A 144,179-nucleotide genomic window follows, 5' to 3' on the forward strand; every position below is an offset into this window, starting at 1 on the left:
AATCCTAAACACTACCACCACCTCCGTCTACCTCCATTACACCACCCTTCCACCATGACCACAACTATCCCTTCACCACTACCATTACAACATCATAGCCCCACTGTCCCCACCCTGACCTCCATCTCGACCTCCACCTCGACGTCCCCCTTACCACTACAACATAAAAATTAAAAAAAAAAGATTTAATTTTAAATTTTAAATATTATTTTATACATATGAAACAATTTATTTTGTTTAACTGTTGTATTGAAATTTTTATTTTTATGTTTTAGAGTGTGGTATGGTAGTTGTTCCCTCAACCCATACCCAACATGAAAATCACAATTCCTAATCAATCATACCCGGTAAATTCTAGTTGTTTGTTAAGATTATCACATCCTTTTAATCAAATCTATAGAATCAAAGCTAGAATTATTATTTTTTTATTAGGAAAACTAAAAGATTAGTTGGATTAACAAAATTCCTTTTAAATCTCAATCCAAAGTCAGGAGTCAAGATAATACAGTTATTTGGGTTGGGTTTGGTCATACACCCGTGAATCAATCTTGATCATGGAGTAAAAAGTTAATTAGTATGACAATGATACCCTTGATCTCTTGTTATTATATAATACATAAAATGCACACTCAAAAACTCCACCGGCTAGCCAAAAGGGTACTAACCAAGCCAAGTTTGACATCTCTCAAAAAAGATAAAAAGTCAAAAAATTACTCAAAAAGTTAAAAAGTTATCACTATTTACAAAAAAAAATATTAAAAAATTAATTTTACACACAAAAATACAACTCATCAATCACAATAAGTCAGATCTGTGCTGCGATTCAAAAGGAAAATTGCACAGTTGGGGTGCAATTTTAACACACTGTTGTTCGGCCCGTGGGGGCCCATCACGGGTCCCGTTTTGATAATTTGAACCGTTAAATGTGTAGAACTCATCGAGTACTATATGTCTAGCAAAAATTACATTGATCGAATATCGATAACTACATGATCAAATTAGTTTTGTATAAAAAAAAAAGATGGTGTTATAGTTAACGGTTGAAAAAAAAACAAATCTGATCAGATAGCTATCGATATCCAATCAACGGAATTTTTTACAAGCATATAGTACTGACAAGTGCTACATATTGAACGGTTTAGATTATCAAAACGGGACCCGTGATGGCCCCACCGGCTGAAAAGCACCATCTAGTGAAATGCCTGAAAAGTAGACAATTACTTCTTACCATCTATTCAACCTGTGTATGAAAGACAGCCGTGCAACCCAAAAAACAAATCTTCCCCTATACACTAATTTATACAATTTTTTAATATACATTTTTGATAAAAAGTCAAAAAGTTAACTTGAACAACCATATTTTTTTCATCAACTTTTTAGTCCAAAAAGTCAAAAAGTACACTTATTTAGGACATCCCAAACAACCCCTAACCAACCTTGAATCCAGAAAACATGGCAAAGAGGGCGAGAAAAGAGTGCAATGATTTTGAAAAAATAGATTTTTTCTCACCTTTGGTCTATTTTTTAAATGGGACTCGTGCGTCAAAGTTGGCGGATCTAAGTGGTAAAACATTCTATGTCGCGTTGTGATTCACGTAGTATATTTGGTTATTCAAAACCATTATCGAGTGAATGGGAAATTAAAGCCAAAGAGAGCTCCATGGAAATGGTATATTGGTGAAGCTTCTTTAAAGGTTTGAACTAAAGGTTTGTCCCACATTGGTTTGGTGAGCAAACTTTTGTGGGTTTATAAGGCTTGAGTTTGTAACTTCGGGAGGGTCCCAAGGAGCACCCCAAGTTTGTAAAAGGGAGAGGTTATGGGCAAAGTGAGTTAGACACATTAGACCCAAAAATAAACACACACCGTCCAGGTAGAGAGTTGGGCTTAGGCGTCGGTGCAAGTGCAGGGTGTGAGGTTGGGTTGGACTTGTTCGGCCCAATACTTATCTTTTTTGGCAAAAAACATTTGAATTTTATTTTTCTAAAATTAAATTCTAATTTTTTTTGGAATTTGAATTTTGGAAATTAAATTCAAAAATTGGCTGTCATACCTGTCCAGTTTGTTCCCCACCGGAATAGATGTATATCTGTTTGAATTTAAACCAAACAGATTCATATCTATTTGAAATTTAAACCCAACAGGTTCCTTACCTGTTCATTTAAACCGAATAGGTATTATACCTGTTCAAATAGGTTTGCATATATTTAATTCAAACCGAATAGCCACAAATTCTCCTATAAATAGATAGACCCTCATTTGAATTTTGTACTATAAAATTTTCATTCTTGTTGCTGTCATTGCTCTCTGTATTTTGCTACATTTATTTTGCTGTGAGAAAGTGTATAAACACAAAGTATGTTCGTTGTGTAAACAATTTGTAGTGCTGCTACTGTTTGTTGTTGATCATTTTACCCTAGGAGATAAACGTCCACAATCTGAAAGCACCATAGATAGGACGAATCTCTCTAAAGGACACAATGTTAAACACTGTTTATTCTTACTATAGTGAAGATTGTCCTACAAAGAGCACGAGCAAGAGGAGCGACAACAACAACAACAACAACAACAACAACAACAATCCCTTGGCACTCTGAGAGAAATAGTGTTCGAAATACTGCAAAGAGTGTCGGGCAAAGAGCTAGTAGAGAAATTCATGTTTGTCAACAAGCAATGGTGCTCCATCATCCATGATCGCGGCTTCATCAATTCACACTTGCATCATACAAAGCAATCATCATCATCATCATCTTCCAAGCTGGAGGTTGTTTTCACAAATGATGGTTACACATTCTCTCTATCTTCCCTGTAATACCGACATCCATTCAATCTGGCTCGGGCTTTGGCTCTGGCTCTGTCTGCGATTAGATCCTGTTAGATATAGTAACTATATTATTCTTATCATACATACCATATTATATTTATTATTATACTTAGAATTACCATACTTAGAATTACCATACTTAGGTTTCTCTCCTCCTATATAAAGGAGTTTTGTGTACATTGTTATATTAATTATTCAACATAATATTGTCGAAAAATTTAGAAATGAATGAAACTGGACTCCATTTGAATGAAATGGTACATCCTTCATAGTATCTCTTCATATAAAAGGGTGTAAACCCAAGAGTCATGACCTTTCTTGTGATGCCCTATAAATCTAGAACATTAGATAATATATTAATAATTAAATATAGGGTTTATCTAAGGTTACAATAGTAGGAAACGCCACTAATGACTCCTTGGCTAATAACCAAGCAAGATTCCAGAAAGGTCGGAGGAGTCAAAATAGCCTCCCATCTAAGTCCAACTACTTTAGATAGCAAAGCTACCTTTTTGACAGATCTTGACAAGGTATTAACACAAGGCCTACATGAGTTGACGGAGTATAAAGATAGGTTACAAATGTTATAAATAAAAATTACAAAATCATGTCTTCAAATACAGCAAGCAATTAATCACTTACAATCTCATAATCATGCTTACAAAACTAATTCCTAACTCTCACAGGATAGCCATAAGTCTTCATATACTTCAGCTTTGCTTCGACGGGCCTAATAGCCCTCAATACTTGGCATGAAATGCCGTGAGCTTTGAATGCCCAGTAAACGCACACACATCCTATCTCTTTTTCCCAATTCAATACATCAACGTATTTATAACAAGCAAGTAGTGAAGCATGATATTCGAGTCAATAACAGCAATTTCAATAATAGAGGAAAGGAACATGACATTCAAATAGATAACAAAGGCTACAATGTTAGTGGTTAGTATTCTAGAAATCTCCCAAAGAGATTTCATCCTCCCAACCACAAGAATTGGACTCGGATTATTCGGTATGCCCCATCTTTTGCTACTTTGCTGACCTTACCCCTACCAACGGTTATATACCACGTAGCGCCAACCAAGGACCTCAAAAGAGACAATAAAATAAGGGCCTTGCCCATAACCTCCCCCAACCTTATTCAACATAAGCACCTAGGGTCCGAATACAACCAATCCATTCAAGGGTTCCGATATAACCGATTGCGCAAGACTTTCCTTCAATTAGGGAACACATCCCATCAATCCATAACACATTATCATCTCTTCATTATTCAAGTGATCGAAAACCCAATACCATCCCAATTAAGTTTCCAATTAAGTTACATGTCTTAAGTTAGTTAGCACAAGTAATTGAAATAAATTTTCATAGATATAAGCATTATCAAGGAAAAAATACATAACCATGACATATATAATATCATACCAATACATGATTATATATAAGTAAGCATATTCATAATCAATAGCACAAAATATCAATGTAAACAGAATTTCCAGATTTAGATTCACTTAAAGATCAAGATTAAAAGGACTATTTCAAATTTTTTCCAAATCTAGCCTTTCTATGGTTCGTAGAAAATTTTATCTAGTTTTTAGAACATTTTTCAGAAATGGAATAGCTTTACCCATTTTTAGATATTTCAGAAATACTCCAGCTCTGTCCAGACTCATCGACCATTACGAAAATCGAATTTTCTCACAAATTGCTCACTCTTTTTCAATGAAACTAATTTTCCTTGAAAAAAAATAGGAAGATTTTGGCATAACATTTAGGTTCAGAATATTTTTCTACATTTTTCTAAAATTTTCAAAAGTTGGCTGTAAAACAGATTTCTCTTGCACAATTCTTGAAATAAGAAAGTTGGTGAGAAAAGATGTCAACTAGGGAAAATTTTCCACTTCTCTTGTGATGAAAACATGCTAAATAATATGTATTAAACTCAGAAATTTGAGGTGAATGTGTGCCTTTGGAAATTTTGAGAGATTGATATGGAAAAAGATAGCCTTATACCGATTAAGAGAAATACAAGAATGGTAGAATCAGGGCTCAACTCCTTTCATTTTTAACACAAGAATGCCATAAAACACATCTTAACTAAATGTTTAAAACTTCTAAAAGCATGTATTTGAAAGGAAAAATAAGAGAGAGTTATGTTGTGGCTTACTTGAGGGTTGTTGGAATTGCTACCAAACTTTTCTTCCTCTCCTATCTTCCACCAAGATCACCCTCATTCCTCTTTTCTCTCAGTTGAATATAGTGTGTGTGTGTGTGTGTGTGTGTGTGTGTGTGTGTGTGTATTCTTGTATGTAAAATGTTAAGGGAGGGGTTGCTTTTATAGAAAAATTGGTGTGAAAGGTCCAAAATGCCCTTTGGTTGGAATTGAATGGGATGTTTTGGATTTAGTTTGAATCCATTGGAATAGTGAAAGTTTAGAGGCCTTAATTAGGTTCCTAAACATGATCTAGTTAGGGTTTTCCTCCTAATCAAACCAACCTAGTTATATATGTACATATATATATAAAAGTTTGTACCAAGTCAAAGATATTTTCCATAATTTATGCAAACTTGTCTAAAAAAGTACATTCATCATATTTTCAAGGTGATGGCTGGCCATGTGAGGTAGATTTGAGGGACTTTTTTATATTTTTTTGTGTACAATTGTTAGAATTTGTAAAATATAATGCTTAAAAAAAGATTTTAGGGTACAAGTATATATATAAATATATAATGGTACTTATTTGGGGTCAATTTGTGATTTAATAAAAATGTGATGGCTTTAGGTTTAATTTATGAGTTTGAACATTTATTTTAGTGTAGAATTAAATTAAATTAAATTAGGATTAGAGAGTCTAATTCGGTTTGGATTTCTTGTTTCGAATAAAAAGGCGATCAACCGACGAATGTGATAAGCCTGGGGTTTTTAAGTGGTAATTCCATATTTAGGGAGTCAATTAATCAGTATTAGGGTATTAGAAATGATTCCTAATTTCCAAGCTCAATCAAGGTTTTTATGCGTTCATCCGTGATACGTTTTCAGTTCTAGGGTTAATTCTGCGAATTAACGGGGAACTAAGGGTTTTTATTATAATAATTCAAAAGTAAGGGTCTCACTAAGATTTAGAAAAATTTAGGGGTCTCACATTTCTAAATGTTACAAATACTTCTATAAATACCATTCACATGGCATTCATTTGTTAAGATTTTGGTTTAGGATTCATACATTATATCTAGTCAAGTATATAAGAGAGAGTGCATAACACAAATTAGTTCATTGTACACACAAAAAATTGTGCAATTTCTGTGTGGGATGATCGTTGTATCCTGGAGGCAAGACACCTATCAATTGCAAGCACTAGAGGTAACGACGAATTTCTGTCTTAAAGAAACATTGACCTCGGTCACAATTTGTACTAAGTTTAAAAAAAAATTGTAAGAAATTTCTTATGTTTTATTTTATTATTTATTTGCATTAAATTCATTTTTTGAAAATATTTTCCTACAAATATTGAATATACACATCATATAATATTCTCTCTCTCTCTCTCTCTCTCTCTCTCTCTCTCTCTCTCTCTCTTAGATATTGTAACATGGTTTCAGAGCATAAACTGTCTCCCGGTATTAGCTCCAGCCTTTGATTCAGACTTTCCAATCTATTTGCCTCAGATCTATCCATATTTTATTTTATTTTATTTTTAGCTTTATTTCATGTTTTAGTTTTTCTCTCCAAACTCAAGTTGGTATCCCAACTTGAGTTTGAGGGAGGTGTTAAATATAGTAACTATATATTCTATTTATCATACATAGTATATTATATTAATTACCATATTTAGGTTTATTTCCTTCTATATAAAGGAATCTTGCATACATTGTTACATTAATTATTCAACATAATATTGAATATACACATTATATAATATTCACTTTCTCTCTCTTTCTTAGATATTGTAACAAATCCAAGTCCAAAATGCGAGGTTAAGGAACTTCAACTGCAGCACCGAAGACCTATTCACAGCAAAGAATGCGCTGGCCAACGTCCCTCTTGCAACTAATAATTCTACGAGGGGCCAAGACAGAGGTAGAGTCAACGCAGAAAGAATAAACTCGGTGAATGGGTTGGTTTGTTTTAAGAGCATTACTGGCTTCATTAATGTCTATAATCCCATGACAAGAGAGCTAGTGACTGCTCCGAGAAATCTGACCAAAGAACAAGATCATGAGCTAGTTCATGCAATGGGATTGGAATTTTGTCCATTGTCGTCATTCTCATTTAAGTACAAGCTGGTGTTAGTTTATTACAAGAATGGAATACACAATCCAAAGATAAAGTTTTTGAATGCTGAGGTGCTAAATCTAGGACGGGATCACTCTTGGAGTATAGTGAGTACTATTCTGTTACAATTTTGGACTTCATATTTAACTCATACAATTTTTGTTCATTACTAAAAACTTGAAATAATAATGTTGATCTCAATAAAATTAATCAAAATGATCTGATGGGCATAGCCTGTGAGGGCCCAACCCATGGCGTAGGAAGGCCCAACCCACTTTTGTCCTAAGCTCCCCAAACAGTCGTATGGTTAAAGCCTAACAGCAATGAGAAGCCAGTGTTGGCCCAAGTCTAGTAGCATTTAGACATCTGTTAGATAGAGAGTCAGTCATGTAGCAGACAAAAATTTTGCAGAGTTATTGAACCCATACATCAGGCATTAAATGAGGTTGTTATGACAGTAAATACAATAAGACCTCTCACGTCAGAGCATACAAAACCACCATGACCGATGGAAACTAGATTGTAGACTTTCGGCCAATGAGACAGCTCGAATGAACTAGAAAATGATGAGTAAGGGATATAAGAAAGCTTCTAAAGTACATTTGGTAACAACTAATTCTCTAATGCTCTCTATTTTTCTCTCTAAGTGACTATTTAGACTACGTTCCTGTAGACACCCCATTTTAAGCGCCCACAAGACTCAGGCGCTTTGTTCTGTACACTCGATGATGAAAGTTACATTGTGTAGGATTCGAATTCTCAACGGAGGAATTTAAGCTCAAGCTCTGAAACAATTCCAAAACCTTCATATTTACACTATTCTTACCTCAGAGGTCCGTTTTTGAACATTGTGCCACCCTACACTGAGTCTTAAACAGACGAACAAGGGAGCACATTGGGGCCCGGTCGTGCTTCATTAAGGGCTGGCCGTGGCCATTTGGGGCCGGTCGTGCTTTTTTGGCGAGATATATTGTTCTGGGCGAGAATCAGCCAGCTGTCTATTTTTTAAGATATTTTGGACCTATTTTGCTCAAATTCTATAAATACGAGCTGATCCCACTGTATTGAGGGTTAGAAAAATTTCAAAGAAGCAAAAACTCCCTTGAGACTTCCTTCTTCTTATGCAAGCCAACTTTGAGATATTTTATCATCCTTGAATTATATCTATATATTATATACACCCTTAGAGCTGAACCTTAGGGCCTTGGTTGAGACTTGTGAATCATAATTTAACCTTGAGAGTGTGCTAGGATCAAGTTTTGTTTACAAGCAGAGCTTGCTCTGTTCAAGAGGTATAAGCCTGTCACATTTTCTCTTGCTTTCATTTCTATCTCTTTCTATCTATTTCTTCTGTCTTTGTGTTGTTTTGAATCTTTTTCAAGTGTAAGAACTTGGGGTTGAATAGCTACCAAAGGTAGAGAGGGTTAACACCCTTTCTTGCACCTTACTTCATAGCTCATCTCCTTAGTTTTACTGCTATTTTTCTTTGACTTTCAAACTAATTTTCAAAGTTAAAAAAAAAAGCCAAAAAAACATGGTTAAAAGTTTCAAAAGTTGAGGGGTTAGTCACCCCTCCTTGTTCTTGCTTACTAGTTTTGGTATCTTCTTGTTATTACCTATCTTTTTGTGCTCTTTAACATAGGTTTTAGCTACTATTTTTTTACATATTAGGGGTTGTTTAGGGTTGTTTTAATTCATTTAATTAGCTTATGCTTTGATTACTTTGCTTGTGGTGTTGCACGTCCTCATGGCTTCGGGTGTTTAGGCCTTAGATACCGAGTCATTCGAGTTGATAGCTTTTCTTACTTAAGTCTATGTAAAGAGTCTCATTCTAATAAGCCATCTCGCATAATCATTTTTGCACCTTCCCTCATTTCTTGATTTTTCTTTGGTTGAGAGTCATTTCAAGCGATTGATTGTTATTCAAGGCATGAGAAAGAAACCTATGCTCAATGGCTTAATCTCTATGGAGATTCATCATCAAGGCGTAGTCTCTCTTTCATACTATGGATCACTTCTCATTTGACATGTCTTCTTATTTAGTGGACTTAACTCTTATTATTGGACAAATTGATTAAGTAATGGAAAGGTAAATCGAAAAGGGTTAATAAAATTGGCTTAAATTCAATGAAACTGACATAAAGAAAATGCTTAAAATTGGTTGGATTCGGCTGGATGTTATGCCGAGTCCATCGCTTCGAGAATTGTCACTTATCAATCAATGATATTTTGATGAAACTTGAGGCATGTATGTCTCCCTTTTTGAGCCTCCATGATGAGAGAGAGGGGTGGTCATTTTCAATGCATTTGTTAATTATTTTTTCCAAATTGTGTTCGAAATCATCAAGCCATCAACTTGTGCCTATTGATAGTTTCAAACTTGAATTCACTATTCTCTTGAGTTTCGTGATAGAAAATAGCAGAAGGGACAAACATGGCTTAAAGTTGCTCTGTCTATACTATTTTCACCCCAGAACACAAAAACATAATTTTGCAAGAAATTAGGGAACGACCGGACTTGTTTGGACCCGGTCGGGCCTCATTAGGAGCTAGTCGGGCTCCAATGTTTGGTAATGTAGCGATCCCAGTTTTGCCACTTCACTGAGTATGTCGGGGATCGAGCTGCTAGATCAGCTCGTGAGGGTCCAGGGGGTAGTGTCCCTTGGCGGGTCCAAGGGCAACACCCTGGTGGGGTTGAGGGACAGCGCTTCCGAAGCGAAAATGCAAAATGCATTAGAAGTTGCTTGTCCACTCGAGCGGTCGTTTATGCGCTTGAGCAGAGAATGTTTGGTTTCAGTAGTTTGACTTGTCTGCAAAAGTACTGAAAAAATGTATTTGACGCTCGAGCAGGGCTTTCTACGCTCGAGTGGACCATGTTATATCCGTTCGTGAATCTGATATTTCATATCACTTTTGTATATCTCTCTCTCTCTAAAAACCCTTTCCTCTCCCTTCTCTCTACATTTCTTTACGCCAAATTGGATCAAAACCTTGATTTCTGAAGATCCATTAGAGTTCTGCCATAGGTTCTTCATCAAAGTTGGTTAGCTTCTCGAGGGCTTCATTATGTGCGGTGAAGATCGAGTTTCGACACTGTTGATTTTGGGGGTTTCATCTCATTTCTTCTTCAAAACTTGAGGTAGGGATTTTCTTAGAGTTATATATATATTTTTGCAAGATCTATATGACTTTCGAAATCATCTTTCGATGGCTTTGAAACTTGATTGTTGATTCAAGAAGTTGAGCGATTTTGAAAGCGGGTTTGTCTCTTGTTCTTTTAAATGATCTTATGGGTTTTGATCTTCGTTGATTGAAGAAAAATGATTTTGGAAAGTTTTCTTTCAAAGGATTTGAGTTGTATAGTTTTGGTGAGAAAACTTAGAATTTGGGGATTTTTTAAAAGAGACTGAAAATCCATGAGTGATATTGTTGCATTTATTTTGTGTGTCAAAACAAATGGATATTTGGAAGATTTCTTATTTATATTTATATAAATGATGAATTTCAGTAAATATGAGAATTGTTGTTCGTTTTGGAAATTATTGTTCAAAACGTTGAAATAGTCTTGAAATGACTAATTGTTGAGGATACTTGAGAAGAGGGAATTGTGTTATTCCTTGGATGATGAATTGGAATAAAAGTATTTATATTTATATTTATCTTGTGTTATTGGCATAACAATTCATTTGATTACATTAAACATTGAAAGTTGATTTGCAAACTTGCAATGAGAAAAAAATGTTGAGAAACAAGTTTTCATAAAATGGTTTTGGGGTAAATACGTTGGTAAGTCTTGATAGGTGGTGTAGATGATATTGAATAAGTTGGCCTGAGAGTTCGGGGTGAAAGACCGAAAACCCGCGTGGATAGGTGTCGAGCCTTCCGGTTAATACCGGTAAAAATGACAATTTGGTAGTACTTGTATAGTCTACTTGCATACACCGACTTAGGAATTACCAGTGTCATATTTACCACCATTAAAATAAATTGTTAAGTTTTGAACAATTGAAATTGCATGACATCATTGAGCATGATGGTTTTCAAAAGATGAAAATGTGATTTATCTTCAAAAAGGGGCATAGCATGGCATGTGCATTTCATCTCTTGAGACTTGTATAAAATGTATATACTTTGTTAAGGATTTCCTATTGGGGTTTATGCTCACCCTACGGGATTTTTGTGCATGAAAAGATGTGGTGATGCCACCTAACTAAAGGCAAGGAAATGTGTGTTGAGAGAACGAGACTCTCATTTTGTTGTGACTCTGTGTGTAAGCCAAAGGCTGTATGTCTGTGGGTTTGAATAACCATTTTGTGTAACCAGGCTCAAGCCTTGGAAACTTGTAAACCCTTGGGGGTATTTATTTGTTTATTTACTTATTGTTGGATTAATGTATTGTTGCATGAAGAACTACTGTATTATGTAATGTAAGTTTGGAGATTTATATTCTGTTTTCTTTGAAAGAGCCATGATTGTTGTATTATCATTTGGGCTAGAAATTTGGGGTGTTACAGGTAAACAAAGTGTTTCGGCATAAACGAGGGGCAGTGGCTGAGGGTGAAACATGGCAGATTCCCAGGGAGGCAGACAGGGTAGCTTCTGTAAACTGTCTGCATGAGCGCACATTCGATCCCCGTGCATTTTTTATATACATCATTATTGTAATTATATTGTTGTAATTAGCATTATTGTATTAGTGTTATAATTATTATTGTTATAGTATCCTTATTGTAATAAATTAGATAGCTTGTTATTTATATATTATTCATTCGAATTTGTAATAGTTAGTTTAATCTGGACACTTGGACACTCATTCAGACCCTCTTGCATGAGGGCAAATATGTAATAATTTGTGTATGTCTTCAAACCCCCATTTCTTTCTCCCTTTTATTTACCTGCTTATAATGGTAGCATCCTATTTACTTAGCATTTTCCATGATTCACATACACTCGTCTCGCATGCATGAGGTTCGGCTTATCATACTAACCAATGTCAATTTCAAATTCTTTAATCAAATACGTGATTTATCTCATGTCTTGGATTGAATCATATGTTATGCTAGTAGTTGAACCCATTGTTTGCATAGCTTGTGTGTTGCATTAGTTATATCGCATTGCTTAGGAGCATGCATGTTTTCTAATTATTTTACTTTGTTTGGCTTACTTTAGAGTACTAGGTAAGCATTTATTGTTTTCGCATATTGCATGTGTATGATTGTTGTCATGTCGAGCATGTTTTTCATGAGGCTAAGTGTGACAACCCTCACCTCTGATTAGTGTTAAACTGTGATTAAGCATGATAAGTAGTTAATTAGAATGAAATCCTAATCTTTTTGCATGAGTGTGTTGCTTTAAATGCATTTCTATCTGTTTGATTACTGAATGATCTGTTCATGTTTTTATTTCAAATTGCGAATTGAAAGCCTTATCGGCGACTGATTCAGAAATTGATTAGTATTTTATGCTAATTAGGATTTATGTGATTTTATGGTAGGTTTAATTAAAATTCAATTTGGAATGATTAAATTAGAATAAATAAAGTTAAATTACATTAGTTAGAGTTTATTACATTTTTGCCATTGAAGTGGGCCACTTTGTTAAAACTTTGTTTGGAGTTTAATTCACATTTTGATATACCATTCTTCATCCACCTTCAAGACCAAAACGAGAGAGAGAGAGGGAGAGAGAGAGAGAGAGAGAGTTGGAAGAAAATTTGAGTTCAACAAGAATTTTGTTTGAATTTAGAGGAATTGAAGAAGATTTGCAAAATTGAGCTAGCATACTTGGAATTCAAGACCTAAGGTAGGAAACTCACCCTCTTGAACTTGAATTTGAGTTGTTTCTTGCATGGTTCATGGAAATATTGGAGATTAGAATCAAGTTATAGCCTAAAGAGTTGAATTGAGTAGCAATGTGTGCATGCATGTCCATATCATTGAGTTTTGAGATCATTTACATGAGAATGTCCACATGCATGTCCATATTTTGGTTGTAGTCCATGAATTCACCATGTCTTAGAGTTCAATCTTGCATTTAACCACGTTTTGGAGCATTGGAATCCATAGGAACTCATGCATGTGATGTCCTTGCATTATTCTTCAAGTTTCATTCAAAATTGTGTTCAATTGTCTCACCTTCGGGCTTGATTTTACAAAATTGATCTTCAAAATGTGTTGTAGTATGAGTTTTCAAGTGTTTTCCAGAAAATTGGCCCAAAAGGTTGAGTTTTGATAAGTTTAATTCTTGGTTTAAGCTTTGGGAGCAAATCTAGAAATTCCAGATTTTGGCTTCCACGCTCGAGCGACCATTTTTTTGTTCAGAGCCCCGCTCGAGCGACGAAATGCTGGCTCGAGTGTAGATTGCAAATTTTCAGGTTTTTGTGCACGCAGACGCATGCTCGAGCGACGAGACCTACGCTCGAGCGAAGAGTTGTGTCGCACGCTCGAGTGAGCATCAAGCGAAGAATTTCAACAACCAGTACTTTTTGCATTTTTACAGACCGCTCGAGCGAGGGAGTCCACGCTCGAGCAACCCCTCTGTTTTGGTAAGCTCGCTCGAGCGTAGAAAGCCACGCTCGAGTGAGACCCCTGTTTCAGCAAAATTTGAAAAGTGTTTTAAAGTACATTTTTGCATTCTCATTCCATCCTAGGCATTCCTAGGCCAAGTTTAAAGCATCTTAATGAGGATAACGTTATAGAACCACACTGAGTCAAGTTAAGAGTCTAAGTTATTAATCCCAAGTGTGTAACTTAGTGTGTGTTCATTCTGTAACTGTGTAGGGTTGGCACCCGAGGACGCTGACTAGCCTGTCTATAGTCCAGTACTCTGTGAGTAACAATGTTGTAAAGATACATTCAACTATAATTATTTGTCACGACCCAAACTCGCCCCTGTAGGTTTAGCATCGTAACCGGCCAGTAATCCGTGGATTACCAAAGGCTTCTGAATAAATAAGCACAAGATAAGGGGCTGCGGAAGCAATTATACAAAACATATAGGGTCCAATGAGCTGTGATGACATACATGGGACAGAAGATTTCGAAACTTATATATATACACAAGCGTGTCGGTCGGAGGACCTCAATATTTACAAAACATTTATATAAGTGGAGTTCCCAAGACCTGACTTTACAAACATTCAGAAACTAGCATAAGTACAAAAACAGCCATGTAACTAAACTTCGATCGGAACCTCCTCGGAAGGCACAACGGTTGGCTGACAAAAACAGAAATGAAGGCCGTCAACTCTGCCCCTGGTCACACGCCGGCTCACCTACATACATAATATAAACTGTGAGCTAAAGCCCAATGAATAATAACAGAGTAAAGGATTCAATGAATGATGTCCGTCACAGAGTTAGAAATCAAGTTCTTATCAGAAACAGATTCATATACATATTCATAATCATTTCCATATTCAGATTTTGCATATAATCATATGTGGCACATCCATTAGCGTTAACAAATCCGATGACCCATAAAAGGACAGCCTTGAAGGCATTCTGATGACTCATGTGCACAGAGACGTTTCTGATGACCCATAAAGGGACCTGATGACCCATAAAGGGACGCATATCATATAATGCTAAGGATGCCACGAATAACTTTCAGAATTTTGGACAACCATTCATTCATTTCAAACATAGCATAGCATTTCAGAGAACTAATTACTTCGTATCATAATATTTAGAAAATACTTAACATTGAACATAACTTTACAAAGTTATTACTTACAGATGATTGGTAGCCCTAACTAGACGGTAAGGCGGCCCTTCACTTGTTCTGAGGCGCGTGACCTACATGAACACACATACGAACACATACTTGAAACGCACGCTCGAATTGTACATAACTTATGTCGTTTGCTCTTAGTGTGTTTCTAACCCTTAATCCTCATTATAGAGTCATAAACATGGCTTAGAAATGCCTAGGATGGAATGAGGATGCAAAAAATGCGTTGGAAATTTCTCAAGATTTGCTGAAAATAAGGTCCACGCTCAAGCGTGGCTTTCCTCACTCGAGCGGACATGCAGACAATGAAGCATCGCTTGAGCGTGAACTTCCTCGCTCGAGCATACTGTAAACTCATAAAAAAGTGCTAGATACATGATTTTCACGCTCGACGGGCGCTCGACCAACGCTCGAGCGTGAGACTCAGACCCTCGCTCGAGCATGAATTCCCTCGCTCGAGCGGACTGCATAACACAAGAACTTTTGGGTGTATGCATTTCACGCTCGAGCGAAAAACATTGTCGCTCAAGCGGAGTGCACGTACTCAGATTTCACGCTCGAGCGTAGAGTCCCACGCTCGAGCATAGAGCGTGGATCAAATTTTCTGGAAATTCCAAATTTGATCACCAAGCTCAAATTCGACCTTTGAAGAATCAAACTCAATTTTTCTGGGCCCAAAACCTTGGAAAACACTTAATAACTCATAGAACAACATGTTTACAAGATCATTTCAAGAAATCATGGCCCAAAAGGATATCAATTTTGCACAAACTCAACTTAAATTCAAAATCAATTTATGAAAATCACATGCAAGTACATTTTTGAGCTAAGGCTCTTCAAAACATGATCAAATGCTACCAAATCACATGAAACTCATTGTGTTTCCAAAATCAGAATAGACTCAACACATGCATGAAGGAATTCTTGAAATAAATCTCTAAAATGCCATGAAACATGCATGCATGCACGAATTCATTCTAGATTCCCAACATTTAATTCAATTCACATGTTAATTCGCCTACATAATTGATTTCAAGCATTATTCAACTAAATTACAAGGCTAGAGACTAACATTCTTACCTGAAGTTCTCAATTCCTTATGGTTAGAGGTGTTCTTGAGCAAACCGCCAAGGTCTCCTAACAATTTCTCCTAATCCTCAAGCTTGATCCCAATTCCTTCCCTCTCTCACTCTCTCCCACGTTTTCTTCCTCTCAAAGCTCAAATGTGATTAAGAATGACTAAAGGAGGTGAGTGGGCTCAATTGGCCTAATAAGTGATAATTGACAAAATAAAACAAATAGCATTATTTTCATCAAATTTAATCGTTCCGAATCAAATTTTAATTGAACCTACCATAACATTCTATAAATTCTAACTAGTACACAAATCAAGTCAATTTCTGATTCGAATGCCGATAAGGCTTTCAATTCGCAAACCGAAACTAAATCGTGAACAGATCTTTCTACGCCTAACAGATATAAACACAACAATGCAACACACACATATGCATTTTAATTCAAGATTCAACTAAATTCCTAATTAGGCATAATTAATAATGGATTAGCGTTAATTAGAGGTTGGGGTTATTACATTATTTCTGAACGATTGACTGTACTACTTTCTGAAATGACATTTCTTACTGAATGAATGTTTGTCCTATTTGTAAACTGTATTCATGGCATCCATAACAACTTACTGTTACTGTACTGTTACTGCTACTGTTACAGAGATCTCTGTCAGTTCCAATGTTTGGAACTACTACTGCTTACTATTCTGATGGCCATCAACTGACTGTTCGGTCTATTAAGACCTACTGTACTGTTTTGCTATTGGACGTACCATGTTTGACTGTTTTGAATTCTAAATGATTGATATGGCATGAAATATGAGCCACTGATTGAATAACTGATTTACTGATGCAAATGACTGTTTTAATTAATGAAAGGACATTCATTCTTAACCCCTTTACGCATATGTTATTCACTGAGCTTTAGCTCACTGCTTATATTTATATGTAGGTGTCCAGGCACCGGACCGAAGCTAGGAGCGTCAAGTTAAGCTCTCATTTTGTCAAGCCAACCATCGTGCCTCATTTCGAGGTTCCGAGTTCGTTCAAGCTAAGGCTGTTTTGGGGTGTTCAGAATCACCATTCTGTCTTTGTTTTGTACCAACTGAATAAGACTTGACTGTACAGTTATGGTGAAGGGACTTGGTCTCTAACCTGGTTGTTTGTGTATATGATGTATGTACATATGTTTTGGTTATGAATGTGGCTTGTTCATAAAAGTCTTTTTGCATTCAGATTTTCACAGCTCATTGGACATCTTTTTATTTACTGTTTGGCTTTCGCCAGCCCCTTACTCTGTATTACTGTCATTACTGTTAAGCAGGCCTTTGGTAATTACGGATTACTGGCTGGTTGCGATGCTAAACCCATAGGGGCGGGTTTGGGTGGTGACACTAAGTACTTAAGTGATATATCTATTTGAATGGTTGTGGATGAAGGCCTTTTACTTAGTTTGGAATAATTTGATTAAATGTAAAATATGAGCTCACTTTTCCAAGTGACATGTATTCGAAATACTTTTTCAAAACAAACATGAAATCAATGCATTCCAAATTTCGTGAATTGGTCTATACTTATGTACAACACATAGTAAAATTAGCCCAAATAATTGGAATAAAAGCATATAATGTAAATAAGAATCATATCATGATTAGCAGAGGCCGAGCTTTGATTGGGTGAGTAGGGTGCTCAATTCATAACCTTCCTCTCTCATATCTAAGTTCTCAAGCCAAGACACTTTGGTGATGACGGACTAATGGCCTTTGGCACGAGTCACGGGTTTCCTAAATTTTTCAAAAATATTTAGATGGCGACTCTGAAATCTGGCAAAGTAGTCCATTTTTTGTATTTAATTCAAACATTGATTTTTCAAAAGATATGCCAGATTTGGACTCATTTGTGTTTATATATTTCACATTGCACTTGTGAAATCAAATTCAAAACCATGGGAGTCTGAACTGTAAGGCTAGTCGTATTCGAAAGGAGCACGAAAAACAAGCTACAGTTCCCATTTAACTTGATCATCGGAGAGTCTATGAGAAGGAAACCCTCATTTTGAAACCTTCCCAGTGGGCTTGTTACAAGTTCAACTTGGAGAACGAAGGTCAACCGATCTGCGGAGCACTTGGATCAGTTTGACCCATCCCTTGCCGACCAAACTGTATTATCATGATCTAATAATTTAGTTAAAACACCCACTTTTTATAATTTTACTGTTGCATTGGTGGGTACATAATTATTTGTCAGTCTTTTTTTTCTTCTTCTTGGAGTTGACTTTTTTTAATTAATTTTTTTTAAATCAATTAAATCTTCTTTACAAAATCTTGAAATTTTAAAAATTTTATTTATTTATTGGGAAAAATAAAATTCAAGGAAGACTTTAAATCAATGTTTGATGAAATTGGATTTTTCTTAGAGGTTCAACAACAAGAAGGGAATAATAATGATAACAATGATGATATTCGATGTGATTTGTTATGTCCTTGTTACCACGTTGCATCAATTGAAGGAGTATTGTATTAGAATGTATTTACCCCATTCTATCCTACAGTTGGGGAAAAAATTTACAAAAACACAATTGTTACGATTCAAAGTTGCTGATGAAACATTTGGCGTGGTTGTTGTTCTAGTAATAACAGATAAATTTAGTGTATAGGTGGCAGAATTGAGAGCTAGGAGGCTAACCTTTTTGAGCGAGATGGTATCATTAACATCTATTGAAGTACATGAAATGGAAGTTTGGATGGCTAAGGATATGGAAAACTTGACAAGTCCGGATTCATGGGTTAAGGAACTCATCATTGGCTTAGGTTTGATAAAGTGAGTATCTTCGTGGTATGGTGTTTAGTGTAGTGTTATGTATTTTTGAGCAACTGCTAGCGTAGTATGATGACAAAGTCAATGTCGTGGCCTTTTTCGACATTACCAATGGAACACTTTTGGCTGTTTATAAAGACTTTAACACTAACAATTTCACTGTAATTCTTTATCTTCCCAGCTTAGAGACTCTTCGTCGCTGACCACATCACCTCAACTCAACAACTCCATAAGAATATGTGTGGTTGAGACTCTAATCCATAGAGAAGCTCATGAATTTGATCATATATTATTTTATTTTTTTGAATTTGGTCTCAAATACCCATGATATGTTAGTTTAAATTTATTACAAGTTTATGTTTGTGTAAAAAATTCCTTTTCAATTTACTTATTAAATGAAATCATCTTTACTCCCCTTTTGCATTCAAAGATTTTTTTTTTTTTTTTTTGTATTTTATTGAAGCTAAATAGTTCCATTAAGCCAATTATCAACAAAACCAGCTTACCATAGTATTTTAGCTTACATGACAAGTCCAAGACGCATTTTGAGCCATTCCCACAACTTAAACGCCACATTTGTGTTAGGCCTAGATGAATAAAGAAACTTATGGCTATATTTGTTTGGTGGATTTGGTCGGATGTCATTATTAGTAATATGAGATTGAATAAAATAATTACTAGAGTGGTGGTACTATATTGGATATGTAAGTTAAGTTATGTTTGTTTATATATTAGTGTTGGCTGTATAATTTGTAAAAGCTAATCACAGAGTGACACGTGGCACCTAAAGGGCAATTTGGGGAATTAATGCAAGTCTCTAATCAAAGACAGACACGTGGCAGTTCATATTGGTAGTATCGGATCAGTGTGGCATCGGAATAGTCAAGAGGCACGAGATGACGTAGCCTAACGGTTACCTACAATTCAAATTCAAATTCAGAAAGGAAGCCTAGCTGCAAAAGAGGCGTAGTGAGAGCTAGTTGAGCGAAGCCATGAGCAGAGATCGTAGAAGTGTATTTCGATGGTTAGAAGACCACTTCGACGGTTATCACTAAAGAGTATAAATAGCAGAGAAGGCTGAACAGAAGGAGAACTCCAAACTCAAATCCAAAAGCCAGCCATTTACTTCATATTTTCTTTCCAGTTTTATATTTTCAATTCTTTACATTTTCAAAATTTCAATTCATGTACTGCACTTCATTTCCTAAGAGTAGTTCTCAAGTAGTCATTGCTATAAATCTTTTCAAGACTGGGTCATTTCATTGTAAGTTCTTATTCACTCAATGAAATTCAGTTTGTAAATTGGTTTGTATCATAAAAGGAAGAGAAAGGGAAAATAGAAATGCATACATTTTTTTGAAGTAGCTCTAGTAACTCTTGGAGGAGGTGAGGCAATAGGAGCAGACGCAGAGACAACATGAGTAAGAGTTAGAATGACAAGGGCAATAGAGGCAATAGTAATGATCTCGGTCTCATTGGACTTAGCTTGAGAGGGCACATCTAGCACAACCAACAGATCCCGATGAGAGATAGCCAGAAGCATCTCCATATTAGCTGTCCACCAATTCTGGTACCTCTTCAATGCAGTGATGTGTGGGATGAAGGGAGCGAACCTGAATTCGACTAAGTCTTGTATCAACTTGGAAGTTGCCTCATCCAGCCTAGTTCTTGGCACCTTCAGCTTTTTGGTTACAAGATTAGTGTTAGTTTGGCTACAGAGAGGGACAAGAATTCCTTGAGTAAGCCCAAATTGCTTAGCAAATTGGGCAGGGCAGTAAGGTTCAACAATGTATTTGTAAGCTTGAAAGTTCAAGGTACCAATGTAGAGCTCCTTTGGAATCAAAATCAAGGCCCACATATCCCAATGAATGGGTTTAGAGCAGGTGTTGTCAGCTAGAAAAGTCCTCAGCCATGTTGGCCTTGTGTTAGTCGCAAAGGCGCAGAAGAAGGTAGGAGAAGAGGAAACTGGAAGTTGATGGAAGAAGGTAAGGTAATAAGCAAAGCTAAAAGGGTAGAGTGAAACTCTGGCATACTTCATTCCATAAGTGGTAAGGTCTTGCAATAAGAATCTTAGGCACCTGGAATGTAAGTCAGTGAAGTACGCGAAAAGCCAAAGTTGCAACACCCAGAGTGGTCCTCCTTGGTAGGCATCGAGGGGCTTCTCACAAAACTGAGAGCAAGTTTTGTATACATGACCCACCACATAAGTAGCTAAGGATATTTTCTTAACCGAAGTGAGAGCCTTAGCAAGAGGGGTGAATTCAGGCATAATCCTCTGTGAAGAGGTATAGTATAAAAACTTACAGAGCCAATATAAGTGAAAAGAAAAGAACTCCTGATCAGTCACAAGACCTTCCTTTTTATTCTCAAACTTCACAAAATCACTAAAGGAAGAAGTCAAAGGGGGAATAGAGAAATGAACATTAATATCAGGATAATCAGGACCGAAGAGAGTACCAACATGTAATAACCTAGAAGATGGCATATGTCAAGGATAGTAGAGGCCATCATACCACACCAAAATTGAAAGAAATTGAAAGCTGGGTTCCAAAAACAAAGAGCAGCGGCTATGAGAAAAGGGTCTTCAGGAATGGAAAACCTGGCTAATCGAAGTGCATCAAGGAGACAGAGTTCCTAGAGGTCCACCGTCCGGGTAGGAACAACTCGATCGTACCATTCCTCCTATTCCGGCCTCAATGTGGGCCAGTAGCGATGGGGACGATTCATCTTCCAACTTTCCCAATCGAGGCCACCCTCGTAAAGAAGGTATTGACCTTCTAAGCGCGGATACAGAACAAGGAGTTAGGTGGGGGCTTCTCTAAAAATGAGACCAAGGACAATCTCTCCTTGAGCATGGTGTTGGGGAATAAAGATGCAACCATCGATAGCACACCGTTCCCCGGTCTTGTATTTGTCACATTCTTCGTTGATGATTCTCCTCAAAGCCACAGACGGGCTTACACACTCGATAACTGGTATTTTAGAAGAAGAAGCCATTAGCAAGGAATTGAAAGAAGAAAGTGAACGGAAGGGCAAAGAGCTGCAGATAAAAGCAACATAGGTGAAAGAGGGACTCTGGATAAGCGTATAGATAAAGCACGAGAAGAAGGGGTTTTAAAGCCTTTCTGTCCAAAGTTACCTATTTAACATAACAGGTTAAATAGACCCAAGTTCTAACCCATGTGTGATCAAGGCTTTTATTTTAAATCCCTGAGAATACAAGAAAGAAGACTACCTCCGAGCCAGGATGTAAATACTTTATGAATGAGGGAAACACATTTCAAATACCCAGCTTAGCTTCGAAAGGTGTTAGGTGGCTTTGAAGCCAGTTTTCAAATACTTAGCTTAACTTTGGAAACATATAGTTCGCTTCAAAATGTGTTAGTTGGCTTCGAAGCTAGTTTTCAAATACATGCTTAACTTTAAAAATGGGTAGTTGGCTTTAAAAGGCGTTAATTGGCTTTGAAGCCAGTTTTCAAATACTTAGGTTAACTTTGAAAATAGGTAGTTGGTTTTGAAGCTAGTCTTATGCCTTGAATTCAAGCATCATTAAGATGTGCCCACTTCAAGAATCCTGGAGGTGTGATTTTAAACTTTTTAACAAAGGAAGTTTCCTTCAAAGGAATCTTTGTAATAACCTATAGTTAGAATATGGTTCTTGCCTATTCTTTCAGCATAAATAAGTACTATGAAACGAGTTCTTGGTTAAGCATTAAAGAAAGTCCAAAGGCCAAAAGACTAATCTTACGCTTTTGCTTATACAAAATTATTCGAAGGCAAATAAGGTTGTTCTTAAGAGAAATTTCATGCTTTAAAATACCTGAGTCAGGCCTCGACGCAAGATTGATACTGTTATTCACACAAATTATATGAACCGTATGATTTTAGTGTAAAATCCTAAGATAAATACCATTAGTCCTATAAAGAATTTTATGATTCGCAACATTTGAAACCAGGCATCAAAGCAAGTTGGTTTCTTCAAATTTGTAATTCACAGATTACATAAACAGAGTAAGGTATAAAGCCATATTCGCCATGCAATCGATCATGTAATTGGAATATAAAACCAGATCATGCAAAAGAGGGAAGAAAACCTCTAGTTCTATTGATATATAGATAATTACATTAGAAAGGCCTACTTGGCTACAAATTCAATTTCATAATAATAGAGAATAGAAAAAGTAACCAGTTCATTAAATGTAAACCAGCAGTGCTCTATGAACTTATGTTCTTTCTTTATTCTATCCTCCACTTTGGCTAACTCAGTTTGCTATAGTTTATAGGCTTTTATTTTGTGAAAAAGTTATTTGGCCTTCACTTCGAACTCTGTCTCCTTCAAGCCTTACTTCATTTCGTCCATATCTAAATCATCCCAGTATACTGAGTCCTTGCTCTTGAAGTCATCATATTCTTCAATAAGGTTCTCTACTTCATATTGAGTCTAAATGCGATTGGCTGTGATTTCGTCCAAGGAGTCGTTGGTGGGCAAAGAAATTTTGTACCAATAAAGAAGGAGTGGGAGTTAGTCCGAAAAAGATTGAAGCTCTGTGTGGGCAATGGGGTTAAGAACATGACCCCGAGTCATAACATCACAGGCCCATTGGAAGTTCTTGAGAGGAATTTCATCTCCAAGAACATTAAAGGGCAAGTGAGAAAAGGCCACAAGCAGAAGCTAAGCTTTGTATCGCTCAAATGCAGTTGGAGGAACTAGAGGTTAGTAGGGAATAAGTTTCAATTCCTCCATCCAATGAGGATTCTGAGGGAGAGAATGTGCAGAAGGGTCCATCCCGAAGGAAGAGGGAAACTGGGTGTCATTCACACATTCGAGCCAGTCAGAAGAGCAAAGTTTTGCCTTCTTAGCAAAAAATGACGAATTAAATCCCTGTGCTTCGCCTGGATGAAGAGTTTTCTGCACTATTCTCTCTGGCATGGAAGACGTGTACCACACCACAAGCAAGTTGTCTTCCAAACTGCGTTGGTGATCAATGTGTATATAGGGATAAACTACTGAGCTCCGAGCATAAGGAGGAATGGAAAGGGGATCATTGAATTCAACAAATGGATGATGAATTCGCTCCCTTGTTTGGGGTTCAACATGTATTGACCAACTTCCCCAGCCAGTGGGCTTAGAGGAAGAAGAAGCGGTTTCGTTCCATACGGAAAGTTGTGGGGCAGATGAGGAGCTTCCAAGATCTATTTTTGCAAATGCTTGGTCCAAAGGTTTGTAGTTGGCAGATTCTTGGTCCAAAGGTTGGTAACTTGCAAAAGCTTCCATGACTTGTATAAATGGAGACAGATAAGTGTAGCCAATAAATGCATTAAGGTTCTTTCGAGGCCTGCAATCATCTTCCAAAGACTCCTCGTATACTCGATCAATGTAAGAGAATGTGTGATTGGCCATTGGGAATGTACCAGTCTTTCGTCTACTAAGAGAATGGAAGTGCAAAGCACAAGGATGTCATTATTAGTAAGATGAGATTGAATAAAAAAATTACTGGAGTGGTGGTATTATATTAGATATGTAAGATAAGTTATGTTTGTTTATATATTGTTATTGGTTGTATAATTTGTAAAATCCAATCGCAGAGTGACACGTGGCACCTAAAGGACAATTTGGGAAATTAATGCAAGTCTCCAATCCAAGACAGACACGTGACAGTTCATATTGGTAGTATTGAATCTGTGTGGCATTGAAATAGTCAAGAGGCGTGAGATGACGTAGCCTAACGGTTACCTACAATTCAAATTCAAATTCAGAAGAGAAGCCTAACTGCAAAAGAGGCGTAGTGAGAGCTAGTTGAACGAAGCCATGACCAGAGATCGTGGAAGTGTATTTCGACGGTTAGAAGGCCACTTCGGCGGTTATCACTAAAGACTATAAATAGCAGAGAAGGCTGAATAGAAAGAGGACCCTAGACTCAAATCCAGAAACCAGTCATTTACTTCATATTTTCTTTCCAGTTTTATATTTCCAGGTCTTTACATTTTCAGCATTTCAATTCATGTACTGCACTTCATTTCCTAGGAGTAGTTCTCAAGTAGTCATTATTGTAAATTTTTTCAAGACTGAGTCATTTCATTGTAAGTTCTTATTCACTCAATGAAATTTAGTTTCTAAATTGTTCTGTATTTGTTATTTTGTTATAAATTTCTCCTAAAACAAGCCACCAGTAAAAGTCTTCTTCATTGAGGCTAAAAAAATTTCAACACAATCGTCTGATAATTGATTGGCAATTATAAATTCTGTAAGGACTTATTGATCATTGCTGGTACGTTTAAAATTACACAATTAACCTTCGAAAGCCAAAAAAGCCAACAATTAGTTATGGTGGTATTAATTTATTAGGATTAAAGTTATGAATTGACATAAAATTTTCAATATATAAAAGATGGTTTTATTATTTCTGTGAAGTGAAGTGAAGTGATAGTTTTACCACTTCCCATAGGATTGGTAATACCACTCATTTGAAGATTTGTAATCTCATAGTATTATTACAAATTAGATTTTGTTACTGTGTGTCGTTAAAACACATATGTTAAGATGTTTGAAAAAATTGTACCTCACCATGAAAATGAGTGCATTAAAAAACGTACAATATCTTTCAAACTTTCTTAATATGTGTCTTAAGAACACACATTAACAAGACATTTCAACAGGCTAAAAACAATCGGGCCTATAAGAAAACATATTACAAATTACCTTTTAAACTTTCTTAACATGTGTTCTTAACAAGACATTTCAACGAGGTAAAATAAATCGAGGCTATAAGATAACATTTTAAAAGCTCATGATAAAACAAAGAGAAGAAAATCATGTCTCATCTTATTGTTTAATAGACATAAACCATATGATAAAACAAACTTACCAGGTAACTTGTTCTTAACGTTGTGCTTGGTTAAGAGATTTAGGGAAGAATTGGGAAATGAAAAGGAAAAATGTTTGTGGAATTAGATGAAATATAAGTATATTTTATTTTTATTTCACCAACTTTTTCTATTTTTTTTTTCAAATCTCTTCTCAAATCCTTCAACCAAACACAACGTAAAAGAAAATTAATTTCAAATTCCAAAAGTTTTACAGTTTCAATGACAAGAAGAAAAAGTTTGGGGGCCACAACAACAAACAATAAATTGGGGTTGTTTGGAATGACCTAAATAAGTGTATTTTTTTATCTTTTTACGAAAAGATGTGTAGAAAAGTGAAAAGATGATGTGATGAAAAAAAGATAAAAAAATAAAAAGTGTGTACTTATTTAGGATAGCCAAACTTGGCCAAAGTGAGAAAGAAAAACACACAAATTCGGCAACGGATTGAGAATTGATGTCATCTATGTGGGGATAGCCGTGGATTGAAATGGACTCCAAATGAAAGTTATTTGTGGGTGTGAACTGTATAAAGTGAGAAAGAAAAAAATGCAAATTCAGCAACGGATTGAGAATTGATGTCATTTATTTGGGGATGGCTGTGGATTGAAATGGACTACAAATGGACGTTCAAGGAAGGTTCTTTGCGTTAATTTTGCATACAAAATGTCCAGTGTATGCTCAAAGTTTTTTTTGTTTTTGTTTTTGTTTTTTTTTTAAATAAAAAATAAAATAAATAAATTAAAAAAAAAAAAACTATTTATAGCACTTGACTTTGAGTTCAGATGAACCCATGACTTGTTCCTAGAAGTAATTATATATATGTATATATATGATAAATTACACCAACTTCTTGTTAAGTTTGAAAATATAAAATTTTTATAAATTTGATATAATTATATTATATTTTATTAAAATTTTAATTCACCTAATACACTCTTATTTTTAGCAATCATTATTTAATCGTGTCAAAAATATATATATTTCTTTTATATTATTGTACATTTTATTCCTATTATTCATGTGTTTGCAGGTCATGTTATTACAAATAAGATTGTATAAAATATCATCTAATCCGTTAAAATCAACTTTCAATAAAATATCAATGTAAAAATGAGTATAAAAGAGATTTAAGATATAAAATTTATTATAAATTAATGGTTATATATATGAAACATATTATGTAAAATTACTTTGTGTTATATATTTAAAAAATATTATACAAATTAGTGTTATATATTATGCAAATGTATGATAATTAGTTAGAATATTCTTCAATCCGCTAAAAACTGTCCAAACCGCAATTTGTCAATCTGCTAACCCACCATTCGATTTGTAATTTAACTATCAAACCGCCCGAACCGTACTGAGCACACTCCTAATTACAAATGTCATAAATGAATCTTTTAAAATTATAACTATAAAAAAAGATAGTCATAATTAAATAATAAATAAGATAAAACTAAAGACATTTTCAATCATAACTAAAATAATGTTGTGACCAACATCACAATGAGCCATAAGTAAAATCATAATGTGTCTAACCAAGTTATAATTAATATCACAATAAATCACAACCAAATACTAAATATCATAACTGAAATATATAATACGCACTTAAAAATAATATTTATCATAAAATTTCTTGTATTTACGCATTACTTATATTAGTTTTATGTTTGCCTCACTAAAAAAATTATATTTGGCTAAGTTGGTGACACTTAATACAATTTTATGACACTTATTATATAATTTTGTGACTCAATCCAAAAAATTCAAAGCAAACGCACTGAATATAATTTTGTGATAGTTACAGGTGATCAATGTGATTTATCTCGAAAACATATGGAGTTGTTTGGGGTGTCCTAAATAAGTGTACTTTTTATCTTTTTGGACTAAAAAATTGAGATTGAAAATATGGATGTTTTGGTTAACTTTTTAACTTTTTATGGAAAAATGTGTAATAAAAAATTATAAAAATTGATTTGTAGGGAAAAATTCGAATTGGGAATTGTGCAGCCGTAATTGTTAACTTTTGGTGAATAGTATTAACTTTTTAACTTTTTGAGTAATTTTTTGACTTTTTAACTTTTTTACAAGTTCTCAAACTTGGCCATAATCTTTGTTTCTGATAATTGTATAAGTTTGCATAGATAAATATGCAGTATTGTTTCTATTTTATTATTATTATTATTATTTGTATAAGTTTGTATTGATAAATGTCCAGTCCAGTAGTGTCCAAGTCGATGAGGAGGTATACGAAGTTCCCCGCGTTAAATGGGAGTCAAAGAAACAAGAGTGCACTCCACGCATATAAAACAAAAGCTCTTATTTATGTATAGTGAATCGTGAAAAAAATATTATAAAATATATTATAATTTTTTTTATTTTTTTATTAGTATGTGATATTTTATTATATGTGTAATCTAAAAGTAGAGAATATTTCATGATCATCTTTTTGATATTTTTTTTATAATCTCTAACATTACTCCTGATTTATTTATTTTTAACTCTTTTCAATTAATATGTGACAATTAACAATTTTTGAATTTATTAACATCACTCTAATACTTTACTAGAAGATTCTATATTCAAAAGTCTCTATTTTATTATGGTATTCTTATAATAATAATAAATTTTGAATTAATATATAATGCCATATTGTATATAAAATTTTGAATAAATTATAAATACATCATTTAAAATTTATTTAAAATATAAATTACTTAAATATCCTATTATCAAAAGTTTTTATATAACAGAATTAATTAAAAAATAAAATTTATAATTATTGTAATAAAATTACTTAAATTATTAATTAAAATATATTTTTAACATCTTAAAAAATTATTAATTGACTTAATAATTTATTGATAAAATGATGACATATAATTTTTAAATTTATAAAATATCGTATTTTAAACAAATCTATTTATAATTCATCTTAAAAAAAAATTATGATTAAATTATACAATAAAAAATGAGTTCTCATTGCATCGTCGAGCCTAACGACCGACAACATATTTTAATACCAAACCCCACTTTTGCTACTTTTAACCCTACCTATGAGGACACTTATATGGGTGATGATTGAGACCCCCTCGAATCACTACTCCCATCATCCCTCCACACACGTGGCTAGTGGTGTTTAGAGGAGAAGGAAAAAAAAAAGAAAAGAAAAAGAAAAAAGGGACCAATCATGAGAAGAGGGGGTCATGGGGATGAGTAAAAAGGGAGTCCAAGTCATTATTCCACTTATATATGTACTTGATGACTTTTAGGGCTGTTTTGAAAATTAATTTTTTAAATAATTTTTAAATTTTTTATAAAAGAAAATGTAAAAATTGAAAAAAAAAAATTATTTTTTTTAAAGTATGACTTCTCAAAATCGACCTTAATTCACAAATGAATGTCTATTTAATATTAAAAAATATTAAAGGCTAATTACTATATTGAATAAAAGTCAATATTATACCGATCAAATTTATACATAGAGATGTGTCTCATTCATATTAATATATAATTTATTGTAAGGGAGATCTTAAATTTTGTATGATATTATATTTTAAATTAAAAAAAAATCACAAATCAAAAAGAAAAAAAAGAAAAAAAAAAAGACACAGTGTATTAAAAAATATTGTTTTGTCTTATGTTATGTATCAATGTAAGAGAATTTGTGGGTCCCACCATGGATCTTATTTCAATAATTCAAATCATTCATTTTATAAAACATTCAATATGGATGATTCATTAAAAAAAAAAAAAAACCTTCAATATAGATCATTCATTAAAAAAAAAATTGATTAATTCAATTAGATAATGGTAACATTTTTATTTTAGGGAAAATTAGTCTACCATCCCTCTCTAATTTTTAATAATGGAATAGGTTCACAATATTTTCTTTTATAGTCTAAGGTCCCTCACTCTCATACCCTTATATTACACCTACACTCTCATTCTCTCTCTATTTTCCTCCATCTCTACTCTCTTCTCTCTCTCTAGGGTTTCAAATAGCGTAAGAGAGAGGAGGAAGATGATGAGAAGGATGATTGCTCTGATGAAGATTCCAATCACTAAGCCAAAACAATACCTAAAACTTGCAACACCGCGTAGAATAATAAGTGAAGCAAGAGAGGAGCGGAGAAAGCATGCGATGGTTGTTGCCATCGTGACAGCAGCTGCAATAGAGGCTATAGTTGCAACAGCCTGTACTGCAGCTAAGGTTGTCCGGTTCACAGGTATTCTTCAATCTTCTAAATAATACGAGAAGTGGACTCGAAATTTGGCTAAGTTGCTTACAAGGCCCATCTTGTGAGTTTCTTAAAACTCTTCGATCATTTCTGGCTTATATAGCTTTTGTTTTGCATTGATTTTTTTTCAAACAAATTTAGAACTGAAAACATGATACTAGCAATTGAGTTTTAGGTTCCCCTATCTTAACATGTTAATCATGCAAGGATGAACATTTTTTGGGGGTATGTTGTTTCAATTAGTGGGGAAATGGAAACATATTGGAAACATTTCAGAAACATAAAAGAAATGAGAAAATAAATTTTATCTTCACCTTTCAATCTCTCATTTTCTTCTTTTCTTGTTTGTCATTATACTTAATTTTCTCTGATTTATAATTGTGAACAAATACAGAGAATTTTGGTTTGATTAAAATTTCTCTTATTTAAAATTGTGAACAAACACAAAGAAATTTGTGAACAAAGTCGGAGAAATTCTCTATGAACAGAGCCAGAGAAATTTCAATTCTCTGTGAACAAAGCTCAATAAATTTCAATTTTCTCTAGATTTGTCTAGTTTAAAATCAGAAAAAATTCAATTTTCTCTGATTTGAACTTAGAGAAATTCTTTGAGAAGTCCAGAATTTATCTGGGAAGTCTAGAGAAATTCTAGAGAGAAATTTTCTAGAATCAAAATTTCTTTGGATAGATGTTGAGGGATTTTAAATATTATGAAAATATTAAATATTTTTTATATTATAAAATTAATATCAAAGACTCTAAAAAGATTTCCTTTATTTTATTATACATGTATCTCGGAAAAAGTACGAATAAATATATTTTTAAAGAAAATAAATAATTTAAATTATAAGATTTGTCAAATTCTTTCATATTGTCATAAGATTACTAAGGAAATTCAATCATTAAAAAATTACAAGTAATTATTTTAATGTTAAAAAAGTCGTTGAGTCTAACTCGAACGCGCAATTGCAAATTGAAAACGGGGGAGAGAAAAGTCGCTCTTTCTTTCTTTCTTTCTTTCTTGGAGGATTTCATTTGGGCTTGTTGAATCTCCTCCATTGTTATTATCCAAATCTATCATTCTCTTCCAATTTCTCCTTTCAATCTCTCTCCCTCTCTCTCATTCCTTTCCATTGCATCAATCGTCCTCTCCTTTTCCATTTTCCTTCCAATTTTTCGCATTTTCCCAGTTTCACATCCTCCATCAGTTTCCTTTTCCATTCGAATCACATGTTTTCTCGGCCACCAAAACACATACTTCATTCAGACTTATACACCCTTGTCTTTCTCTCTGTTCCGCTTCATTCCATTATTTATTTTTATTTTTATTGTTTTAATTTTCTTTTGTGGATTTGTCAATGTCATTAAAATTGTTTATGTACATCGTCTGTAACCACATGCAAAACCCCTTGTCTTTCATATATATACATTCAATTAACACCATTCGTTACAACAATATTTTTTGAATTGAATTGAAGTGGGTTTGGGGATCAAGTTGGGTTTTTGTGTGTGGATTGGCAATGAAGCTCTTGGTACGCGTAATCGAAGCGAGAAATATACCGGCGATGGATCCAAATGGGTTCAGTGATCCGTATGTGAAACTGCAGCTGGGAAAGCAGAAGTTCAGGAGTAAAGTGGTTAAGAAGTGCTTAAACCCGACTTGGTGCGAAGATTTTACTTTTAAAGTCGAGGACTTGAAGGAAGAGCTCGTCGTCTCTGTTTTGGATGAAGACAAGTACTCAATTGATGATTTTATTGGTCAAATCAAAGTTTCTGTTTCTCACGTTTTGGATGCCTTTGAAAAGTCACTTGGGACTGCCTGGTATTCCTTGCAGCCCAAGAACAAGAAGTCCAAGAACAAGGACTGTGGTATATGTTTATTCTGACCTTTCATTTATCTTGTTTTTTGACACTTATGATTACTTGTGTTCGGCTTTTCCCTTTGATGTATGTCCTAAAATTTGAAGCTGTAAATTAGGATTTTTTTGCTTTCCTGATGTGATGTTAGAATTCAAGTTCCATTCAATTAATTTTCAATATCCATTTTGGGTACTAGTCCCGAAATGCGAAAACTAATCAAAATTTAACTAATTCAGCCTTCAATTCTGGCATAGCATGTGAGACTTTATGAAAGTAATGCAATATGCTTTTAATGGTATATAATATGGGTTGTCTTCATTTTCATGGTTTTGATAGTCTGCTTTCATTAACTCATTGTTAATGCGCAAATGTGATTCCTCCCCCAAAAACTAATTGAATTTTTTCTCTCGTTCTTATTTTTGCCCGAACTACTCATTGTCATTGTCATTTATTTCATTTTGTTCTTCTTCTCTGTAGGTGACATCCTTCTCTCCATATGTTTGTCTCAAAGCAGTTCTTTCATTGATTCGCACACTCTTAGTGACCACATAACCCCCTTGAGGAAGTTTGCTGATTCAACAAATGACTCGCCTTTAAGGTCTTCTAGCATCCCGGTGAGGTCACCTTCCCCAATGAGATTAGAAGAAGTTGCTTCTTCCAAGGAAGAAAAGTTGCATGTACAATCCTTTGCAGGCCGAATTGCTCAAATATTCAATAAAGATAATGCATCCAACACCTATAGTAGAGCCCCTGACTTGCCAGAGGTACCTGAAACTGTCAGACCTGAGATTCCTGAGCCAAATTGTGATGAGGAGTCCTCCTCTGGCAGTTTTGAAGAAGCAATGAAAACAATGGAATCAAGAGATCAAGGAAGTGAAATTCCAAGCAATTTACCTGGAGGGATAATTCTAGACCAACTCTATTTGATTGCACCACAAGACCTGAACTCTTTACTCTTTTCGCCAGATTCAAACTTTCATAGAACTGTAACAGAACTGCAAGGAACCACAGAACTGCAAATAGGACCTTGGAAATTTGAGAACAGTGGTGAGAGCTTGAAAAGATTACTTACCTATCTTAAGGGTGCTACCAAATTAGTTAAGGCTACAAGAGGAACCGAGGAGCAAACATATCTAAAAGCCGATGGGAATGTTTTCGCAGTTTTAGCAAGTGTGAGCACTCCAGATGTTCCATATGGAAGCTGCTTTAAGACAGAATTGCTTTATTGCATCACACCTGGACCTGAGCTGCCATCCGGAGAACAGTCTTCCCGATTAGTGTTATCCTGGAGAACGAATTTTCTGCAGAGCACTATGATGAAGGCTATGATAGAAGGTGGAGCCCGGCTAGGTCTAAAGGAAAGTTTTGAGCACTACATAAATTTTTTATCGCAACAAGTTAAGACAGTTGATGCAAAGGACATTGCTTCCAATAAGGAACAGGTTTTGGCAGCTCTGCAGGTGGAGCCACAGTCAGATTGGAAGCTAGCAGTTCGATATTTTGCTAATTTTACCATGTTATCCACTATTATTATGGGAATATACGTGCTTGTGCATATCTGGCTTGCCCCACCTAGCGTGATCCAAGGACTTGAGTTTGTTGGGTTAGACTTGCCAGATTCAATTGGTGAAGTGATTGTGTGTGGGTTCTTGGTTCTTCAAGGCGAACGGGTGCTAGGGTTGATTTCACGCTTCATGCAGGCTAGAGCACAAAAAGGTAATGATCACATTCTATTATTGACTTTGCTAGCGCTAAGCCATAGCCTATGATGTCTGCTCTCTATCTGGAAGTTGGAGATGTCTATTCAATGTATTTATTATTGTCTGATAGAGCTGCATGTATGTTATTTTACTACCTATTTTGTTTCTCAGATCCAGATAGTAGTAATTATCTTTCCCTTATTAGAAGCCTTCTTGGTTTTGGATTCTATTGACACGACTCAACTTCCCCAGAAAACTATTCCATCTGTCCTCTCAATATGGATATGTTTTTTTTAATTATGTTTTCTACATATAAAATGCAATTTAACTGTTTTACATTGTCAACTTTAGGAAGTGACCATGGAGTTAAAGCACAAGGCGATGGATGGTTGCTTACTGTTGCCTTGATTGAAGGAAACAATTTGGCAGCTGTTGATTCAAGTGGATTCTCTGATCCATATGTGGTCTTTAGTTGTAATGGAAAAACTAGAATCAGCTCAATCAAGTTCCAGAAATCTAATCCTCAGTGGAATGGTAAATTCATGTTCTCTTAAGTCTATTATAATTTATATGTATATCAGTGTTTTGTTTAGAGGTCCAAGTTCACTCTGTAATAAGGACTGCAATTTGCAAACTGTGGGCCATTTTTTGTTAAAATCTATTTATAGTTTGTTCTCTATAATACGATTGTTCATTTGATTGAATTTTTTATTTTTTATTGCAACCTCGTTGTACTGCAGAAATATTTGAATTTGATGCAATGGATGAACCTCCATCCATGCTGGATGTGGAAGTTTTTGATTTTGATGGACCTTTTGATGAAGCTACATCTCTGGGGCATTGTGAAATCAATTTTCTGAGAACTAATATATCAGATTTAGCAGATGTTTGGGTTCCTCTTCAAGGAAAGTTAGCTCAGGCATGTCAGTCGAAACTCCATTTAAGAATTTTCTTAGACAATACAAGAGGTAGCAATGTTGTTAAAGAATATTTAACTAAGATGGAGAAGGAGGTGGGAAAGAAGGTAAATTGGAAACCATTCTGTCCTGGAAATTCATGTTGCCAGTGGATTTTATTATCAGTGTCTTACTTCTTTTAAATGAAAACTTCTGTAGATAAAACTTCGGTCTCCTCAAACAAATTCAGCATTTCAGAAACTCTTTGTGCTTCCACCAGAGGAATTTCTCATCAATGATTTTACTTGTCACTTGAAACGCAAAATGCCTCTGCAGGTACTGTTGCAGCTAGTGTTGTGAAATCTCCAAATGGGGATATGTGTTCCCATAACAGTTCTAATTTTTAATATCATTATTTTTCTTTCTTCTTTAAAATTCCATCTTTCCTTTTGTGGGTTACGAAGTTCTAACTAATTAAATTTTAATTGTTCTTCTGCAGGGCCGCCTATTTCTTTCAGCAAGAATAATAGGTTTCCATGCAGATCTATTTGGACACAAGACGAAATTCTTTTTTCTCTGGGAAGACATTGAAGACATTCAAGTGTTTCCTCCTACTTTGTCATCAATGGGCAGTCCAATTGTTGTCATTACTTTAAGGCCGGGCAGAGGTGAGGATGCAAGGCATGGTGCAAAAACACAAGATTCAGAAGGCAGGCTAAAGTTCCATTTCCAGTCTTTTGTATCTTTCAATGTTGCCCACAGGTACTGGAAATTTTAAAATACATAATTCAGCTTTTCTTTGCCCCACTAATTTGAAAACTTTTGATTTTTTTTTTGATCAGCAAAAAAACTTTCTTGATGATAGAAAACTTTTGATTTTAATCAGCTTTTGCTGCATTTTTCTGTTTATTTATTTTTTTGAACTTATTTTATCCTATTTTGCTGTCTTTTACTTGTCTTTAAGCACCTTCAACCTGGACCTTGCAGTCTGTTTTAGTTCTGAAAGTCTTCTCCCCAGCTCAGTAGACCACCTTGACTTACTTTCTTCTCTTTTACTCTTCTTTTTTTTTTTTTTGGGTTGGGTGTGTGGTGGGTGGTTGGGGTTTGTATGAAACATTTATAAAATGAGATTTATTGCATGTACCCACAGGTACACATGTACACGGATCCTCTCACACTAAGCAGAGAACACCTTGGATACTGGACACAACCTTGGACACTAGCCTAGCCAAAATTAAATATGCTAATTGCGCAACCTGAAGGACTCTAGCAACCTTCGTTGGTATTCCTAACTATGAATCATGCAGACTTACATGATAAGAAAAACCCCCAAATGGTGCTAAGTTGCTGCTACTTCTAGTGCTTCCCTCAAATTGTCATTTTTAACTTTATTCCAGTATCAGCAATTATGCTCCATTGACATGAAGACTCCACCGTGTCTTAAGTTTTATAATTACAATTCAGCCCATTTTGATCTATTCAGTCATTTCACATGATTTAGACCATTTGGTTCTCTTTATTTCATTCTATTAATTCCTTCTGTTATATTTTCTCCTTCTTAGGCCAATTTCTTTTACCTTTTTGGGGTTGAATTTCGCTGCTAAGTGAATCAAGTTAGGTTGACTCAAGTGGAGGAGTGTTTTGACATATGTGATCGCCAAATACCAGCAAAATTGGAAGGAAAATATTATAGAATATCTATAAGGCTAGCAATACTTTACATGATAGAATGTCGGGCAACTAATAAACATGTATGACTGTAGCTGAGAGGAGGATGCTTAGGTGGATGTATGGCAGAACCAGGAAATAAAGAATTTGAAAAAATATATATATACATGAAATGGTAGTAGTACCAATTGAAGATCAATTGAGAGAGAGAACAAATTAAGATGGTTTAGTTATGTATAACGAAGGCACATAGATGACACGATAAGAAAGAGTGATACGATTATTGGAAATAAAAATATTTATTTATGAAAAAATAAATAAATAAATAAAAATAAAAATGTTTGGTGGAGAAGAAGACTTAAATTGGCATGGGATATGGTAATAAAAATATATATAAACTTTATTTATTTTAACTGAGCATATAGCTCTTGATAGAGCGATATGGATGATGGTAGATGAGCTGTCCAGATGGGCCTATGGGAAGGTAGTGGTCACTCTTGTGCGAGAGGGAGACAGTGGAGATCTTCCGAGCTGAAAGGAAGAGAGTTATGTGGAGATATGATAATTGCTTGGGAGAAATCTCCTTATATAGAGGAGGTTGGAGTATTGGAGCACAAATGACTGCATTCTCTAGTTTGATGATACGGATGAATCTCTTAGACAATATCAATGTTAGGAGAAGTGAACGATCTTCTATAAGCAATCGTCTGTCTCCAACCATATCAAAGTGGTCAACAGATCAGATGCATGTATCATCCATACAGTTCACATGCGATTACACAGTGTCGGGCATGCTATACCACGGGTACAGGTCACTGCTGCAGGTACAGGTACTGTGGAGGCATCATGTGTCTTGGTTGGAACCTCTCTCATCCAAAGACTGACCAATTTTCTCCAAGCGGGACCCTTAAAGATCTCCCAACTCTAATCTCCAAGCCACAGGTCCTTCGATGATCCCGAGTGGAGATCCTAGTCCCTGCTCCTAGTCTAGGCTTTCTGGAGCTAAGTGTAAGTTGGAGATCACAGATCATGTGAGGAGCTAACTGTAAGTTTGAGATCACGGATCGCATGTGACAGATCTCATTTGGGAGATCGGTGGTGCAATGAGATTCTGGAGATGGAGTGAGATCCTTGAGATGTAGTGTGTTTGGTTTGAGTTTTCTGGATTAAGTTTTTTGAAAACTGAGTTTTTTGGTTTTCGTATTCTTTTGTTTTTAGTGAATATTTTTTAAATTTTAAACATTTTTTTTACTTTTTTAGATGCACCTTAGTTAGATGTATCTAAAAAGTAAAAAATTTGTGAAAAAATATTTTTAAAAATTAATAAATACATAAAAATACAAAAAATGTACTGAATTCTTGTATTTTTTTTTATATTTTTGGTATTTAGTGAATTTTTAAAAGATATTTTTTACAATTTTTTTACTTTTTAGGTGTATTTATGTTAGGTGTCTCTAAAAAGTAAAAAAATTGCTTAAAATATTAAAAAAATTCAGTAAAAACAAAAAAATACGGAAAATAAGAACGTAGAATTTTCTGAAAAGTGTTTTCTGAAAAATGAAAACAAACAAGCTGGATTCGGGATTCAAAAGTTGAAGTGAAATCCTGAAGATGTAGTGAGATCCTTGAGGTGTCCTTGGAGATGCCTTAGCTGAGTACTTAGGCTTAGCAAGATACGTGAAGATTCATCATTGGCCCATGTGTTGCCTTGCGTGGTTGCCACATGGTGCCAACTGACTCATAGTATGGTTATGATGTCTTAATGCCACGTAACGGAGATAGACGTATGTACCAACAAGCAGAATGATGGAAAATGATTCATATAGTCAACGCCACCTAATTGGGAAGCTTAGTTTTAGTTCATGCTTTATCTTTTTCATGCTTATTTATATTGAACTTGTGTAATTGTTCCTTCTTCTTTTGCTATGTACTTTCATAACTGTAATGGGAATTAAATACTATTTTGATGTGTTAACATGAAATTCTTTTCAGATAGAAAAGCATAAATGCCTGCTGAAATGGATTTGTAAACTTTGCTTGTCACTTTACAATGTTAATATTCTCATTTTAGACATGCTCATTTGTTGCCACATTGGTTCTCAAGTATCATAATAATGTTTCCATAAATAAAGGCCTGCATTATAGAAAGGAATCATCCTGGATAAGTAACAGAGAAACAACACTAAAAATAAGATGAAGTGTTTGGTTCACTGGAATGGAATGATCATTTCATCATAATGTCCATTCTCACCTTTGGTTCACTAAAAATATGATGGAAAATGTATTGCAAATGGAATCATCGTTCACCATTGTAAAGAAATATTCATTTCCACAGGTAGACTGAGGAATGATTATTTTATTTTATTTCACCTCATTTCAGTGAACCAAATATGACCTTGTTTTTTGTGCACCTATACATCAGCATCATGATTACATCAGTAAATTATGAGGTACATGCTTGAAACATTACATTTGCCACCTTTTCTGTGGCTGTATCCCAATCCCTCACTCTTCATTTATATAAATGCTCATGCAGTGATAAGATATAGATCGGAATCATCTTGAAGCAGTAAAAACAGACATGAGTGGGTTTCTATGCTTGCTTGATGTGAAATAAAAAGAGATAATGGTTAGATATCCTTAGCAATCTAGGCTGTACAAAGTAAAAGGACAATGAAATACAGCATTGTTTATTGTTCTGACTCAAACGTAATGATGCTTTAACAGGACAATCAAGGCGCTTTGGAAGGCAAGAGCATTGAGTCTTGAGCAGAAGGTACAAATAGTCGAGGAAGAATCTGAAGCTAAAAGCCTCCAAGTGGTTGAGGAGGAAAGCGAAGCTAAAACCCTCCAAACAGAAGAGAGTGGATCCTACTTGGGCACTGAGGATGTCAGCATGTCTCTGGTTTACTCTTCCGTTCTCTCTGTTCCTGTAAGCTCTCTCTCTCTCTCTCTCTGCTTTTTCTTTCCATTCTCTTTGTTCTCCCTTGCTCTCCCTGTATGGAGAGGTACAATAGATGCTACGATGGTGAGGCATGTAAATAACACTTATGCATGTGTTCTCTTTTTTCATGCATGTGTGTCCACCCATGTAGACACGGAAGTGCAATTTGTCTTTCTAAACTTGTTAATTTACTTAAATAAGTAAACTATATTTGTCAAAGTTTGAATGATTGATTGTCAAGTTGTATCTTGTCGGCCACTTCAGACCAGTTTCTTCATGCAATTATTCAACGGGAGTGAAATGGAACGCAAGGTTATTGAGAGGGCTGGCTGTCTTAATTATTCTTACAGTCCTTGGGAATTTGACAAGGCTGATGTATATCAGAGGCAGGTTTATTACAAATTTGATAATCGTGTCTCCCGTTATAGAGGAGAGGTGACAAGCACACAACAAAGATCTCCACTTCCTGATAGAAATGGTTGGCTTATCGAAGAGGTCATGACTCTTCATGGGGTTCCACTTGGTGACTATTTCAATGTATGGACAGCTCAAACTTTTATTTAGCTGCTTGTAATATATTCTCATCATTTTGTTATAATTTACTTGTCTAAAAGATGGCTCAAATATATATTATCTGAATTTGCAGCTTAACCTAAGATACCAAGCTGAAGATATACCTTCAAGATCCACTGGATGTAATGTCCAAGTGTTTATTGGAATTGCATGGCAGAAAAATAGTAAAAATCAGAAAAAAATCACAAAGAACATTCTTTCAGGTCTGCAAGATCGATTAAGGGTAATGTTTGCCATACTCGAGAAGGAATTTATGTTGGGAAAGTAGATGGATCCAGTGTGTTGGCGTTGTTGGCGACAGTTTCGTGAACAAACTTGGAGGAGAGCTATTCTTTTGGAGAACCTGTCTTTTCATGATAAACATGCTTGATGTGTGTTGCAGTTTGAGCTCCATCCAGATAAAGTTTTCTGAACTTGGCTCTGAGCTGCATTGCGTGGGTCAAGAAGACAAGAGGACATAGCTTATGCTGAAATCATTGAACCGGGTATGTTACAGTCGATCCATGAGGTTTTTCTTTCACAGGTCTGACATAAACCAATAAATTGCTATTTTCTCTCAGTTTGCAAGGAAATGGTGGAAGGTATAAATGTTTGAGATGTTTTGGGATTTGTGACAAATGCCATGTAACTGTTTTAGTTGTAGATTTTATGATGAAATTAACTGAAACATCAAGCTAGTTAGTAGGGCATTTATTTATAATGTAATGATTAATGTATTCATGTAATGATTATGTATTTGATTGGAGGGAGAATTATTTATTTATTGCAAATAAATTGAATTTTCTGGATGTATTTAAATTGGTATTCTCTCCCTCCCCTTTGGTAGTGGTAGTCTAGTAGACTACTATCATAATCAAGGAAACTTATTTGCAAATGTTAGTACCTCTGTGAAGGTTTAATGGTAGTTAAAACTTAAAACAATTAATGATTTTAGTTTGAGTAATTAGCTTGAAAAGAAAATTCTGAAACCAATTATTATTAAAATTATACCATTAGATTTACAAATACTAATTTTTAATTCATTGGAATGAATATGGAATGGATATTCATCTTATGTTTGATTAAGGATTAATTAAAAAAATACTTTAAAATTAAAATCGTTGATCACTATTTACCATTGTAAATAATGAAAAATACATAACAAATATAATTCTGATTTGTGGTTATAAATAAATGGTTATTTTTATAAGGAAGTTAAAAGAATGAACATTCTACTTCATTTGTCATATACTTAAAAATGTGACACTATCCAAGAAATATGGAGCAGTGCTATGGATCAAAAATTCAAAGACAGAAAAATATGAAAAAACATATTTCTAGTGTTTGTTTTTCGGTGTTTGAATTCTTGTTTCCAACATTGCTATGGTGTCGTATAAAAATATTAAATTCAAGAATTTACCACGTATGACAATTGTTATTTGATAAAGAATTGGAAATAAAGATATAATTGGTAATTGACAAAAAAAAAAAAAAATAGGACACTCAGCCCAAAAATTCAATTTTGAATTTTTTTTACCCAAAGTCCATGGGTGCCTCAATTTACACACCACCTTTCATTTCAAGACATACCAATAATTAGTTTTTTTTTTATTACAATTTTAACCTTAGATAAAATGACCACAAAGGATAAAGGGTTATGATACACACTATTTGTATAATTACCATAAGGACAATAATGAATATAATACACATCAAGAATTTCAAATGTTACTTACGTATCTTGTCTGTTAAGAATTCAAAAATCTTAAAACAAAAATCCAAAACCATTAAAAGAAACAACCAAAAATATACATATTATTGAAGATTTTGATTAGATTGAATGATGGATGCATCTGGCAATAGTGGTTTGGAACAATGGAGCAAGGAAAAGATTATTTTTTCATTCTTTTTTTTTTTTGTTTTCGTGTATTTGCTGAGTGGTAAATCGTTTGTATTAGTTCAGTTATCCAAAGTCAAATAGTATGTTCATGTTCGACTATACATAACCGTACAAATTGTCTTTGTTCGATTGACTAGTGTTGAACAGACTCCAAAGTTTCAGTTTCTAAGTGTCGAACAGACAATATCTATTCAGCTATCAATAGTCGAACATATCTGCTTTGTTTGACTCTGTACTGCCGAACGCGTACAAAATTTTTTTTTTTTTCCAAAACTGTGCATCCACAGAATGCAGTAATGTTGGATCTGAGTGTCTTGTTGACTACACAAGTCAATTTATTACTAATGAGGTGATCTCGTGTCAAAAATTAGTATATATATTTTTTTCGCATGTGTTAATGACTTTGGTTAATTTGACATGCAGGTTTTCAAGAGCAAAGAAGAATTGCTCAGTTGGGTACAGGATGTTGGAAGAAAAAATGGTTTTGTGATTGTCATCAAGACATCGGACTATGGTGGTGGTCATAGAACACCAAGGATATATCTTGCCTGTGAGAGAAGTGGTCAATGCAGAGCTCATGAGAAATTAAAAGGAGATGATTCAAACAAAAAAATTGTGAAGATAACAGGTGCAAAGAAATGCAGGTGTCTTTTTGAGTTCAGGGCTCGTAAGTTGATAGCTGATGATAATTGGATGGTAGATGTAGCATGTGGAATGCATAACTATGCTCCTGCTAAACATTTTGAAGGACATTCATTTGCAGAGAGATTATCTGAGGAGGAAACATCACTATTAGTGGATATGTCCAAAAGTATGGCCAGACCAAAAGAGATTTTGGTTACCTTGAAACAAAAGAATACTTTGAATGTAACTTCTATGAAAACCATTCACAATGTACATCATAGGAATAATGTTATTGAGAAAGCTGGGAGATCACAGATGCAACAGTTGCTGGATGAATTAGAAAAGCATAATTACATTGAGCGGCATTAGTGTGACAACAACACGATGACTATCATAGATTTGTTTTGTGCGCATCCTATTATATTAGATTTGCTCCGTTCATTTCCAAAAGTGTTGATCATGGATTACACATATAAGAAAAATCGATATCGTCTTCCTCTTCTTGAGATAGTTGGTGTGACATCCATTGATATGTCATTCTCCATAGCCTTTGCATATCTCCGAATTGAGCTGATTGATAACTACGTTTGGATATTAACTACATTGCGTAGTCTCTTGGATGACTGTAATAACCCTCACTTCAACTTAGTCATACTTGCATACACTTATGTATAATCTTGTTTTGTTGTGTTGCATCTGCAAATTTGTCTTGTTTTACTTGAGTGTTTCTTGCATACTTTGTTCTTGCCTGGTGTGTTGCCGAGATCATCTTAAGCCTAGTCACCTTCGAACCCTTTGTCACTTAGAACTATCTTGGAACCCCTTTGGTTGACCTCCATCTCCACCTGGGCATATTTGTCGAGATGTTGCTATCTAGGCCGAGGTGTGCAGCACCAAGGCCGAGACGTGTATCATCTAGGCTGAGATGTTTGTCCTTGCACCCTAGTGATTTTGTTCCTGGAATGGTATGACCTAGACCGAGGTGTGGCACATCTAGGCCAAGGTGTGGCACAGCTTAGTCAAGTGTTGTCCTTCCAAGCCGATGTCGTTGTCACCCTACTTGCCAAAGCTTTGCCCTTAGCCAAGATCATCACTTGCTAGAGTGCTCTTGCCGTCTAGCTTGTTGAACACACCTTGTCATGGTCTTGTCTTGTCAGTCAGTCACCTTTTTTAGTAGAGCCAGTCAGCCGATGCCACGTGTCCCAACAGAGCGTTAAGTCAGTGACTGTCGAGAAAAACATATCATTTTGTATCAAATCTTGTCTTTTAGAGAGAGAGGCTCTAGGAAAGAGAAAGAAAAGTTTTGAGTGAGAGAGTAGGCTTCCAAGCTTGATCATTGGAGTTCGAACCGTTAGATCCTAGTTTTGAGGTTAGAATCTTAATCTACTCTTGTTGTTCTTATTGATCATTTAGCTGCATTGCACGATCGAATCTGTTTTGCATTCCATGCATTGATTTAAAGTCGGTTTTAGTAAGAGAAAATAGTGTTCTTGTGTTCTTGAAGAAAAGTCTCGTTTTGACCCGAAAGTTTGCATCTAGAACCATGTTTTTGTGTTTGTTCTCACAAGATCTTTGACTATGGGTGCCCAGGTCCGTGTTTCCAAACTCACAGCACAAAATCTCAGACCTTGTAGTAACAAGTTATGATTTTAGCATGCATGTTCTTCATCTTCTCCATCTTCATGTTCTTCATGTTCCTCCAAGGGGAACCCAGATTTTTCCCGACTTCACTTTTGTATATGGCCGTCGAGACCGCACCTCGGCGAGATGGTGTGGGACCTCGGCCAAGACCTGGTTGGTGCCCAGCACGTCCTCCCGAGATGAGAAACAGTGTTTTGTTTTAATTTAACTTAGTTTTGATGAATGTCGAGATCATCCGTTTGCATGTGAATCTTGTTTGAAAGTACGTTCAATGGACTTTGTCATGTGTTTGTAGGACTCGGAATTTTGCCTTAACCCCGACGTTGAAGAACTATATGAGTGGTATTTTTAATAAAGCTATGTTATAATGTTTTGATAAAGTTTACTTCGCTTCGTTTTGATAAAAGTATTTGCCAAGCATGAATGATTATCCCTATTTTGTGTATCAATTATTAGCTTTGTTTTGGATGACATTCTGGGAAAGTCCCTTGTGCTGGAGGACTCTAAACTTTCGCAGTACAAGTCCTTTTCGTGTTAGAGGACTTTAAGCCTTTGTAACATAGGTCCTTTTGTGCTAGAGGACTCTAAACTTTTGTAGCACTCTTGTTCGAGATATCTCCCTTGCCACCAACGGCCTTGTGCGGGTGGGTTCGTTTAATCGATTCCGGGTCGATTATTCCCTTGTTTTGCCACTGACGGTTTATCACGTGGGTTTGTTGTTCGGTATGTCATCATTTGTAATATGTTGATGCTAGTAAGCATCCCTTGAAGCTTTGAAGATTTGTTAGATGGACGAAGTCCATCCCTTGTTATATAAAGTTTTGATATGTATCGTTTTGAAAGGACTTTGGCTAATATTCATGCAAACCCTTTATTATTTATGTCATTCACTAAGTATCCAAGGTCACCCTCTCTATATATATGTAGGTGATGAGCAAGAAGGCGGTGACGCCTAGATGTGATTCGCGAGCTTGTTTTGGATTTTTGTTTATGTCGGCTTGACTTGTATTCACGTCGGCAGTTTTGAAAATTATGCTTCTTGACTTGTAATACTTGTATTTTGCACACGTTGGCTTGAGAAACCTTTTGATCAAGATGTAATAAGTACTTTACTTCATTGTACTAAGTTGTAACCCATGTGAAGATGTTTGACATTTCATTTGACTTACGCACAGCTCTCATGGACTAATCTGATTTGTATGTATTGCTTCCATACTCATGAGTGTAGACGTCCCCGAACGCCCCGGGAGGAACGAGCTCCCGTTCTGTTCATATTTGGGGTCACTACAGCTCAGGACTCTCAAATTTGTCACGGTTTTAAGTCTGAACCAAAGAGTCCAAATCCGGCAAATCGTTTTGAGAAAACTGATTTTTGAAAGAAGTGCCAAACATGGACTGCTTTGCCAGATACAGAGTCGCCACCTAAAAGTTTTTAAAATGGGAAATTTAGGAAACCCTGACTCGGTGCCGAAGGCCACGTGTCCGTCATCACCAAAGTTGCCTCGGCTCGGGAACTTGGGTACGATTGGGGAAGGTCACTTCGTGAGCACCCCCGCTCGCCCGATCAAAGATCGGCCTCTACTAACCATAATATTAATTTTTGAAAACTTTGTGTGTCCTTATTCCGGTTATTAGCCTAGGTTACTATGTGATGCACACAGCATATAAGTATAGACTGGGTCGCCTGAATTGGAACAAAACATTTCATGTTTGGTTTTTTTGAAAGATGGTTTGTTACTCGCAAGTAGGCTTAAAATGCAGATTTTGCCACCCTCAGGTGGGCTTAAGAAAAGATGGTTTTGCCACTATCTAGTGGGCTTAAAACTCACAGTTAATGATTTGTTCCAATCCAAATAACCCAACCTTCACCCACAGGCATTCAGGCAGTTATATCACATAAGCAATTAGCCTCATGGTAAGCATGCTATTCATGGCAGTCACTCACACGCATGCAAGGATGCTGAAGCATAAAACTCACCGAGTACTCCAAGCCAAAACAAAAACTCATTAGAAATCATGCATGAATCCTAAGTATACAGAGATGCCTAATGCAACACATGCAAAAATGAAAACTATAGCACGCTCGGCTATTCTAAACATGGCATATGAAATGCTACAACTAACATGTATTCAATTTAGAATTGAAATACAAATGCAGTTAGTATGATGCGCCGAGCCCGGTGCATGCAAAACAGATGAATGATGCAAACATGCTGTCATACTGTATGCTAATTGAGATATGCCCTAATCTAACCATCATAAGCAGGTAAATAAAAGGGAGAAAGACGTGAGGTTGGAAGACATACATCACACTCACGCACACTTATTACAATTATGCCCTCGCGCAGAGGGTCCGAATAAATATACAGTCCCGAATAAAAGAATAGTACAGTCCAAATATTACAGTCCGAATACTATACAAATTCCTAATTAATTAATCAAATTAACTAAGAAAGCTGTAAAACTGGCGTGCAAGCCAGGGACTGCCTTGCTTCTGACGAATGATGTATGCCTGGGCTGCCTTGCGCGGAAATCCACTGGGATGCCCCAATTAGCCTCTGTTTTGTGATTTTTCTTGGGAAGCGCGCCAAACTCCAGAAGTTTGCTGATTCTTCATTTGCTGCAACAGAGAGCAGGAAAGGGGCATAGCAATGTATTTTCACAGATATATGCATGCCTCGATCCTCGTGCCACCAATCACGCGTATCGATGCATGATGGCAGAGGGGTCGAAATGTGCAACTCAATATAGAATGAATGCACGTATAAACACAACAAAACCTAACTCCATCATGGATAATCCAGAGTGTCGGTGACTGGGAATTGAGACACGTTCCGTCACTCGAAGTACGAAACGTACCTCGTTTCCCGTGCCTGGGCTAACTCCTATCCCGAACACGATGCAATATGCGTGACATGCATGAATGCAACTAAGATACAGCCTAGTATGCACAATGCTATGAAAATGAGATGCCTCGAAATGCGTGCAATGAAAATGACATGGAAATATGATATGGGCCTACACTAACATGAGAGAGCCTCAGCCACACTCACATAAGAGGCCGATAGATGAAAAATGAAGTGCCTCGAAATGCGTGCACACGGGCACGCAAACCGAGGCAATGGCATACGCAATGCAATAGGGCTAAAATGGCATATAGAATGCAACATGGACTTATACTAACATGAGAGAGCCTCAGTCACACTCACATAAGAGGCCGATAGATGAAAATGAAGTGCCTCGAAATGCGTGCGCACGGGCACGCAAACCGAGGCAATGGTATATGCAATGCAATGGCATGGAAATGGCATATAGAATGCAACATGGACTTATACTAACACGAGAGAGCCTCAGCTACACTCACATAAGAAGCCGATAGATGAAAAATGAAGTGCCTCGAAATGCGTGCACACGGGCACGCAAACCGAGGCAATGGCATGGAAATGGCATATGCAAACATGCTAATGGATTTTCAGCAATGAAATGTGGGGGAAAACAGCCCCGAAATGAGGCGAAAACACACCCGATGCATGGAATCTCTCCCGAAATGCAAATTAGGCGCATAGAATGAACTACAGCTATACAAAGCATGCATAGTTGGTACACGAGATGAAAAGACAGAAGCAAGGAAGCCTCAAAATAAGCATTTTTACAGTACAAATCATGGCCAAACAGCAAGCAAAGATAGGGCAACAATGGCATGCAAAAATGGCCCTAAACATGAGATTATGAAGCAACTCACAGCTGCTAACTCCAAATAGGTTAGGGCCCTCAACAACATTGAAGAGGGGCAAAAAATAAGCCACTTTACAGAACTGTAAAAACCCTAAAAACAAACATAGATATGGCTAAGCTCTTATGCAAGAAAAAGGGCCAAAAGGTGGCCAAAGAGGCAAGTGGTATATGCAAAGCCCAAACTGAAAAATTCCCTTCTACAACATTGAAGAGGGACCAAAAATATGCATATTTACAGAACTGTAAAAAACCCAAAACAGTATACAAACATGCTAGAAATGCAATGCAAAATGAGGCTCACAAGTGGCTATAACACAAAGTCTACAAAATATTCCACAAACGGCCAAAGACCCTTAATGAAACATGAATAATGGGACAAAATAAGACTATTTTTAGTACTGTAAAAAGGCCAAAAACCGAAGCATAATAGGCTATCAAAACATGCAAAAAAAGGGGACCAAAGAGGGATATAAAGGCAAGTATAGCATGGAGGTCCCAAACAGTGTTGAGCCCTTCTTAAATGTTGAAGAGGGGCTCAAAATAAGCCTATTTTTAGTTCTGTAAAACGCCCAAAAATGGAAGCATAATGGGCTGCCAAAGCATGCAAGAAAATAGCATTTAAGGAAGATATTGAAGCAAGTGCAAGATGGGGGGCTCAAACAGAGTTGAGCCCTTAAGAAAAAGTGAAAAAGAGCTCAAAATAAGGCCACTTTCAGTTATGGCCGGAGCTCAAAGCAAAAAGCATATATGGCTAAGAAATGGTGCAAAAATGAGCAGAAAAGGGGGAAAGTGGACTTACCCTTGAAGACCAATACTTTTGTTGCTTCTTGGACCAACTTTGATGACTCTAAGCTGCTGGAATTCCTCCCCTTGCTGCTGGAATGGAGTGATGGTGGTGGTGCTTGGTGGTGATGAAGAAATGAGGTAGAACTTAGGAGTTTTTTTAAGGAAAATGAGAGAGATGGATGGAGATATGTATGTATATCCTTGAAGCAATTTTTCTAACCCCTATAACAAAGGTTGGCAGTTGGTTATAAGGACCAAAAGGAGGGGGAGCATGGAGAGAAAGGGTGGGGGAAAAGGACTAAGGCTTTCCCCCACAAAATGTCCCCCGGATCAAGATATTTTCTGGGGGAAAAAGTTATACAGCTGTAAAGTGTGCAATGCAAGGAACATGGCCGGCCACCTTTTGGACTTGCAGGTGGCCGGCCGGCCACCTCCCCTAGCCGGCCGGCTAGGGGTCAAAAAGGTCAACCTGCTTTAGTGGCCGGCCACCACAAAAAGGTGGCCTCCCAGGTCTCCTCTTCACAACTCTGTGGTTCGAATTTGGAAACTCTAAAACAGGAGAGAGAACAAGCCATTTTGAGGAGGGGTTCAAAAGGTTCAAATGGAATTAATGGCCGGCCATAAACTTTTAGGGTCCTCCCATGTGTGTACAACACAAATATGTGGTTTGGGGTTGAAGAAAGTGGCCCCAAGGTGTTCAACATTGGCTCGGAAGTGCGAAAAACGGGTGTCGGAGGGCGAAAATGGAATATAACTGGTTGCCAAGATAATTGCTGGCCTCCCACCCTCCAGTGACCTTCCTGGTGATGAAACAGAGGCACCTGCCAAAAATGAACGAAAACCGATGCAAAACGAATGCTCGGGGGCCAAAACACGCAGTTTGGGGTCCCGAAAACAGGCTGTTAAGCACCGAAAGTGGCATTCGGCCACGAAGTGGGTTTCTCAGACCCCAGTGTCCCTTGAAAGGGAGTAAATTAGATGTATGCCAAAAATCAGAGCAAACGGAGATGGTTAGGCGGTCCCGAACCGAGGCACATGGCCAACGATCCCGAAAAACCGGAAACCGGGCTCTGAAATGGGCAAAATGGCCTACGACCACCAAATGTAGCCCACGGCCACTGAGAGACGGTCTACAGGACCTCTCCCTCCCCTCAGGAAAAGAAACAGAGAAAACCGAGCCTGGTTCGCAAACCGAGGCAAGGCACAGAAGAGGGTTCGGAAGTCCGGAGGCAGGGCTCACGGCCGCGACTCTGAAACTTCTGAACGAGCACATTATGTAGTATCACCGAGCGCTCAACTGGTGACGTCTAAGTCTTAAGGTCGGTCAAAAATGGGGTGTCTACAGTGAGCCCCATATATTTATACTCTGTTGTGTGTGGATTTTGAAAATTGGCCTTCGGTAATCTCGGATTACTGGCCATCACGACATCATCCTACTAGGGGCGGTTTGGGGTCGTGACAATGACATTGTTATTCCTGAGCTGATTGTCACAGATACGAAGCTTGCTTTGATGAACGCTATTAACAAGATATTTTCTACATCCAAACATTTATTATGCCGATGGCATATTAGTATAAATGTATTGACGAAATGCAAGAAAATGTTTGAGAGTAAAAAGAAATGGAACAAGTTTATCTTTTCATGGAATTTCTTAGTACTCTCCTCAACTAAGCTTGAATACAATGAACGCCTTGCTATGTTACTTGTGGATTTTGATACATACCCTGAGGCAGTGCAATACGTGTCACAAAGTTGGTTAATTTCATATAAGGATAAGTTTGTTGCCGTATGGACAGATAGTTATATGAACTTCAGGAATGTTATAACCAACAGGTAAAATATATTTGTCTACCTTATAGTATTAGTCATTATGATTTTGATTATTTAAACTTAATTATGTTAATTGTTTCCATTGTACACAAGGTTGAAAGTGCACATGCAAAACTTAAATGGCAACTAGATTCTAACCAAGTCAATTTTGAGTGTTCTTGGACCAAGATCCATAGTTTGCTTGAGTTGCAGCATATTGATATTAAGGCATCATTTGAGAAGAGTTTAACCGTTGTACAACACCAGTTCAAAACATTCCATTTTAGAGAGCTCCGAGGCAATATCTCTATTACTGCATTAGGTCATGTCTCAGCGGAGAGTAAACAAGCGGATGATGTTGGCATTGATGCTTCAGTATGTGGATGTGTTGTTCAACGAACACACGGGTTACCTTGTGCCCATGAGATTGTAAATTACATCCGATAGGGTCGTCCAATACCATTTGATAGCGTTAACCCGCACTGGAGGACTCTTGAGATAGTACAAAAGTTAAAGAATGATAAAGTGGAATTGAGTTGTGAACCAAAGTTTGATCACATACTTAAGCGATTCAATGCATTTGCTTATACTATGAAGTTGGAAATTCTGCATAAGTTAAGGCAGATTGCAAATCCGCAAAGTACTTTTCTCATTGAGCCGGATGTGAAGCCTAACCCTCGAGGTATAAGAAGATAGATATATCTACGTGTCGAGACCCATATGCATTTGAGTTGATTCAGTCTAGACATGATAGCCACTTACCTATGGGCACCCAGATCCCCACACAGGATTCTGTCAAAGTACATAAAAAACGGCCCGCCAAAGTTGTCACAAGTGCATATGCCTGTTGATCTATCAAAGTTGCAGCACTAACTGATTTACCTGTGATAGGGATCTCCAAGATGGTACCCACATCATCCAATGTCATTGTCATCTCACTAACTGTCAAATAGAAAGTATTTGTCTCTAGTTGCCATCGCTCAACAAATACAAATATGACAATCCTATTCACAAACCGATATGTGCAATGGACCAAAGAAGATAGGCCTGATTGCTACACAATGTCTCTAAACATTTTATTGTCGGTTCTTGAGCACCACCGTTACTCAAGAATCTTAGACATATGATTATAACACCTTAAGGGATTCCTCTCCTGCAAGGTAAGTAATATAATTAACATAAATAATTTGGTTCAATAAATAATAAAATGAATGAAACATGAAATATATATATATATATATATACTACTTTTTGCTCTCATATAGCTACTGCAATATGTGTCTTGAAGCTCTTTAGTATTGATGGATCTGATGGCCCCCCAGGAAACGGGCCAGTGAGTACCTCCTCAGCCTGATCAACATCAGCATCATCATCATCATCCCCTGAACCATTATCAATCACATCCTCTTCCAAGATTTGAGGTGCTTCCTCCAACACAATATCATCACCCCGATCTCTACCCCAACCCTGACTTCGACCATGACCAGGATTTGTTAATGCATAATGTCATCTCTCTGAGGCAGTGAGTGGAAACGCGAAGGGTCATCCATTTTCTGAAAATGAAACAGAAAACAATAAAGTTAACAGAAGTAACACAAATCATTTATGTTAAAATATTCACAATCAATCAAATTCTTGTTTCTTTAAGTTCGAAATAATCCATAGTGACTTGTTTTGTAAAATTCATTGGGACTGTATACCAACATTGGGTAACATCCTTACTTTAAAAAATAATTACAAAAAAAAAAAAAAATAGAAATTAAACAGACCGTAGTATGGCAAACATAGCATAGAAGTAACACTCTATTTGATTATGTGAAAGCATAATAAATTGATTTTATGAAAGCATAGTAGCTATACAATCTATTTGAGTTGGAGGATTATAGAGATAACACTCTATTTGATTATGTGAGAACTAGTGAGAAAGATAACACCCACAGTACTACTTATTTTGTTTTCTCACAAAAAGTGGTGAGTTTTGGTGACAAACATGATGATTGGTTATAAATATCAGCTTATAGAAAGGGATGCTCTTTCTCATATAATTTAATTTATGAATATGAATAGGTTATTTGTTATTGAAACCATGCTAGCCTTGCTCAAACTGTTGAGTCAAGAGTCTTTTGATTTTCAGTAAATGATTTATAGGAACTGAAATGTTTTTTATTTCATTTTATTTTTTTTATGTAATGTATTCTTCCAAATTCAGTTTGTTACTTTGGTTCCCACAGTATTCCATTTCATCAAAGGAATTTGTCTGGCCCTCTAGCTACTGTTCACAACAAAGAAATCAATAAGACAAAAAAAATAAAATAAAAAATAGATATTGTTCGACAGTACAACATCGAACATGTTGTTAGTGTTCGACATTCTACATCTGAATTACAACTTAAGGTTCGACAACAATACACCGGACAAACTGCTATTGTTCGAAAGTCAAGTGTTGAACGACATGTTGTTTGACAGAAATCGATCGTACATATGTTTGGGGTTCGAAATTCTAGGGTTGAACTTTTCGAAAACTGATTCATTCAAATACAAATTTCATGGCAATGGAAATAAGTACATAAAACCCTAAAATCTAAGCCAAATGAGAACTCACCTACTGTATCTCCAATGTGAAGTTGTTTCCAACTGTGTTGAGCGCCATCGAAAACGTCTTTGATGGGAAAAAAAAAGTGTATTGAGCAATGGGTCTTTACTGGTTTAAACAGATAATGGAGGGGAGAGGGGAGATGGAAGATCGTAGGTGGGTGGAGTGTGTGAGTGAGTGAGGGTAAAGATGGAAGATTGTGGGTGGGGTGTGTGAGTAAGGGTAAAGATGGAAGATTGTGGTGTGTATTGAGCAAAACATTTATTTATCAAATTATTAAAAGTGTGCCTTGAGTAGTGGTTTGCCTTGAGATAAAATGTGGTGTGTAAATAGAGGCACCCTGCTTACACTCTAAAAGCATACAAAATGACCAAACTATCCATGTATGATATATATGACATAAACCCTAACCCTCTCTCTCTCTGCTCCTCCGTTGATGATCTTCCTCCGTTCTCCGCTGGTGCCTCTCTCTCTTTCTCTCTTAAATACCTATTGCACCACCTTGGCTCCTCCTCCTCCTCCTTATTTTCCACTAGTGGCCGGATTCAAGAAGATTGCCGAGATTTAAGTCAAATTTGAGTCCTAGGCCAAGATCTGACCGTTGTAAGCAATCCATATAGACCTGTCACTATCGTTAATGGTGAAGATAGAGAGACCATTCCTAACGGCTGAAATCTAAGTCAGATTCGATTTCACGATCTGAAAATCTCTTGAACACTTAGATCTTTGTATTTTTACTCCAATCAATACCTCTCTCTGAAATCTGAGTCAGATTCGATAGCAACAAAGAAGGTAAAGAAGGTTGGGATTCGATGAGAAACGAAACCATTGTAAAAAATAGAGCATTTTGTTTTTCTTTGAAATTTCCACACCACTGTTGGTGATTGGTGACATCATCATCATCCTTTTATTAACATGGTTTTGGAATACCGAGATTATATGTTTTATTCGTTAATGCATCTTTATTAGTTTGTTGTTTGATAAAAAATGGTGTATTACAAAAGAGAAGATGTTCTTATCTCATTCTCATTCCTTATTCTCTTTCAATTTTCCTCAAATTTGGTTTTTCACATTGCTTTTATGTGTTCATACTACTATGTATACTACAATTTATTACACAGTCTTGATTTTAATTTTTTTTTTAGTTCATTTTGTTATTGTTTGACAAAGATTATTATGTGCATTTGTGTAATTGTTTGACCATGTCTCAATGATCTCAATACAATTCAATTTCTTGTTCATTGATTTTTGGACAGATAGTAGAAAAAAAAATTGAACAGAGAAAAATATTTGACTAGATAAGGTAAAAACATTGAACAGATAGTGAAAAAATTTGAACGGATAGAAAATAATTTAGACATCTAAAGTAAAAAAATTGAACAGATAGGGAAAAAATTGAACAGATAGTCAATGAAAGTCAACAGATAAATTAAGGGATAAAATTAAAAATAAAATGTTCTTCAAAACAAACAAAATGATTTCTTATCAAATAATTTCACAAAAGGTGGATATTTTACCCTTTGTCACGTAGCGGGTGGTGATTGGAGGAGCAGGAAAAAAAAGAAAAAGAAAAAGAAAATGTAACCAATGAGAGAGAGAGGGGGTCAAAGGGGGTGGGGGAAAAGGGGGGATGAATCATTGTTGTAAAAAATATCCACTGAACCTAATCTCTTATACCTTTCTTAATTTAAACTTTTTAACAATTTACTCAATAAGCCTTTACTTTTTCCAGTCATGTACCACCACTTCGTTTGGAAAGTTATTTTGTTTTTTGTGGTTAAAATAACTTATTTTATCTTTTGTGGCTAAAATAGCCAAAAAAAAACCCCGTTTAGCTCTTCCCAAACGGAGTACACTTCTATCAAACATAGTATTGAATAGAATTTGATGGTATTTTAATATTTAATTAAAAGAAAGGATTAAATTTTTTTTTTTCCAGTAATGTTAGAGATCCATATTTTTAGACTTATAAATTCACCTATAATGATATGGCAATCAAATTGGGTTCTACATTATTTGATGTATAATAAATCAAAAATTGACACATATAATATTATATCATTGTGATATAATTATATGTCTTAAACATCAATAAGTCTATGGAGCCTCTCTAATTTACCCAAAAAATTATCAACTGCCCACATGCCCATGTCAATATAGAGGCTGTTTTTATTTAAAAAGAATATATATATATATATATATATATAACATAATTCAATTAATTAAGTTATCAATCTATATTGCTCAAATATAAAAAGAGAACAAATTCATATAAATCTAAATAAGTGATTATTAATAAAACTCATGTACATAGGGGGAAAAAAAAAAGGAAAAAAAGGCCCACATAAATAAGTGATTACCAATTAATTAAGTTAATCCTCACATAAACATTTTACAAAAAGAATAAATTCATATTTAAATATCAACAATTTTTTTCTTCTTTTGATTAAAAAATCAATGAACCTGTATTAAGGTTTTTGATTCAATTTGTTGGTTTGAGTTTTCAAAACAAACCCAAAAATTTTCAGAAATTAGTTTGGTAAAAAAAATAAAAAGTTTTCTTTTTATATGGTTTTTGCTTTTTTTGGCAAATAATAATTTTAAAAATGTGTTTTTAAGTACTTTTGTCAAACTAAAAAATTAAAACACAAATTCTAAAAACTCAACCAAACAAAATATATATTTGGAGCATGTATTTATTTTATTTTATTCTTTAGTTCTGTGTATCATGGTGTTACAATTCTAAGCCTCCGTTTGGAAAGTGGGTTGGTTTTTGGCTTTTTAACTTTTTTGACTATTTTAGCCTGGGCTAAAAAGTTTGGTTTGGGAAGGGCTTTTTGGTTTTTTGACTTTTTTAAGTTTTTTTGTGGGAGAAGAATGTAATAATTATGGATTGGATGTGATATTTTGTTTTTTGTGACTAAAATAGCCTATTTGTCTTTTGTGGCTAAAATAGCAAAAAAAGTCTCATTTAGCTCTTGCCAAACAGAGCCTTAACACATATTCTGGAAAAAAAAAAAAAAAAAATGTTGTCCTCTCGTCTCTATGTGATAGTAATAACTTGATAACCTAATTAATTAGAATGCTATTTTTTTCCTTAAAAGTCTTCACTTTGAGGTGGGTTATCATTAGAGTTATAAACGAGTTGAGTCGAGCCGAGCTAAGTTTGAGCTCGAGCCGAATCAAGCTCAAACTTGTTTATAAGCCTTAACGAGCTAAAAAAATTATAAATTTATACTTGCATATGAAATTAAAATACAAACATAATAAAAGAAAAGTCTCTTACCAAAATAATAATATCTATCACTAATATTATATAAATGTATTATCTATAATTAGTTATTATTTACGTATAAACAAACTTAGCTATTATTTACATTATCTAAATACATAAATAATATATTTATTTTATTTTTTATACATATTTTTATATTATTTAAATAAATATTAAACAAATAGCTAACAAGTTGAGTTAACGAATCAAACTTGAGTGTTTATTAAAATTTTAACAAGTTTAAATTAAAATTTTAACAAGTTTAAATTTAAAAGTAATAAAAATTTAATAAATTAAATTCTAACAAGTTTTTATCGAATCAAACTCAAGTTTATACGGGAATAATTCTATTAATTTGCAGTGCTAATTGGCATGTGAGGAGTTGATAAATTTTCGAGGAAATTGTGAGAGGCTGTCTAGTCTTATTGCTCAAACAATTTTTTTTTTTTTAATATGCTAATTTTCATATTTATTAGCTTTTAAAAATCAAAACTAATTTTTAGTTTATATAGAATTTCGGAAGGAATCGTCTCTCTACCCTTTACCCCTCTCTCTCTCTCTCTCTCTGCTTTCTCCCTCCCTCCCTCCCTCCCTCCCTCAGCGTCTCTCTCTCTCTCTGCCCTAAGGTCTGCGGAAAGATTCTCATTCTCTCTCGATTTCTCACTCTCCCTCGCATTGATTCGTTAAAAAATTTCCCAACTTTGGAATCATCTGGACCTATATATACATAAACCCTAAAACAATCTCGTCTACTCTTCGTTCAGAGGTAAGCCTTCTGCCACTTCATTAACCGTTTCTGTTAATTTTTGTTTGTTTTATTTTATTTTATTGATTCGTTTGTACCATTACTTGCCATTATTGTGTGCAAAACAATTTCTTTTTTAAGCCATCGTTTTTACACTTGACGATCTAGTTATCACTTTAGAACAACGAATTCTCATTCGCTGTATGTCCGCATGAGTCGATTTATTATCAAATTTTAAATTTGTGTTTTAGCTTTCTAAACTTAAAATGCTTTGAATTTTTTTTTTTCCAAAGCAAAAAAAAAAAAAGAAAAAAAAATTTGTTAAAATGAACATTAACATGAATTTATTTAATTTAACTATTATAAACTAAAATGTAATTGTTTTTCTTTATATTTTCTTGCATGAACCTAGGATTTTGATGACGTGTATTGGGTGCACCGATGGAGAAATGGGTTTTTGACTTGGTTGATTGCCAGAGCAGATGGTAGCATTTTAGTGTTTTTTCCTTGTGTATTTGGACCTCTATTGAATTGTTGAAGGAAGCTTATTTTAGAGGATAAGAGGGAAGCAATGTATGGGAGGTCTGGTCTTGATAGATTTAAGAAAGCTCAGTCTTTGGAGCCGTTTTCGGTGACTGCAAATTCAGCTCCTAAAACAGCTACTCAGCCTGCTACTAAAACAGTTTCATATCCCTCTGCTTCATATTCTCAGTCTCAAATTTCTCACCACCAAACCGAACACCAGAGCCAATACCATGTTTCCCAAAAACCCCTGGGGGCAGATGTGGCACCAGCCATGGTGCCAACACAGCAAGCGACTCAGATTGGAGGGGGACAGTCTACTTGGCACCCTCCTGATTGGGCCATTGAGCCCCGGACTGGTGTCTATTATCTTGATGTGTTGAAGGATGGTGAGGTTCTTGATCGAATTAATCTGGATAAGCGAAGGCATATTTTTGGGAGGCAGTTTCATACTTGCGATTTTGTGCTTGATCATCAGTCTGTTTCACGTCAGCATGCTGCTGTTGTTCCTCACAAGAATGGGAGGTGTGTTCTATGTTTAATATTCCTTTACATTCTTGTCCATTAATTTGATTTGTGTGTTAGTTCTTCTTCCATAGTGGTAAAAAGCACAGCCAATTTCTTGTTTTTTAACTTTTTCCCTTTTCAATTGAGGATTTGGTGTCTTTGTAGTTTAAAGTTTTCGTGATTGACTTTTGTTCTTAGAAGGATACATTGTAGTGTTTTACTCTAGTTACTGAAGCCTAATATTTTTAGGAAAAATAAGAATGCATGTTAAAGTGTATTTAAGTTACAGACTACAGCCATTTAGACATGATGACACTTTAGTTTCCAATGAAAGCGTCCACTTGTTCAGGAGGTTTAGTACAAGTATCATTTTTGGTAATGAGATTCTTAAATCAAACTGTTGGTTGATTTGAAGTATGCATTTGGTGATATGTCCTTGATGCCTTGAGTAGCCACCAAATGCCTTTGTAGTTCAAAGGAACTTTAACAACAGAAATTGAATGCTCCAGACAAAAGCTTTTGACTACCATAAGTAAGGCTTATTAGTTGTTTTCATTCTCTAAAAGCCATCTTTCATGGGTAATTAGTAGTATTCATATTGCTAGCTATCTTAGGGTGGGGCGTGGGGGTGCTAGGCCTTCCAACTGCATGTTTGGCATTTATGAACTAGTGGGCCATGTAAAAGCTGAAGTTTGTGAGCTAATTGACTGCCTTCCGTCATGCATCGCCATGTCTTTTTACTACCAGAAAGACATAAGTCACAAAAAGATATTGCTTCTCTCTTTGCATCATATTTAACTTTTGGAGATTGAAAATTTTCTTTTGTAAAGAATGTGCATTGAAAAAATTATTGTCTCTCTTACAGCATATATGTCATTGATTTGGGATCTGCACATGGTACATTTGTTGCAAATGAGCGATTGACAAAAGATTCCCCTATTGAACTCGAGGTGGGGCAGTCCTTGCGGTTTGCTGCCTCAACAAGAACTTATGTTTTGAGAAAGAACAATGAAGCCCTTTTTCCTTCCAATCCATTACAAGCAGAAATCAATCTACCCCCATCTCCTGATCCTTCTGATGAAGAAGCTGTTTTGGCTTATAACACATTTTTGAATCGTTATGGTTTGACCAAATCCAACAAGGGGGCTGCATCCAACAAGCCAGGTAGCTCATCTTCTGTTGGAAGAGATGACAGCCAGCATATGCAGAGACCTGTTAAGAGAATTAAGAAAACTAGAGTGGCATTCAGGGATCAAGTTGGGGCTGAGCTGGTTGAGGTTGTTGGGGTTTCAGATGGTGCAGATGTAGAAACAGAACCTGGTCCAGTGGGTGTTACAGAAGGAAGTCTTGTCGGGAAATATGAATCCCTCGTACAAATCACTGTAATACCAAAAGGGAAGGAGCAATCCTCTGTAAAGGAAACTAATGTTTCGCAAAAAGGTGTGACGGATAAGTTGCTAGAAGTCTTGAACAAGGTCAAAAATCCTCCAAGGAGTGGGATTTATGATGACCTTTATGGAGAATCGTTTTCTGGCAAAGTGGGTTCATCCTGGGCTTATTCTTCTGTCAGTTCGGGTGGTAGACAAGCTGCTTCAACTAAAGATGCTGAAGTTAAGGATGCTGGTGGTGCATTTATTAGTGGAAAAGCTGAAAATAGCTTTGGCAGTGTTGTCGATGACAATGACGATGATTTATTTGGTGATTGACGGAAATGAATGGAGATGGTATGGCGAAGGTTAGTGCTTTGCTTGTTTTTGGATGAGACAATATAAGTAATACTTTGAGGAGCATTATTCTTTAGACAATAGTGGGTATTACTTGCTTTGTAAATGGAATATTTATGTTGTATTTCATCATCCATTTTCTCTATCTGACATTCACACTAAGGTTTTGAAATGTCAATTCTTTGCAGTTTTGAGTGTCTATCACCTAATGAGGAAATGGGTAACAACTTGCATGATGATTAAGTATGGTCTATTTTTTGCTGATTGCACAACAATTTTTTTTTTTAATATGGATAAGCACAACATATTTGTTATTCTTTGATATGCATCTGATAGGCTTATACAAGTCTTGTAATTAACAGGCTGTGGATATTAAGCACCTGAGGAAGATACATTTTAATTTATCTTTAACATTTCGTCAAACATACCTTTCTGTTTTATTATTTTCATTGTTTCTTGGGAGGCTTGTGCTACCTGAGATTTTGAGTAGCAGCATATTTTAGTAGTTATGTTGACAATGATATCAATCATTCAAACAACCTATTCTCTGCCTGTTGCATTAATAGTTGATTGGTTTCTTCATTGCATTGTAATAGTTCATTACATTGGTTCAATGGTTAAGACTTGGCCTAATAACCTTAAGGTTATAAGTTCAAGTCTTGAGGCCACCACTTTGTGCATTATGTTAAAGGTTAGGTGTATACTCAATCTTTTTCCTCCCAAACACATTAATATGTACTAATTGGGCGTTGTTTTTTTTACTAGTGACTTATCGAAACAAAAAAAAATTATGTATTCACTGATCATATGGGCATCTTGGTGTTTTCTCTACGAAATTCTTATACCAACATCTATAGTTCATTCGCTTGTCAATCATATATGCTGCAGCAAGCCTGTTGTGAGGGCCAGCATTTGTCACAAGTGAGGTTGTTTTATTAATTCACTTGACACGTACTGATTTTCAATGCCATGTTGAGGCAATTTGGGCTGTTGCAGTTCCTTTTCAGTTGCCAATATTGACGTGAGTGTTAAGGTTGGCCTATTCTGCTACATACATGCAAGCTTAACAGTTTGGGTTGGGCTTGATAGGGTGCCGCAGGCACAAATGAAAGTCCACCATGTCTGCTTATGTGGTTTCCATGTTTTAGTTGGCCATGAAATTTCATTGGCCTCTAAGCTAGTGTCCTCGGTTTTTAGTGATGTATTTGGATTTTTTTTTAATGGATAGAAATCTGGACCTTGTAATTGTGCGTGTGATGCATCTTTTCTTATGTGTGAGTGGTTAAGAACCCGAGGGTGTCCCCTTGGCTTTCCTCTCCTATTTTTTAGTTTTCTATTTCTTTACATTTTCAGACTTCTCAAAGCAATCTTGTTCACCACCTTTCCATGCAAGACACCCCATCTTCTCTGGGTTTGCAAGGCTTTCCGGCATCAATGAGTTGGTACTAGAGATGAGTTCTTCAACTGGTATATTGACTTCATAGATTGAGTAACCTGGTGGTTAAAGTAGTTAAAATCTAAAATTTACAGTTGTCATTGGGAAAAAATGAAAAAGGTATGCCCTAGTAAATTTATTTTGAACAGTTGTGTAGATGTTAATGTTGAATGCGAAAATCAAGGGAAAGGCAGAACCCTTGAGCTGGTCAGTGGAGTCATAAGAAATGTAATGAACATATTTTCGCAAGGGTAATATTCAATCATAGGTCACAGGTTTTAGTATGCAGCGACTATAAGGTGATTCTTGGAGAGAGCTTGACATCTCAATATAAGATTTTGGTACTAGATTTATACTTTAAAGGGCAATACCAAGTTAGGAAGGATAATGGGCGTCGTCAGACGAGATGGTGGGACCTAAAAGGGGATAAACTAAAAATATTTAAGAGTAGAATGGATAAGAAGGTACTTGGGACTTGGAAGATGATGTTGACACTATGTGGAACTCGATGGCAAATTGTATGAGGAGAATCTCAAGGGAAGTTCTTGGAGAATCAAAAGGAGAGGGATCCAATTCTAGGGAAACTTGGTGGTGGAGAGAGGAGGTTTAAGTGGTAGTAAAAACGAAAAAAGAGTGCTTTAAAAAGTGACAGAATGATAGAACTGAGGAAAACCTTAAGAGCTACAGATTGGTTAATAAGGAGGTCAAAAAAGTAGTGAGGGAAACTAAGTTGAAAGCTTATGATGACCTATACACTAGACTAGATAGTAAGAGTAGAGGATATACAAACTTGCTAAGATAAGAGTGAGGAAAATAAGAGATTTTAATTAGGTTAAGTGCATCAAGAGTGAGGACTTAAGGTATTGGTGAAGGATGAAGAGATTAAGGAGAGGTAGAAGAACTATTTTGAAAAGTCGTTAAGTGAAGAACGTGGAGGTAGGTCAAAAGGGGAGGAACTAGTCAGTAATAAGAAAATCGGGACTACGGGTTCTATCGTAGGATTAGGAAATTTGAAGTAGAGATTGCACTTAAGAAGATGAAATCGAATAAGGCTTTAGGACCCGATGATATCCCTATTGAAGTTTAGAAGTGTTTGGGTAAGAAGGGGGTTGCTTGGTTGACTAGGTTGTTTAGTAAGATTTTATTGAGTAGGAACATGCCAAATGAGTGAAGGAAGAGTATTTTAGTGCCAATTTATAAGAATAAAGATGTCTAAAATTGCAACAACTATAAAGGAATCAAGCTAATGCGTCATATAATGAAACTGTGGGAGAGGGCGATGGAATGTCGATAGTGAGATATAACAGAGGTGTCAGAGAATCAATTTGAGTTTATGCCTGGTAGGTCAACAATGGAAACAATCTATATTTTGAGAAGAGTAATAGAAAAGTATAGAGAAAGGAAAAGACATATTCATATGGTATTTATCGAGCTCAGTATTCCGAGGGATTTCCCTTTTTTTGTTTGCTACCGATTGGGTGTCAGTTTGTTCTGTGTAGCAATTTTGAGTTTGGTATTTTTGTATTTTCTTTTTTCTCTTTTTTGTTTTTTCCATCTCTCTTGTAAGAGGATGCCTTATCCTCTTTTTTCTTGGCCTTGTGCCTTAATATATCTTTGTTTGTTGCTGAAAAAAAAAAATATGGTGTTTATCGATTTTGAGAAAGCATATGATAGAGTGTCTTGGAATATAATCTGGTGGGTGTTAGAGAAGAAAGGGATAATAAAAGGTTATATCGATGTAATTAGGGATATGTACGAAGGTGTGGTGACCAATATTAGATCGCTTGCTGGAGAGATAAGTAAATCTTTAATTACTGTAAGATTACACTAAGAATTAACCTTAAGTCTTTATCTTTTTACTTTAGTTATGGATGAGTTAACGAGAAATATTCAGGATGATGTGCCACGGTGTGTGCTTTTTGTAGATGATATCGTGTTAGTGGATGAAACTAGAGAATGAGTTAATACTAAGTTGGAGACTTGGAGAGAAGCACTTGAATCTAAAGGATTTAGGATGAGCAAAACTAAGACAGAGTACATAAAGTGTAATTTTAGTAACAATAACAATGGAAGTAGAGGAGAAGTGAAGATTGAGAGTCAAGAACTATCTAAGAGTGAACATGTTCGTTATTTAGGATCGATTATCACAACGGCTGGAGAGATTGGAGCGACTGTGGTCCATAGAATTAAGGTGGGGTGGTTTAGGTGACGGAGTACGTCTAGGGTATTGTGCAATAAACGAATACCTATTAGACTAAAAGGGAAGTTCTATGGAATGGCTATTAGACCAGCGATGTTGTATGGTTCGGAATATTAGGCAACTAAGAAATAATATGTAGATAAGATAAGTGTTGCTGAGATGAGGATGCTAAGGTGGATGTGTGGCAAGACTAGAAAAGATAGAGTTAGGAATGAGTATATTTGAGAATGGATAGGAGTAGTACCGATAGAAGATAAGTTGAGAGAGAATAGATTGAGATGATTTGGTCATATACAACGGAGACCAATAGAGGTAGTAGTGAAGAAATGCAAGTGATGATAGATGGAAGTATTAGGAGAAGGGACACACTTAGATTGACGTGGGCTAATGTAGTAAATAGAGATATGAACCTCCTTAATTTGACTAACGAAATAGCTTTGGATAGAGTTGAGTGGAAAATAAGGATTCATGTAGCCGATCCCATTTGATGGGACTTAAGGCTTGGCTTGGTTTGGTTAGGTCACAGGTTTCAATGAAATATTGAGTAGTTGTGACATGGCTATGAAAATTTGTCAAGGGTATTTATGGAAAAATTTTGGTATTATGCGTCTTCATGAACTGATGTCAAGAGGCTAAATGTATGAGCACAAAGGGGAAGCAATACATATGCTTTGTGTTACTAGTACTTTGGGACCTGGATATATTACTGGAGTTATATTGTAAATATTTTCTGCATTGGATGGTTTTATTATAAACTGGTGACATTGTTGAACATTCACAGAATGCAGTGTATGTGGGTGGGTGAAATGCTAAACTTGGGAATGTGAGAATGTCTAGTAGAATTTGCATTTAAAACCAGTACGTTGCAATCCTGAGAAGTGATTTTAGAGAGGGCTTAGTTTATATGCTACAGACTACAGTGAAACTTATGGAATTGTGAATGAACCATAATGTCTCACCTTGCCATACGGCTTGAGTTAGACTTGTAAGACAGCTTTATGCTTCTATGGGCTTTTTAAAATAGTTTTCTTTTATCTATTCATGAATATAAACACATAGTTAAACTCTCATGTCTAATATGAAAGGATCATAGTTTACACTTCTTTTGAAACATAAATAATTAATTTTCTTTTTCAGAATGTTTTCTTTGTCATGATTGCCACTGGAAATTACTTGTGGTTGTGTAGATTGATTGAGGTTTACATGGGTGCTGATATGGTCCTCTTCAGTGGTTTTTGTGGTTTATCCACCCTCATAGCACTTTCAAGAACCTGTAAAACCATGAAGTGAGGAAATAGATGAATATTCTATCTAGCAATTTTTTTTCCAGAGAACGATGAGGAAACAACCCCGGAAAATGATTTCCAGGAAAGTGAATTGAAAAACAGGGGTGGCCAAGCATACCGTAAGCAATTTTTTGTGAAATTCATTCTCCTTGCGAAGTTTCTGAATGTGTGCTTGTAGCTGGACTTCCTAAGCCTAATGCAAAACAAAACAAAAGTTTATTTTTCACTCTCTTCAAGCAATTTGTGTGTATTAGTGTTTCTGTTATAATTTATTAGTATTTAAGCTACTGAGAAATCACCTGTTTCTGTTGAAATGACTGAGCAGTTGCTGCTCTGTTTTTAATCTTTTGATGCTCATGTCTGGCAGCGGCTGCTGTTTCAGTCTCAAATTGCCCTCTGTACTTCTTCTTCTTCTTCTTCTTCTTCTTCTTCTTCTTCTTCTTCTTCTTCTTCCTTAGAGCCTTGGGCTCAGCTCTGGCCCTTGTAGTTGTAGCACTCCCTCCCATCCATCGCCGAACATTCATTCCATTGCCATATTGAACTAAGAATCCATATTTCGTAAAAGATCTCACCGCTCCACCACTACCTCCATAACTGATCTCATTTGCACATTTTACAAATGGACCCGCTACCTCACTTCCTCCACTGATGCAACCACCACCACTGCTGCCATGACTCATGTAACTTATCACATTCATATTTTCAGTGAAATTGTGAGTACCTTCCATGAGAAATTGCCCTTCTTTCTGTGTCCCATTCTGGATTATCATATATTTGTCTTGATTAGCCCTTGCAAAGTTCCATTCACTCAAGTTCTGCGAATTCATAGGATCCATTTCATACGGATGCAGCATTGTCTTTTCGAATTCATCAAAATTCTTTTGAAGTGTAGCCAACTGGTGTTGGATGACCTGTGGAAGCGTAGAACTATCTTCATTGTGTGCGAAAACTGGATCACTGGAATCTGCCACATCGGCAGTGTTCCATTTTTGAGTTCTTTGAAATCCTGTGGAATTGTATCAATCTGATCATCAATAAACTGTTGGAATTCTGAGTCAGTTTCATCATCTGGACAAAGTGGGCCCATGGTTTGAGCTTTAGAGGAATCCTGTTTTCAAGTGAGTTGAAGTCGGATGGAGACTAGACTAGTGTAGGAGATAATGCATGTACAAGCATATGGAACTTATCAAGAAACATATGGTAGAGACAGTCAATAAACTGTTTTTGGAAAACACTTGGAAAAACATTGAAAGTATTTCTAATCCAGTCATCTGTTTATAATGAACAAAGAAGTGAACATGTATAGGATAAATCAATAGAGTTTCAGAACCAAGTCAAAAGAAGAAGAAGAAGAAGAAGAAGAAGAAGGAAAAGAAGAAGAAAAACCAGATGAAAATTTTGGCAAAAAAAATAAAAAATAAATAGAAGCTGCTGCCTGATTACAAATCAAACCTGGTACCCTTCCTATGAGCCAGACCCTAGTATATAATAAGTTAAACTCAAACCCCAATTACTTGAAACTTGCCCATGGAGAAGCTATACTGTAGTGTTATGGATTGTGGTTAACCTCTCTCCATTGTCACAAGAAGGCATTAAACCAGAGTGTCCTACCAGTTACCACATTGACAGATATTTGGCCTTATATGTTCTTTTTTATATGAGCATACATGATAGTACTACAGCCTTCCAAAAAATAATAATATTCTTAAGTACTCATGTAGTTAGTGTGTGTTGTGTAGTGCGGATCCCATCAAGTATTGGAGACTATCCCGAATTTGGAGTAATGCTATTTTTGGTATTTTTGCGCTTGAGACATGTGATAGTTGTAACCCTTGTTCTGAGTGAATTATGTAAATCTTATATTCTTGTGATGAAAAGTAATTTACAATTCTTCTGCTTTTGTTTCCTGTGTTCTTGTGTTTGTTCTTTGTTTTCATATTCAGCGATGTTTAAGTGTTACATATTCTTGACAGTATGCTATGTCTCCAGGGCTTTTGATTGTTTGCAGAAGCATTAAAACATTACAAATAGACAACTTATTTTGGAAGCCCCCACAGCCCCTAGAGGTTTCTTTTAGAGCTGGTCAGTGAACATTAATCTATTATTCAAGGGAAGTATCTGGTAATTAATTAGTGACTAAAGTGGGGCTTTTCAGACAAAACTGAGGTTACTAAATGAGTTAAAAGACTTTTTTAGCCAAGCGAAGCCTTTGTATATGGAAGAGAATGGTAAGTTCTTTGTTATTCATATGTATTGATTACATTTTCAATTATTTATTTTTTCATTTTTTTATGTATACTATGAGAATTGGAATTCCTCATCATGGAATTTTATGATCTGTGATGGAGGGTATACATTCCTGAGAATAAATAGCCTTTTTTTCACTTTTTCACAATTTCATCCTTGTATTTTTTGTATCCTTCATTTGCAAGTCTGAAAATGGAGTCTAGAACTACCCTCTGGTTGGGAGGGTAGGCGATGAAAGTGAGTTGAGTTGCCAATTGGGTTTACTCAAGAGTTAATTGAACTCAACTCTAGACTAGATTAGAGGAAGAATGGAGGTGATTAATATATCACCATGATATGATCATGCAGTTTTATTTTATATAATAAGCCCCGTATTGATAAGTTTTGATCATTAATTTTTTTTTTTTTTTTTTTTTTTTGCTTTTTGCTTTTCAGTTACAGATTCTAGAGAAAAGGTTACGCTAGACGATTGTACATGTGGGCTGAAAAAAATATTATTGAAAAAATATATATATATATATATATTGACAGAATCATTCATGAAAATGATATGACAATGATCTTTTTGTAAATAAAAAGATAACTCAATGAAATTTAAATTTTAAAGTAAAAGATCCATAACTTGATATAATTTTGTGTGAATTACACTGACTTTTTTAAAGAGATCGAAATTGATATAAATAGTGTGAAAATACAATGATGAACAAAAAATATATATATTTCAATATAAAATAGATTATGTTATTATTTTTTCATCCATATGATTAACTAATTTTTTATGAAAAGAAGATTATGTGATATGTGAATTAAAACTTTATCGGAGACTAATGTAATTATACTAAAATTGTGAGATTTATTATTTTTTTTTTTCAAACGTCAGGGGAGGTTAGTGTAATTTATCATATAATTCTCTTATCTTTTTTGATTTGTATATCATTACACATAAATCTATAGTCTCACATTAGAAAGTATGTTATGCAACGAGTATTTCATATAGTTGAGATGATGTGCTTTAATTTTTCACTCATTATTTGTTATGTGATAAATATGAAACTTGAGAAGTGACTTTGTAATCAGTCTGAATGAGTGTTCAAAAACATCAAACTCTGATCTCATTTTTTATAACAAATGATAAATAGAAGAGTATGCATCAACTTAACCAGGTAACTCATTACATAAAATATTAACAAAACTATATACACAGATCTAATTGTATAAAGTAATTTTAGTCATACATATTACATGGTGAGATTAATCATAAAGGTCATGTTTGATTCACAAGATTAATAGTGAAGTATTAATAATCTTATTAAATTAGTGTGGTATTCACTATCCAATTGGATTAATATCCATTGAATTAACAATCCCACCCATACCCTTAGCCTGTGTTTGGCAAGGGCTTTTTCAGGTTTTTTTGGCTATTTTAGCCACAAAAAACAAAATAGGCTATTTTAGCCATAACAAACAAAACATCACATCCAACCTATAATCATTACATTCTTCTCTCACAAAAAAAGTCAAAAAAGCCAAAAAGCCAAAAAGCCCTTCCCAAACCAAGCTTTTTAGCCCAGGCTAAAATAGCCAAAAAAGCTAAAAAGCCAAAAAGCCAACCCACTTCCCAAACGGAGGCTAATAATCCTACAAATTTGTTGGATTAATTATCCATTGGATTAATAATCCTCAACTAAAATGTTAAAACAAACATACGATAATTTGGCCCACAGATTAATAATCCCAATCGCATGTTTTAATCCACCCAATCAAACATACCCAAAAGATATAATTTTATTGAAAATACTCTATTTATATTTTGTATAGCTAGTTTTATGATCGATTATTTATCCAGAAACTTCCTGATAAAATATTTTGTTACAAAAAAAAATTTTAAACACAAAATATACAAATGTAACACATATTCGCACCTACAACACAACCTTTTGTCACATGGCATGTAGCCCCCACGACAGTGCGGAAACTGAGAGACGTGGAGACACATTATATGGGCAATGCGGTGGCTACCACCAACTTGGCTGCCCAAATGTGGCAACTCACTACTTTTCCATCTCTTTGTAAAGAACAATTATTTAGTGCTCTGAGATTTAATTCTTATTTTAATCAATCGACAAAAGTGAAATCTCAATTAATCCTTGTGCTTCTATTAGTTTGACTAACCTTCATTGATCCTTACTTTACTTCTATTAATTTCACTAACCATAATTGGCCAGGATTAATATTGATGTAATGATACAAAAGTTAAAGGTGACAAACTTAATTTGAAATCATAAACTCATCTAATTCTCTCTTTTAAAACCTGTTTAAACATATGTCAAACTCTATAAATGGGTTTGAATGAATTATATTTTGTCAATCCAATTAAAATTAAATTTAAATGAATTGGATATGATTATCCATTTATCTCCACTCCATCTCACCACCACCGCCACAACATGAATACCACTACACCATTAGCTCTATCATCCCATCATCATTAAAATAAGAGTTCAATGAAGTAAACGAGTTAGCTGGTTAATTTATCCAACTCGTACTCAATTTAACTTAATCTACTTAAAGACGTTTTCAAATCAATTTACTTTAATGCATAACTTGTTTTATTCGTTCATACCCACTAGTTTGTCATATCTATATGGAACCACTAGAAAAGAGATTCCCATTGTAAGGTTAATCTGATAAAGTGGGAGCTTACAGTCACCTACAGTCGGCACTGAAATCTTGAAGAACCCTATGGCTACATCTACATTAGGATGCCATGCAATTTAATCATTGCCTTTTTTGTGTGAAGCATTTTTTAATTCCTGTTGATATATGTACACGTTTTTGTAATGATAACCAATGGCTTTGTTTGTGCCACACTTGGAATCTCTGGCTCCCTCTTGTTGGGAGTTCCAGCTTTCCTATGTTTTCAAGACCTAACAGGCAGTGGAGAGTGAAAAAAAGCCTATTGCTATCATGTTGCTATTTTGAAAACATAGAAAGCCTATATATTACCATCTCCAAAGGGATAATTAGGGTTAGGACTGTATCAAAAATATATATATATATATATATAAATAAAGAAGAAAGTAAATTTTGTGTTGAGGATCCAAGGTAACTTAACCGACAACAGTGCTTTAGTGTTTGTGAAAAGGAAAATGTTGTTGAGGATCCAAGGAAACTTATAACCAACAAAAATGTTTTAGTGTTTGTGAAAAGGAAAATGTTTTAGAGCTCTAATTATAAAGCTCTAATCATAGCTCTAATGAACTGACAGCGAGCCCGACCCACTGATGATGTGACGCATGTGTCTTTTTTTTTTGTTTTGCTTCTGCCACGTCGGTGGAGCTCTAATTAGAGTTTTGAATCATGACTGTTGTGGAAAAAATAAGGTAAAGTTAAGCCCATAAAATGTAATGAGTTAGACTAAGGTAAAAATTCAATTCAAAAAGATAATATAGGGTTGTTTGTTAGACTATGAGTCGAAGAAGATATGTCATCTAACTTGTTGGGATAAGAAGAATGAAACTATCAAACAGAAGACGAGATGGGCACTGAGCAATAAGTGATGCTGCACAGAGGGTTCGCAAGCGTCAGAACAACGGCTGAACCATTTTCAAAAAAAAAAAATTTATGGAAAATGACAATCAAATGATGACCCGTGATTATATATAAAGAGAAACAGGAGTAGGAAATGAGATACAAGTAATCATCTATGTCGAGACTAAACTCTTGTTCGGCATTTTCAAATTAGCAGACATAACTAATTTCACCGTTTGGAGCGCTCGGTAGAAAATTTTGGATTGGACAACTCTAATGAGTTATGCTTCAAAAGAAATCGAGATTTGTGCAAAATCATCTTATTCTCTCTAATACAAGAATCACACAGTATTGACTTAACATATTTGAAATGTACCTTCCCTGTACCTTGTTAAAAAAACGAAAAAAAATTGACAGAATAATAAAATAAATGAGTACTTACTGTGAATATTTGGTAGGTACTCAGAGGCATATGGTTATCCCTGAGTATAGATTACACATATAAGGGATAATTAACAATGATAACAAAATCTAATTAGGGCAATGATAATTATGATGATCACCATATTATCATTATCATGGATGGTCATCATCAATGCCTTTGTCATGAAACCATAATTGCGTTAGGATGGGCCGCCTACGACTGGGACGGAAGAATATTGCTTTATTGGATGTTTAATCTCCTTAGCATTAATTGAGAAAAGAGAGAGAATAGACTTTCTTTCTTTTTTGACAGTATGCAATGAATATGGCAATAAAACATAGAATCAAACCCATGAAATATATATATGAATAAATAAAATTTGTAAGTTAAACTTGCTTTTAAAGGGGGATTTGGTAATAGTCCCTTCATTATTTAATTTATCTTTTAAAATGATAAGAATTATATAAGTACTTTCAAAATTTCTTAATATTTTAAAACTTGTTTCTTTTACTATATTACCCTCATATCTATCAGCTCTCCTATTAAGCCATCTTTACTGTGTATTTCAAAGTAAAATTTTACTCTGTATAAAAGTAAAATTTTACTCTGAATAAGAGTAAAATGTTACACTCTGAAACTAAAAGTAAAATTTTACTCTGTATAAAAATAAAATTTTACTCTAAAAAACTAGTAAAATGTTAGGCTCTACACAAAAATAAAACAAAGTAAAATTTTACTCTGAAAAACGAGTAAACTGTGAGACTCTGAAGCTAAAAGTAAAATTTTACTCTGTATAAAAGTAAAATTTCAAAAACGAGTAAACTGTGAGACTCTGAAGCTAAAAGTAAAATTTTACTCTGTATAAAAGTAAAATTTTACTTTGAAAAACTAGTAAAATGTTAGACTCTACACAAAAGTAAAATTTTACTCTGTATAAAAGTAAAATTTTACTCTGAAAAACAAGTAAACTGTAAGACTCTGAAGCTAAAAGTAAAATGCTACTCGGTACAAAAGTAAAAAAGCGAAGGCAGTGTTTGTGGCGGCTGAAGTGTTTGGCAATGACCACCTCTTAACAGTAAAATTTTACTGTCATTCTAACACCAGAGTAAAATTTTATTCTAATTCTCTCAACAAAAAACAGAGCAATTTCTATCAAATGAAATTAGATCAAAAACAACAAAAATAAATCAAAAAAAAAAAAACAAACAAACAAAAACAAAACAAATTAATCAACAAATCAACATATCTAATTGAGAAGAAAAACTTCTAAAACTCGATCAACAATCACAAATCTCAATAAAAAGAATACATGCGTTCAACAACACTCATGCACACAAATATATATATATATATATATATAAAACATTACAACACTCATACACACAAATATTATAGATCGATTCCGTTTGTGTGCTGAGAAAATGGAGGAAAATATTATATAACATTACAACGAAAACTTATGGATCACGTCTCTTACGTTTTTTACGAATTTCATTTGTATCAAGTAGCGAAGACAAAAGAGATTCAGGAAGTTATCTCGTCAAATGAAGAAGAAAACGCGATACTTCTTGTGATCTGTTGCCTCACAATTGCTTGGAAGATGAGGATCAGGTCCTTCAATGTCGAACTATTTCTGGTAATCGAAACTGTTATATTGTTTGTCTGATTGATTCTAATGATCTGTTAGTGTTATTGTTTCAATGAATTTGATCTGCTGAAGCTTGGAAGACGCGACTATGGTGCCGTTGACCTTCTGCTGAAGCTTCGAAGACACGACTATGGTGATTATGATACAGTTGATAACGAAACTGATTATATATGCAGAAGCCGAGGGTATAATAGTCATATAAAATATTTAAATAATAAATTTTGTCCTTTATGCAAGACTTTATAATTATAAGGGGGTTTAGAAAGTATAATTTTTTTCTTAGTCCTTTTAATAATGAAAGGAAGGTAAAGAGGATTTATAGCTAAATTTCTCTTTTTAAAATTTTATTCATTTATATGCATTGTGTGTATGATTTTATAATTTATAAATCGAATCTACTTTTAAAACTTTTATTCATTTAAATTTATAAAATTTGTAAATTAGACCCACTTAAAAAAAAAAAATATTCATCGATACTCATCTATGTGTTTTTAGGCTTATTTCAACCTTTGAAATGACTTCAATTTTTTTTTTTTTTTAAAATAACGTGGGACCAAAAGGGCTTCTTGTCAAAGCAATAAGCATTAATATGTGAGAATATGGAGACAAACTCAGATAGAAACCTACACACACATAATACACACACAAAAAGTTGCAGAAAATAATATTAAAAAAAAAAAAACACTACAGGCTTTTTGTAGTGTAGGTGACCCAGAAAGAGAGGGAGAAAGAGAGAGAGAGAGAGAGAGAGAAATGCTTGTCTGTGTCTGGCCTCCACAACAACTGACATGGAGCAACCACCCCCGACCAGTCCCATCAAACTGATACTGCCTATTAGCGAATCAACGGTTACAGGACAAGACACGTGGGCCATGGAATGAATATACCATTTTTACCATATGGTCCATGCGGCTATACAAAAATTATTTTAATGCGGTTTGTGATAATACTACAAATTTATTTTTTTTTTAATTTTTGTAAAAAATTTATGTCAATTCCATGTGAGTATTACAAAAATAAAAATTATTGTAATACATATTTGTGATATTATTTTGTTTGTATTATTAGTAACACTGTATATCTGTTTATGGGAATATATATACCATCAAATTGAGAGAGAGAGAGAGAGAGAGAGAGAGAGAGAGAGAGATATTTTAGTGGCGGGAAGCATGATGATGAGGATTGCACAGATGAGGTGAGAGATCCTTCTTGGCAAAGCTTTTTGGTCCCACACTCCCACTCTCTAACTCGTAAGGGCACTCCCACTTGGCCATCCCTAGTAGTATTACCCACCCCACCCCACCCCACCCCACTTGCATGCTTTTATCGGGATTTTATATTTATTAATAACTGACTGTATCTCTTATACCATTGTTTGTTAATAAATAGTTACATAATATTTTATATTTCTTTAAATATTCAAATATTAAGTATGTGTAATGCATTAATGACCTTCCATCAAAACTTTAAAAAAAAAAAAAAAATTTATAAAAACCCGACTAGTTAGTTTCATCTCAAGATTAAATCTACCCTGCTCCTTGCGAATACCGGTATGTATGTAGTATATGATCTAAAAGTAGAGTGTAGAGAGAGGGTAGATAGAAAGGACTTGACTTGCTCCTCCTTTAATTCCTTTTCAATTTTATTTTCAAGCAGTTTAATCATGTTATACTTTTGATACATTACTATGTTGACTAAACCCACGCCACACCACACCACACCACCCCACCCTCCTCTCTCTCTCTCTCTCTCTCTCTCTCACAGTAGTCTTGGCGAGGAGACTTTGAGACACTCATTTTTCTTTGGCTGGTACGTCTCACCACTGTCTCTCCCTCTCTCTCTTTGGCTGGTACGTCTCTCACCACTGCCCCTCTCTCTCTCTCTCTCACTCAGGAGAAGGGGGAGTCCATCATCATTACATGCATGAAACAAGAAATTTTTTTGTGTTTGTTGTCGCGTATATGGATCTCATGCTCATAAGTACTATGAAAATAGATTCTTCTTGATTTAAGTGCAGAATATATATTAAGTGACTTGGGATTCAGCAAATGCAGGTACTACTACGGTGGCTCTCTCAGATTCTCGAAGTTACTTGGAGTTAAAGAAGTTTTCATTTTGCAGTTTTCATGTGGATGCCATTCCTTGTTATGAATCAAACTACCCCAATCAGCTTTTGTTGGTATATGTGCTTTTTTCCCCATATATTTGCCTTTTTATTTTTTATTTTTTGGCTATAATTTTATTTTATTTTTTTTAAATTCTATTTATTTATGCATTAGTTCAGTACAGTTAAGAATATTATTGTTGATTCTGTTAGCATAGAAGGGATTTAAAATTGAGTGAATTGATTGAAAGAAATCCACTTCATGATTTGTTATTGTTGTTTGCCACTCATAATTACCAACCAAAACCCAACTCAATTTCATGTGGTGCTTAACTTGATGGTTATAGGGACTATGCATCTTCTATCTCAAATTTTTTTTATTCTTCTTTTATGATTCACTTATAGTTATTTGATTATGTGAAAATATTGAGATATGATCAAACGATTAAAAATGAATTGGGATGGATAGATGACATAAACTTTATGAAAGAGCCAAGGTTTTCTCTAGTCCGAGCTTCGGATGTGCTCCATTTTGATTTTGTTGCAAATTAATGATTTAGATTTTGTCCACCTATTTACATACCTAGTTGTAGATCCAAACAAAAAATTGGACCCAATATTTAATGGGTTTATGGATGGAAAAAAAATTAAGCATAACTTACAAAAAATATTGATGCAGTACAAATCCGAGTATCGACTCTCCAATACAAACATGTATTGGAGAGAAGTCATTCTCTCTTAAAACAGAGGATCCTTTGTCGTATTTACCCTTGTACTAGTCAATAGTAACGGGTACCTTAATTGATAGGTATTAATACTGATAATTAGAGTGACACTTCATATAGTAAGATAAAATGGTAGAAACAAAGATGGTCATTATAGCATTAGGCCATCACTTTTATATTGATGTTTTAATGAGTAATTATCTTGTATTTTGAAAATTTATTATTGGCTGTGTCCACCCAATAGTAGGAGCCAAATAATTACATTATTCAAAAAATAAGTAACACATATTATTATTAGATGGTAACATAAACATGCGAGTAGATAATTTTTCGTATTTTAAGAGACAATTGGATGTGTCAACTAATTTATGGCGTAGAGTTTTACTCCAAAAGCACTTAATAATTTTTCCAAATCAAGGTGGTTTCTATCTCTGTGTTCTAGAAATTATGTTTATATATAACACAACATATATAACCAACTAGGCCTAGCCTAGTTGGCCACCACGCCTTCCTTAGGGCTTAGTTCCAAAGAGGTCATGCGTTCAATTTCTCTTAGAGGGATTGAATTAAGAGAGTGCAAATACTTAAGTGCTTTGTCAAGAGTGGGGATATGTTCTCCCATAGATGCTAATCTAATCTAACAACTAATATTTGCCGATCAAAAAAAATATATATATACATATATATAACACAACATATATCTTACTAAAATGTGTGTTTTTTTTTTTTTATATAAAAATAATTAAGAGACTTACAGCTTAGGCTTTTAACTTTTTCAAAAAAAAATAATCCAATTTAATCGTGAGAGGGGATTCACTGAGTAGCCCTTTGGTTATAGCTAAAATATCACACTGCTAATTAAATGCCATCAAATATATATCCAAAGAATAAGGTGATAACATTTTTTGAGTAAAGTTGACATAAAAGCATAGTTGTACGTAACATTTTGTGATTGTTCATATTCATGGAGTTGGGATCTAGTAAGCCCACTTTAAAAAGTAGCATGTGTAAGGCTAAGGCTTCTGTTATTTCTCCATTTATAGAAGAATATATATAACCTTTGGCATGGGGACGTTTTCCTTTTTATTCAGATGAAAAGTGGTTGATACTGTGCCATATTAGCACTGTTCTGCTTCTTTTTCCCACCATTTTTATGAAGCCTGGACCACTTGCTATTGTCTCAATTTGATTTCAACCAGTCAGTGGCCATAAATAAAGGTACCTGCACAAGCGCTCCCTCTCTCTCTCTCAATTAATTCAATCAGTTTCCTTTTTTGTTTGTTGTTTTCTGTAGCAAGGTGAGTGGTGATATTTCAGAATTTGAGTGCATATGTTTTAAGAAATTTTTTACTTTGTCTAAAGATGCTTATTAGTTGACTTATCATGGCACATTACATATAGGTTTTAGGGTTTTCCATATCCATGTTGCAGTATGTTCTGATGACATCAATATTGTCATCTAATTAATCGGGTACGTACGTAGCTACATTATTAAGAAAATTGATATTTATGTAAAATTTTCATAGAAAATTTAAGATTAGATTAATGTGACAATGACATTATTGTAATTACGAACTATGAACATTTAACTTTCATTTTGTATGGAGTTTTTATATATGAATTTTGTTTATATGGCATTACTCATTAAGTAAGTTAGAATTTTTTTTTTTTTTTTTTGATCAGCAAAGAAAATTAACTATATTGATGAAAAGAAAATTAGTACAACAATATAAGAAGAAAGAAAGATGAGTGCAAAAAGCATCATAGCGAACCAAATCAATCCCAACTAAGTTAGCACCAATAACATTCTAACTATAAACTTAGAATGTTTTATGAATACTCTAAATTGCTTCTATTTTGTAACTGCCAAGAAGTGTTGACTTCCCCTCCCCCTTCATTTCATATATATGATAAAGAAATGAATGTTAGTGCCTGTATATATAGCGATGATATGTATATATATATATATTAATTATTATGGGTTTTCCAGAACTGTATTTCAATCTATTGTTCTTGTAGAAACAACCACCCTTTGGTTGAATTCCAGGTCTCTCTTTCACTGAAGATAGATCATGGCTTTGTTTGAAAATGACTTTTTACTTATATTAGATGTGCATCTTTTACCTATTTTCGTTTATGCATAAAAAACTGACATGTATATATGCAATTGTTTGTTTATTTGACTTCGAAATATATACAAATATGTCAAAGCAATTTTTTTTTTATTTTTTATTTTTTTTCAGAAAGTAATTATTTAGAGGGATATGTCAGTGTTCAACGAATTCCACACACAGATTTTGTAACATAAAAGAATAACCAAGAAAAATGAAGTATATGAAACTTGGGACAAGACCAGACACTTTCTACACAGAAGAGGCTACCAGGTATTGTAATTAATTGTAATTGTAAATTTGTCAAATGTTGACATTGTCGAAATGTCAAGCTATTTATAGACTTTTTACATCAATGATGCAGGACGGTAATCTCAGACGCAGCCAGTGATCTCATCATACAGATTAACAAAATCAATTATCTTCTCCATAAGGTATGAGTTAGTGAGGAATCATTTGCTTTTGTCAAGGAATTCATAATGAGGATAGTTTTGGATTTAATTAAACCAAGTGCCAAAATGTTGATAAAAAGAAGAATCACCACCTCAAAACATTCTCAACATGCACGGATTAGACAATCTTACACTATTAACCATGAAATGTTTGTGAAAGATCAACAGATTAAAAAAGATGTATATTTTTCTTGAAGCTTTATTTCCTAACAAAAGTTTGGCTTGCATATATGATATGTTATCACTAAAGACGACTTAAATCATTGTTAATTGTGGCACTCCTAGTTGCAGTATCAACTTCTTCCCAAGTGTGGTCTCTTGCAACGACTTTGCTCAGATTCTGAAGATTCTGCTAGTATTACTTTGGAGCTTCATGATATTCCTGGAGGTGAAGATGCTTTCGAGTTGTGTGCTAAGTTTTGCTATGGGATTGAAATCAATCTTAGTGCACGTAATATCGTACCTGCAATTTGTGCTGCTAAATTCCTTCGAATGACTGAAGCAGTTGAAAGAGGAAATTTTATTCTAAAACTTGAGAGTTTCTTCAATTCATGCATTCTTGACGGTTGGAAGGACTCCATTCTAACATTGCAGACCACAGGAAAATTACCAGAGTGGTCAGAAAATCTTGGCATCATTAGGAGGTGCATTGACTCTGTTGTTGAGAAAATACTTACACCCTTGCCAAAGGTTAGATAAACTGCATCTTTTTGACTTCTACAACGCACATTCTTATCTGATATCTAGCAAAGACTCTGAATATTTTTGTTTCTAGATACATAAAGATTTGATTTGAATGAAGACTCTATGCAGGTTACATGGTCCTACACTTACACTAGACCAGGATATTCACAGAAACGACACCAAATTGTGCCAAAGGATTGGTGGACAGAAGACGTATCTGACCTTGACATAGATCTGTTTCGATGCATAATTACTACTATTAGGTCAACAAACATGCTGCCACAACAACTAATCGGCGAAGCTTTGCATGTCTATGCTTGTCGTTGGCTACCAGACACTACAAAGAATTGGCCTCCAGAGAGTTCAACTTCTCAAATTGAAGATGTGAACAAGAAACAAAGAATTCTTGACACAGTCGCAAGCATGATTCCAGCTGATAGAGGGTGTGTTTCTATTGGATTCTTGCTGAGACTACTCAGTATAGCAAATTTTATAGGGGCATCTCCAGTAACAAAGGCAGAACTTATAAGGAGATCTTGCATGCAACTGGAGGAGGCAACAGTGAATGACCTTTTATTTCCTCCACATTTGTCTTCTAATAGCCATTTTTATGATGTTGACTTGGTTGGGGCAGTGTTAGAAAGTTTCCTACAACAGTGGAGAAGGCAAAACCTTGGAGAACAAGGTCAATCCGTGAGTTTGATTCAGAAAGTTGGAAAGCTCATTGATTCTTATCTTCAAGTGGTTTCAAGGGATGTCAATTTGCCAGTTCAGAAAGTAGTGTCTATTGTAGAAGCTTTGCCAGAAATTGCTCGGCCTAACCATGACAACCTTTACAAGGCGATTAACATTTACCTAAAGGTATGCTACAAACAAACATATAGAAAAACGGAACTAAAGAAAGCTTAAGACTATATGATCATTATATACTTCAAAAATCTTCAAGCCTCAAGGTTTACTGCCATGTATCCATTACTGGTGCTTGTGAACCCAACATGTTAGGATACCTTTTGAGCGAGCAATTAATACCTAATATAATTAACCCCATCTTGACAATTTCCATGCCCAAGTGCGTTCTTTTTGCTTTGTTCTCTTCTCTGTCTTAAAATTTTTCATTGATGTAATATGAACATCATCCACTTCATGTGTAGTAACTCCAATGGATAACAAATATCAATTCTTGTTCACTAATTTTTGCACTTCATATTGTTCGATTTGAATAGGAACATCCTGGTCTGGAAAAAGTAGAGAAAAAGCACCTCTGTCGCATTCTTGATTGTCAAAAGTTATCTCCCGAAGTATGTGCCCATGCTGTGAAGAATGAGCGACTACCATTGAGAACAGTGGTGCAAGTCCTCTTCTTTGAACAAGAGAGAGGCGCCAGGTCAACAACTCACAAACTTCCACCTCAACAGCTACTTATTGGTAGACAAAGACGGCCAATTACTGCAAATGACTCGAGCAAGTCGAAAGTGAGCTCAGATGGACAATCCTATGAAGTAGAGGGCATTACAAGAACTACAAATCCTGGAATTACCGAAAGTATTCATCACAAAACAACAAAGTCAGATGGAAAATTGGTATTGGAACCTGAACAAAATGTGACCAGAAAAAAGGATGAGCAAACGGAGATAGAGAAGGCAAGGGTAATTAAAGAAGAAGGAACTTCTGGATGTAAATTTGACCCAAGTATGATAATACAGAGGAGAACTAAATCAGACCGCAGCCATAGCAAAGGTAGATCTAGATAGCACATGAAAAGATTCTCGCAATTTCTCTGCTCTTAATTGTAATTTTGATTTTCAAGCCAAAAGTAATGATCCATGATGCCATTAAACCAGTGTACAAAACCTTAGCACCATATAATAATCAGTACAAAGTTGTTGTCTTTTGTTCCTGTAGAAGTTGTCTAGAAGTATTCAGTGAGCAGAATATCAGGAAAGGGTTTGAACTAACAATAGGTGGAGATTGAGTTTCCAATGGATTATAGTGTGGGAGAATTGAAGTTACACATTTGATTGATTACTTGATATTTTCATATGTAAGCACCGCAACATCAAGTTTGAAACCATCTTACTTTCATTATGTTAACTTTTTTCAACTATTTAAGTAAGTCAAATTTTAGTATATTTAATGGTCATTGATACAAGAAATATGGTAGACATACAACAATTCAAATAGCAAAGAAGTTGGATGTTTCATAACAAGAATGCTTACATCAATGATTTACTTTCTTGTGTTCACTTTTGAGTGTTCTTCGATACACCTATTGTAGAAGATACACTACTGTGGAAGAAAGGATAGACAAAAGTAAAACATGACCTATTGATGAGCATATTGTGACAATAAATATAAGTTTAATATGTAATGCTTATTTTGAATCATGTCTAAGCTTCAACCACTGATTGGTTGGTTTCTCTCAGCAATTTAGAACAAGAAACACAAAGAGAAAAACTAGGGATCATGGAAAAAACTTTCATGAAAAATTTATGACCCTTTGATTATCTTGATTAGTGTGTGGTGCTTTATTTTAAGTGTAATCCAAAGGTCATAAATCTTTTATGATCATTTTCATGAAAATTTTTTCATGATACGTAGCATTGCTCAAACACAAATACAGATATGACTTTTTTCATATATATAAAAAAAATAGGATATGAAAACTATAGGTACAGGGAAAAAAAAAACTAAACATTTTTTTATATAATTGAAGATCGCTTTCAAAGATTAAAGAATGCGATATGGCACTAATTAAAAAAATTATTGACATAAACACTAAATAAAGAATGTGATATGATAGACTTATATGTTGTGTGTGTCTACCACGTTTCATGTATGAGTCGAATAAATTATTGACTCTTTTGTCTTCTTCTTTTTCCATAGGTTAGGATTTGTAATGACACTAGACATGAAAAAATTAATACTTTTTGTTATGTTTTATCGAAATTGTTAAATTTTACACATGGACCTCTCCATGTTTAATAGATATGGAGGTGTGAGTCATGCATGTACATAACTTAAAAATAAATAAATAAATAAATAATTAACTTAACATGGGTGAATTTATATAATTTGAAGATAATAAATAACTAATATTAGTATAATAATATATGTTATTTGAATCCATAGGGTGTCCCCTCTAGGTTCATTCTTGACCAAGTCTATTATTAGGTGATGTGGGATCATAATATATTCCTTCCTAAATATATCATATTATTTTATAATTAATAACACAAAAAATAATAATTTTTTAATGATAAAATGGTATTGATAGTAGCAATTTCATTCAGCAACCCATTGCACTTATGCAGCTATGCTCATAAATCTGAATGGCAAAAATAAAATTCACCTACCAATATTGGCGGCTAGAGTAACTGGCGTCATTATAAAAATTTTGTGTGGTGCCATCAACTAATTAAAAGTGACAAATGGATTTAAGTGGACAAATCTTATATATTTTTTAATTAATCCAACAATATTGTGATTCTTACAACGAAATGAGATTATTTATTGAATGATGGTATATATATACTACTAGAAAAGGGAGCTTTAGCCACGGAACTTTTTGTGACGGTTTAAAAACCGTCACGAAAAGCAAGTATTTGCAACGGCAAATAAAGCCGTTGCGAAACTTTTTGTGACGGATTGATTTCTATCGCAAAAGCTTCACACTTGAGACGAATAAAATAATTCGTCGCTAATAGTATTTGTTGAGACAGAAAATGACTGTCGTTGATAAATAAGCAAAAAGACGTTATCATTAGCAATGGAAACAAATTATCCGTCACAAAAGGATCCATCAGTTGCAACAGATACTAAACCATGGCAAAAAAAAAAAAAATTAAAAAGACATAGTTTTATGTTTTTGTGCATCTGTCTGTCCATCACAAATAATACGAGCCCTAACTCCCCATATTTCATTCTTACGCTATGTCTCTTCCTCTCATTGGCATCGCCTCACTCTGCCATCGTCCCACCGGTGTCACCCACTCCGCCATCCTCTGACGCCGTCATCTTCCCATCGACAATCATTCAAGAAGAAAGTGCAGCAAAGCCCGATCAGAGCTATCTAACGTTCTCTCTCTCTCTCTCTCTCTCTCTCTCTCTCTCTCTCTATTTATGAAAAGCTCATATAGATTTCTGTATTTTTTCTGTTTGGTTTAGTTTGATCTTTCACATTTGGAGATCATGTCTTTTCTTATTCGATTCGATTTGTTGAATATTGGATTTTATTTTATTTTATTTTGAATAGTTCAATAATTACTAGTTTTCTTTATTGGAACCCTAGATCCTTGTTGTTGAAGCCCTAGGTCAGCGAATCTCTGTTCTGAATCAAGTTCCTTGAAGTTGTTCTCAATCAAAAGTCGACGATCTTCTGAAGGTGCGAATTGCAAATCTCTCTCTCTCTCTCTCTCTCTCTCTCTAATAACAAACAAAGCTATGTTCCCAATCTCTGTTGTTGTATATTTTCGATGTCATCAAAGATGCTTTCAAGATCACACTGATTATCTGCGCATGAGGTGAGTTCTCGTTAATTTATTCAAATTTGTTCGATTTTTCTGGTCAATTTTCTTAACAGATTTGATGATATTTTCTAGCATGAAAACAAGCATTAAGTACATGCATTTCATTTTTGTCATTTGCTTTATATGGAATTTTATAGTTTCTGTCTTGATGAAACGATGAAAATTTAGATTTCTAAATGTTTGCTGCAATGCTATACCTGCAAGACTGTCTACAAACAGTTATTGCTGTCATTGGCTTGCTTCTTTCAGACTATATAAAATTGGTAGTAAATAATTTGTGTTGATCCTAAAAGAAAACTTTCCACCATTAATTCAAGTAAATAATCTGTATAAAACTTGTTTTTGCATTGTATCAATCACAGTTATTGAGTATAAAACTTATTAACTCAATTATGTATGATGTAAGAAGCATTGAAATGTAATTTTGTATTGAAACCCCCCCCCCAAAAAAAAAAGGTAAAATGGGAAATTTCTCTTATGGTCGTTATTTTGAATCTATCTAAAAGTGGAGAGATTAAGAGAGAAAAGAAACTAACTATCTTTTAGATATAGAAATTACAATCTTTTTTATCTTCTTTTCTTTTGTCTTTTCTCTACTAGGTTAACAAACAGTTTAATCTGTTTTATTTGGACTTTAAACATTTACCGGTATAACCGTGAATTACAAAGGTTGTGTATATCCATAACAATATGATTGCGCTTGCTTTGATTTTTAACATTGCACATATAGTGTCCTCATTGCAAATATTACTATTTTTTTTTCTTCTTTTCGATGAGAGTTGAATTTATTTATTCTCAGTTCTTGGTGTTTGGGGTTCCATTTTTAGCTACCTGGTAGCTGCTAGTAATCTTTTTGGTATGAGAGGTGAGAAAAGAAAAGAAATGATCATGTATATTATTTGGATGGGTAAGAAAGCAAAGCTTGTGAGAGAGTGACATGAGTGAGAATTTTTTATTTTATTTTGTATTTTAATGGGTAATCTCGGTATCATGAAAATTTTATAATCAATTAGATTGTTTTTCTCCAAATCTCATCACTTTTGGTAAGAAATGAAATAGGCAAAATCAGTCTCATCATTTTTTTTGGTTTGTCATTTCTCACCAAATCACTCTATGCAAACAAGCCTTCTATACTTTTGGGATTTGATTTCCATGTCCTTTTTAGTGCTTGATTAGGCATGTTGTTTTGATTGATTACAATTGTTTATTATCTATCTTCATTGACTTTCTTGATTTTTCCGATTACTCTGTTTTTCACACTTGATATACTTTTCCTGAGCAACCTAGACAAAGTGATACCCAGATGGTACTCAATGTTAACCACTGGGAGATGCAACACCAAAGGATCAATGGAGTCATTGAACCTGAGAAATGGGTTGTTTCAAGGCAACAAATATGAGTCAACTACAGCAGCATCTAATACGTCAGATACTCCAGCTGAGAAATATGAATACCAAGCTGATGTGCATTATTAGAATAGTAGAGCTAATTGAGTTGTTATGGCCTGTGATTGAAATAACTGATAACATTTTCTGCATTTTGATAGGTTAGTCGACTCATGGACCTCATTGTTAACAGCTTGTATAGTAATAAGGAGGTGTTTCTTCAAGAGCTCATCAGGCATGTTTTGATTTGTTAGTCAACCTTGTTTCTTGCTACTTTTACCATGTGTTATTGGTGCATGCCCTCCATCAGTATGCAATATTTGTTTTGCATTGAGCATCAAAGGACACTTATTTTTTTGCCATTTTTGCATCAATCAACGATAATTGACATCCGTGAAGAAAAATAACTATCCGAACTGTATCAAGGCTGTATAGAGTTTGGAGATGTAACGCCCCCAAAATATGATACAATAATCCATTCCATAAGATCTATAAACATAATAGAAATGATATATTTTCATTCATCAGAGTTCGTATTACAAAAGAGATTACATGCATTATACATTCATAAACGTCCATCCTGAATCTACAGCATGTAAGACAAGTAATAACTACAAAATAAATACCCTACGGACTTACATCTTTCCAAGATATCACTTGGTTACAACAAAAAATAGAATCCTAAGCTCTATACATGTAAAACCCTTGGCTTGAATAAACATTTAAACATAAATATAACAAAAATAGAGCCTTCAGCCCTCAGTCCTCCCAAGCTATGTCCTTGGAGGAAGCATATCACCAGTACCTGAAAATGGTTTCCCAAGTAGGGTGAGCCAAAGCCCAGTAGAGATAAACTAACACAATATATTAGGTTTAACTAAGATATAAGTGTCAGATAAATGCTCCATATTCATGACCAACTTAAATTCTTCCCATGACTACTCAATGCAGATAACCACATCTCAATCCATTTCCATTCATTCATTTCAAGTTAATCCATTAATCAAATTCATTGTTATCTAATCAACCAAAATGAGACTATAACTCAGTGGTTCACCATCCACTACAACCATTACTCAAACACTTCTATTTTCTTGCCATTTTATGGATTCACATCTGAGGGAATCGACACCCATATATATATATATATATATATGATTTTAGGACTTTTACCTAGGACACTCCGGCCAACTTAATTTTAAATGGAGTTCATCCCCTATCTCCTCCCAAACAATGGAGTACATCCCATATCTCCTCCAAAACAATGATACATATACAATATATTAAAAGTATCGTCATATACAATGACTATCTGCAACACATATTCAATATTTCAATCATACCGTCATATTTAATGACACAATTTAAAAGATAAGTTTCAATTTACCTAATCTTCATGCTAGTTCTACAACAATCATAATTATCCTCTACTGATAGCCCAAAACAGATATTTCTAGACAGATATAAAATCTTTATAACAGATAATTTATCAAATTTTTATAGGTGAGTGATTTAACAAATCCAACTACACCGTTCATTCAAACATCCTTCTAATTTCACATTTTCCATATCAATTTCATTATTCATACAAAATAATTATTTAACTCATATTAAGGCAAATTTTCCTCTTTTTCAAATATCAATTCAAAGGCTAAATTTCACCATTTTAACACCAGAGAATCTCATATACAAGCCCCATAATCATTTTGTAAAACCAACATGAAAAACCCTTCTTTCAATTTTGAATCCATACCCTAACTTTACCCAAAACATCCCAAATCCCACCATCTATACATAACAACAAATACCTAGGTTAAAACTCATATTAAGGTGTAGAATATCTCTACCTCAAGTGTAGAAGCCCAAAGAAGAAGAGGAGAAACTTTGAAAGTAGCGAAATCAACTTCCAATTGGAAGAAAATGGAGTCCTCAAGTGCTCTACATTTCTTTCACAGACACTAGGGTGAAGAGATCAAAAGATCTTGGTCAAAATGTAGAGAGAGAGTGGATTTTAGAGAAAGGGAGAGTCGGATTAGGGTTTTGGAGTGAAAAGGCATCAAAAGTGATATAAAAATATGCTGCTGGGAACTGATATACACGAGGTTCGCTCGAGCGAAGCAGTTGTCGCTCGAGCAACCAGACATAACAAGTGACCTCGCTCGAGCGCAAGATGCGTCGCTCAAGCACAGAATACATACCTTTAGAAGTTTTACAAACGCACACCCTCGCTCGATCGCAAAAAGCCTCGCTTGAGCGAAGACTTGAACCTTCTCAGAAATTCTGCATCTGGGCAAAATACTGAGAGCACTCAAAGCTCGCTCAAGCCCAAGAAGTCTCGCTCGAGTGATGAAGCAAATTTCACAAGGCTCGCTCGAGCGCAAGAAGCCTCGCTCGAGCGAAGAAGCAATTTTCTGGACAACAACAACTTGAACAATTAGTAACTAATCTGCTCCGAACACACCCAACATATTTCAAAACTCAAATTCAAAGAGTTAAAGGAGGAAAAACAAGACATGGATACAATATTAAACCACGGAACCCGAGTCCGGAATATAGGAAAGGTCGGGTCAAAACTAGGATCGCTATAGAGGAGATGATGGGATAGTAATTATGCTCTAAGCCAATGCAAATGTGCTGATCTCCAGAATTATACATAGTTGTTCATAATGATTAAAGCAAGCCTTGGATAAACAGAGAAAATAATTGGATGAAAAAATGTACGTGTACGTTAGAAAAACTAGACATGATTGAAAATTATATTTTAATATGGAGGAGGATTTTATTGCTTTGATGGAGGTCTTGTCATTCAATGTTTTGATTTAATTGTATGACTATTGGCTTTGCAATTGCAATGAGTGTCCTCTACAAGTGTTGCCAATAGATAGTTTATTACTTGTATTTGTTTTAAGCTGAGTTACGTCAAAAAGCAAACTAGAATTACAAGTTTCTCTCAAGTTCCAAGTGAATTAAATGATGCTATTGCTAATGTGCTCCAAATTATGATTTTTAAACCTCAGCAATGCAAGCGATGCTTTGGACAAGCTGCGATTTCTCAGTGTTACAGACCCCAATCTTTTGAAGGATAGAGTTGATCTTGATATCCGTATCCAGACTAACAAAGATAATGGGATTATTACAATTACGTAAGCTTTTTGAACACTAAAAATTATTGTGGTTTATGTTTCCATTGCAGTATCAAGACTTTATGTGCTCTATGCAGGGATTCTGGCATTGGGATGACTCGTCAAGAACTTGTTAACTGTCTTGGAACTATTGCACAAAGTGGAACTGCAAAGTTCTTAAAGGCATTGAAGGTGCCCCAATATTTGGCTTAATTGTATTGTATACTTTGATTAAAGACCTTATGCTAAGTTTTATTTATTTGGCTAGACTGAGTATAATTTTAGCATAATCTTAAAAGTTCTATCATTAAGTAGCATTAATTGTGCATTCTTCTGAGATTGATTCTTTAATTCATGATACACATTCAATTGAAAGCAACACATTGAACAATTTTTAAAGTACATAAAAGTGTGCATATACAAAACAGAGCTTATATACTGTTTGATAAAGATTATAGCTTTAAGTCAATTTGTGCAATTGTTTTAGACATTGGGACTTTTGGCTCAAAACAGAGAAGTAGACACAGAAAAAGTGTGGATCAGTTTAAAAAATTGTACTGAATGTCTAGTTTACCTAAAGAAGCCTATCTTATTTTAAAAATGTAATAAAATCACAATATTCATTTGAAATTTGCACTTTTGCCACTTTGCTCTATGACCTTATGGTTCAAATTGGGTCATCAACTTCATTTTTTATATGTTATTGCTAGCTACTAGAATTAAATTTCACTTGCTCGCTACTAATATAAATTTCCTATTTTGTAAATTAATGACATCACATCTATCATTAGCTATATACTTGATCAAATTAATTCTTATACTTGTCTGGGCTGCAATTTGATTGCTTGGTCTGCATTGTTTCTTTCTTTCCTTTTTGGTTTTAGTATTTGAGCATTCTAACGGAGTGTGTACTTGCAGTGGAAACAACAATTTGAATTTCATTTAGGTGACTCAGTCTTTCTTTCTAATCATCGTTTTTGTTAGGTTTTATTCTTGGCAATCCCGTTTGACAAAACTCCTTTGAGTTGTAATTTTATTCGCACTTTTTATTTCAGTGAGGCTATGAGTGTTTAGATGCGAATCCAACCCGAATCAAGCATTTCAGAGAAGTTTGTGATGATAAAGCTTTCAAGATTGCCACTTCGCTGATTATGACGGGGATCGAGCTGCCCGGTCAGCTCGCGGGGGTCCAGGGGGCAGCGCCCCTTGGCGGGTCCGGGGCAGCGCCACGGCGGGGTCGAGGGGCAGCGCTCCCGAAGCAAAATGCAAAAATGCATTCAAAGTTGCCTGTCCGAGCATGTTATTTTTTTCCAGTTTTTCCAGTTTTGGCCTGTCCGCTCGAGCGGGAAAAGGGACGCTCGAGCGGGGATTGGAAGCTCTCAGCATCTCTGCAGTCGCCTGTAAAAATACTGGAAGGTGTGATTTTACGCTCGAGCGGATTCTCCTACGCTCGAGCGTAACTCAGTTTGTTCGCACGCAGTTTTTGGTCAGTCCGCTCGAGCGGATTCTCCTACGCTCGAGCGGAGATCGCGGGACAGATTCTATAAATTCGCGTGTTGGGTCAGATTTTAAGTACAACTTCTCCAGATCTTCTTTTTGGTTTCTAGGGTTTATATCTGGGGATACTTTGGGAGTTTTCTTTGATGTTTTATTGAGTATTCAACTCATGTTCTAAAGAGAGTACATCAAAGGTTGTGTTTTGTTCTACAAAAGAGAGTGTTGTTCTTCAGTTGTGTATTCTGAAGAATTCGAGCCTGAAGCTGTGGTGGAATCCAGAGTGGCTCATCAGAAAGACAATTCCGTGGTGAAGATGGGGTTGGAAGAGGCACATAAAGGTTGGTTCAATTAGGCGTTGTGGATTCGCTAGGTAATTGAGAGTATACCTGTGTAATTCCTTTAATTCTTCTTAGTGGATTGTCTTGTGGCTGTTGCCCGTGGTTTTTTTATCACAGTTGGAGGTGTCCAATTGTGGTTTTTTCCACGTTAAATCGTTGTGTCTCTTTGTCTTGATTGTTTGATTGTTTGATTGGGATTGTTATATTCTGCTTTAAATTGATACATAATCACAAATCAACATCTAGGGGATTTCTAGATTTTTCAGTTTTTATATTGTAAATGATTTTTTTTTTTTTTTTGGTTTCTTTATGCAAATGCAACCCCTCTTGAGTACGTGATGATATTTTCGCATATCAATGTTAGAGCTTACTGTTGATATTAAAACAAGTTATAATATATATGTTTTTTTATTTGTATTGTCGATACTTTTGTTTTGCTTTAGATACAAAAATTTAAGTTCTTGAATATAATTTTTTTTTTTTTTGATCGGCGAATATAAAAAATTATTAGTATTGTTGGAGGATATTTTATATATTTTTGTAAAGAATATTTGGTTGACAATTGTTACAGGGTACATATATACATATGATTTTGTAGATGTGAATGTGAATGTGAATATGGATGTAGATGTGGATGTCAAAAATATTTTATTTTAGAAAATATATAAAATATATATTGATTTTATGAAAGTAATTTTATTGCGACAATAATAAATCGTCACTAATGTAATCATCATTTCCTTGCATTTTATTAGCGACGGGTTCACTTGTCAAATATATACATGTTTAAACTGTTGCAAATATGGTAAAATTTAATTCTACTTTTTTGTGACGTTTTAGACCGTCACTAATAATACTTTTCACGACAGTTTAAACTGTCGCAAATACGATATTAATTTAATTCTACTTTTTTTGCGACGTTTTAGACCGTCACTAATAATACTTTTCGCGACGTCAAATAATGTCGCTAAAAAAAGTTTTGGCAATGGCGGCCAATATCGTCACTAAAAGTGAAATTTTTTCTCCCTTTTTGTGTCAGGTTAAACTATCGCAAAAACCATTGATTAGCCATCGCTACAAGGAAGGGACGGTTTGTAATCGTCGCAAATACTTTTGTCACGCCCCCTTCTGCCACCCCCCATTTCTGTCGCTGCTTGCGACGATATATGAACCTTTTGTGACGTTTAAGACTGTCGCAAAAGCTCCGATTTTTAGTAATTATACATTAAATTAAAAGCTGAAAAACACGTGTGCAAATATTTGGTAGGAGAATCAATTGAACCTTGGATGGCTTCACAATACTCAACTTTCACTTCAGACACATGTTAGCAAAAAGTTTTTAAGACACATTTTTATATTTTGCATAAAAATGAGTATTATAAAAGATGCAGAATTTATTCAAGTCAATTTAGTACATGCTTAAAAGCACACATTAATAATATATTTTAAGAAAATATTTTATCCTACTAATCTGTCATGAGTCTCACTTTTGTGTCTCTCTTCATCACTTCTTCTTTTTAGACTTCAAAAAAATATTTTATGTAACGGTACATTTTGTGACTGAATATTCTTCTATTTGATGACATATTTGATCATTTGTATACATATTAGTAGTGAATGTAAATATGATATGTTTATAATTATATATTTAAATTCTCAGACAATTTAATAATTTTAAAAAACCACTTGATAGTTTTTGAATGACAAAATGGCTTAACAATTTTTGATTGATTCAATAAATAAATAAATAAATAGCTATTAATGCTCACAGGATCTGTTTGAGATTTGTTTGATTCACTCGAAAGAAACGCTTTGCGTAGATCCTGAAATTAGTCAAAATGCGGGTAAATTGGCTTGAACACCCGATCATAAAAAAAATAATAAATAAATATTTACTCAGATGAATGTATATAGTTTTATTTTGGGATAATTATATCTTTTACCTTTATAGTTTGACTCAAATTTACTTTAATCTCTATTATTTTAATTTAAATAAATGGGTAAATTACAAATACACCCCTGAGGTTTACTTAAATTACAAATTACCCTTGTGGTTCTAGAAATTACATTATGCCTCCTAAGGTTTCTAATTTCATAACAAATAGGTCATTTTATTAATAAATCAACAAGTTAATCAGCAATTTTTAATAATGTTAAAATTTTGTTTCAATTAATAATTCAGGTAATTTTATTATTGTATAGGTGAACAGTGAGAAATTTCACTTTTTCAATTAATTCTGTTAAATAAAAAATTCTAATAGGGAGGTATTTGTAATTTTCCAAACCATAGGGGGCAATTCATATTTTAAGCAAACCTCAGGGGTGTATTTATAATTTACCCTAAATAAATTGATTCTTATACATTAAGTTTAATTTCAATTTGATCATTCTGTCTAAATTTATGTTAATTTTGATTTGTGTACACCTTAGAAAATTAACAAGTATTTTAAAATTATTAATTTTAACCGAATGACCAAATTCAAGTTTAATTAAAATCTAGAGACTATAGAAATTAAAGTATAATTAACCTTAAGGGGTGGGCCTAGTGGGCAAAACTTGTGGTCTGGTGGTGTGCTTCCTTTATGTCTCAGGTTCAATACCTATTAGTAGCAATAAGTTTATTGGGGCCATGTCCATACATGGCATTTGTCCTAGCTTCAAATGGGCCCCACAAGTGGACGGCGGGATTGGTCTTCTAGAATTAATCGAGGTGCACGTAAACTGACCCAGATAATCGGTTATCAAAAAAAAAAATTAAAGTAAAATTTAAATCAAAGGTGAAAATTATAATTAATCAATTTATTTTATATAATAATAAAATATATAGATTGAACTTGCATTATAAGTTGGTTTTTTTTATTTATTAGCAACAGACGTGCAGAAATATAGAGAGATGATGTGATCCAAATAACAAAAAATAAATAAATAAATTAAAACTTCAATCAAAGTTGAAAATTGTAATTAATCAATTTATTTTATATAATAATAAAATCGATAGATTGAACTTGCATTATAAGTTAATTTTTTTAATTATTATAAAAAGACGTACAAAAAAATAAAGAGGTAATATGATCTAAATAAATCAATAAGTTAGTTTTTTTAGATGTTGTCAAACGAGGCATTAATCAATCACAATTAGTTGCCCTCTAAAAAAAGTCATAACTAAATATAAAAAAATCAAAACTACAATTTCAAAATAATGTTATAACTAAATAAGAAAATTAGTCATAATTAAAGAAAAAAATGACATACGAGTACATATGGTATATATGGTATGTGTATAATAGAATTCTCATATATATATATATATATGAGGGCTGTTATTAGTACCTACCTCTTTTGGACCCCCATACTCATTCATTTGTTTTTTAATTCTAATTTTGTCCGAACATAAAGTTCCATTTTTACCCTAATTCCTAACTTTTAACCCTAATTTCTCAAACCCTAACTTTAATCCTCCATCACCTCCACTCGCCACCTCCACCCACCCTCACCGACAGTGAACATGCATCTCTTGCCTCAAGCTAGGTCTCTTCCTCTCTGTTTGTTCTAATGTCTCTGAGAGCTTTGCAGGTTTGTTTCTCACTCAACTCAAAATCGAAAATCATCAAAATCACACTCTTGATTCCATTATAACAATCGATCAAACAGATGGCATGCACAAATACCCTAACCCTAGATCCAGAGCACAAATACGGAGAGAGAAGTAGATTCAAGATCTAGGGTTTTCAAAACCCAGATTGCGACGTCGTTAGTTGTTCGTCGGTGGTACGCAATTGCAAAAGGGGTGGGGGCATCGTGGCGAGGGTTCGCACAAGGTGGAGAGATAGAGGGAAGATGGAAAGAGGTAGAGGAGAGGATTGAGAGACCTATCGCCGTTGGAGAAGAACTGGGTTAGGGTTCATGACGGGGTGAAGTAGAAGAAGAAGAGACGGAGATGGAGAAGGGATTTTGGGAGGGAGTGGCAACGAAGATGAGGTAACTGACGCAAAAACAGGCTTGGGAAAAGATGACCATGAAGTCAACGGCGAGGTGATCGAAGGGGCCGCAAAGCCAAGTTCATCAAATGAGAGATTTTTCTCATCATCTTCTCTGTTGTAATTAATAAAGAGAGAAGATGAGAAAAATGATGATGATGGGTTTTGGGGTATGCAATGGAGGTAGGGTTTGCAATGGAGAGGTCGCTGGAAAGGAGGTCATCGGTTGATGGTGAAAGGCTGTCAACGGTAGAAAAAGGTTATCAAAAGATGAATTAGAGGTTTAAACACGAGGAGTATAGTTAGGATTAAGGTGGGGGTTAAAAAAAAATTAGGTGAGACTTAATTAAGTGGATAGAGATTTAAAGAAGTGGGGGATCAAAACAAAATTAAGTAGGCACTAATAGCAGCTTATATCTATATATATATATATATATAATTGCTTCAAAGTTAAAGGCTTGTCTTTTGGTCAAGCATTCCATAATTGCCCTTCATTCAATGCCTCCTCCATTAGCTATTTAGCTCTCATTTTGTAATTTACGAAATGCGGCGCACCTTTCACTTGCGATGTTAGATAATAAGCTGCTAGCTTTCCTTTCTTTCTTAGCTAGAGAGCTGTGCATATCATTGAAAATATCTCTGTGTTAAGTTACTTCTGTCTGTTTATTTATTTATTTATTTTCTTGCATACTAAAAGACAAAGTAGAATTACAGTTGTCCAAGAGTAAGATGTGCATATTATCATTTTGGAAATTATTAGATAGTTTTGGGTGGTGTTTAGTTTATTAGACTAAGGTAGATTAGAATTATTATTCTAAATATTTATTTTTATTTTTTATTTATTAAAATAATGAAGCTGGTACTCCTGACAAGTGAAAAATTGCAATCCACACTAATTGAGTAATTTTTTGTCTCTATGTTTCACTTATAAAAATTTTCATTACGCTATTGATTTGGATCATCATATATGCAATATCACATAATGCTCTAGAAGTACTCAGCTACAATGGGAAAAATGGATTCTTATATAGAATTTGTGACTATTATTTTTGTAAATAATACCAAAAAAATTATATTTAAAAAAATAAAAATAAATTTTTATGTATTTATTTAGAAAATTAATGAATTACCCCTTATCTCTACCTGTAAATCAAAACACAAAACATGCAGCGGAATAAAGTGTTTAGATCATACCTCGTTTGATCTAAAACCTCGTGGATAAATCACGTGCTTCCATACTCAATCAATCAATCCCAGCAGTGGGGTGATATTACAATGGTGAATATCACCCACACAAACCACAGTGCAAAATGACTTTGATCGTTATTTTTGGGAGAGAGTCAGTATCATGGGTAGAAACAAAACATACGTTGTTTTTTTTTTTCTTGGTTACCCATAACCGTATATCATATATATATTATATTTATCTCATTTATCCATTGGTTAAATGAGATAATATCTGATATCTATATCATCTATCCATATCATGATATGATAGATATATATCCTGAGTGGCTCATCCAAATAGGTTTGAATTCAAATTCAAAACCCATTTGGATGAGGTTCAAAAGGTTCTAAGGGTCATGCCACATGGGCGCCCAATTTCTAACATCTCCCACTCGGACATGAGTTGGCATGACACTGCCACGTCTCAATCTCAATCTCCCCAAAAATAAACAATCTCATACTAGCCACTGCACCGTGCGACTGCTGAGAACACCTGCATGTGGGAGCTCTATACTAGAAACTCAAAATGAGCCAGCATAGAGACATCAACCCAAAAAGAATAGAAATAGTGTCTCATATACCCCAGACCCATCTAATTACACCGGTCCAAAAAACATCTCTAATCCCTCAAAAAGAGCATGTTTGACCCTCTCAATTCTTGCAATATATTCACACTCAATTCGCCTCTCATACAGAGCGATGTGAGTTGCCGGCAGTGAATATACAACAGTGGTGTAATACTAGATGATCTTCCCTTTGCACTCATGCCATTTAGTTTAGGATTGACCGTTTTCCCAGTGATGTCCCTTAAGGCCGAATCATGCATGACCGCAGGCAACATACCAAAGTAGCAGAACATCAACCCCTTACCTTATGACATAGTCAAAAGTCACAAAAGGGTACATAAATGAAAGTCATATCAATAATGACTCGTAAGACTCACACGGTGAGGAAGCAGGGATCCATTCTCTCACCTCATTACTCGGTCGCTAAGCACATATAGTATGAATATATGTTATGGTGGAGTAACTCTTCCATAAAGAGTGACGTCATACTCGATACACCGTACAGATATTAGTCTAGTCGCTTTCTAGCGCCTAACCTGAATTCTCTATTTGCTCGCCTTCTAGGCGCCAAATGAGATCTCGAATCTGGCTAATCATAACAGGCACAACATGGAAAGTGGGTACTAACATCCATGTTTGGTCCTTAACACGACCTTATCTTGGTTATAACCAAGGCGACATACATAGTGGATGATTTAAGCCTCTCTTGGCTCTGAATAAAAATAAACCACCAGTCTCATCCTTGCTCGCTCCCAAGCGCCAAGGGCGATTGCTCGTGTGAGTGAGCCAATCTTGCCTGCTGACATCATCATTTGCTAATCATTATGACACAAACTATAATAGTGTCAACATCTCATCATCTCAAAATAAGTGATCGATTTAAAAAAAAATTGACCACAGCTTGCGCAATTATAGATTCCAAACATAAGCCTTATCAGCACCTCTTGCGATAAGTATATACAACGGAATCCACCATGTGCGCCTCACATGAAATGATTTAAGATCATTACCTCTTGCGCAATAACCTCTCTAAAGATATTTTTGGTGACCAATTTGCGTTCATTCTTAATGCGCTCAACTAGCGCAGATGCGCCCAACTAGCGCATTGAATCTTACAATGAGCAAATTAATATACTACTAGTAAAGCATTTTATCCACAGTCTAATGAGCAAGGTCAATGTCTAAACAACTCAGTAGACCATTTACCAAAGATAACACTTATCATGCCGAATACGCCCACATAGCGTACTTTAGGCTCCCACAACAAAGAAAAGATCAAGGAATATAGGTCATCTGTTTCTCCCAAAGACAATCTGAGGATTCACTCAATAGCTAAGGCTCTGGCTTTTACCGATAGGTAAGTCAATGGATTTGCAATTTTGCATCTAGAATCATTCTAAGATATTCTCTATGTAAGTCATCGAAGACAGACCGAGAATTTTCCTAAAACAATCCCTAAGGATCGTACATCCGAGCATATAAATTACATCACCCATGTCCATCATATCTAAAATAGAGGACTGCCCACCCTAGGTGGCGACAACCTTATAAATTCCTGGCTCATAATGACTAAGTAAGGAAAAACTTCTTTTGGACCATTGATCATGCCTCAGTGGTCTTCATCGATCATCGTTGCCCTATCATGGCTTGACGAAATCTAAGAACCACTGTTTGGATAACTGCTTTAGGCTGTAAAAGATTTATTGGAACTAGCAACCTTTTTGCGCTCCTAACTTTTCACCATAAAAGCAGAAGGTAAATCCCTACGGATCTACTTATCCAATTCTCTAATGAGAAATCGGGTCACAATGTCCACAAATCAATGTTCCGAACTTATGTCAATTATAGCCTAAGTCAAAATAACCTCACTCCCCAGGAGGAAGTCTTCTCATGGTCTACACTTTCCTCAATGGTGCGACCATTCGGTATCTAGCGAGCCTTATGCCTCAAAAATGACTATCCAAATTACGCATAACTTTATAACAGTTTTGCGTCATAATGGAAAGTCAACCAAATTATAAAAAATGGTTAATCCTCAAAGACTTTGTCTTAAACTGCGCAACATTGATCCACTTTCTAAAAACAGGAGACTAGAGCCTTTGGCATTATCCTAGGCTCTTTATCATCTTGCGGAGCAATCATGAATGTTTCCCTCTCAATCACCCAGTGATGACGTGGAAAATTTTCACATTTGCTACCACGCAACTAAGAATGTAGAGTATTCTGCTCTAATGGAGTAATCCATTAGTAGACACATCGCTCCCACTGTCCCTAGGATATTGGAAATTTCTTTCCATTCTCAACTAGGCTACATAGAGCGCTATGCTTGGAATTCTCCATCTTATAGAGTTCCGAAAACTCTATTCACGTCACCTTTACTAATAAAACTTTATGTGACTTAGTTACACTACCACAAAGCTGCTTACCTATATGCACATGACCCGGAGGGTTTGCATGACCGCATACAATAATGCGCCACACGACCCTTTGTGTTTACAAGACAGCATACAATAATGAGCTATAGAACCCTAGGTCTTAACTTTGCAATCTTATGAGAAGTAGAATAAAGATAAGCTGCTTAATGGTTACAGATCGCCCATAGATGGCTCTCTGCTAACCCATTACTCAAAATGGAGTGTAAAAACTGATATGGAGGGCACTTAGTTAGGGATATAGGCAACAAACTAGTGCAATTCCCAATTGGGAAACATTTTGCGCCATTATCTACCTAACATTAACAATATTTAATTCCTTATCTCTACTACACCAGTGTGTTGTTGAGTACTAGGAATAATCAATGTTCTAAGCATCCATCTCTCTTCACAGAGTTTTTTCTGAAAAAATAACTCAAATAGATACTCGCCACCTTGGTCAAAACTAAAAGCACAAAAAACTCTTATCTAATTGATCTCGACCTCATATGTGCAATGTCAAAAATCATCTCAAAACTTTTGACTTATGGGAGATCAAATAGTCTTGACTCAGATGCGTATCGTAATCTATAAATGTGTCGAGATTGAGGCTTAGCTATTGTACCCTCACACATATCTAGTCACAAAATATCATAGTGGACTAAATGCGCCAAAACAAATGACCTTCTGCGGCTTTCCTACTTACTTGTGCGCACCCATTGCGAACAAAGTTATACATTCACATGAGAGCAGGATGTCATAAGCGAGTGGGCCCGAGAAGGCCTACTCAAACCATCGTGTCATCATCTCATTAATGTGATTAAGTATAATAAGCCACTGGTTCATGACCAATGTCATAAACTAATTCCAATCATCTTAATGTGTGAGTTCTCGAAGACAAGTTTTAAAAGTTTAGGCCCAACTAGGTAATGACTCACGACTAAGTCATATTCACTAGATCATAAAAAGGATGTCATGGAGATATCAACTGCGCCTAAGTCGCAAATTTAACTAGTAAGTGCTAATCCCCTGCACCTTCAAGTCAATTTTATTCTCCATACACTTTAATACATCTAGTTGAAAGATGACGATACTCCTGTTGCCATCTCTATTTCTCGCTTCATAGTTACTTGCAATTAATTCTACTATCCACAAGAAGGAGAGAATAAGCTATCAACTATGATAGCTCCTGAAGTAACTTAAGCGCGAATTAGGCTAAAGAGTCTAATTCAACACAATGCTCTTACAAGCGATGCGTTAAATTCTTAGAGTCATAACAACCTTGTCAGCCTTAACCTTTTCATTACTATGCTGCAACGTTTGCGCTTAGTGGTAAATGTTATTCAAAACGTTAGCCTAGTAAAGGAATCACACAAAGAAGCACCTCATCCATGTTTCACACTCAAGTGTGGAAACAGTAAGTGTCCACACTTAGACAAGTTGGCAATGCTAATAGATTTTGCAGCCACTAAGCGCTAATCTTTTCACTCAGTGTTAATAGATTTTGCAGCTTCTAAGCGCTAATCTTTTAACTTCACGTGATATTTCAACGCACACTATTATAGTGCATGAAATTTCGCTCAATCCACTCCCAATAATTGGGTAGAGAGCAAAACACTGTTCGTACTGGCTACTCGTCTTACACTTAATGACTAATTTATTTAAGCTCGCATTTCTTGGATGACGTGACTCTTGAATGTTACTTCATCCAATGATGTAACATTATTTACAAGTCAAATTACAAAGTCAATCCGCGCAGCTCATTAGTCAAGATCATATACAGATCTATTGAGGGCTTACTAATTTCATAACTCCAAAACTCGCCAACCAAAACTATGTAGCGTGCCGCTAACTATAGCGCACACATTAGTTTTTATTGTGCCAAACAAGGCAACAAAAACACGGCGACTTTGAGTCATGTTTCCTTACTTTGGCTCAATTAAGGTTTGACCTAAAGTCTCCAAGACTTTTTCTCATCTAAAGAATGGGATTAGTTTGTTCACATTTGAACATCTCTATTAAGTTTAGGTCAACCAAATTAACTTCCATAAGCTAAATCAATTTAGAGAGAAATTCGCATTGGGATTAATTTGATTAGCATAATATAATTTTGCCGCAAAAATCTAAATTAAATAGTGACAATATTACACAAGTCGCAAGATCGAAAATCCGCTATGCTCGTAATCATCTCTTGCGCCACAAGTGACAATTATCCAAAATTTAGTTTAATTTATGCGCAAAATATTGGTTTTCGGGAGTTAATCTACAAAGATTTCTCTCAACCGAATAACCTCCCACTGACTATGGCATATACAAAGCATGATAAATTCCATAAAATAGCATTTTAATGTAAATCTACAAATAACTCATGCTATATTTATTTAATAATGGAATTCTAATAAATAAATAAATAATCATGCTCTTCTAATTACAACATATTACAAACCCAAAAAAATATGCTGTATTCAATATTTAAATTATGCCATAACAGAAAGTACATCATCCTGAAATTTTCTGGTATTTTCTGAAATATTCTGGAATTTTAAATGACTAATAAATACACATAAAATTAGAAATAAAAAATCCAGAAACTGATAAAATGAGACAATATTACCAGTAGATATTAAAACATTTCAGAAGTCCACAATAAAAATTTCAACCCCAGAAAATTATTTATGCAATACCAGCATCATTTTAAAGCACAAAAAATGAATTATTAACACAGAAAAAATATTTTTTATTTTCGTAAAATTTTCAAAATTTTATAGAATGTAGAAAAATTAATTCTGAGTCTAAGGGTACCAACCATGCTTAAAACAAAGCTATAACGAATAAATTATGGCCAATTAACGTAATTCAGAATTAAAAAACAAACAAACAGAGCCTTAGAGCCAAGCCAGGCGGGAAAAACGGCTCAGCTCGGCTCGGCGCTGCTCAGCGCAACTCGGCGCGAGTCGGCTCAGGGAGCGGCTCGGCGCGCGGCTCAGCCGCGGCTCGGCGCTCGGCTCCAGCACGCGGCGCGCGTGCGGGCGCGGATGGCGCGCGTGCGTGGACAGCACCGCCGACGCGCGCGTGATAGCGCGTGCGGGCGCGTGACAGCGCGTGCGGGCGCGTGACAGCGCGTGGAGCGCGTGGCTGCAGCTTGGTGGCGCGTGAATGCAACGCGCCGCCTTCCAGGGTACTGACTGGTCCGATTTTTGTACTTTTGGACTCCTTTTCCAAAATAAAATCATTTATGCTCTTAAAAATGACATTAATGATCATAAAAATGAAATATTTTGGATCTCACTATCTTTTATAAATATACATATGATAAAAGAAAGCACGAAAATATCCATTAATGGTTCTGATACCAATGTAAATCAAAACACAAAACATGTAGCGGAATAAAGTGTTTAGATCATACCTCGTTTGATCTAAAACCTCGTGGATAAATCACGTGCTTCCATACTCAATCAATCAATCCCAACAGTGGGGTGATATTACAATGGTGAATATCACCCACACAAACCACAGTGCAAAATGACTTTGATCGTTATTTTTGGGAGAGAGTCAGTATCATGGGTAGAAACAAAACATACGTTGTTTTTTTTTTTCTTGGTTACCCATAACCATATATGAGATATATATTATATTTATCTCATTTATCCATTGGTTAAATGAGATAATATCTGATATCTATATCATCTATCCATATCATGATATGATAGATATATATCCTGAGTTGCTCATCCAAATAGGTTTGAATTCAAATTCAAAACCCATTTGGATGAGGTTCAAAAGGTTCTAAGGGTCATGCCACATGGGCGCCCAATTTCTAACATACCTGTGTCCCTCTACCGCCTCCACCTTCGCAACCGTACTACCCCAATCACTATTACCATTAATATAACTATTAAAATATTAGTTTTAAGGTCGTAATTAAATATGAGAACAAATCTAAAAATAAATTAAATATAAGAAACTAATTTTTATTATTTTTTTTAATAAAGTTATTAGGTACATCCGTCAAAACAAATGGAACGTGAATATTTTATTCTATTAATTTCCGTGAAGAATATTCTTATCTTTGGATAATAACCTCAAACAATGTTTGATTGATTAAAATGGAGGTGGAATGTCATGGATCTAGGTAGAATGAAAAGAAATAATAATTATTTTTTTACACTCTCAATAAAATAATTATTCTATTATATTTTTATTTCATTAAAATAAATATTAAGTCAAAAATCAAAATCAAATTACAAAAAATAAAAATAAAAATAAAAATCAGATAGCTTGTGCATGTAGCCCGTGCCTTGCGCGGACAATTTTTAACTAGTATATATATGTATATATCTATAAGAATTGCTTGAGTATAGATAGCTTGCGTATGGATGGCTTGTCAGTTTGTTTTGATCATTCATTAGATTTGTTGGTAAATTCAACTCTTCTTTTAGCCACCTTTAACATTGTGTGAGTGATTTTCTGATCACACTGCCCGTTTAGTAATCAGCTAGAGAGCACCGGCAAAATAGATAGCTTCAACTAACCTGTAACAGAAAGAGAAGGCTCCAGCGATGGTTTTTCCACCCGGGGGCACTCCGACGATCAAGTCAGTATATCTCTCAAAGATAATCAAGTGCTAAACTCACTGCTCAAAGCATAAATTGCGTACCTTAGACCCACGAGGGTGCCTCTCTTTTTATAGTTAACTTAATCCTAGTCCCACTAGAAGTCTGACTTCTAGGGACTCCAATTCTGGACTTACCTTGGACTCTTCAAGAGATAAAGATAAACTCCCTAAGAGCTTTATTCTCATCTTGACTAAGTCTCCTCTTCATTCTTGGACTCTTGTCCCCTATCCGCTTATCTCGAATTTTGATATCTTCGGAGGAAACCTTGGCCTAACCGAGATTACCTCGGCACAACGACCAGGACACGTGGTACCTCGGCTGACACGTCGGCGTCACCTTGCCACGTGTTGGTACTCAGAAAATATATCCCCACAACAGCCCCCTAGGTTCTATTACCTCGATATCCTGAGGTGATGGAACCTATATCGGTATTTCTTCCTGTACATCGGCTCAAGAACTCCTCAGTCGAGATCATTCATTTCAAGCCGACATGTTCTCTCCAGAGAACAAGAATTCCAGTGAACTCTTTCTCGTGTGTGAGTTGTCACGCATCATTTACTCAACCGTTTCATTCACGCGTCTTCACCTCATTGGACCGTGCTTATGGCGCGCTTGCAAGCCGTCTTGCGTCTATGTGCGCCGTCTGACGTATGCGTTGTTCCAAGCGTATTCAATGCTCCGTTTTGCCGCCGTTTCAAATTTTTGACAAAACCTTTCCCCCTTTCTTCATTTTTCACTTTTGTATTCGATTTCTCTTCGCTTTTTCTCTCTCTAGCTCCTGAATACGCCATTGTTCCAGTCCTCAAGCTCTGCAACTGCCTTTCTTTCTCCATTCATGTGAAGCTTTCGTCATTTTTGTTACATCTGTAACTGTCGTCTGACTTCGGCAATCTTCATACCGGCTTCACTTTTTTCTGGTAAGCCATTGTTCCTTTCGTTTTCAATTCTGTTGATATTCTTCATTACTTTTTGTCATTATTGTTTCAAATCTTGCGAATCACATATTTGAATATGTTTATTCAAATGGTTTTGATCTTACCCATATCTTGAATACATACTGTTCACCACTTTCTTGCACTCTTGTTACTGTTCTTGACCCTTTATTTCTCGTATTCTTTATGCTCTTGATAGCCCATTCCTGTTCTTGATTCTAAAGCACGTCTTTGCCTTTCTGTCTTCCAGATCCGTGCCTTCAACCCTTGCTTTCATAGATCTAGGTTTGGGATTTGTTGTGCAGAACCCATAATTTAGGAAAAAACTGAAACTAGTACTTTACCTAGATTTTTGCCGAGGTCTTATTAACCCTCTCAAAACATTTTTTCTCTGAAAATCCAACCCCTCTAATTCAGGCTGATATCATGGGTATGTGGAGACATAGGGTAGATACCCCGACCAAACTTGAGTACTTTAGGCAAGAGTTCTCTATCCTTGTCGATGTCCATCTGAGGCTGGCTGGAGATAACGACTTCATCATGCCCACAGATGATTCGATGCCCTTTCCTATTGTAGCTTTCACTGAGTGCGGACTTCGGCTCCCACTCAACATCCTTTTTCGTGAGATTCTTCACTATTATAAGTTGAACCCCATGCAACTGGCAATCAATTCCTACCGAGTGATCAATGGCATCATAGCCTTAGCTAAACAGGAAAATGCTAGGATCACCCTAGCCGATATCCAGTACTGCTATACCATATGTGCCCTTAATTTGAAAAAAAAAAAAGAGGCTACATTTATTACCTTAAGCCGAGGTCTACAGAATTCAAAATCGTAGCCGACCTCCCAGACTCCAACAAGGGGGCTGGAGATGACTATTTTATTACCTCAAAAAATTGGGAGTTTGCTCCAGACGAGGACATCCATCTCTACCCTCTTCCTCGATCAGTTTTAGAGGGCAAGGGTAAGAGCCCATTATTCAGCTTTGCCTGTTTTCTTTCAAAATCTTAAATACTTTGTCTGTTTCTGACGTCTGTTCTTCTTACAGCTGTTCGTAAGCCACTAAAAAATTTTTGCCAATCCTTTGTTCCCAGCAAGGATTTGAAGAAACTTCTGGACTTGCCAGTCCATAAAAGGAAAACGCCTATGCTTCTCAATTTTATGCCAACATATAAGTCAACTTTGTCCGACGTTCCCAAAAGGAAGAAGAAAAGCCTTTCTCCACCCTCTGCTACAACTCCATTGACTGCATCCACATCACGAACAGATCAAGGATCAATATCCGATCCAGCTGATCAGCCATAAACTTCGGCTCCATACCTGGTCCCAATATCAGAACAAAAACGTCGGCGACGACTTGTCCTTACTACCGAGATGGGCCGCCCAAAACCATTTGCAAAAAACCTCTTAGCCAGCCTCCCTTCTGATGTTGAAACTCAGCCAACACAAACCATGCCCCCACCGAAGCCAAAAAGAGTTAAAAAGGCTCAGCCAAAGGCTAAAGTAACTCAGGTTGAATCTGAGGATACTTTACCTATTTCCAAGCTGGCTGAGAGTGACAAATCTCAACCCTCTACTGGGAAGAGGTGCTCTGAAACCCAGCCATCAGAATCTCAAAATTCAAAGAAGCCGAGGTCATCCTCTGCAACGACCTTGGGGTCCAAAATACCAAACGTCCCCTGGGCGCCTGAAATTACTCTAGAAGGTAAGCCTGTTATGGCTAGTGATAGCGCCGATGACATCAATGTCAGCGTCGCCCTCAGTACTGCTCTACTTGTTCCAGGCGATCTTGACAGGAACGCCAAGATGAACGAGTATGAGAACTATGCTTTCATGCTTCAACGTTCTATTCAAGTAAGTGTCTTCACTTGGCAACTTGTCTTTCTTTCTCCTTTTTATACTTGTAAAATTTTTCAAATAACTTTTGCCTTATGTTTTTCAGGCCATTCAGCATACCCATTCTCTCTCCATGCAAGCCTTTGAAAATCGGGAGAAATTGGTCGACATGAAGAGGGAGTTTTTTGCCCTTCAAAAGTCCAATAAAAACCTTCAATCAAAAATGAAGAAGTTGGAGGATCAGGCTAAGGCTGCTATCAAAGCCCAGACTGAGGCCGAAGAGAAGGCCGATTCTGCCGAGGCCATAAGGAAGGTTGCTGAGTTCCAGAGAAAATAGGCCGAGGAGAAAATGGCTCAGGCCGAAAAGGAGCTTTAGGAGGCCCTAGCCACCAAAGACGCCGAAATCAAAGAAGTTGATGAAAAGGCGTACACTCAAGGCATGGACGACGTTATTGAGATTTATGAACTTCAAGTGAAGCAGGCATGCAACAAGGGTTTCATCCTTGGTTGGATGTCTCTTCTGAAAAAACTCAATGTCCCTGATGATTCGCCTCTGAGGAATGCCGATGATATTCCTCTTCCATTCCCTCCACCTCCTCCACCAGCTCAGTCCGATGAAGATTCAGAATCTGAAGATGAGGAAGAGGATGATGCCTTGGTGAGAAAAGCAAAGGAGGCTACTACGTCCAAGTCCCCTCCTCAAAATGAGCAAGTCCTAGACTTAACTCAAGACGAGGAGGTTGAGGAGGTTCCCAAGGATGTGATTCCTCTAAAGGTATCATTGGATTCACTTTTTGCTGATAAGAGTATTGATGAGACCCTTGCCCAAATTGATGCCGAGATCGCGGCGGAGAAGGCGGCCAAGGTATCTTCTCAGCAGTCCTCTAACGTCCAAACCCAGCCTACTGCCGATGTTGGGGAATCTTAGTTTTGATATCTTGTCTTTTCTTTTCTTGTCTTTTATACTCTTGTACTTCTTTGTTTCTTTAGACGATGTAAGTTTTGCATATGGTTGATGTTCCTTTTTGTGAATGCTAACTCAACTTTCTTTTTCTGAATGCTTATATCTTTATCTTCTTCCAACTGTTCTTGCATGATTCTATACTTAGAATATTTTGCATGTCTTATGTACTCTTCCTTCTTTGTGCAATCTTCTCGGGGTGACACACTTCGGTTATGCCACCTGACGATTTACCTCGACAAGTACTTATCCTGTAAATTGCTTACAAATTTCAATAAGGATTAACATATACTGTTTTAATTTCTATTTTGTAAACTTTTCTTAAGTTATAACAAGTTCCAAACACTGATTTTGGTTTAGCTTCAACTTGTAAATTGCTACAAATTTCAACAAGCGTTAAGCATTACTTCGGTTTAACTTCAACTTGTAAATTGCTACAAATTTCAACAAGTGAAGATAAACAATAATCTCGGCTTAACTTCAACTTATAAATTGCTACAATTTTCAACAAGCGTTAAGCATTACTTCGGTTTAACTTCAACTTGTAAATTGCTACAAATTTCAACAAGTGAAGATAAACAATAATCTCGGCTTAACTTCAACTTGTAAATTGCTACAAATTTCAACAAGTGTTAAGCATTACTTCGGTTTAACTTCAACTTGTAAATTGCTACAAATTTCAACAAGTAAAGATAAACAATAATCTCGGCTTAACTTCAACTTGTAAATTGCTACAAATTTCAACAAGCGTTAAGCATTACTTCGGTTTAACTTCAACTTGTAAATTGCTACAAATTTCAACAAGTAAAGATAAACAATAATCTCGGCTTAACTTCAACTTGTAAATTGCTACAAATTTCAACAAGCGTTAAGCATTACTTCGGTTTAACTTCAACTTGTAAATTGCTACAAATTTAAACAAGTGATGATAAACAATAATCTCGGCTTAACTTCAACTTGTAAATTGCTACAAATTTCAACAAGCGTTAAGTATTACTTCGGTTTAGCTTCAACTTGTAAATTGCTACAAATTTTAACAAGTAAAGATAAACAATTTTCTCGGCTTAATTTCAACTTGTAAATTGCTACAAATTTCAACAAGCGTTAAGCATTACTTCGGTTTAGCTTCAACTTGTAAATTGCTACAAATTTCAACAAGTGAAGATAAACAATTTTGTCTTCTCTCTGCCCTCAATGTGAACCTGAGTTCCACTTGAGTTCTCATTATTCAGAAACAACATTATGCATCTTTTATCAATTCACAAGTCTTGGAGAATTCTGCTAAGATTTTATTGATGACGTCCTCAAAAAATAACAAGGAACATCTAATGATAAAAAAATTTCAAATTACAAGTGTTCCAGGGTCTTGGCAATGCTTTGCCCTCATTATCTTCAAGCTGGTATGCTCCATTGCCCAATACCGAAGTAATTCTGTAGGGTCCTTTCCAGTTTGGGCCAAGCTTTCCCTCTCTGGGATCCTTTTTGCTGCCAACAACTTTTCTTAGGACTAGGTCGCCGACTTGAAAATCCCTTGGATTGACCTTCTTATTATAAGCTCTAGCAAGCTGCTGATGGTATGCTGCGAGCTGAATTGCAACTTTCTCCCTTCTTTCTTCTAAGAGATCCAGATCTCGGGCTAGAAGTATATCATTAGTCCCATTCTCTACTCCCTGGGTTCTGATCTCTAGGATATCGATCTCCAGTGGGATGACTGCTTTTGTGCTGTAAGCCATGGCAAAGGGGGTTTCCCCTGTTGATCTTCTCGGCGTAGTCCGATATGCCCAGAGTACATTGGACAACTCGTCTACCCACTTTCCTTTTGCTGCCTGCAGCCTCTTCTTTATCCCATCCAAAATTACTTTGTTGGATGCTTCTGCTTGCCCATTGCTTTGGGAAAAACTTGGTGTTGAAAAGTAATTCTTTATCTTGAATTTCGCACAGAAGTTCTTGATGAGTTTGCTGTCAAACTGCGTTCCGTTGTCGGCAACTATTGCTCTTGAAATGCCAAATCTGGTGATGAGGTTTCTCCATATGAAGTTCTTGATGTCCACATCTCGGATTTTGGCAAGAGGTTCTGCTTCTATCCACTTCGTGAAGTAATCTGTTACTACCAGCAAGTACTTCCTTTGCCCAGTTGCTTGGGACAACTGCCCAATGAGATCCATGCCCCATTGGGCAAATGGCCATGGACTGGATACAGGGTTCAGGTCAGCAGTTGGCTGGTGTATCAAAGGTGCGAACCTTTGGCATTGTTCACACTTCTTCACGTAGGTTTCTGCATCTTTTTGCATGTAGGGCCACCAATACCCCTGGGTAATGGCCCTGCAAGCTAGTGATCTGCCCCCAGCGTGGCTTCCACAAATCCCTTCATGAATTTTATATAGAAAATCTTCAACCTGCAAAGGGTGTACGCACCTTAAAAGGGGTACAGTGAAGAACCTTCTATAGAGATGTCCGTCCGCTGTTAGATTGAATCTTGCCGACTTTAATCTGACCTTGTGTGCTTCCTTATGGTCTTCTGGTAGCTTTCCCTCTTTTAGGAATGTAACAATTGCATCCATCCAGCTTAGTCCCAGGTCCACACACATTGCTTCTTGTTCTGTGATCAGTGGTTCTATGCTCGGGCCTGACAAATAGTCAATCATTATTGTCCTTGTTTTTCCAGTTTGTATTGAACTTGCCAAGTTGGCCAATGCGTCGGCGTGGCTATTATCATCTCGGCTAACTTGAAGAAGTCAGCAGTTACGAAACAAGGCTGCCAGCCTGATAACTTCCTTTGCGTATGCCGACATTCTCTCATCTCGGGTTGCAAACTCTCCTGTTGTCTGATTCACTATAAGTTGTGAATCACAAAAAATTATTACCTCATCTGCTTCTGCTGCCACTGCCAGCTTTAGTCCTGCAATCAATGCTTCGTATTCTGCCTCATTGTTCAAGGCCTTGAACCCTAATCGAATGGACTGTTCCAATATCTCCCCATCAAGAGATATTAACACTACTCCTGCCCTCGCTCCTTGCCGGTTTGAGCTCCCATCGACAAACAGGCGAAAAGAGTCACCGATGTAAATACTGCAGGGTCTAAGTTTTTTCTTTCTTTGTTCTTTTGCCTTTGGCTGGGCTTCTCCTTGTTTGCTTGGACATCGTTCATCTTGGCTCAACGGAGCCCGATGTTCGATGGATTCTGGCGTGAATTCGGCCACGAAGTCGGCCAAAACTTGGCCCTTAATTGCTGTTCTCGACCTGAACTCCAGGTCGTATTGGCCCAAGGCCACTGCCCATCTTGCTATTCTTCTAGTTAAGTCTCCTTGTTGTAACAAGGACTTCAGTGGGTGCTCTGTTAGCACTATAATCTTGTGCGCTTGAAAGTAATGGTTCAGCTTCTTTGAAGTCATTACTAAGGCCAGCATTAATTTCTCTAGTGGTAGGTACCTTGTTTCTGCATCAACCAAGGTTTTGCTTACATAATAAACAGCCTTTTGCTCCCTTTTTTCCTCTCGGATTAGCACTGCACTTACTGTGTGTTTTGAAATTGCTAAATACAAAAACAGTTCTTCCCCAAGTTTAGGTGTTGAGAGGACTGGAGCCGTGGTCAGATATTTCTGTAGGTCGGCCAAAGTGGCCTCACATTCCTCAGTCCATAGGAAGTCCGTGGCCTTCTTCACCAGGTTGAAGAAAGGTTTACATTTTTCTGAGCTTCAGCTTATGAACCTGTTTAGGGCCACGACCCTTCCAGTAAGCATCTGAACCTGTTTTGCCGACGTCGGGCTTTTCAGCTCTAGGATGGCCTTGATTTGATCTGGGCTGGCCTCAATGCCCTTTCTTGTTACCAGGTATCCCAAAAACTTACCTGATCCAACTCCAAATGCGCACTTCGATGTGTTGAGTCAGAGCCGGTATGTTTTGAGTATATCAAAGACCTCTTTTAGGTCGGCAAGATGACCCTTAGGTTCCTTGGTCTTCACGACCATGTCATCGATGTAGACCTCTACTGTTTGGCCAATCAGGTGTTTGAATATCTTGGTTACCAACCTTTGGTAAGTTGCTTCTTCGTTTTTCAACCCAAAAGGCATTACCATGTAACAGTACAGCCCTTTTGGGGTGATAAACGTTGTCTTCTCCTCATCTGGGGGGTACATGGCTATCTGGTGGTATCCCCTGTAAGCATCCAGGAAGCTCATCATTCCATGTCCAGATGTGGCGTCTACTGTAACAACCCTCATACTGTTTACCGACTGATGACTGATTGATTACCGATAACCATCGATTACCGTTAAACTGAATTGATTATGACTGATAATTGAACTGATTAAAGTACTGAACTGACTGACTGAAATTGGAAACCGAATTGATCGAATATATGTTAGTTAAATTGCATTCTATCTGTTTGACTGTATGATTATCTGTTCATGCTTATATGTTTAAACTGCTAATTGAAGGCCATATCGGCGGCCGAATTAGAAACCGATTGATGTTCCATGATCCCCAGAATTAATGTGATTTTATGGTATATTTATTCGAAAATTGATTGGGTACGATTAAATTAGATTAAAATAAGCTAATTAAAGAGTTTGACGTAATTACACTTTTGCCATTGTCAGTGGGCCCTTATTATAACATGTTAGAGCCTTGGTATGCTTGAATCAAACATTTTGCTCAGCTCATTTCTTGCTTTTGCCGACTAGAGGGAGAGAGTTAAGGGAGAGAGTTAGATTTCACCTCTTTTGGTTTGGTTTTGCTTGGAAATTGAAGGAATTGAAGTATAGATTGCATAATTGAGCTTCCTTGCCTATAATTCTAGACTTGGGTAAGAGATTTAACCTTCTAGTAATGTATTTGAACTTGTTCATGCTTAGTTCTTGAGCCTCTAGTGATTTGAGCCTTGAATTGGAGCCTAGTTCATGCATGCATGCCTTTATTTTGAAGTTTTGAAGTTGTTTTTCATAAATTGTACATGCATGCTCATATTTTTACAAGAGACCATGAACTCATCATGTATTGAAAGATTTGGCTCCTTAGAGCATCAAATTGAAGCTTTGAATTGATTTGAATCCATGCATGTTTGCATGTTCTTCATATTCTTGAAAATGGGTTTGAATATGGTTTTAATTGACTCACCTTTGGGGCTTGAATTCATAAATTGAGCTTTGAAACTTGTTATACATTGAATTTAGTTTTGTTTTCCAGAATTTGGGCCCAAGAGGTCGAGTTTGGAGTGGTAGAATGCTTGGTTTGAGCTTGGGAGGCAGATCTGGAAATTCCAGATTTGGCTTCCTCGCTCGAGCGAAGGATTCCCCGCTCGAGCGAGCACCTTTGTCCAGGGCTCCGCTCGAGCGACCATCGAGCGACCATCGCGCGCAAAATCTCAGCATCAAGTATTTTTACTGTTTTGCAGACCGCTCGAGCGAAGGATTTCTCGCTCGAGCGAAGCCTTTGATTTTGGACTTACGCTCGAGCGGAGAAAGTCTCGCTCGAGCGAGGTTCCTATTTTCAGCAACTTTGCAAAATGTTTTCTAAGTGTATTTTTGCATCCTCATCCCATCCTAGGCATTCTTAGGCCTAGTTTAAGGCATCTTAATGAGGATATAGATGTAGAACACACCAAGGCAAATTAGGGATTAAGTTATGATATTTCCCAACTATGTAGCTTAGTGTGTGTTCAACCTGTGAACTGTGTAGGGTTGGCAACTGGGGAGACACGCTCTAGCATACTGTAGCCCAGAACTCTGTGAGTAACAACTGTGTAAAGATATGTTCAAAATGATTATTTCCTGAACAATTGAACTGTACTGCTTTCTGAATTGTTACTGTTAATTGAATGAATGTATGTCCTCTATTCTGAACTGTATTGTGGCATCCTTAGCAACTACTGTTACTGACTGTTACTGTTACAGAGATCTCTGTCGGTTCCCTCGTGGAACCACTACTGTTCACTGACTGATGGCCATCATTACTGTTCGGTCTTTTAAGACCTACTGTTACTGTTATGCTAATGGATGTACCACATATGACTGTTTACTGTACTGAACAACTGAAATCCTGATTGAATTGAACTGTTTTCATTACCGTAAGGACATTCATTCTAAACCTCTTTACGCATTATGTTATTCACTGGGCTTTAGCTCACTGTTTATATATATATGTAGGTGCTCAGCCACCAGATCGGAGCTAGGAGCGTGGATTAGACTCCAGTTTTGTCAAGCCAGCCTTTGTGCCTCACTGCGAGGTTCCGAGTTGCCATGCCATGGCTTTGGGGTGTTTGTTCGTTTCCCCCGTCTGTCTCCATACTGTTTGGATTACTGTATAGACTGTCAGTTGCTAACTGTACTGTTATCAAGGGATTAGGTCCCTATACTGTGTGACTGTAAATTTTGTATAGACTGTACTGTTTGTATATGTATGAATGCATGAAAAATCTTTTTGGCATACAGACTGTCACAGCTCATTGGACATTGTTTAATTACTGTATTGGCTTCCGCCAGGCCCTGTACTCTGTTTTACTGTATTACTGTTAAGCAGGCCTTTGGTAATCTCGGATTACTGGCCGGTTACGGTGCTAAACCCATAGGGCCGGGTTTGGGTCGTGACAGAGTGGTATCAGAGCGATACTTACCACGAGTTATACCGCACACACGTGTCCAAATGAGCTATAGGGTGTCCTAGAAAAGTTATTAGGGCATCTCATGAGCATGATAAGTGTGTGGTTATGCTATGACTGAATACATACTGATGTGGTAAACTGTTAAACAAATGACTGCTTATGTTTAAAACTGTTATAACTGCTTATAGTGAAATGGACAATGCAAATGAACCTGAGTCCTCATCTACTGAGGCAAGAATGGAAAGAATGGAAAGAATGGAAAGAACTGATAACTGCTAGACTTGAACAACAGAACCAACAGCCTCCTCCTCCTCCGGTACAGCCGGAACCTAATGTGAATGTGAATGATGGGGATATAATTGCTCTGACCCAGAAGTTCAGCAAAATGAAACCGCCATCCTTTCAGGGAGGCCTTGAACCGTTAAAAGCTGAAGCTTGGGTTCTGGAAACAGAAAAACTATTTGAAGTGTTCCCGTGCTCAGAAGCGAATAAAGTACTGTTAGCTACCTTCACCTTACAAGAAGAAGCTAGAAGGTGGTGGATGTTGATCCATGATACAAATACTGTTATGACTTGGGCTCAGTTCAAGGAGTCCTTCTTTGAAAAGTATTTCCCTCAGTGTGTCAGGGATAGAAAAGTGACTGAATTTGAACAGCTGAAGCAGGGCACAATGTCCGTTGCGGAATATGAAACAAAATTTACTGAACTTGCCCGTTATGCACCGCATATGGTGGATACTGAATATAAGAAGGCCAGGAAATTTGAAGGTGGCCTTAATGTGGCAATACTGGACCGGATAAATGTTTTGAAATTACCGACTTTTGTGGGTGTTCTCGACCGGGCATTGATGGCCGAGTCGAACATTGCAGCGGTGAAACAATCTGAAACACCAACAACTGAATGGCATGGTAAAAGGCAGGGTTTCAAATTCAAGAAAGGCAAGCACAACCCAGCCAACAAGAAACAGAATACGGGGTCGACAACTAGCCCCAGCCAAGGGAGTGGGTTCATACCACCCTGTCCTGAGTGTGGCAAGAAGCACAAGTGGGTCTGCTACAGAATATCTGGAGCCTGTTACAGGTGTGGCAAGGTGGGCCACATGGTTAAAGATTGCCCCTCTGCTCCACAAGCCAGTAGTAAAGCTGCACCAAGCGCAGCAGCATCAACTGTAGCACCAAAGCCTAACCCCAGAGCTACCGGGAAAGAGCCCATGAGGCAGGGCCGACTGTTCGCCCTAGTACCGGGAGACGTGCAAAATACTGAGATCGTTGTGTCAGGTATTCTCTCTATCTGTACGCAAAATGCATATGTATTGATTGATTCGGGGTCTACACATTCTTATGTATCGCATGCTTTTTCACGGAAATTGAATAGACCCTTAGAACCCATGAACTATCTGCTAGCCGTAGCATCACCCGTAGGGGGATCCATGACATGTGCTTATATGTACCCCGCATGTGAAATTATTGTTGGGGATATGCATCTGTTTATTGATTTACTGCCATTGAACATTGATCATTTTGATGTAATATTGGGGATGGATTGGTTACAAAAATATCATGCCACTATTGACTGTGTGACCAAGCAAGTTGTTTTCCGTCCATCTGGTTTGCCTGAATTTGTGTTTAATGGGAGTGGAGTAGTACCTCCTCCGTATTTGATTTCGTCAGTGAAAGCTGTTAAATTAATTAGGAAGGGGTGTAAAGGGTATCTGTGTTCTGTGCTGACTGCGTCTACTGATGATAGTGTTAAAATTGATGTGAATTGTGTTCCTATAGTCAGGGAATTTCCAGATGTTTTTCCAGATAATCTTCCAGGAGACTTGACGGACAGGGAGATTGAATTTACCGTTGATGTGATTCCCGGAACACAACCAGTTTCTAAAGCTCCTTACCGAATGGCTCCAACTGAACTGAAAGAACTGAAAGTGCAATTGCAAGAACTGTTAGACAAAAAGTTCATCAAACCTAGCACTTCGCCATGGGGTGCTCCTGTTTTGTTTGTCAAGAAGAAAGATGGCTCACTGAGACTGTGCATTGATTACCGTGAACTGAATAAGGTAACTGTAAAGAATAAATACCCATTGCCGCGTATTGATGACCTGTTTGATCAATTACAGGGTGCTAAAGTATTTTCGAAGATTGATCTCAGATCCGGATACCATCAGTTGAAAGTTAAATCAGATGACATTGATAAAACTGCTTTTAGAACGAGGTATGGCCATTATGAATTTTTAGTTATGCCATTCGGAGTCACGAATGCCCCTGCTGCTTTTATGGACCTCATGAACAGAATTTTTAAACCATACCTTGATGACTTTATTGTTGTATTTATCGATGACATATTGATTTACTCCAAAAGTATAGAACAGCATGAACATCATCTGAGACTTGCCCTACAAACCTTAAGAAAACAGAAACTGTATGCTAAACTGTCTAAATGTGAATTTTGGCTTGACCATGTTATGTTTCTGGGGCATGTTGTTAGCAAAAATGGAATTTCTGTTGATCCGCAGAAAATTGAAGCTGTAGTGAACTGGCCTAGACCGACCAATGTGACTGAAGTCCGAAGCTTTTTGGGACTGGCTGGATATTACAGAAGATTTGTCAAAGATTTCTCCAAAATTGCCCTACCATTGACTCAGTTAACTCAAAAGGGGACATCATTTGACTGGACTGACCAAAGAGAATCTGCTTTCCAGGAGCTGAAAACTCGATTAGTGACTGCACCAGTTCTTACCTTACCTTCAGGTACGGATGGTTATACTGTATTTAGTGATGCTTCTCATAAGGGTTTGGGATGTGTTTTAATGCAGAATGGGAGAGTTATTGCTTATGCTTCCCGACAGTTGAGACCACATGAAAAGAACTACCCGACCCATGACCTGGAACTTGCTGCAGTGGTGTTTGCATTGAAAATTTGGCGTCACTATCTGTATGGGGTGACATGTGAAGTATACACCGACCACAAGAGCTTAAAGTATTTCTTCACACAGAAAGAACTGAACATGAGACAGCGGAGATGGCTGGAACTGATTAAAGACTATGACCTACAGATATTGTACCATCCGGGAAAAGCCAATACCGTTGCCGATGCATTGAGCCGGAAATCGATTGGAAACTTAGCCTGTTTGCTTACAGGACAGAAAGAGTTGCTTTGTGACCTTGAAAAATCTGAAATCGAAATTGTTTTACGAGAACAAGGTGGAATCTTAGCTGCTATTTCTGCTCAACCGGCGCTGATTGAGGAGATTAAAGAGAAACAGCAACTGGATGACTTCTTGAAAAAGATCATCGAAGAAAGAGAATCTAAACCGAGACCGGGATTCAAATTTGAGAATAATGTACTGAAATTTCAAGAAAGACTGTGTGTACCAAATGATACCGAACTAAAAAGAAGAGTTCTGCAAGAAGGCCACAATTCAAAATTGTCTATCCATCCGGGGAATACGAAAATGTACCAAGATCTGAAACAGAATTTCTGGTGGCCGGGAATGAAGAAAGAAATTGCTGATTTTGTATCCAAATGTCTTCATTGCCAACAGGTCAAAGCTGAACATCAACGACCTGCCGGACTATTGCAACCCCTACCCATACCAGAGTGGAAATGGGAGCATATCACCATGGATTTTATTGTGGGATTACCTCGCTCCAGAAAAGGTATGGATTTAATTTGGGTTATTGTTGATAGACTAACCAAATCTGCTCACTTCTTACCTGTCAAGACGATTTATAATGCGGACAAATTGGCTGTTATCTATGTTGATGAAATTGTTAGACTGCATGGAGTGCCTGTGTCTATTGTTTCTGACAGGGATTCGAAGTTTACATCGAGGTTTTGGCAAAGCCTATAAACTGCACTGGGTACTGAACTGAGACTGAGTAGTGCCTATCATCCTCAGACAGATGGCCAATCAGAAAGGACCATCCAAACTCTGGAGGATTTACTGAGAATGTGTGTCCTTGATTTTCAGGGAAATTGGGAAAGTCATTTACCTTTGGCTGAATTCACCTACAACAACAGCTACCATTCGAGTATAGGTATGGCGCCTTTCGAGGCATTGTATGGCAGAAGATGTAGATCTCCAATTTGCTGGGCAGAAGTTGGAGATGGGCCTTTGCTCGGGCCCGAGATTGTGTATGAAACAACTGAGAAAGTGAAACTGATACAGCAAAGACTGAAAACTGCACAGAGTAGACAGAAAAGTTATGCAGATGTCAGAAGACGGGACAAAGAATATGAAGTGGGTGATCACGTTTTTGTGAAAGTGACACCGATGAAGGGCCAGACTCGTTTTGGAGTCAAAGGCAAGTTAGCGCCAAGATACGTCGGACCATATGAGATTATTGAGAAAATTAATCCGGTGGCGTATCAAGTTGCGCTCCCTCCTGAAATGGAACACATGCATAATGTTTTCCACATTTCTATGTTAAGAGATTATCTCCGGGATCCGTTCCATGTAATTGAGCCTACTCGTGTAGTGTTGAGTGACGACTACACTTACGAGGAACGGCCTATACAGATTGTAAACAGACGGATCAAGAAACTGAGGAACAAAGAGATCCCGCTGGTGAAAGTTGACTGGCAAAACCACGGTGGCGTGTATGCCACTTGGGAAAGGGAAGATGACATGGCCAAACGATATCCTGAACTGTTTCCACTGAATCCTGTTTTCTTCCAGAATGAAGGTAACTCGAGTTTAGAGGACTAAACTCTTTATAAGGAGGGGAGACTGTAACAACCCTCATACTGTTTACCGACTGATGACTGATTGATTACCGATAACCATCGATTACCGTTAAACTGAATTGATTATGACTGATAATTGAACTGATTAAAGTACTGAACTGACTGACTGAAATTGGAAACCGAATTGATTGAGTATATGTTAGTTAAATTGCATTCTATCTGTTTGACTGTATGATTATCTGTTCATGCTTATATGTTTAAATTGCTAATTGAAGGCCATATCGGCGGCCGAATTAGAAACCGATTGATGTTCCACGATCCCCAGAATTAATGTGATTTTATGGTATATTTATCCGAAAATTGATTGGGTACGATTAAATTAGATTAAAATAAGCTAATTAAAGAGTTTGACGTAATTACACTTTTGCCATTGTTAGTGGGCCCTTATTATAACATGTTAGAGCCTTGGTATGCTTGAATCAAACATTTTGATCAGCTCATTTCTTGCTTTTGCCGACTAGAGGGAGAGAGTTAAGGGAGAGAGTTAGATTTCACCTCTTTTGGTTTGGTTTTGCTTGGAAATTGAAGGAATTGAAGTATAGATTGCATAATTGAGCTTCCTTGCCTATAATTCTAGACTTGGGTAAGAGATTTAACCTTCTAGTAATGTATTTGAACTTGTTCATGCTTAGTTCTTGAGCCTCTAGTGATTTGAGCCTTGAATTGGAGCCTAGTTCATGCATGCATGCCTTTATTTTGAAGTTTTGAAGTTGTTTTTCATAAATTGTACATGCATGCTCATATTTTTACAAGAGACCATGAACTCATCGTGTATTGAAAGATTTGGCTCCTTAGAGCATCAAATTGAAGCTTTGAATTGATTTGAATCCATGCATGTTTGCATGTTCTTCATATTCTTGAAAATGGGTTTGAATATGGTTTTAATTGACTCACCTTTGGGGCTTGAATTCATAAATTGAGCTTTGAAACTTGTTATACATTGAATTTAGTTTTGTTTTCCAGAATTTGGGCCCAAGAGGTTGTCACGACCCAAACCCGGCCCTATGGGTTTAGTACCGTAACCGGCCAGTAATCCGAGATTACCGAAGGCCTGCAGAACAGTAATACAGTAAAACAGAGTACAGGGCCTGGCGGAAGCCAATACAGTAAATAAATAGTGTCCATTGAGCTGTGACAGTCTGTATGCAAAAAGGCTTTTCACACATTTATACATAAACAGTACAGAACAGTATACACAATATTCACATCCATTCAACTAGGGACTCAACCCTACAGAACAGTACAGAAAACATTCCGTCTGTACAAAACAGTACGGTCTATACAAAACAGTAAAACAGTACAGAAGGGGGAAAAACAGACAAAACACCCCCAAGCCATAGCATGGCAACTCGGAACCTCACAGTGAGGCACAAAGGCTGGCTTGACAAAACTGGAGTAACCCTGACGCCTCTAGCTGCGGTCTGGTGCCTGTATACCTACATATATATATGAGCAGTGAGCTAAAGCCCAGTGAATAACATAAAGCGTAAAGGGGTTTAGAATGAATGTCCTTACAGTAATGAAAACAGTTCATTTCAATCAGTAATTCAGTTGCTCAGTACAGTAAACAGTCATATGTGGTACATCCATTAGCATAACAGTAACAGTAGGTCTTAAAAGACCGAACAGTAATGATGGCCATCAGTCAGTAAACAGTAGTGGTTCCACGAGGGAACCGACAGAGATCTCTGTGACAGTAACAGTAACAGTAAACCGTAGATACTAAGGATGCCACAGTACAGTTCAGAAATAAAGGACATACATTCATTCAGTAAATAATACCAGTTCAGTAAACAGTTCAGTTCAGTATTCAGAAGATAATCAGTTGAACATATCTTTACACAATTGTTACTCACAGAGTTCTGGGCTACAGTATGCTAGAGCGTGTCTCCCCAGTTGCCAACCCTACACAGTTCACAGGTTGAACACACACTAAGCTACACAGTTGGGAAATCTTATAACTTAATCCCTAATTTGCCTTGGTGTGTTCTACAATGATATCCTCATCTAAATGTCTTAAACTAGGCCTAAGAATGCCTAGGATGGGATGAGGGTGCAAAAAATACACTTAGAAAACATTTTGCAAACTTTGCTGAAAATAGGGGCTTCGCTCGAGCGAGACCTTCTACGCTCGAGCGTAAGTCCAAAATCAAAGGCTTCGCTCGAGCGAGGAATCCTTCGCTCGAGCGGTCTGCAAAACAGTAAAAGTACTGGATGCTGAAATTTTACGCGCGATCGTCGCTCGATGGTCGCTCGAGCGGAGCCCTGGACAAAGGTGCTCGCTCGAGCGGGGAATCCTTAGCTCGAGCGAGGAAGCCAAATCTGGAATTTCCAGATTTGCCTCCCAAGCTCAAACCAAGCATTCAACCACTCCAAACTCGACCTCTTGGGCTCAAATTCTGGAAAACACCACTAAATTCAATGTATAACAAGATTCAAAGCTCAATTCATGAATTCAAGCCCCAAAGGTGAGTCAATTAAAACCATATTCAAACCCATTTTCAAGAACAACATTCAAACATGTCATGCATGAGTTTTAAACCAAATTAAAGCTCCAAAGCTTGATCAAATGAGCTCATTTCTTTTCAAATCAGATGGAAACATGGTCTATAACAACAATATGAGCATGCATGCACTAATGTCTATGTAATCAACCTCAAATTGCAACAATACCAACATGCATGCAAGAAATGATCTTCAATCCATCATTTATGGACCAAATCATGACTTAGCTCTACAAATTAACATGAATCATGCAAGAACTAGCTCAAACACATCAATAAAGGTTGAGTTCTCTTACCTAGAGCCTCAATTACTAGTGTAGGACCACAAAGCAACAATCAACCTTCAATTCTCTAAGTTGTTTAAGCCAAATCCCAAGAACTACACAAACTCTCACTCTCTCTCTCTCTAAGTCGGCAAAGCAAGGAGAAAGGCTGATGAAATGTTTTGATTCAATGTGTGCAAGGCTCTAGCATCACTAGGTAGTGTGCCACTAAGGGTGGCAATATGGTAAATAAACCGAACTCTTTAATTAGCTTATTTAATCTAATTTAATCATACCTAATCAATTTTCAGATAAATATACCATAAAATCACATTAATTATGAGGGTCACGGAACATCAATCGGTTTCTAATTCGGCCGCCGATAAGGCCTTCAATTAGCAGTTTAAACATATAAACATGAACAGATAATCAGACAATCAAACAGATAGAATGCAATTAACCATCATATACTCAGTTAATTCAGATTCCAATTTCAATCAGTTAGTTCAGTACTTTACTCAGTTCAATTATCAGTCAGTTATCAGTCATTATCCGTTTCGTTTAACAGTAATCGATGATTATCGGTAATCAATCAGTCCCTAATCAGTAAACAGTATGAGGGTTGTTACAGAGGTCGAGTTTGGAGTGGTAGAATGCTTGGTTTGAGCTTGGGAGGCAGATCTGGAAATTCCAGATTTGGCTTCCTCGCTCGAGCGAAGGATTCCCCGCTCGAGCGAGCACCTTTGTCCAGGGCTCCGCTCGAGCGACCATCGAGCGACCATCGCGCGCAAAATCTCAGCATCCAGTATTTTTACTGTTTTGCAGACCGCTCGAGCGAAGGATTTCTCGCTCGAGCGAAGCCTTTGATTTTGGACTTACGCTCGAGCGGAGAAAGTCTCGCTCGAGCGAGGTTCGTATTTTCAGCAACTTTGCAAAATGTTTTCTAAGTGTATTTTTGCATCCTCATCCCATCCTAGGCATTCTTAGGCCTAGTTTAAGGCATCTTAATGAGGATATAGATGTAGAACACACCAAGGCAAATTAGGGATTAAGTTATGTGTCACGACCCAAACCCGGCCCTATGGGTTTAGTACCGTAACCGGCCAGTAATCCGAGATTACCGAAGGCCTGCAGAACAGTAATACAGTAAAACAGAGTACAGGGCCTGGCGGAAGCCAATACAGTAATTAAACAATGTCCAATGAGCTGTGACAGTCTGTATGCCAAAAAGATTTTCCATGCATTCATACATATACAAACAGTACAGTCTATACAAAATTTACAGTCACACAGTACAGGGACCTAATCCCTTGATAACAGTACAGTTAGTCACTGACAGTCTATACAGTAATCCAAACAGTATGGAGACAGACGGGGGAAACAAACAAAACACCCCAACGCCATAGCATGGCAACTCGGAACCTCGCAGTGAGGCACAAAGGCTGGCTTGACAAAACTGGAGTAACCCTGACGCCTCTAGCTGCGGTCTGGTGCCTGTACACCTACATATATATATGAGCAGTGAGCTAAAGCCCAGTGAATAACATAAAGCGTAAAGAGGTTTAAAATGAATGTCCTTACAGTAATGAAAACAGTTCAATTCAGTTAGTATTTCAGTCGTTCAGTACAGTAAACAGTCATATGTGGTACATCCATTAGCATAACAGTAACAGTAGGTCTTGAAAGACCGAACAGTAATGATGGCCATCAGTCAGTAAACAGTAGTGGTTCCACGAGGGAACCGACAGAGATCTCTGTAACAGTAACAGTAAACAGTAGGTGCTAAGGATGCCACAGTACAGTTCAGAAATAAAGGACATACATTCATTCAGTTAACAGTAATCAGTTCAGAAAACAGTACAGTTCAGTTGTTCAGAAAATAATCATTTGTGAACATATCTTTACACAATCGTTACTCACAGAGTTCTGGGCTACAGTATGCCAGAGCGTGTCTCCCCAGTTGCCAACCCTACACAGTTCACAGGTTGAACACACTAAGCTACACAGTTGGGAAATCTCATAACTTAATCCCTAATTTGCCTTGGTGTGTTCTACAACGATATCCTCATCTAAATGTCTTAAACTAGGCCTAAGAATGCCTAGGATGGGATGAGGATGCAAAAATACACTTAGAAAACATTTCGCAAACTTTGCTGAAAATAGGAGCCTCGCTCGAGCGAGACTTTCTCCGCTCGAGCGTAAGTCCAAAATCAAAGGCTTCGCTCGAGCGAGGAATCCTTCGCTCGAGCGGTCTGCAAAACAGTAAAAATACTGGATGCTGAGATTTTACGCGCGATGGTCGCTCGATGGTCGCTCGAGCAGAGCCCTGGACAAAGGTGCTCGCTCGAGCGGGGAACCCTTCGCTCGAGCGAGGAAGCCAAATCTGGAATTTCCAGATTTGCCTCCCAAGCTCAAACCAAGCATTCTACCACTCCAAACTCGACCTCTTGGGCCCAAATTCTGGAAAACATCACTAAATTCAATGTATAACAAGTTTCAAAGCTCAATTTATGAATCCAAGCCCCAAAGGTGAGTCAATTAGAACCATATTCAAACCCATTTTCAAAAATATGAAAAACATGCAAACATGCATGAATTCAAATCATTTCAAAGCTTCAATTGATGCTCTAAGGAGCCAATTGATCCAAAAACAAGTTGAAAACATGAACCATTACAAAATCATGAACATGCATGCATCATTTTACCATGAATTCAACTCAAACTTCTATATTACAACATGCATGCATGAATTATGCTCTATATCATCATGTATGAGCTAAAACATGGCTTAACTCTACAAATGAAGCATGAATCATGCAAGAACTAGCTCAAACACATCAATAAAGGTTGAGTTCTCTTACCTAGAGCCTCAATTACAAGTGTAGGACCACAAAGCAACAATCAACCTTCAATTCTCTAAGTTGTTTAAGCCAAATCTCAAGAACTACACAAACCCTCACTCTCTCTTCCTCAAGGTCGGCTAGAACAAGAGATATGGCTGATGGAAATGTTTTTGGCTCAAGTATAATGAGCTCAAAGTGTAGAGGTAGTGGCCCACTCAAGGGCAAAACAGTAATTAAGTCCAACTCTTTAATTAACTTATTTTAATCTAATTTAATCATACCTAATCAGTTTTCAGATAAATATACCATAAAATCACATTAATTATGAGGGTCACGGAACATCAATCGGTTTCGGATTCGGCCGCCGATAAGGCCTTCAATTAGCAGTTTAAACATATGAACATGAACAGATAATCATACTGTCAGCAGATAAAATGCAATTTAACCAACATATACTCAATCAATTCGGTTTCCAATTTCAGTCAGTCAGTTCAGTACTTTTAATTAGTTCAATTATCAGTCAGTTATCCGTTTCGTTTAACAGTAATCAGTGATTATCGGTAATCAATCAGTCCCTAATCAGTAAACAGTATGAGGGTTGTTACAGTCTCCCCTCCTTATAAAGAGTTTAGTCCTCTAAACTCGAGTTACCTTCATTCTGGAAGAAAACAAGATTCAGTGGAAACAGTTCAGGATATCGTTTGGCCATGTCATCTTTCCTTTCCCAAGTGGCATACACGCCACCGTGGTTTTGCCAGTCAACTTTCACTAACGGGATCTCTTTGTTCCTCAGTTTCTTGATTCGTCGGTTTACAATCTGTATAGGCCGTTCCTCGTAAGTGTAGTCATCACTCAACACTATCCGAGTAGGCTCAATCACATGGAAGGGATCCCGGAGGTAATCTCTTAACATAGAAATGTGGAAGACGTTATGCATATGCTCCATTTCAGGAGGAAGCGCAACTTGATACGCCACCGGATTGATTTTCTCAATGATCTCATATGGTCCGACGTATCTCGGTGCTAACTTGCCTTTGACTCCAAAACGAGTCTGGCCTTTCATTGGTGTCACTTTCACAAAAACGTGATCACCCACTTCATACTCTCTGTCCCGTCTTCTGACATCTGCATAACTTTTCTGTCTACTCTGTGCAGTTTTCAGTCTTTGCTGTATCAGTTTCACTTTTTCAGTTGTTTCATACACAATCTCGGGTCCAAGCAAAGGCCCATCTCAACTTCTGCCCAGCAGATTGGAGATCTACATTTTCTGCCATACAATGCCTCAAAAGGCGCCATTCCAATACTCGAATGGTAGCTGTTGTTGTAGGCGAATTCAACTAATGGCAGATGACTTTCCCAGTCTCCCTGAAAATCAAGGACACACATTCTCAGTAAATCCTCCAGAGTTTGGATGGTCTTTTCCGATTGGCCATCTGTCTGAGGATGATAGGCACTACTCAGTCTCAGTTCAGTACCCAGTGCAGTTTGTAGGCTTTGCCAAAACCTCGATGTAAACTTCGAATCCCTGTCAGAAACAATAGACACAGGCACTCCATGCAGTCTTACAATTTCATCAATATAGACAACAGCCAATTTATCCGCATTATAGATTGTCTTGACAGGCAAGAAGTGAGCAGATTTGGTTAATCTATCAACAATAACCCAAATTGAATCCATACCTTTTCTGGAGCGAGGTAATCCCACAATAAAATCGATGGTGATATGCTCCCATTTCCACTCTGGTATGGGTAGGGGTTGCAATAGTCCGGCAGGTCGTTGATGTTCAGCTTTGACCTGTTGGCAATGAAGACATTTGGATACAAAATCAGCAATTTCTTTCTTCATTCCCGGCCACCAGAAATTCTGTTTCAGATCTAGGTACATTTTCGTATTCCCCGGGTGGATAGAAAATCTTAAGTTGTGGCCCTCTTGCAGAACTCTTCTTTTCAGTTCAGTATCATTTGGTACACACAGTCTTTCTTGAAATTTCAGTACATTATTCTCAAATTTGAATCCCGGTCTCGGTTTATATTCTCTTTCTTCGATGATCTTCTTCAAGAAATCATCCAGTTGCTGTTTTTCTTTAATCTCTTCAATCAGTGCTGGTTGGGCAGAAATAGCAGCTAAGGTTCCACCTCGTTCTCTCAGAACAATTTCAATTTCAGATTTTTCAAGGTCACAAAGCAATTCTTTCTGTCCGGTAAGCAAACATGCTAAGTTTCCAATCGATTTCCGGCTCAATGCATCGGCAACAGTATTGGCTTTTCCCGGATGGTACAGTATCTGTAGGTCATAATCTTTAATCAGTTCTAGCCATCTCCGCTGTCTCATGTTCAGTTCTTTCTGTGTGAAGAAATACTTTAAGCTCTTGTGGTCGGTGTATACTTCACATGTCACCCCATACAGATAGTGACGCCAAATTTTCAGTGCAAACACCACTGCAGCAAGTTCCAGGTCATGGGTCGGGTAGTTCTTTTCATGTGGTCTCAACTGTCGGGAAGCATAAGCAATAACTCTCCCATTCTGCATTAAAACACATCCCAAACCCTTATGAGAAGCATCACTAAATACAGTATAACCATCCGTACCTGAAGGTAAGGTAAGAACCGGTGCAGTCACTAATCGAGTTTTCAACTCCTGAAAAGCAGATTCTCTTTGGTCAGTCCAGTCAAATGATGTCCCCTTCTGAGTTAACTGAGTCAATGGTAGGGCAATTTTGGAGAAATCTTTGACAAATCTTCTGTAATATCCAGCCAGTCCCAAAAAGCTTTGGACTTCAGTCACATTGGTCGGTCTAGGCCAGTTCACTACAGCTTCAATTTTCTGCGGATCAACATAAATTCCATTTTTGCTAACAACATGCCCCAAAAACATAACATGGTCAAGCCAAAATTCACATTTAGACAGTTTAGCATACAGTTTCTGTTCTCTTAAGGTTTTCAGGGCAAGTCTCAGATGATGTTCATGTTCTTCTATACTCTTGGAGTAAATCAATATGTCATCGATAAATACAACAATAAAGTCATCAAGGTATGGTTTAAAAATTCTGTTCATGAGGTCCATGAAAGCAGCTGGTGCATTCGTGACTCCAAAAGGCATAACTAAAAATTCGTAATGTCCATACCTCGTTCTAAAAGCAGTTTTATCAATGTCATCTGGTTTAACCTTCAGTTGATGATACCCCGATCGGAGATCGATTTTGGAAAACACTTGTGCACCCTGTAACTGATCAAATAAATCATCAATACGCGGTAATGGGTATTTATTCTTTACAGTTACCTTATTCAGTTCACGGTAGTCAATGCACAGTCTTAGTGAGCCATCTTTCTTCTTGACAAACAAAACAGGAGCACCCCATGGCGAAGTGCTAGGTCTGATGAACTTTTTGTCTAACAGTTCTTGCAGTTGCACTTTCAGTTCTTTCAGTTCAGTTGGAGCCATTCGGTAGGGAGCTTTAGAAACTGGTTGTGTTCCGGGAATCACATCAATGGTAAATTCAATCTCCCTGTCAGTCAAATCCCCTGGAAGATTATCTGGAAAAACATCTGGAAATTCGCTGACTATGGGAATGCAATTCACATCAGTTTTAACACTATCATCAGTAGACACAGTCAGTACAGAACACAGATATCCTTTACATCCCTTTCTAATTAATTTAACAGTTTTCACTGACGAAATCAAATACGGAGGAGGTACTACTCCACTCCCATTAAACACAAATTCAGGCAAACCAGGTGGACGGAAAACAACTTGCTTGGTCACACAGTCAATAGTGGCATGATATTTTTGTAACCAATCCATCCTCAATATTACGTCAAAATGATCAGTGTTCAATGGCAGTAAATCAATAAACAGATGCATATCCCCAACAATAATTTCACATGCGGGGTACATATAGGCACATGTCATGGATCCCCCTACGGGTGATGATACGGCTAGCAGATAGTTCATAGGTTCTAAGGGTCTATTCAATTTCCGTGAGAAAGCATGCGATACATAAGAATGCGTAGACCCTGAATCAATCAATACATATGCATTTTGCGTACAGATAGAGAGGATACCTGACACAACGGTCTCGGTATTCTGCACGTCTCCCGGTACTAGGGCGAACACTCGGCCTTGCCTCACAGGCTCTTTCCCGGTAGCTTTAGGGTTAGGCTTTGGTGGAGCATTTGATGCTGCGCCGCTGGCTGCAGCTTTGCTATTGCCTTGAGGAGCAGAAGGGCAATCTTTAACCATGTGGCCCATCTTGCCACACCTGTAACAAGCTCCAGATATTCTGTAGCAAACCCCCTTGTGCTTCTTGCCACACTCAGGACAGGGTGGTATGAAACCACTCCCTTGGCTGGGGCTAGTTGTCAACCCCGTATTCTGTTTCTTGTTGGATGGGTTGTGCTTGCCTTTCTTGAATTTGAAACCCTGCCTCTTACCATGCCATTCAGTTGTTGGTGTTTCAGATTGCTTCACCGCTGCAATGTTCGACTCGGCCATCAATGCCCGGTCGAGAACACCCACAAAAGTCGGTAATTTCAAAACATTTATCCGGTCAAGTATTGCCACATTAAGGCCGCCTTCAAATTTTCTGGCCTTCTTATATTCAGTATCCACCATATGCGGTGCATAACAGGCAAGTTCAGTAAATTTTGTCTCGTATTCCGCAACAGTCATTGTGCCCTGCTTCAGCTGTTCAAATTCAGTCACTTTTCTATCCCTAACACATTGTGGGAAGTACTTTTCAAAGAAGGACTCCTTGAACTGAGCCCAAGTCATAACAGCATTTGTATCACGGATCAACATCCACTACCTTCTAGCTTCTTCTTGGAGGGTGAAGGTAGCTAACAATACCTTATTCGCTTCTGAGCACGGAAACACTTCAAATAATTTCTCTGTTTCCAGAATCCAAGCTTCAGCTTTTAACGGTTCAAGGCCGCCCTGAAAGGATGGCGGTTTCATTTTGCTGAACTTCTGGGTCAGAGCAATAATATCCCCATCATTCACATTCACATTAGGTTCCGGCTGAACCGGAGGAGGAGGAGGTGGGGGCGGTTGGTTCTGTTGTTGTTCAAGTCTAGCAGTTATCTGTTCCATCATTCTTTCCATTCTTTCCATTCTTGCCTCAGTAGATGAGGACTCAGGTTCATTTGCATTGTCCATTTCACTATAAGCAGTTATAACAGTTTTAAACATAAGCAGTCATTTGTTTACCAGTTTAACACATTAGCAGATATTCAGTCATAACATAACCACACACTTATCATGCTCATGAGATGCCCTAATCACTTTTCTAGGACACCCTATAGCTCATTTGGACACGTGTGTGCAGTATAACTCGTGGTAAACATCGCTCTGATACCACTCTGTCACGACCCAAACCCGGCCCTATGGGTTTAGTACCGTAACCGGCCAGTAATCCGAGATTACCGAAGGCCTGCAGAACAGTAATACAGTAAAACAGAGTACAGGGCCTGGCGGAAGCCAATACAGTAATTAAACAATGTCCAATGAGCTGTGACAGTCTGTATGCCAAAAAGATTTTTCATGCATTCATACATATACAAACAGTACAGTCTATACAAAATTTACAGTCACACAGTACAGGGACCTAATCCCTTGATAACAGTACAGTTAGTCACTGACAGTCTATACAGTAATCCAAACAGTATGGAGACAGACGGGGGAAACAAACAAAACACCCCAACGCCATAGCATGGCAACTCGGAACCTCGCAGTGAGGCACAAAGGCTGGCTTGACAAAACTGGAGTAACCCGGACGCCTCTAGCTGCGGTCTGGTGCCTGTACACCTACATATATATATGAGCAGTGAGCTAAAGCCCAGTGAATAACATAAAACGTAAAGAGGTTTAAAATGAATGTCCTTACAGTAATGAAAACAGTTCAATTCAGTCAGTATTTCAGTCGTTCAGTACAGTAAACAGTCATATGTGGTACATCCATTAGCATAACAGTAACAGTAGGTCTTGAAAGACCGAACAGTAATGATGGCCATCAGTCAGTAAACAGTAGTGGCTCCACGAGGGAACCGACAGAGATCTCTGTAACAGTAACAGTAAACAGTAGGTGCTAAGGATGCCACAGTACAGTTCAGAAATAAAGGACATACATTCATTCAGTTAACAGTAATCAGTTCAGAAAACAGTACAGTTCAGTTGTTCAGAAAATAATCATTTGTGAACATATCTTTACACAATCGTTACTCACAGAGTTCTGGGCTACAGTATGCCAGAGCGTGTCTCCCCAGTTGCCAACCCTACACAGTTCACAGGTTGAACACACTAAGCTACACAGTTGGGAAATCTCATAACTTAATCCCTAATTTGCCTTGGTGTGTTCTACAACGATATCCTCATCTAAATGTCTTAAACTAGGCCTAAGAATGCCTAGGATGGGATGAGGATGCAAAAATACACTTAGAAAACATTTCGCAAACTTTGCTGAAAATAGGAGCCTCGCTCGAGCGAGACTTTCTCCGCTCGAGCGTAAGTCCAAAATCAAAGGCTTCGCTCGAGCGAGGAATCCTTCGCTCGAGCGGTCTGCAAAACAGTAAAAATACTGGATGCTGAGATTTTACACGCGATGGTCGCTCGATGGTCGCTCGAGCAGAGCCCTGGACAAAGGTGCTCGCTCGAGCGGGGAACCCTTCGCTCGAGCGAGGAAGCCAAATCTGGAATTTCCAGATTTGCCTCCCAAGCTCAAACCAAGCATTCTACCACTCCAAACTCGACCTCTTGGGCCCAAATTCTGGAAAACATCACTAAATTCAATGTATAACAAGTTTCAAAGCTCAATTTATGAATCCAAGCCCCAAAGGTGAGTCAATTAGAACCATATTCAAACCCATTTTCAAAAATATGAAAAACATGCAAACATGCATGAATTCAAATCATTTCAAAGCTTCAATTGATGCTCTAAGGAGCCAATTGATCCAAAAACAAGTTGAAAACATGAACCATTACAAAATCATGAACATGCATGCATCATTTTACCATGAATTCAACTCAAACTTCTATATTACAACATGCATGCATGAATTATGCTCTATATCATCATGTATGAGCTAAAACATGGCTTAACTCTACAAATGAAGCATGAATCATGCAAGAACTAGCTCAAACACATCAATAAAGGTTGAGTTCTCTTACCTAGAGCCTCAATTACAAGTGTAGGACCACAAAGCAACAATCAACCTTCAATTCTCTAAGTTGTTTAAGCCAAATCTCAAGAACTACACAAACCCTCACTCTCTCTTCCTCAAGGTCGGCTAGAACAAGAGATATGGCTGATGGAAATGTTTTTGGCTCAAGTATAATGAGCTCAAAGTGTAGAGGTAGTGGCCCACTCAAGGGCAAAACAGTAATTAAGTCCAACTCTTTAATTAACTTATTTTAATCTAATTTAATCATACCTAATCAGTTTTCAGATAAATATACCATAAAATCACATTAATTATGAGGGTCACGGAACATCAATCGGTTTCGGATTCGGCCGCCGATAAGGCCTTCAATTAGCAGTTTAAACATATGAACATGAACAGATAATCATACTGTCAACAGATAAAATGCAATTTAACCAACATATACTCAATCAATTCGGTTTCCAATTTCAGTCAGTCAGTTCAGTACTTTTAATTAGTTCAATTATCAGTCAGTTATCCGTTTCGTTTAACAGTAATCGGTGATTATCGGTAATCAATCAGTCCCTAATCAGTAAACAGTATGAGGGTTGTTACATTATGATATTTCCCAACTGTGTAGCTTAGTGTGTGTTCAACCTGTGAACTGTGTAGGGTTGGCAACTGGGGAGACACGCTCTAGCATACTGTAGCCCAGAACTCTGTGAGTAACAACTGTGTAAAGATATGTTCAAAATGATTATTTCCTGAACAATTGAACTGTACTGCTTTCTGAATTGTTACTGTTAATTGAATGAATGTATGTCCTCTATTCTGAACTGTATTGTGGCATCCTTAGCAACTACTGTTACTGACTGTTACTGTTACAGAGATCTCTGTCGGTTCCCTCGTGGAACCACTACTGTTCACTGACTGATGGCCATCATTACTGTTCGGTCTTTTATGACCTACTGTTACTGTTATGCTAATGGATGTACCACATATGACTGTTTACTGTACTGAACAACTGAAATCCTGATTGAATTGAACTGTTTTCATTACCGTAAGGACATTCATTCTAAACCTCTTTACGCATTATGTTATTCACTGGGCTTTAGCTCACTGTTTATATATATATGTAGGTGCTCAGCCACCAGATCGGAGCTAGGAGCGTGGGTTAGACTCCAGTTTTGTCAAGCCAGCCTTTGTGCCTCACTGCGAGGTTCCGAGTTGCCATGCCATGGCTTTGGGGTGTTTGTTCGTTTCCCCCGTCTGTCTCCATACTGTTTGGATTACTGTATAGACTGTCAGTTGCTAACTGTACTGTTATCAAGGGATTAGGTCCCTGTACTGTGTGACTGTAAATTTTGTATAGACTGTACTGTTTGTATATGTATGAATGCATGAAAAATCTTTTTGGCATACAGACTGTCACAGCTCATTGGACATTATTTAATTACTGTATTGGCTTCCGCCAGGCCCTGTACTCTGTTTTACTGTATTACTGTTAAGCAGGCCTTCGGTAATCTCGGATTACTGGCCGGTTACGGTGTTAAACCCATAGGGCCTGGTTTGGGTCGTGACATCTACCAACTGGTCAATCTTGGGCAGAGGAAAGCTGTCTTTGGGACAAGCTTTGTTCAGGTTTGTAAAATCTACGCAGACCCTCCATTTACCATTCTTTTTCTTTACTACCACAGTGTTTGATAGTCATGTCGAATAATTGACTTCTCTGATGGCCCTGGCCTCTAGAAGTTTGTCTACTTTCTCCTCCACTGCTTCGACGTGCATCAACGTCGGCATTCTGGCTCGTTGTATTACTGGTTTGGCTGTCCTATCAACGTTCAATTTGTGGCATGTGACCTCGGGGTCAATGCCAGACATTTCATAAGGCGTCCAAGCGAACACCTCTATGTTTGCTCTCAGAAAAGCCTCCAGTTCTCTTTCTTCTTCTTCGGCTAAGCCCGAGCCGACAAGAAAGAAGCGTTCTTCATCATCCTCCTGGACGAGGACTTTCTTCAGTGCTTCTTCACTCTTCTTGGCTGGCTCCTTGCCGACATCCTCTAGGACCTTCATGTCCTCGTCTTCAATCTCTGCCTTCTCCGGTTCTCGAATGTTACAGGTGGATTTCATTGCTGCCATGGAGCAATTCTTTGCCTGTAGTTGATCTCCTTTGACTTCTTCAATCCCATGCTCTATTGGGAACCATAGTAGTTGATGCAACGTTGAGGGAACTGCCCCCATTGCATGCAACCAAGGCCTTCCCAAGATGATGTTGTATGGCGAGGGCATATCAATCACCATGAATTCTGTCTTGATCTTCTTAGCGCCGGCTTGTACTTCCAAGCTTGTTGCGCCCAGTGGCCACGTCGGCGTTCCATTGAAGCCGACCATCGGGCCATTGGATTGCTCCAAGTCATTAGGATGAAGGCCCAGCTCCTTGTAACATCTAGCATACATGATGTCGCAAGAGCTGCCTTGATCAATCAGGATGTGTTTCACTTGGCACTCCCCAACCTGGAGGGATACTACCAAGGCATCATTATGTGGATGTTGGACCATCTCTAGGTTGGCTTCAGTAAAGGCTATCGTCGGTCCCTAGCATTTTTCAGGCCGAGGTCTTTTATGTCTGACCTGGTTCACGTGCTGTAGGTGTTTTACCTGTTGGGTCTTCCCTCGTATGTCATTTTTGTTCACCTTTGAGTGAATTACATTAACCACCCGTGGTTCTCCTGTCTGTGGTTGCTGTGCTGGGGGAAGCGGAGCTGTTGGTTCTTGAGGCAATCTTGCTTGTTCTTCCCTTCTCCTGGCCTCATCGACAAGGTCCCTCAGATGGCCTTGCCTCACTAAGTCTTCTAAGTGTGCTTTTAGGGCTCTGCAACCCTAAGTTGGGTGCCTTTCTTCATTGTGGTAAGCACAACGTCTACCGACGTTTCTTCCCATAAATTTCCCTGGTGCTCTTGTCGGTGCTCTGAAATAGGGTTGGTTTCGTATTTGATCTAGGACTTTGTGGACCGGGATTCGGAACACAGTCGTCACTGCCTGTTTAGCCCTCAATTCCGTTTCTTGTTTGATCGATCCATTGTTACCTCGGCTTCGCTTCGGCTTCGCCGTTTCCTTTCTCCTGCTTTGTCTCTTTGTTTCCCGACGTATCCTCCTCGGCTCTGGCATACTTCTCGATTCTCGCCATGAGTTCTTCCATGCTTTTTGGCAATGTCTTTGCCAAAGACTTCCGTAGTGGGCAGTCATCTTTCAGGCCGTTCTTGAAAGACACGACCGCCACCTCTTGGTTGCATTCGGGTATTCGATTGAACACCTCGTAGTACCTTTTTGCGTAAGCCCTAAGGCTTTCATCCTTGGCGATTTTTAAAGCCATCAGTGCGTCGACCCTCAAGGCCTGTAGTTTGTTTGTCACAAACCTGGCCACAAACATCTCAGCCAGGCCTTCCCAAGTCTTTACGCTTCCCTTCCGTAGTTTATGGAACCAATCTGATGCAATCTCCTCGAAGGATGAGGAGAATACTTTGCAGAGCAACGACTTGTTCCCACTATATAATGCCATTGAATTCAGGTATAATCCAACGTAAAAGTTGGGATCTGACTTACCATCATATATTTGGAACCTCGGCATACTGAATCTCTTCGGTGCTTCAAATTTGTCCAGTTCCACCTAGAATGATGTCCTCGACTTAACCGGGGAAGTTACCTCGGCTTCAGCATTCTGTTGCTTCCTCTTGAGGTAATCTCTCAAGTCTTCTTTACTCCTCCCTGGAGCTCAACTATCTTTGGATTTCAATCTTTTCGGCACACTACTTTCGGCCTCATGGTGGGCCCGTTTTGATCTTTCTCTATGGGTTGTGTCAAAGCAGAGCGCCTGCCCTTGAACATGCCGATGTTCTTTGGGCTCTGGGTCCTTTGTATGATACGTCCTTCGGGACTCCTCTCGTCTCGGCTCCTCTCGTCCGACTTCCCTGGAAGGTCGATGAGAGGCCTTCCGCTCCTGGTGTGCTGAGGGGCTTCAGGGATTGTTTTCCTTCCTCCCTTCTAGGTATTAGTTGCTGGAATCGGCGTGTCCTGCAGTGGGTACGGTGGCTGCATGACATTGTTTTGCATCATGAAGTTGAAGACCGACTGCAGGTCTGCCAACTTGTTTGTCAATTCTTTTACTTCTTCATCCCTCCGCAGGCACCTATCCCTCCATACCTGGAGGTTATCTTCGTTATAGTACTTGCTTTGGTCTGTCTTCTTCGAAGTGTCGCCCTCCTGGCCGACGTTTTTCTCTCCGTGGACCTGGTCACGAGTTTCTGCATTGTGGTTGTCTCTTTCGATATCAAGGTTGATAGGTCTGCCACTCTCAGCAGGAGTGTCGTCCCCAATCTTTTCCTTCTGTCTGTTACTGGCCATCTATTCTTCTAATTTTCCACAGACGGTGCTAAATTGTGTGAGTGATTTTCTGATCACATTGCCCGTTTAGTAATCAGCTAGAGAGCATCGGCAAAATAGATGGCTTCAGCTAACCTGTAACAGAAAGAGAAGGCTCCGGCGGTGGTTTTTCCACCCGGGGGCACTCCGACGATCAAGTCAGTATATCTCTCAAAGATAATCAAGTGCTAAACTCACTGCTCAAAGCATAAATTGCGTACCTTAGACCCACGAGGGTGCCTCTCTTTTTATAGTTAACTCAATCCTAGTCCCACTAGAAGCCTGACTTCTAGGAACTCCAATTCTGGACTTACCTTGGACTCTTCAAGAGATAAAGATAAACTCCATAAGAGCTTTATCCTCATCTTGACTAAGTCTCCTCTTCATTCTTGGACTCTTGTCCCCTATCCGCTTATCTTGGATTCCGATATCTTCGGAGGAAACCTCGGCCTAACCGAAATTACCTCGGCACAACGACCAGGACACGTGGTACCTCGGCTGACACGTCGACGTCACCTTGCCACGTGTTGGTACTCAGAAAATATATCCCCACAAACATGATGTAAGATTTAATGATTATGTTTACCCAAAAAAAAAAAAAGATTTAATGATTATATTTGAGGGAAACTACTTTCTTAACCTTTCTACTTTGAGAATATTGCAACTTTAACTTTGTTGTGTTATTATAATTTTTTTTTGGGTTTTGGAAGGTGTTTATAAAATTTGGACAGCTTTAGTTTTATAAAATGTACAATTTCTTGTTGCTTACTACATTACAAGACCAACAATACTATAAATATACCCTTATCAATTTAAAATTTATTTAGAAAAAGAATCAATGGTTCAAATTCATTTTACTCATAGACCTCATACTTTATCAATTTAATCTCTATCACACAATCCATTCAAGACGAATAATGGGCTCCTAAGGATGGGTTCATAGAATTTTTTTTATCAGACAAGTGATTGTCTTTTTGTAAAAATCAATAGTAAAAAATAAGGTTTGGATTTGTCCCAAGTTACAATATGAATTTGAGAGATTAGTGGGATACATCACAGGTACTATTTTGATAATTTAAATAGTTCATTTTATAGGTACCAATATATTATTAATAGAAAAATTAGGTTAATCCGATAACTCTAGCATTTGTTTATCATGTTTATCTCTAACTAAAACATAAGACATACATGTGGGTTCCATCACTCAACGTGATCCTACATATTATTGTATCTAATTGGTGTGTTAATGGGTATATTAATTAGTGTTTTATATCATTACTGTTTTAAAACATATATTTCTTTTAAGACAAACCCAATTAAAATAAAAAGTTACAATTATTTGATCAACATAATTGTTTTTTCATTGATGATATACATGGAGAGTCTTACAAAATGAACAATTTAAATTATGAAAACGGGACTTGTGGATGGCTCCCTGATTCCTTCGAGTTCTTCAAGATTAATTTGAAGTTAAGAAAATGTGAGAGTGATTTCATATTTTTAAATTAAAATATTAAGATGTAGAAAATATATAAAAATACTTCATTTAAATTTTAAAATTTATAAAAAGTTAAGTTGTTTATACCTCTCATAAAAAAAAATGGTGGGTCGTTATACACACCAAATATAAACACTAAATTATACCAATTTTTTTTTAAATAATGACAAGTCCAGGTATCGATCCACAGGGATAATTGTGAAATTAGACTAATTTAATCGCTAAATTCCTAAATTAATTTGGGAAAAGTTAAGGATCGTGAAAAATCTTTCATGAAAATAATCATGAAAGCTTTGTGACCATTGGATTACCTTGATTAGTGTGTAGTGCTTTATTTTAAGTGTAATCCAAGAGTCACAAAGTTTTCATGATTATTTTCATGAAAAGTTTTTCATGATACCTAACATTGCTGAATTAATTTTGATTAAAAAGATCAAGAGATTTTATGACTAAACAGGAATTAAATGAAATTGAGAAGTTAAATTGACAATTAAACGTAGGGTTTGAGAGATGGATTTTTGGAAAAAATCCTAGGGTAAAAAATTCACCACTAACTATATAAACGAGATTAAACATCGGCCAATAATTGCAATCCGGTTTAAAATACCCAATATTTCACAACTACAAGTTTGAAATATTGATCAAGAGGGTTGTTGCATTCAACGTACAGGCACGAATCATCCTGAGTAGCACGAGGCGTTTGCTCTAAACTACGGTAGCAACACAACCCGCATCTCGTAGTATGACTCGTCTCGTACTTTGAATACAAACACAAAGAATGCTAATGTATGGAAAGCATTAAATAATCACAGAGAGTAAAATACTTAAAAAGATGAAAAGAACAATTATTATAAACTTCTAAAACATCCATACATGTGTTCAAACCATTTTACAATTAAAGCCTAAGAAAAATCCCTTTTACATGGCTAGGATTTCATCAAAACCCTAGAAAAGGCGAGTCTAGCCACTCATGGAGGAGTGGGAAGAGATGGAAATCCCCATGAAAATTGCCTCTCAAGCTTAAAGAAAAATCCTTCTCTAAACCCTAGCCTCCATTTTCTTAGAATAAATTTCGAACCCATTCACCCAAAAAAAAAATTTCGAACCCTAGGTTAGCCTATTTTTCCTTCTTTTATTCTCAGCAAAACACACCCAAAAATTTATGCACGCGTCCCTAGGTGGGCCTCTGGAGCGGTGGTAGAGCTGGGCCGTATGTGCGGTGAGGTGACTAGCTCGGATTTTTCTTTTCCCGCACGAAGAATCTGCTTTCACGCCCTTTTTGATTGAATTTGCATATTTCCTGTCAAATCTGTACAAGTGCACAAACACATCATCTCCACCAAATAATCAGAATTGAAAGATTATAAATGTAACTTAAACGATCTCAATGTGGTACCTTTCGGCCTACATCAGAAAATACGCAAATAATCAATTTAAATAATTTATATTTTCTCATACAAATATTTTATTTTAACATTTGATTCATGTTGTGCACAGACTTTTTTTTTTCTTTTTTTTTCAACATCTATATTATATATAAAGTGAATATCTATCTTTTATATCTATCTATACTGTATATAAAGTGAACAAGTCATTTGGTGTCTAAGCCTTCTTCTCATGCCAAGTGTCCCTTATTTCTGTAAGAGAATAAAAAAAATAAAATTTTGAAGTAGTGAGAGGGATTTGAACCTAAGCCCATTGGTCTTGTAAGCAACACTTTTATTATTTGAGCAATAGACACAATATGTTTTTAATTCAAAATTAAAATTTATATTTTATAGATTTAACAATACACCCATCTGGTGGGCACACATCCATTAGTAGAATATATAAAAGAAGTGCTTACGGGTGTGTTTGGTAACATTTACGTTTTCAGTTTATATTTACAAAAATTTTATAAACTGGTTTTTGTTTATTTTTTGTTTATTTTTAGAAAAACATAAACTACAAACATGTTTGGTAATTGACAAAATGTTTAAAAAAATTTAAAAACATAAAAAAGAGTGAGAAATGACAAGTGGCGGCAAGTGGCGGCGGAAGACGTTGGTGGAAAGTGGTGACGGTGGGTGGTGGATAGCTGGTGGTGGCGGGTGGGTGGTGCTGGTGGTGGGTGGTGGGTGGTAGCGAGTGAGTGGTGGCGGTGGTGGTGGCTGGTGGGTGGCGGATGGCAGGTGGTAGTGGTGGGTAGGTGGGTGATAGTGGCGGGTGGTGGTTGGTAGCGAGTGGGTTGTGGTGGTGGTGGTGACGGGTGGTGGTAGCAGGTGGGTGGTGGGTGGTGATGGTGGGTGAGTGGGTGACGGTGGCGGGTGATGGGTGGTAGCGAGTGGGTGGTGGTGGTGGCGGGTGGTGGTGGCAGGTGGGTGGCGGATGGCGGGTGGTGGTGGCAGGTAAGCGGCGGGTGGTGGTGGTGGGTGGGTGGGTAACAGTGGCGGGTGGTGGTTGGTAGCGAGTGGGTGGTGGTGGTGGTGGTGGTGGCAGGTGGGTGGCGGATGGCCGGTGGTGGGTAGTGATAGTAGGTGGGTGGGTGACGGTGGCGGGTGGTAGCGAGTAGGTGGTGGTGGTGGTGGCAGGTAGGTAGCGGATGCCGGGTGGTGGTCGGTGGTGGCGGGTGGTCGGTGGTAGCGAGTGGGTGGTGGTGGTGGTGGTGGTGGTGGTTGTGGTGGTGGCAGGTGGGTGGCCGATGGCCGGTGGTGACGGGTAAGTAGCACGTGGTGGTGGTGGTGGTGGTGGTGGTGGTGGATGGGTGGGTGACGGTGGCAGGTGGTAGGTGGTAGCGAGTGGGTGGTGGTGGTGGGTGATGGTGGTGGTGATGGTGGGCGGTGGGTGGTAGTGGCGGGTGGGTGGACAAGTGGCTGGTGGTGGTGGGTGGTTAGTGGTGGTAGGTGGGTGGTGAGTGGTGGTGACAAGTAAGTGGTGGGCGTTGGATGGTAGTGGCGGGTGGATGGCAGGTGGGTGATAGGTGGTGGCGGCGAGTGGGTGGCAGGTGGGTGGTGGCGGCGAGTGGTGGGTGGTGGTGGCAGGTGGGTGGTGAGTGGTGGTGGTAGGGGGTGGACGGTGGGTGGTGGTGTCGGAAGACGGTGGTGGAAAATGGTGGCGTGTGGTGGCTAGTGTTGGGTGGTAAAAAAGAAAATCTCAAAACTCAAAACGGAAACACATTTTTTGTGTTTTCATTTTTTGGCCAAATTTATAAACTGAGACCACTGATTTATAAATCAAAAATTTTATCAAACAAGTTTTTATTTGAGTTTTTAAAATTTTTGTAAATAAAAACAGAAAACTGAAAATGTAAGTGTTATCAAACGACACCTGCAGGTGCTGTTTGGTAACACTTACGTTTTCAGTTTTCTATTTATATTTATAAAAATTTAAAAAATTCAAATAAAAACTTGTTTGGTAAAATTTTTGATTTATAAATCAGTGGTCTCAGTTTATAAATTTAGCCAAAAAATGAAAACACAAAAAATGTGTTTCCATTTTGAGTTTTCAATTTTTTTTTTTTTACCACCCAACACTAGCCACCACCCGCCACCATTTTTCACCACCATCTTCCGCCACCACCACCCGCCACCATTTTCCACCACCTCCCACCCCCCACCACCACCTGCCACCACCACTCACCACCCACCTGCCACCACCACCCACCACCCACCACCACCCACCACCCACCACCCGCCACTACTATCCACCGTCCGCCGCCACCACCCGCCACCTACTTGCCATCACCACCCACCACCCACCTGCCACCACTACCAGCCACCCACCACCACCAGCCACTTGTCACCTACTTACCCGCCACCCACCACCACCACCACCATCACCCACCGCCACCTACCTACCACCACTACTCACCACCACCCACTCGCTACCACCTACCACCCGCCACCGTCACCCACCTACCAACCCACCACCACCCGCCACCACCCGCCATCCGCCACCCATTTGCCACCACCACCCGCCGCCGCCACCACCACCACTACCCACTCGCTACCACCCGCCACCGTCACCCACCCAACCACCATCACCACCCACCACCCACCCGCCACAATTGTAATTTCTCAAACCTCAGGAGGGAATCTGTATTTTTACCAAACCTCGAGGGGTGTTTGTAATTTGCCCTTGTAATTTCTAGTATTATAGGACCAATTCTTATTTTAAATAAACTTTATGGTTGTATTTGTAATTTGTTAAAAAATAAAATATTTATGTTTCATAATTGACTAAGAATATTTGCATAATTACAAAAAAAAATTCAACCAAGATGTAGGCCACTATAAATAAATTATTCAAAATAAAAGGACAAAAAAAAAAAAACTGGCCATAAACATGTAAGCAGGTGTCGTTTGATAACACTTACATTTTCAGTTTTCTGTTTTTATTTACAAAAATTTTAAAAACTCAAATAAAAACTTGTTTGATAAAATTTTTGATTTATAAATCAGTGGTCTCAGTTTATAAATTTGGCCAAAAAATGAAAACACAAAAAATGTGTTTCCGTTTTGAGTTTTGAGATTTTCTTTTTTACCACCCAACACTAGCCACCACACGCCACCATTTTCCACCACCGTCTTCCGACACCACCACCCACCGTCCACCCCCTACCACCACCACTCACCACCCACCTGCCACCACCACCCACCACTCGCCGCCACCACCCACCTGCCACCCACTTGCCGCCACCACCTATCACCCACCTGCCATCCACCCGCCACTACCATCCACCGCCACCACTTACTTGTCACCACCACTCACCACCCACCTACCACCACCAGCCACCCACCACCACCAGCCACTTGTCCACCCACCCGCCACTACCACCCACCGCCCACCATCACCACCACCATCACCCACCACCACCCACCACCACCACCCACTCGCTACCACCTACCACCTGCCACCGTCACCCACCCATCCACCACCACCACCACCACGTGCTACTTACCCGTCACCACCGGCCATCGGCCACCCACCTCGAGGGGGTGTTTGTAATTTGCCCTTGTAATTTCTAGTATTATAGGACCAATTCTTATTTTAAATAAACTTTATGGTTGTATTTGTAATTTGTTAAAAAATAAAATATTTATGTTTCATAATTGACTAAGAATATTTGCATAATTACAAAAAAAAATTCAACCACGATGTAGGCCACTATAAATAAATTATTCAAAATAAAAGGACAAAAAAAAAAAAAACTGGCCATAAACATGTAAGCGCGTTTTAAAACAAAAATACTTTGTACCCCCAGATTTTCAGACCCCCAGTGACCCCCAGTGTTTTCTTATTGGCTGAAATTTTTTTTTTTCTTTTTTTCCTTCTCTCTGTCAATCACAGAGCCTCACGTAGAGTGGGGGTGCTGGGGTCACCCCCACTGGGGTCCCAGCACGGTTGGTTTTAAAATCAGATTTCGTTTAATTTTTTATAATTTTTATAAAAAAATATATATAAAAAAAATGGAGAGTATAATGTGATTATTTATTTGTTTATTTATTTTTTAACATACGGTTGCCTTGCCCGAGAACAATCAACACGCCAAAAAATGTCGCAGCACAATCTCAACTCTTCCCTTTCTCTGTATCTGTCCCTCTCCCTCTCCCTCTCCCTCTCCCTCTCAACCCCACCTCGATTTTTCTAAAAGGTACGACGATTTTCATTTTCATTTTCATTTTCATTTTCTATGCTTTATCTCTGTCTATATCCATATCTAAATCCGTACTCAGTCGCTATTCGATTATTGCTGATTATTAGTTTTGGGTTCGTGTCCATTGGCGTGATTGTCTCTCTCTCTCTCTCTCTCTCTCTCTCTCTCTCTCTCTCTCTCCCCCTTATCTGGGTTTGGTTTTTTAAAGCCCTACTTTCTGTTGTCATGTTTGATTCATTCTTCCAGATTTTGCACTAATTTGGAAATCGTTGTGAAAATTGAGGGTTTTGAAAAAGTTTCTTCTTTTTTCTTCTCAGTCTGTGCATCCAATGGCGATCATTTGAATGGGTATTAGGTCTTGGATCGGACTATGCGCATGCACGATCAATTGTTGCCGATATATGTTTAATGTTGATTTCTGTCTCTACCTTTGTTTGCATGCTGGTTTATGGGTTCTTTTCCTCATGTATATATATATATATATATATATATATATATATATATATGAATCTGTTTGCATGCAGTTGTGTTTATTTGTTATTTATTATGTTTTCCTTCAGTTTCCATTTATCAATTTTCAGATTTGGTTGTTAGATTGGAACAAGTTCTGAATTCAGTAGGTTCTAACTTTAGGTCGCTTTTATTGCCTTTCTTGGTTAATGTATTAAAATTTTTTGGCAGATGGGAAAAATTGAACCCTTAAGCATTTAACAGCATTGTCGACCTTCTAAATTATAAATTTTGCTTTTTTTTTAAAAAAATACATAATACTACTGGCGGAAAGTTTTAGTATTAAAACATTTGCCTTTCCAGTTATGAGTAATTTGTTGTGGTTGATGGCATGGAGTTGGAGATTTCTTTTATGTTTTATGGTAACCTCATTTAGGCTTCGTTGATGCTGCATAAGTGCATTATGCATATATATTTTTTGATTTGGCAAGTTTTATTCTTTCAGCTAAATGAGTATTAGGATATAGCCACCGAATACTAAAGTTTATACATTTTCAAATATCCTTAAAAGGGTAGGTTATATATTGGAACTGAAACTGATTATACATACAGAAAATTCTAGTTGGTTGAAGTTTAAATTGCATGTCGTTAGCTGCATGAGACCACTTGCCATTCTTTCAATGCTCAATTCAAACTACATTGCAAATTGCATGCATAATGCACATGCATGATATTGCAATACACCAATAAAACAAACACGTGATATATTATATACATGATGTGTTTTTCTATAACAAATTCAAAATTAAAAGAATTTGGAATCCTATGGCCCTGTTTGGTGGAGCTTTTTTTTAAGTTAAAAGTTGATAATCAGAAAGCAGAAGCTAAAAGCACCCCTACCCCAGCTTCCAAATAATCAGCTTATTTAAGTTATTTCTGCCTAATAAGCTATAAATAGAAGTTACACCAAACAGTTTGGCACGGACTCCCAAATCAAAATAAGCTATAATCACCTCCAAAAGCTGTAACAAATAATCCCTATGTTTGTTTGGGATGGAGTCTAGTTGTGAGATTCGGTAATTTTTTCTTCTTCATTTTCTTACTTATGAGTTACTAAAGGAGAAAGTTGGGTTTTGACAAGCATGCTACGAGCATGTAAACCTGGGATGGCATGGGCATTGTATTATAGAAGTTTTAACTTATCAACAAAAAAAAAAAAAAAAAAAAAAATTGTATTATAGAAGTTTTGCCCATGCATGCACTTGATGGGATATGTGGGGATGCTCAAAAAGGCAAATGTATATGATATGCAATGTGTCTTGTATATAATTTCTTTGCTTTCTGTATGGGATACTATACAATTATTAGTGTCACCTGGATGTCACCAACTATTGGGTGCCATGCTATGGTATGAATTTAAGTTATGCTTTTCCATTAAAGCAAGGGAAGGGAATAATTAGATCCACCTACATTTAAAAACAAAAAATAAAAAATTGTTTGGGTAAATTACATTGACCAACAACCTTGAGTTTTTAGAAAAAAATACCATAAGTCCCACAAGTCATTGATGACCTCCTTTTTAGTAAGGCTAAAGTGATCGGAGCTAATGCAGAAGTGTATAGACACAAGAATGAGCAAGGGTAAAACATACATTTTAGTACAAAAAAGATGACATCATTTTTTTATCCATATAACTAATGAATTACTGATGAAAAGGGGGGGTAAGTGTTATATAAATATTAAGGGAGATCAGTGTAATTATGTCAACAATGCGGGGCTAACTGTATTTTCTATAAATCTCAAGGGAGGTGAGTGTAATTTACTCTTCTTTTTTTTTTTTGCTGTTTTGTTTTGATGACATCATCCTATGGTGTGATGAGTCATGCTGATTGACGGTTGATTGGCTAATGTGATGGATGTATGCTAGCCAAACCCAACAAAAAATGCTTTAGGAAGTACTTTTTGTTTTGAGGTCAAGGAAGAGACAAGCATTCCAATGTATTTTTGTGCTCTTACATTTGTACATCAGCTGCAAAACTTTGATGGAAGTATAAGATGTGTCCTTATAAATATCTAGTTATCTATTGACAAGAAACATAGGAAAATATCTACGACACATTATGTCATAGTGAAATGTATTTAAGGTTTGGCAATATTGTTGATGTTTAAGAGAAATTTTTATTCACATGCATATAAGGAAAAAGTGATTTGTTTACAATGTCTTGTTGTAGAGTGATCATAAAGAACCATATATTTTAGAGCTAGTGATGCAGAACGTGTGTGCACCATGGAGTTTTTATAATTTTGTCTTTAATATTCATTATCTAATTTATTTTAGTATTTTATTTTTAATTATAGTTTAATTAAGAGTCTTATGTAATTAAGAGTTTACTTTAGTGGGTTTCCTTTTTTTATTAGGGATTTTATCCTATATAAGTATTAGGTTTGCATTGTATTCTTTAGCTTTGAATAATGAAAAATTGAAGGTTTTATTTTGTGGCCCTTTTCTTATTCCCCTCTCTTCCTTCTTTCTTACTTT

The 144,179-nt window shown here is 36.8% G+C and overlaps 7 protein-coding genes across 34 annotated transcripts in view; 6 read left to right on the forward strand and 1 right to left on the reverse strand.

The window, feature by feature from the left end:
- The first annotated feature begins 30,766 nt into the window (after nucleotides 1-30,766).
- Nucleotides 30,767-40,263, forward strand: LOC114298776 (C2 calcium/lipid-binding and GRAM domain containing protein). The gene is made up of 9 exons (XM_028243402.2): nucleotides 30,767-31,693; nucleotides 32,162-33,400; nucleotides 33,736-33,918; nucleotides 34,125-34,408; nucleotides 34,500-34,616; nucleotides 34,780-35,042; nucleotides 38,676-38,880; nucleotides 39,157-39,429; nucleotides 39,539-40,263. The coding sequence occupies exons 1-9, from the start codon at nucleotides 31,345-31,347 to the stop codon at nucleotides 39,731-39,733; spliced, it is 3,108 nt and encodes a 1,035-aa protein (XP_028099203.1). The 5' UTR covers nucleotides 30,767-31,344; the 3' UTR covers nucleotides 39,734-40,263.
- A 1,377-nt stretch (nucleotides 40,264-41,640) lies between these two features.
- On the forward strand, nucleotides 41,641-42,337 carry LOC114298771 (uncharacterized). Its single transcript, XM_028243395.2, has 2 exons — nucleotides 41,641-41,673; nucleotides 41,768-42,337. Exons 1-2 carry the CDS (start codon nucleotides 41,641-41,643, stop codon nucleotides 42,335-42,337), a joined length of 603 nt encoding a protein of 200 aa, XP_028099196.2.
- A 13,838-nt stretch (nucleotides 42,338-56,175) lies between these two features.
- LOC114298770 (SMAD/FHA domain-containing protein) lies at nucleotides 56,176-59,506 on the forward strand. The gene is made up of 3 exons (XM_028243394.2): nucleotides 56,176-56,573; nucleotides 56,965-57,599; nucleotides 58,447-59,506. Exons 2-3 carry the CDS (start codon nucleotides 57,124-57,126, stop codon nucleotides 59,285-59,287), a joined length of 1,317 nt encoding a protein of 438 aa, XP_028099195.1. The 5' UTR covers nucleotides 56,176-56,573; nucleotides 56,965-57,123; the 3' UTR covers nucleotides 59,288-59,506.
- A 4,558-nt stretch (nucleotides 59,507-64,064) lies between these two features.
- LOC114298768 (uncharacterized) lies at nucleotides 64,065-66,132 on the reverse strand. The gene is made up of 3 exons (XM_082888423.1): nucleotides 64,526-66,132; nucleotides 64,345-64,419; nucleotides 64,065-64,211 (listed from the first exon to the last, which is right to left on the reverse strand). Exons 1-2 carry the CDS (start codon nucleotides 65,078-65,080, stop codon nucleotides 64,414-64,416), a joined length of 561 nt encoding a protein of 186 aa, XP_082744549.1. The 5' UTR covers nucleotides 65,081-66,132; the 3' UTR covers nucleotides 64,065-64,211; nucleotides 64,345-64,413.
- Nucleotides 66,133-73,204: 7,072 nt separating this feature from the next.
- LOC114298766 (Phototropic-responsive NPH3 family protein) lies at nucleotides 73,205-80,237 on the forward strand. 21 transcript variants are annotated; one of them, XM_028243385.2, is made up of 9 exons: nucleotides 73,764-73,925; nucleotides 74,131-74,255; nucleotides 75,997-76,123; nucleotides 76,307-76,376; nucleotides 77,149-77,289; nucleotides 77,381-77,450; nucleotides 77,754-78,158; nucleotides 78,282-79,013; nucleotides 79,376-80,237. In XM_028243385.2, exons 5-9 carry the CDS (start codon nucleotides 77,231-77,233, stop codon nucleotides 79,901-79,903), a joined length of 1,794 nt encoding a protein of 597 aa, XP_028099186.1. In that variant the 5' UTR covers nucleotides 73,764-73,925; nucleotides 74,131-74,255; nucleotides 75,997-76,123; nucleotides 76,307-76,376; nucleotides 77,149-77,230; the 3' UTR covers nucleotides 79,904-80,237. The 21 variants fall into 21 exon arrangements, with proteins under 21 accessions (XP_028099179.1, XP_082744557.1, XP_082744553.1 ...); XM_082888432.1 differs by having other exon boundaries at nucleotides 77,760-78,158; XM_082888424.1 differs by having other exon boundaries at nucleotides 73,781-73,925; nucleotides 74,122-74,255.
- Nucleotides 80,238-82,035: 1,798 nt separating this feature from the next.
- Nucleotides 82,036-87,610, forward strand: LOC114298775 (heat shock protein 90-6, mitochondrial-like). The gene is made up of 5 exons (XM_028243400.2): nucleotides 82,036-82,226; nucleotides 82,441-82,533; nucleotides 84,225-84,298; nucleotides 87,081-87,206; nucleotides 87,284-87,610. The coding sequence occupies exons 3-5, from the start codon at nucleotides 84,237-84,239 to the stop codon at nucleotides 87,396-87,398; spliced, it is 303 nt and encodes a 100-aa protein (XP_028099201.2). The 5' UTR covers nucleotides 82,036-82,226; nucleotides 82,441-82,533; nucleotides 84,225-84,236; the 3' UTR covers nucleotides 87,399-87,610.
- Nucleotides 87,611-141,018: 53,408 nt separating this feature from the next.
- LOC114273433 (calcineurin B-like protein 2) overlaps nucleotides 141,019-144,179 on the forward strand; it is a 19,514-nt gene continuing 16,353 nt past the window's right edge. Inside the window, exons 1-2 of one of the 8 annotated variants that reach the window (XM_028215225.2) lie at nucleotides 141,023-141,187; nucleotides 141,508-141,600. The gene's annotated coding sequence lies outside the window, so the exon portion shown is untranslated. The other 7 variants (XM_082888439.1, XM_082888437.1, XM_082888440.1 and 4 more) reach the window with 7 other exon arrangements.

Source organism: Camellia sinensis, chromosome 9 (genome assembly GCF_055761805.1).
Source record: "Camellia sinensis isolate YWXY chromosome 9, ASM5576180v1, whole genome shotgun sequence".
In the NCBI taxonomy this organism is placed as follows: domain Eukaryota; kingdom Viridiplantae; phylum Streptophyta; class Magnoliopsida; order Ericales; family Theaceae; genus Camellia; species Camellia sinensis.

Excerpts from the sequence above, each read along its gene's own strand:
- LOC114298776 (XM_028243402.2), top strand. The coding sequence starts at position 31,345 with ATGAAGCTCTTGGTACGCGTAATCGAAGCGAGAAATATACCGGCGATG. Across the intron at positions 34,409-34,499 it reads AGAAGGAGGTGGGAAAGAAG|ATAAAACTTCGGTCTCCTCA; the intron begins GTAAATTGGAAA and ends AAACTTCTGTAG. Across the intron at positions 39,430-39,538 it reads CACTTGGTGACTATTTCAAT|CTTAACCTAAGATACCAAGC; the intron begins GTATGGACAGCT and ends CTGAATTTGCAG.
- LOC114298771 (XM_028243395.2), top strand. The coding sequence starts at position 41,641 with ATGTTGGATCTGAGTGTCTTGTTGACTACACAA. Across the intron at positions 41,674-41,767 it reads GTGTCTTGTTGACTACACAA|GTTTTCAAGAGCAAAGAAGA; the intron begins GTCAATTTATTA and ends TTTGACATGCAG.
- LOC114298770 (XM_028243394.2), top strand. The coding sequence starts at position 57,124 with ATGTATGGGAGGTCTGGTCTTGATAGATTTAAGAAAGCTCAGTCTTTG. Across the intron at positions 57,600-58,446 it reads GTTCCTCACAAGAATGGGAG|CATATATGTCATTGATTTGG; the intron begins GTGTGTTCTATG and ends TCTCTCTTACAG.
- LOC114298768 (XM_082888423.1), bottom strand. The coding sequence starts at position 65,080 with ATGCTGCATCCGTATGAAATGGATCCTATGAATTCGCAGAACTTGAGT.
- LOC114298766 (XM_028243378.2), top strand. The coding sequence starts at position 77,231 with ATGAAGTATATGAAACTTGGGACAAGACCAGACACTTTCTACACAGAA. Across the intron at positions 77,451-77,753 it reads TCAATTATCTTCTCCATAAG|TTGCAGTATCAACTTCTTCC; the intron begins GTATGAGTTAGT and ends TGGCACTCCTAG. Across the intron at positions 79,014-79,375 it reads CGATTAACATTTACCTAAAG|GAACATCCTGGTCTGGAAAA; the intron begins GTATGCTACAAA and ends CGATTTGAATAG.
- LOC114298775 (XM_028243400.2), top strand. The coding sequence starts at position 84,237 with ATGGACCTCATTGTTAACAGCTTGTATAGTAATAAGGAGGTGTTTCTT. Across the intron at positions 84,299-87,080 it reads TTTCTTCAAGAGCTCATCAG|CAATGCAAGCGATGCTTTGG; the intron begins GCATGTTTTGAT and ends TTTAAACCTCAG. Across the intron at positions 87,207-87,283 it reads AATGGGATTATTACAATTAC|GGATTCTGGCATTGGGATGA; the intron begins GTAAGCTTTTTG and ends TGCTCTATGCAG.